The sequence below is a fragment of the Salvelinus namaycush genome, chromosome 7, assembly GCF_016432855.1.
Source record: "Salvelinus namaycush isolate Seneca chromosome 7, SaNama_1.0, whole genome shotgun sequence".
In the NCBI taxonomy this organism is placed as follows: domain Eukaryota; kingdom Metazoa; phylum Chordata; class Actinopteri; order Salmoniformes; family Salmonidae; genus Salvelinus; species Salvelinus namaycush.
In genome coordinates this window covers 18,521,884-18,666,062 of record NC_052313.1, presented here as the reverse complement: position 1 = coordinate 18,666,062, position 144,179 = coordinate 18,521,884, and the positions used below count along the sequence as shown (strand labels likewise).

At 40.1% G+C, this 144,179-nt stretch overlaps 3 protein-coding genes and 1 pseudogene across 5 annotated transcripts; all 4 read right to left on the bottom strand.

Annotated features, from left to right (window-relative positions):
• Positions 1-23,584: 23,584 nt before the first annotated feature.
• On the bottom strand, positions 23,585-38,728 carry LOC120051060 (myosin-7-like). The gene is made up of 37 exons (XM_038997680.1): positions 38,636-38,728; positions 38,388-38,544; positions 38,275-38,302; positions 38,078-38,183; positions 37,425-37,517; positions 36,942-37,005; positions 36,753-36,851; positions 35,656-35,759; positions 35,431-35,569; positions 35,198-35,316; positions 34,852-35,001; positions 34,647-34,766; positions 34,084-34,134; positions 33,600-33,909; positions 33,415-33,488; positions 33,014-33,219; positions 32,791-32,914; positions 31,747-31,883; positions 31,402-31,657; positions 30,900-31,142; positions 30,636-30,812; positions 30,380-30,525; positions 30,212-30,302; positions 29,743-30,132; positions 29,512-29,638; positions 29,301-29,419; positions 29,016-29,212; positions 28,659-28,842; positions 26,207-26,372; positions 25,971-26,095; positions 25,575-25,883; positions 25,242-25,445; positions 24,600-24,896; positions 24,351-24,455; positions 24,143-24,238; positions 23,915-24,049; positions 23,585-23,621 (listed from the first exon to the last, which is right to left on the bottom strand). Exons 1-37 carry the CDS (start codon positions 38,711-38,713, stop codon positions 23,601-23,603), a joined length of 5,547 nt encoding a protein of 1,848 aa, XP_038853608.1. The 5' UTR covers positions 38,714-38,728; the 3' UTR covers positions 23,585-23,600.
• Positions 38,729-54,850: 16,122 nt separating this feature from the next.
• Positions 54,851-73,870, bottom strand: LOC120051059 (myosin-7-like). Of its 3 annotated transcripts, none has more exons than XM_038997676.1 (37): positions 73,670-73,870; positions 73,204-73,347; positions 72,952-73,108; positions 72,841-72,868; positions 72,643-72,748; positions 72,048-72,140; positions 71,564-71,627; positions 71,375-71,473; positions 70,003-70,106; positions 69,778-69,916; positions 69,545-69,663; positions 69,213-69,362; positions 68,940-69,110; positions 68,456-68,765; positions 68,269-68,342; positions 67,888-68,093; positions 67,666-67,789; positions 66,792-66,928; positions 66,447-66,702; positions 65,946-66,188; positions 65,683-65,859; positions 65,427-65,572; positions 65,259-65,349; positions 64,789-65,178; positions 64,555-64,681; positions 64,337-64,455; positions 64,052-64,248; positions 63,699-63,882; positions 59,397-59,562; positions 59,159-59,283; positions 58,763-59,071; positions 58,447-58,650; positions 57,801-58,097; positions 57,553-57,657; positions 57,349-57,444; positions 57,121-57,255; positions 54,851-54,871 (listed from the first exon to the last, which is right to left on the bottom strand). In XM_038997676.1, the coding sequence occupies exons 1-37, from the start codon at positions 73,868-73,870 to the stop codon at positions 54,851-54,853; spliced, it is 5,814 nt and encodes a 1,937-aa protein (XP_038853604.1). The 3 variants fall into 3 exon arrangements, with proteins under 3 accessions (XP_038853604.1, XP_038853605.1, XP_038853606.1); XM_038997677.1 differs by having other exon boundaries at positions 68,269-68,333; XM_038997678.1 differs by having other exon boundaries at positions 68,269-68,333; positions 68,459-68,765.
• Positions 73,871-83,730: 9,860 nt separating this feature from the next.
• Positions 83,731-101,962, bottom strand: LOC120051058 (annotated as a pseudogene).
• Positions 101,963-120,137: 18,175 nt separating this feature from the next.
• LOC120051056 (myosin-7-like) lies at positions 120,138-135,002 on the bottom strand. The gene is made up of 37 exons (XM_038997675.1): positions 134,802-135,002; positions 134,307-134,450; positions 134,063-134,219; positions 133,950-133,977; positions 133,753-133,858; positions 133,533-133,625; positions 132,930-132,993; positions 132,743-132,841; positions 132,225-132,328; positions 131,989-132,127; positions 131,765-131,883; positions 131,433-131,582; positions 131,177-131,347; positions 130,725-131,034; positions 130,538-130,611; positions 130,160-130,365; positions 129,938-130,061; positions 128,210-128,346; positions 127,867-128,122; positions 127,222-127,464; positions 126,887-127,063; positions 126,312-126,457; positions 126,146-126,236; positions 125,664-126,053; positions 125,419-125,545; positions 125,204-125,322; positions 124,918-125,114; positions 124,555-124,738; positions 124,030-124,195; positions 122,753-122,877; positions 122,357-122,665; positions 122,041-122,244; positions 121,645-121,941; positions 121,396-121,500; positions 121,185-121,280; positions 120,957-121,091; positions 120,138-120,158 (listed from the first exon to the last, which is right to left on the bottom strand). The coding sequence occupies exons 1-37, from the start codon at positions 135,000-135,002 to the stop codon at positions 120,138-120,140; spliced, it is 5,814 nt and encodes a 1,937-aa protein (XP_038853603.1).
• Positions 135,003-144,179: the final 9,177 nt, after the last annotated feature.

The following is a 144,179-nucleotide window of genomic DNA, read 5'->3' as shown; positions in this document are numbered from 1 at the left end:
AGGATAGATGTATTATGCAACATAAACAAGTTGACTAGATTGATGAGTATCGTCAAGAACATTTAATTTAAAAAATGAATAACATTATTTTTATCTTTATTTTTGCATTAGTATACACATTTGTCAAGCTGTTATAGTTTTCATGAAACACATTTAAAGACTTCACACAAACCACTAGGAGGCTTATAGAACCTTTATTTTAGAAGATTATGATTCTTACCTGTTGTTGGTTACCCCTTGGATACGTTTGGTGGAAAGGATCTCTACTGAGAATGAAATAGACAAATACAAAGACAAATATCAGTCTACTGACCAGCTATGTGTGGTTATGACCATTGTTAGGTCGTATAATGATTATCTTTGCCCTCCTCAGCAGACTGCCTCTATATGCTCACCTTCAGGTGTCCGGTGCCTTGTGTCTCCCCCTGGTCTGTCTCCCCCTGGTCTCCATCTCTCTTTATAAAGAGTGTTGCTCAGCCCTATATGGAGATGGGCCATCTATTATAATAAATTAGTCTGATTATTTTAGAAGATCTGTATTTGGGGCTAGAGGTGTATACGTCTTTGACCTATCAGGCTCGTTATAACAACAGGCTATTCCAGGGCGGACAGAGGAGGGGAGAAATTGGCTGCATTGAAAGCCCACTTGATCAGGGGGCGGTTTCAGGCTCTGTAGTCATCTAAACATTACAAGCATGTATGTTTGACCAATGGGAATTCATCAAATTATGTATGTGATATGCAATAACAGAAAGTAAGTTAGCTCCAAAAACAGCTTGAAATATTGAAACCATTTGGGGGGTAGAGGTGTGCACCTCAGACCTATCAGGCTTGTTGTAACAGCAGGCTATCAATGAGGAGGGAGAAGGGGAGTAAAAACCCAGGGTGCATGTAGAGCATCACCCTTTGCTATAATTCCTTTTTGGAGTGTCACTTTACCAGATGAGGTGGCTACATGACGACATTATGACATTTCAGAGCCCATTTTAGCACCCTCCTTTATAGGGCAGTTTCAGGCTCCATGGACATCCAACACATATCAATCTTGTATGTTTTAGCATTGGAAATCTCTTGAATGTATTGTTTATGTGCAATATCTGTTATCAATGCCAGTAAGGGGGATTTCTCATAATTTTTATGAAGGTTCATTTTGAGTTTTATGTTCTAGTAAATGTTTGGGAACAAACTTGGGTGTCTTTGTGTTGTGATTGTTTAAAACCTCTACGGGATCGGTGTGCCCCCCGCGGGACGGTTGAGCTAACGTAGGCTAATGTGATGAGCATGAGATTGTAAGTAACCAAAAAAAATCCCAGGACATAGACATATCTGATATGGGCACAAAGCTTACATTCTTGTTAATCTAACTGCACTGTCCAATTTACAGTAGCTATTACAGGGAAAGAATATCATGCTATTGTTTGAGGAGAGTGCACAATTATGAACTTCAAAATGTATTAGTAAACAAATTAGGCACATTTGGGCAGTCTTGATACAAAACTTTGAACAGTTATGCAATGGTTCATTGGATCAGTCTAAAGGTTTGCACATACACTGCTGCCATCTAGTGGCCAAAATCTAAATTGTGCCTGGGCTGGAATAATACATTATAGTCTTTCTCTTGCATATCAAAGATGATGGTACAAAAAAAATACAAAATAATGTTTATTTGTATAATCTTTTACCAGATTTAATGTGCTTTATTCTCCTATTTTAATTGCACATTTCCACAAACTTGTGGAAAACAAACTTCAACAAAGTGTTTCCTTTCAAATTATGAAATGATATCAAGAATATGCATATCCTTGCTACAGGTTCTGAGCTACAGGCAGTTAGATTTGGGTAAATAATTTTAGACGAAAATTTAAAAAAAGGGTCCGATCCTTAATTAAGGTAATTGAGATGACATGAGAAAGTCATCTTACATGGTGTGAAATCATTGCAAGACAACTGCAGCTGTTTTTTGTTCACCAAGGCAAGGTCACTTTTCCTTTCCATTGTCAGCAAGAGTCCCAGCTACTGTAAGCATAACCCTAGGCCCCATCTTGTTGACGTGGCATTGTCTCCTTTTTATCCTTGAGGACAAATATAAACCTGTGAAATTGTTCTTGGATTCCTTCAACTGACCATGAGGCACCTCAATGTGCTTGAATGTCTGGGCCTCACCATCTGACATTGTAATAGCTGCAGCCTTCCCACATAAATAATTCCAGGCCACAAATGGAAGAACAATTTTAACAAAACTTTCACCCAGGTGCGTCATGCCTGAGTTGGAAACAGAAGATATTGCTTATTTTACACATAATTCATTCAAAGATATCCAATTTACTATCAGTGCTCCTAAAAAAAGGGTACATGACGTTTATATGTGTCCAACATGTCAGATACTGGTAACACTTTCAAAGACAATATGCTATTGAAACCTTGATGAATAGCCTTTTGTTTTTCCCCCTGCTATTTAGTAGCGTCCTCTGTGTAAAGTTAGCATCAAAGTTAGCATCAAGTATATTGTATATACAAAAAAACATGCATAACCACTGTGTATTTCTCCATTAGACTGAGTGAATATCTGATAAGGTGCTAAGACAAGGGGCATGAGGTCTTGGATTTGGAAATGTCACACTGTTAAAGATAGCTGTCAGGTCATCATATGTACAGTGTGGGGGGAGTGTGAAGCTGTTAACAAGGTGATGATGTACTGGTGACATAGCTGGAAAGAGTGTTACCTCCTTCAAGACCTGTGCATATTACCCTTCTATAGTATAATGTATATTGGGGCCCTTTTGACTCATACAACTTCACACCTTGCACCTCGCTTCAGCCTTGAGGTTCCACAGCTGAACATACCGTCCCCCTAACCTTCAATGACTCACTAAGGATCCCATTCCCAGCTGTCCTGTGTAGTGCTTGATGTACTTGAACACATGGATTCACCTTAACCTATTCTTCTGTCATCCTTGGTCTCCATAGATTGCCAGACTGCCAGGCAATCTCCACTGCTCCCCCAGGCTAAGACCATCTTTTCCCTCACCAAGGCACGTGGGTTCCCTGACAGGGTGAAAGAAAGATATAGGCTAAATAGGTTAGCGATGCAGGAGTAGCCTCCACAAATCTTCCTCTAGCAACAGAATCAGCACTGACCAAGGTAAGTCATGACATTATCTTTAACTCCTAGCGAACTGTCAGCATGCAGTATTCAATGTACAGGTGCAGGGATATTATCTTTTGAGAAATTAGTGTGGATATTATTTGTGTCATAGTCAGTATACAGTAGACTGAGAAAATAGCCTTGATTTGATAAGACCTCGCTTCAATCTCATTTGTGGTGTAGATCATTTGTTGTGAGTTCCCAGCTGGACTTGGTAGGAAGTACAGTTTGCAGCCCAAGAGATCACATCACAGTCTTCCCTGTAGTTAACACAGATGGAATATTAGCGTGTTGTTTCTTAATGTATCAGTAGTTAAGTATAACACTTAAAACTCTTGCGTATAAAATAAATGTCAAGGTATTTCAGTAATAATATGGTAACACTTCACAATAAGGGTACATTAAATTAAAATCCCAATTGTGCCAGTTTGTCAAAGTTGTGCGCTACTGGTAAGAAGTCAGGTGCAGGAGAGCAGAGTTGTGATCAGGCACACTTTATTTGGCAGAAGCACAAAAGACAGACGCAACTGTGTCAAAAACCTCCAGCCAATGGCAAAAGTGAATAAGCGTGAAAACACATTTGCATGTTTATTGTCATACATGCAAATGTATGACAATAAACATACTACGGGTCAAAACACGATACCCGGGGAAACAACCAGTCTGGCGTGTAACACTAAACACGTAACAAAACAATTACACACAAAGACATGGAGGGGAACAGAGGAATATATATATGCAGTGTAATTAGGGAATGTAAACCAGGTGTGCGGGAAACAAGACAAAACAAATGGAACAATGAAAAATGGAGCGGCGATGGCTAAAAGGCTGGTGAACGCCGCCCGAACAAGCCGACTTCGGCGGAAGTCGTGACAGTTATTGATGTTGAGTGACGCAAAGGTAAGATAGATCAAATGTAAGTAATTAGGAAGACAACACATTGGGCAAAAAAAAAATGTGGCAAATAAAACCTAAATATGTGTAGGAGGTGTGAAAATCATACACATGTAGCCAAGTGAATTTATAATTTAAATCTACATTTTGGAGGTTTAGAACGGAGCAGAAGACATATGTAAATGATTTGCTGTAACAGACAATAAAGTTGTGTTCTATTCTAATAAGTGGGGTGTGGCTGTTGCTGTCTCTCAAGTTGTTGGCTTGTGGGGTATAACTTTAACTCTGTCTTGTTTATGCCACATTGTTTCCCTCCTTTTGTCCTTGAGTACAACTATAACCCAGTGAAATTCCTGCTGAGTGCCTTTCTCTGATTGAGATGGACAGTTTGTGAGGTTCATTGATATCTGAGATTAGCTAGTGGTCTATTAAAATGTCTGTTCATGGAGACAAAGCAATTTAAGATCATTACTATAATAATTAGGATAATGTCCGTCCTTGAACAGAGGCATCACTAAAAGTAAATGGAGGGAATGTAATAATTGTTTTAATCAACGCATGATTGTCAAGGCCATAGAGAGGAAACATTTCCGAGAAGCATTCACTACGAGAACCAGTTGGTGTGTTTGATTGAAACATAGTTGAGGATGGGAATGTGGATTCTAAGCTTGAGGGCAGGAGGCTACAACAGTAAGCAAATAGTTAAGTTTTATGTCAGGGGTTAATTGCTGCAACTCAACCTTCTTCTAACACCATCTCAAGGAGGAACTGCTCCAGAGTACGTTGTGGAAGCCTCTTCACTGAGGATTGTAGTTGTGTTTTATGTTTGTTTTTTTGTATATTTTTTTAGGGGTTTACAGTGAAGCTGTGAAACCTATTGTTATTCTCTGTATTCTCATATGTTTTTCCTTTACGTGGTCAAATAACTCAAACATAGACCATGAGTAACTTGGTCAAAAAGAATGCCACCAATTGGCCTATAGGTGGCATTGTTATAAGCAGTCTCACTTAAATCCTCATATCTGTTGCCACATTTGACCTAGAGACTTGAAAGTTGGATGTAGGTGACTTTCCACATGCGGAGCAAATCTGTCTCAAGGACCCTGTCAGGATAGATTGTCTTCCATCCTGGAAATGTTATTCCATCCAGGAAAACTTATTCTCATGAACTATAAATCCAAATCATTTGTAGGCCCGTGGTTGGGCTCCCAAGTGTCGCAGCGGTCTAAGGCACTGCATCTCAATACAAGAGGCGTCACTACAGTACCTGGTTTGAATTCAGGCTGTATCACATTCGGCCATGATTGGGAATCCCATAGGGTGGCGCACAATTGGCCCAGCGTCGTCCGGGTTTGGCACGGGTAGGCCATCCTTGTAAATAAAAATGTGTTCTTAACTGACATGCCTAGTTAAATAAAGATTAAATAAAAATGATAATAATGGTACATCTCCTGACTTAGTTTGAGATAATCTAAGGGATTGGTTAAGAGATGGCTGAGTTATTGATAAATCAGGAAATCTGATTTTATGTGTCCATTTCAATCCTTTGTAAATCCACTCCACATTGGCCTATGAACTTGAAACATTTTAGGGTCATCAAAGACATGAATTACCATGATGAACCATGTTAAGTTTGGCTTTGATATCTTTAAAAATGAGGAATCTATTAACATGAGGGCTGATGGCTCCAACAGAGGGCTGCCTCAAAGCGGCATCAATTTACCAGCAATACGACTTTCCCGAAGCGGATCCTTTGTCCGCACCACCCAGGGCATTTTAACTGATTCCAGAGGCCGACCCAAAACAATGCCCCCGAAGAAGAGGGAGTTGGTGCGGTCTTCTAGTCAGACTTCGGAGGCGCGCAAACCACCCACCGCTTCCGAGTATATTACTCGCCAATGTCCAGTCCCTAGATAACAAAGTTCATGAAATCAGGGCAAGGGTTGCTTTCCAGAGAGACATCAGGGATTGTAACATACTCTGTTTCACGGAAACATGACTCTCTCCGGATATGTCGGTACAGCCACCTGGATTCTCAGTGCATCGCACTGACAGGAATAAACCTCTCTCTGGGAAGAAGAAGGGTGGGGGTGTATGTTTCATGATTAACCCTAACCCTAACCTAACTGTATTATCTCCCAAGAGAATTCTCTTTGTTTATTGTCACAGCCTTGTATATCCGCCGTCAAGGAACTTCATTGGACTTTATGCAAACTGGAAACCATATATCCTGAGGCTGCTTTTATTGTAGCTGGGGATTTTATCAAAGCAAATTTGAGAAAAAGGCTACCTCAATTCTATCAGCATATCGACTGTAGCACTCAAGCTGGAAAAACACTGGACAATTGTTATTCTAACTTCCGCAATGCATGCAAGGCCCTCCCCCGCCCTCCTTTCGGGAAATCTGACCATGACTCCATTTTGCTCCTCCCTTCCTATAGGCAGAAACTCAAACAGGAAGTACCCATGCTAAGGACTATTCAATGCTGGTCTGACCAATCGGAATCCACACCTTTTGTTTTGATCACGCGGACTGGTATATGTTCCGGCTAGCCTCAGAGAATAATATTGACGTATACACTGATTCGGTGAGTGAGTTTATAAGGATGTTTATAGGAGATGTTGTACCCACTGTGACTATTAAAACCTACCTTAACCAGAAACCGTGGCTAGATGGCAGCATTCGCGCAAAACTGAAAGCTCGTACCACCGCATTTAACCATGGCAAGGCGACTGGGAATATGGCAGAATACAAACAGAGTAGTTATTCCCTCCGCAAGGGATTTAAACTAGCAAAATGTCAGAATAGAGACAAAGTGGAGTCACTATTCAACTGCTCAGACACGAGACGTATGTGGCAGGGTCTACAGACAATCACGAACTACAAAAGGAAAACCAGGCACGTCGCGGACACCGACGTCTTGCTTCCAGACAAACTAAACACCTTCTTTGCCTGCTTTGAGGATAATACAGTGCCACCGACGCAGCCCGCTACCAAGGACTGCTGGCTATCCTTCTCCGTGGCCGATGTGAGTAAGACATTTAAACGTGTTAACCCTCTCAAGGCTGCCGGCCCAGACAGCATTCCTAGCCGTGTCCTCAGTAGCATTACGGACATATTCAATCTCTCCCTATCCCAGTCTGCTGTCCCCACATTCTTCAAGATGGCTACCATTGTTCCTGTACCCAAAGATGCAAAGGTAACTGAACTAAATGACTATAGCCCCATAGCACTCATTTCTGTCATCATGAAGTGCGTTACCTGTCACCCTAGACCCACTTCAATTTGCTTACCGCCCCAATAGGTCCACAGACAATGCAATCGCCATCACACTGCACACTGTCCTATCCCATCTGGACAAGAGGAATACCTATGTAAGAATGTTGTTCATTGACTATAGCTCAGCATTCAACACCATAGTACCTCCAAGCTCATCATTAAGCTTATGGCCCTGGGTCTCAACCCTGCCCTGTGCAATTGGGTCCTGGACTTCCTGACGGGCCGCCCCCAGGTGGTGAAGGTAGGAAACAACATCTCCACTTCGCTGATCCTCAACACTGAGTCCCCAGCCCCCTCCTGTACTCCCTGTTCACTCATGAATGCTTGGCCATGCACGCCTCTAACTCAATCATCAAGTTTGCAGACGACACAACGGTAGTAGATTGATTGATTACCAACAACGACAAGACAGCCTACAGGGAGGAGGTGAGGCCTCTCGGAGTGTGGTGTCAGGAAAATAACCTCTCACTCAACTTATACAAAACAAAGGAGATGATCGTGGACTTCAAGAAAGAGCAGAGGGAGCACCTTCCTATACACATCGACGGGACAACAGTGGAGAAGGTGGAAAGTTTTAAGTACATATCACTGACAAACTACAATGGTCCACCCACACAATCAGTGTGGTAAAGAAGGCGCAACAGCTGCTCTTCAACCTCAGGAGCTTGAAGAAATTTGGCTTGTCACCTAAAACTCTGACAAACTTTTACAGATGCACAATTGAGAGCATCCTGTCGGACTGTATCACCGCCTGGTACAGCAACTGTTAGATATTACTTGTTAGATATTGCTGCACTGTCGGAACTAGAAGCACAAGCATTTCGCTACACTTGCAATAACATCTGCTAACCATGTGTATGTGACCAATAAAATTTTATTTTATTTGAACATTGAACTTTTTTGACTTTTTTGACTTAACACTAATGCTTAAAATAATCATAAAAATCTTCTCATGGACTAAAAGTCAGATTCCCTCAGAATGTGGTCTTTGGTCTCATCACAATAGTTTGATTAAATAACATTGATATATTCAAAGATGGCAACAATATACCAGTAGATGCATATATTTCAAAAATCTTCTTCTCATGAACCATAGGACCAATTGACAACAAATGTGGAATGTAGGTCCATGTCTTAACTTAGTTTGAGTGGATATATACTCACTGGAAACCTTAGATGGCTGCACCAGACCAGTTGGTGGCACTATAGATGTCAATGACACCAGTGGCACCATAGGATACTAGAGCAGTAACTATTGATCAAGTAGACTATGTCACATGTAAATTAATGATAGATTATGCAATGAAAATAATGCTGAACATTTTTCACAAATCTTAACATGAACTATTAGTCAAATTGACCCCATATAAAATCAATACATTAAGTGGTAGCCTAGTGGTTAGAGTGTTGGGCCAGTAACCGGAAGGTTGCTGGATCAAATCCCTGAGCTGACAAGGTAAAAATCTGCTGTTCTGCCCCTGAGCAAGGCAGTTAACCCACTGTTCCCTGAGTGCTGTGGATGTTGATTAAGGCAGCCCCCTGCACCTCTCCGATTTAGAGGGGTGTGGTTAAATGCGGAAGACATATTACAGTTGAACAACTGACTAGGTATCCCCCTTACCTAATGAAGTAAAGAATGGTTACCTGCAGCATTCAAAGATATCCAACTTACTGCAGTAGACTAAACTTCACTTTCGTCATCCTTGTGGGATTGACAGATAAACATGGTAATGCTTTCACTGATTGCACATAAAGAAATCTAGTTCCTACATAATAGAGTGCTTTCTTGTTATCCAACTAATCTTGTGTCCTTTCTGTTATCCTGTGAACCCAATTCATTGCTGCTCAAAGCTATATGTTATTTGTGTGTTTCCTAGGCTCCTGACTTGATTGTGTAATTGCTTGGTCTTGTAATGCAGGGATCCTTTGAAAAAGTGACTGGTCTCAATGGGACCCTCCTGCTTAAGCGGCACTCGTCTACTTTTCACCTCATTTAAAACCTGATTAACTTTTTAAAAAGTATTAACCGAGACTCACATTTTACATATACAGTGGGGAGAACAAGTATTTGATACACTGCTGATTTTGCAGGTTTTCCTACTTACAAAGCATGTAGAGGTCTGTAATTTTATCATAGGTACACTTCAACTGTGAGAGACGGAATCTAAAACAAAAATCCAGAAAATCACATTGTATGATTTAAAAATTACAGACCTCTACATGCTTTGTAAGTAGGAAAACCTGCAAAATCGGCAGTGTATCCAATACTTGTTCTCCCCACTGTACATGGGGCCTGACGACACAACAGTGGTAGGCCTGATCACCGACAACGATGAGACGGCCTATAAGCGAGGAGGTCAGAGAACTGGCAGTGTGGTGCCAGGACAACAACCTCTCCCTCAATGTGAGCAAGACAAAGGAGCTGATTGTGGACTACAGGAAAAGGCAGTCCGAACAGGCCCCTATTAAAATCGACGGGGCTGTAGTGGAGCGGGTCGAGAGTTTCAAGTTCCTTGGTGTCCACGTCACCAACGAACTATCATGGTCCACCAACACTGTCTGAATTCCATTGATTATTTGGCTTCACATCACACAATAGTCCAGGGTAGGTTTGTTAGCAGATAATAGATAAATGCTACAATAGTTTATTTGCTCATATAACATTTTGGATTGAATATTGTCTTTAATGTTGGTTCCCATGCATATATGATTTAATAATAATCAATTTCTAATTAAACCACACAAATCCTTAGTTTTATGCCAACAAAATATGATATTGCTCATTGGTATTGGTAGGTGTTTCACTTTGTCTAATTCATAAAAATATATTTTTTTAACTGTCACGTTCCTGACCTTATTTTCCTTTGTTTAACTTTGTTTAGTTGGTCAGGACGTGAGCTGGGTGGGTAGTCTATGTTATGTGTTTCTATGTTGGGTTAAATGTGTTGCCTGATATTGTTCTCAATTAGGGGCAGGTGTTTGACGTTTCCTCTGATTGAGAACCATATTAAGGTAGGCTGTTCTCACTGTTTGTTTGTGGGTGATTGTCTTCCGTGTTTGTGTTTGTTACCACACGGGACTGTATCGTTTGTGCTAGTCTGTACCTGTTTCGTGCGTTCTTCGTGTTTATGTAAGTTCTTATGTTCAGGTCGGTCTACGTCGTTTGTTATTTTGTAGTTATCCAAGTGTTCATCGTGTTTCGTCTTGCTTTAATAAATCTTCATGTATTCATCAACCGCTGCGTTTTGGTCCGATCCCTAAAGCAACCGTTACAGAATCACCCACCAACCAAGGACCAAGCGGCGGGGGAGAAAGCAGCAGCAGCGATCGCAGGATTCATGGACATGGGAGGAAATATTGGACGGTAAAGGTCCATGGGCACAACCTGGAGAATATCGCCGCCCTCGTGAAGAGCTGGAGGCAGCTAAAGCCGAGAGGCGGCGGTATGAGGAGGCAGCACGGAAGCAGGAGAAGGATCTGGGCTATACAACCTGGGAGGAGATCGACAGGTGGGCGATCGACCCAAGGAGAGTGCCGGAGCCCGCCTGGGATTCTCTGGCGCAGTGTGAGGAGGGATACCGGCGAATGGAGGCAGCACGACGACGCGGTAGGAAGCCTGTTAGTCAAGCCCAAAAATGTATTGGGGGGGGGGGGGGCTAAAGGGTAGTGTGGCGAAGGCAGGTAGGAGACCTGCGCCCACTTCCCGATCTTACCGTGGAGAGCGAGAGTACGGGCAGACGCCGTGTTATGCGGTAAAGCGCACGGTGTCTCCTGTACGTGGGCATAGCCCGGTGCGGGTTATTCCACCTCCCCGCACTGGCAGGGCTAGATTGGGTATTGAGCCAGGTGCCATGAAGCCGGCTCAACGCGTCTGGTCTCCAGTGCGTCTCCTCGGGCCGGCATACATGGCACCAGCTTTACGCATGGTGTCCCCGGTTCGCCTACACAGCCCAGTGCGGGTTATTCCACCTCCCCGCACTGGTCGGGCTACGGGGAGCATACAACCAGGTAAGGTTGGGCAGGCTCAGTGCTCAAGGGAGCCAGTACGCCTGCATGGTCCGGTATATCCGGCGCCACCTCCCCGCCCCAGCCCAGTACCACCAGTGCTTACACCACGCACCAGGCTTCCTGTGCGTCTCCAGAGCCCTGTTCCTCCTCCACGCACTAGCCCTATGGTGCGTGTCTTCAGCCCGGTACCACCAGTTCCGGCACCACGCACCAAGCCTCCTGTGCATCTCCAGAGCCCTGTTCCTCCTCCACGCACTAGCCCTGTGGTGCGTGTCTCCAGCCCAGTACCTCCAGTTCCGGTACCACGCACCAAGCCTCCTGTGCGCCTCCAGAGTCCTGTGCGTCCTGTTGCTGCTCCCCGCACTAGCCCTGTGGTGCGTGTCCTTAGCCCGGTACCTCCAGTTCCGGCACCACGCACCAGGCCTACAGTGCGCCTCAGCCGGCCAGAGTCTGCCGTCTGCCCAGCGGCGCCAAAACTGCCCGTCTGCCAAACGCCGTCTGAGCTGTCCGTCTGCCAAGCGCCGCCTGAACTGCCCATCTGTCCTGAGCCTTCAAAGCCACCCGTCTGTACTGATCCTTCAAAGCCGCCCGTCTGTACTGAGCCTGCAAAGCCGCCCGTCTGTACTGAGCCTTCAAAGCCGCCCGTCTGTCCTGAGCCTTCAGAGCCGTCCGCCAGACAGGAGCCGCTAGAGCCGTCCGCCAGACAGGAGCCGCTAGAGCCTTCCGCCAGACAGGAGCCGCTAGAGCCTTCCGCCAGACAGGAGCCGCTAGAGCCTTCCGCCAGACAGGAGCAGTCAGAGCCTTCCGCCAGACAGGAGCAGCCAGAGCCTTCCGTCAGACAGGAGCCGCCAGCCAGCCATGAGCAGCCAGAGCCGTCAGCCAGCCATGAGCAGCCAGAGCCGCCAGCCAGCCATGAGCAGCCAGAGCCGTCAGCCAGCCATGAGCAGCCAGAGCCGCCAGCCAGCCATGAGCAGCCAGAGCCGTCAGCCAGCCATGAGCAGCCAGAGCCGTCAGCCAGCCATGAGCAGCCAGAGCCGCCAGCCAGCCATGAGCAGCCAGAGCCGCCAGCCAGCCATGAGCAGCCAGAGCCGCCAGCCAGCCATGAGCAGCCAGAGCCGCCAGCCAGCCATGAGCAGCCAGAGCCGCCAGCCAGCCATGAGCAGCCAGAGCCGTCAGCCAGCCATGAGCAGCCCCTCAGTCCGGAGCTGCCCCTCAGTCCGGAGCTGCCCCTCAGTCCGGAGCTGCCCCTCATTCCGGTGTTGCCCCTTAATCCAGTGGGGTTAATTTGGAGGGTGGCCATTTGGAGGAGGCTACGGAAGCGGGGATTGACTATGGTGGGGTGGGGACCACGTCCGGAGCCGGAGCCGCCACCGTGGACAGATGCCCACCCAGACCCTCCCCTTGAGGTTCAGTTTTGCGGCCGGAGTCCGCATCTTGGGGGGGGGGGGTACTGTCACGTTCCTGACCTTATTTTCCTTTGTTTAACTTTGTTTAGTTGGTCAGGACGTGAGCTGGGTGGGTAGTGTAGGAGTAATTGATACATATGTAGGTAGATATCACACTATTAAACAATAGACAGGTGTACACTAGAAAATAGGAGAAGAAGGCAGACGTGAGTGCATTTGCCATTCTGGTAAATACAGGAAACCAAAGATTAGCAGATGGCCAAAGTCATACGTGCTTTAAAGTGCATGTATGGAAAAAGCAGGACACCATTATGAAGATAAAATTGACAGGAACAGCCATAAGTGCTTAGGGTAAAGGCCATAAGTGCTTAGGGCAAGATAGACATATATTAATTTTAGGGGACAAGGGGGTCCTGCCCCCATTATAATCTAATCAAGAGCGGATACAGGCGTTATTGGGCGTAGACAAGCAGGAAGCCTGAAATGAAGGATAATGGTGGCAGATGACCATAGGAGAAGTAATTTAATTAATGTATGTAATGATCTGATGTGTGTGGATGTGTATAAAGAGCGAACCAGTGCTCTGGGAAGGGGTGGGATCCGCGGATCGTTCCGGCTTGTGATACATTGTATTAAAAGTCTATTTGAATTTACAAGTTCTTGTAAGTGTTATGGTTTGAACCGATTTTCCACGACATATTTGGCGAGCTTAGCCAGAAGGGACAGGGACTGAGGAATGGCGTTCAGGGCTGGAGATAGTTTCTTTGGACAATCTGACAAACAAGGGTGGCCGCCCAATTATAAGAAGGTAAGCAAGTTCTTACAATAGTTGAAATGTTTGTGTAGATTGCTTCAGAGATCCTGTCTCAGCGAGAGGGGCGCCATGTAAGTCTCTCTTTCAAATTTCCTAAAAAGAAACCAGTAAATACTAGAGAACTTTTGAATTCAATGAATTTGCATGTATGTGTAATTTGGGGAATTGTATTAAATATAAATGTATGCGCATGTAGTATAGAGACTGAGTGAATAGGCGCTGTGAACTTTGCTTGTGTTAGGTGTTTAGCGGAGTGGGCATGCTATAAGCAAGGATAAAAACACTGATGTGATAAAGTGGTAAGAGACCGGTAAAAATAACAAAAAGGTGTCAAAACAAATAATAAATAAAAATACTTAAAAAGGCGTTAACCGAATAGTATAATACGGATAGGAAGTAGGTAACAAAAGAGAAAACAGAATTGCCAATAAACTGAAATTGTACTATAACGTTAAAACGAATCTAGGTTAGCTAAGATAAAGAGTGATAAATAGTGAAATCCAGGACACATTAAGAATTCACGAACGGTGAAACAAAAAAAAGAGGAAAAAACAGGCCGTCAGTCACTCTGTGTCTACAGAAGCTACGGTCTAAAAATAGCCTGAAGGGCAGTTAGGGGTGCAAAATGGAGTGGCCAGGATAAAACAGGAGAACAGGGGAGGCTTGACTCACTAGTAAATTGACCATAGGATCAAACAATAAGAATATAGAGAAGAGGTAAGAAAGTATAGACAAAATAAATAAATAAAGGTAAAAGTAAGACGTTAGATAGAGATCTTAACGGAGCGGGCAGTGGACCTGTGTGGCTCAGTTGGTAGAGCATGGTGCTTGCAACGCCAGGGTTGAGGGTTCAATTCCCACGGGGGGACCAGGATGAATATGTATGAACTTTCCAATTTGTAAGTCGCTCTGGATAAGAGCGTCTGCTAAATGACTTAAATGTAATGTAAATGTAATCTTAAAAATTGATTAGAACTGTAACAACAAACCAAACGAATAAAATGAATAAATAATTATATCTGTAAAGGGAAAAACATAGTGATATTTGAAGTACTGTACTAGAATAAGACATTAAGTCCTCTGTAGTATTCAGAAATAATGTCTGTACTATATAGAGTAGGCTTCGATAAAAGAAATTAAGTGATGTGACAAATGAATTATTAATTGGAAAGGGGATTAGCTCTACCTCGGAAAAATAGTAAATAAAAGGTGTATAACAGAAGTGGAGTATTTAGGAAAAATAAATAAATAAATAGTGGCATGAAAACAAAAATGATTGTTTCTCTCTAGCATAGAGGGATTAAAAAAGCCATGGAGTCAATGAAAGAAGCGCACATTAGTTCTACCGAATTCGGATTGAATATGAAAAAACTGGATAATGGAGGACGCTATTACCTGATAAACAGAATAAATAGAATAAGGGAGGCACAGTCGCATGGGACCAAAATGTGAAGCTCGATTTGCAGGCGTTCTGATGTCAACATTCTATCATCAGAAAATACATTGCGATGAGGTACAAATGTGGTTCCTCTAGTCCTCGCAGACGTGCGGGTGATTATCAGAACTATTGACAATATCTAAGAACGAATAAGAAAATAGCTCCCTGTTTTGAATATGGGTATAGCGGGTATGGGGAAAGTTAGTGTAATGTGACACTAGAACTTAGTGCGGTAGCAGGAAATGCCGCTATACAAGAGTTTGTATCCTTGTCAAAATAACAAACAACTAATTGGTTTGAGGTTAGTGGGTATGGAATTTTCACATGGCGGTGTATAGTCTCTGATTGATCAATGAGTGGTTCATAGAGATTACAGTTTATATGTGATGGAAAAAGTATTAGATCATGTTTTTACCTAACTTCTAGTAGAGTACCGATGGAATTTTAATTGTTAGACATTCTATACCACAATTCTCTGGAACTGTTAAAGACGCTTTAGAATAAAATCTATGGATAAGTAAAAATTATTGGTTTGCTGACTAAAAGGTAACATTGTGAATATTAACGATATGTATGCTTTCTTTTCCAGGAAAAAAAGGGTTTAATCTTCTCTGGTCAAAATATCATTGGAGACTGCATTACTGTGGAAAGCAGTTAATTAAAGTCAGCCGCTTTAAAAATAAAAATATCTGGATAAGGCTAAAAATGGAGTTCTGGATGAGTGAGTCCAGTCCCTTTGTGTTATTGGCTTATGGTTCACTAGTAAGTACACCATGTACTGGGAATGAATATGCATTAGTAGATTTATTGGAAGGGTTTTTTCCAATTCAGTTTCAAATTGGGTATGCAAAAGGATGGAAATGTTTTTGAAAAATGTATTTAAGTTGTTCCTAAAGAAAGGGGGAGTGGAAACATATTAATGGTGTCAAAATGCCCTGAATCCTAAGAATTTCCTGTGAAAGACTGATCACCTTTTACTAGAAATTGTTGGAACAGGTGGGATTTACTTATAAAATGATTAAAAGACACCAGACTCTATTCAAACTGTATAATTACTTTGAAAATCTATTATGTCCCTGGGAAAATTATGAAGAGTTGTACCCTTAAATTGAATAAGTTATTCAAATAGGTTAATTTTAATTTTTATTTTGATATAACATGGGTTCATAGGTAAAATTATCAGTTCCTTGGGGTTATGGTCTTTGGGTAAATACACAAATGTGCTTTGTTCATTCTGCATATAAAAAGTGATGAAAGTTACTCCAAAGGGTTTATTGGAGTGTGGGTCTCTGTGAGGGTTATGTTGATAAATACATCATCTGTAATTCGTCTGAGAAATCACCGGTAGAATAAGGGAGTTATCATAGAAGGTGACGTCAGAATGCTTTAAGGCATGGGAGAGAATATCACCACAAGTGGGTGTGGAGCTCAAACCCACCCTAACCGACTGAATAGTGAGGGACAACTGTGTCTGATGACCTGTGAACTGTATCTAAAAATTGACATGCTGACATTATATTTGTTGGGAGAATAATGACTTAAAGGAATTGGGGTACTGACCTTTTTATTATCAGGCCACTCATGAGAGAAAAACTGAGACAAAAGGGCTATTGTAAAATAGATAATACTGGTATTTAAAGTGTTTAGTATAAATGTTAATTATTAAAGGGATGTTGTGTATTGAATAGATAAGGTCAAATTTGAGTTAAAGTAAACACTAAGGACTGTTATCCTGAATATTGGATTGGAAAAAGTATTTAAAAAAGAACTGTTTAGTTATTTGGATATAGAACTGTTTAACGTTAATAGGCTTAGGGAAGCTCTGGAAACTAATCCTGAGACAAGGAGGTTGACAAAACTTACAGAATATTAGATTAAAGGTTTTTTGTTTCTTTTGTTTTATAATGTCATTGGAATTGTAATGATAAAATGTAATGTTTAATTGAATAAAAAGGTAGTCTGTTGTGCGATGATACCCAAGAATGAAGAAGAAAGAGACCAATAATAACATGGGCATAGAATGAAACAGATGGACGTTTTCTCCAGGTTTAATTACATTACAAATAGTGGTAATATTGCAAATGTGCAATTATTATAATTTTGTTTATTTTTTTCGTTTGGTCTATTTATTTTTGTTTTGAGGAACATAAGGTTGTGTATATGTTCCTGAGGAGGGACTGATACTGATATAAATGATATATAAATTGACTTAAGGATGTTTTAAGTATGTATCAAACAATGGCTGTTATGGGTTAGGGGACTCATAAATGAAGGTAATGGTAGTGAAGGGGTGTTATTTCTAGAAACTATGTATAAAAATAGAGATAATTCACAGAAAAGGAAAGACAGCTGGCTGTGTAAAATATAGGGACAATTCTAAAGTAAATAGAACAATTCACATATCTAAAGATATGGTAAAAAGAATAAGTGGTGGCATTTTGAACATTAGAGCAAAAGTTTAAGAAACTTATGACTTAGTTTTGTTAGGATTGGATATTAATCCAACTGGAAGACACTTGACTGATTATATGTTATTTTACAGCAGTTGCTGTAGGGACCATCATTTGACTATCATTATGAATATTTCTGTGGCAGGAGGCCAGGTATTTGAGGCAGAATGGTTACATAGGGCTGTTATTAAAAATTAAGATTTAGTGATCTTGCTATAAGAAGAAAGTCTGTTGTCAGGGAATAACCCATGTGTTAGTGTGTATGTCCTCAGGGAAAAAAAACAGCCAGAAATGGAAGGGCTTGGGCTGCATTCTGGAGACTGAGTGTACATCAAGATACACCAGGCTGGTGGTATACTTCTTACAACACTGCAGTGGTAAAGTTCTTCATGTCTCTCTTTGGTGGGTACATAAGTCTCACGAGAAGTGAGGTCCAGCTGAATAAGGGGTGAGCTTGAAAACACCATGACAGAGGACGTGGAATCAGAGAGAGAGAGAGAGAGACTAGATTCCACTTTAGACATACTGGGTTGTGTTTGGGGGCTACTTGTTTCATTTTTTAATGCATCATGTGAAAAAGAATAGATGATATGATATTATACTCTAAAACAAACATGTTAAAGGAATTGATGTGAAAGCATATACAGTGTTGAATTACGTCAAGAAGAGATAATGTTGATTAAGGTTATGCACATGATTATCAGTTGAAATGGAGTAGATGGGAAACTAAGTAAAAAATGACATGATTTGAGAACACCTCTCAGAACCTGGGGCCAAAAGGGGAAGACTGGGTGGAAGCATGAGGAAGCTTTTTAGGGCTTTTATTTTTGTGGAGTCCAGCAGAAAAGTATCCTGGAGGCATAGAGTCAGGTGAAGAGAGAGTGGGAATTGTCATGGTCTCAGATTTCAGTTTTCATGAATATGTTTATGCATAACACATAACATTGTCAATGCTGTTATGTTTTGTCGTTTTCCAAGTCTTATGTTTAGGAAACCAGAAGGAGAGGGGTTCGCCAGCTTCAGCTGGAATGTCTGTTTGTTGTGTGATGAGTGATGGAAGTAAGAGGATGTATGGTGCAATCATAGAACAGAGGCCATAAGTCTCTAAGTATGAATGCCTCACAGAAAGTAGGCAGAAACCTGAACCAGGACGAGAGGTTCTGCGTCTGATGATCCAAGGGGACCAGAAGGACCTCTCCCAGTGATACCAGGAGATCTAGTCCACGTTCGAGGGTTCCGGAGGAAGTGGGATCCACTGAGGAGAGAAGGACCCTATGAGGTGGCCAAAGCAACAAGAACGGCCGTCCAAGTGAAAGGAAGCCAGACGTGGTACCATCTGAACCACTGCACCTGAGGCCCAACAGAGAGAAGGACACAACCATATAGAGATGAAGACACAGAGGATGCTGATTCACCAGGGAGGAGCCAAGAAAACAGCAAATCAAGTGAAGCCAAAATGTGACAGGTGCACCGACTAATGCACCCAGAAGAGGAGGAGAGGCCTCACAAGGAACAGAATGAGAACATCTCTTCCCTAAAAATTGAAACCCTTCCAGATGGAAGCTAAGTCCTGCCTGAGGAGGGAGCCTCAGGTGAAGAAAGAGGAGGAAAAGTCCCGCAAGCTGAAGAAAATGGGGATTTCCCCACAATTGACTTTTCGGCTCTTGAATGGTCTCCTTTACAGACAATTGAAGTTAGAACAACAAAAGAATAATGAACATTGACATAACAGAAGTAACAGTGAATGCTAGTATAGAAACAACAGACTCATGCACAATCAAGATATATGGTGGAAACAGGAAGAGAAGAGAGGAACCAGTTGAACAATCCAAAAAGACTGACAAGGTTAGAATCTCTGTTTCACCTCAACTCATAACAGAAGCAGCAGAACTGAAGTCTACCTCAATCATAAGGATCAAACCTTTACCGGAGATGGCACTCTGTGGATGGACACATCACCAAACAAAGGGAGAAGTCATTTGGGACCCAAAAGGATGTGACCTGACATTAATCAAAGAAAAAGACGAGTGGGTGCTCATCATGAATCAGATTGAACCAGTTGAAGGTGAAGAATTAATAGTTGAAATAACAAAAACAACAGTGACCAAAGGGAGTAGCACCACGGTCATTAAGATTGATCCTACCCCTGCACCTGAACAGGAAGAACCTGTGACAACGACAACAACAATGGTGGCAGCTGCTGTGAAGAATACAGTAGCTACCACTAAGATGACATCGACTGCCCTTACAAGCAGACCACCCTACCCACAAAGCAACCTGAGACATCAGAGTCAGGAGAGTTTTTTACTGACATTTGGAACTTTCTGATAAACTCTAATGATCTACCTCAAGATAAGAACATTGTAAAAGCGACAGAACTAGATGTATCAGAATTAGAACCACTCAAGGACAGCACACGAGAAGAAGTAGTGAAGAACGAGTGGTACGAATGGGCTAAGTATATGGCAAACAAACACAGAATGGACAATTGTATTTTGTGTAGAAAATCACCTTTGTCTGATCTTTTAATAGTCTCTGAACCGGCATCATTTAAAAACTGTGTAAGTTGGAAAAATGACCATTGTACCAATAGAAAGTATTCTATTCCCTTGTGTGACATAAAATGTAGGATTGCTCTGGGTAAGCACTAGGGGTAAAAATATGTTGAATGAGACCATGCTGGGAGACAATGATTGTGCTGCCTATAACATTAGAACTGAATTAAATGGACCTCAATTAGACAGAAGTACCGTGGTTAAAGGAAAATATGAATGTTTTTACAGACACCACACCGAAGGAATTGATGTAGGAAACACCACTGTAGAATGTGATACTATTTGGGTGTTAGAGAATGTGGGAGTTCGTAAAAGTAATGATAAAGGGTTGATTATGAATAGAAAAGGGTTGTGTAGTTACATAACTCAGGTTGCGCCATCTCTTACTATGTTGAAAATTCAAGACAGAGGTATTGCTGATAGTTTCTGGATGTGTGGAAAAAACTAACTGTTGAATGTATTGCCTGATGGATGGATTGGTCTTTGTGCCTTAGTTAGAGCAATTAAATAGGATACTATTATTAAATCACCCCATGATGACTATGTTAAACCTAGAGTTAAAAGGGCTTATAAGAAGGATCCTGAGGTATACCTTGATGCAATTGGACAGCCTAGATGTGTACCTCGGGGATTTCAAGGCCAGAGAGGAGGTTAAATCAGGATTTGAATCTGTATTCTTGTGGATAACACCAAATAAGAACTTAGAGTGGATTAATTATATATGCTATAACCAACAGGGATTCATTAACTATACTTAATTGGCTCTTAGTGGAGAAGGGTGGAGTTTGTGTCATGTTTGGGGATGACTGTTGCACCTTTATTCCCAATATTGCTATGGCCAAACTCAAAGGATTACGAGCAGAAGTAAAGGCTAATTCTGGTTTAGACTCTCATGTTTGGGATTGGTTGGACCTAGCATTAGGAAAGTGGGGAGCCATGTTTGCTAGGATGGCCATCATGTTGGGAGGAGGGTTGTTGGCTTTGGGTATTGTATTTTGTTGTGTTTTACCCCTGGTAAAGTCATTTGTGGTTCAGACAACAGTTAAACAGATGTCTGTAAGGAGAGATGACCCTCCTGTGGTGATTGATCCTGTACCGGGAAGCCCAGGCAATTATACCAATAAGTATGGAAAGCCTTGCAATGCGGTTGGAGGACCTCTTGACTGTCCCTTTGGTAACCCTAACTGTCTCTATGAAGTGATTGGGGGGGGGGGGTGGTCATGCGTGTCACGGTTTCCCTGTATATGTTCAATGAATGTTTACTCATACATGTCCACAAAAAGTGTCATTTGCGTCACAATTGCAAGTGGTGTACAAAAATTCATGAGGATGGTCATTATCATCACCTAGAACCTTTTTTCTGTGCAAAGTGTCAAAGAGGAGATTGTCTTATTTGTAAGGATGAGGACTGTGCTCCTAGATAATGGGGTTTTAGCATATCTATTTTGCCTAATGCTTTGTGTTCTTTGTAACCTCAGGCAAGGCTACATACTACATGCTCATGCTTCATCAAAATATAATGGTCGATTATAAGTGTTTTTGTTTTAACTAGATCTTTCACTCCTATTTTATGTTATTAATTGGAGATGTTTGGTCTAGTTGGGTTTTGTAAGTGTATTATGTTTCAATTGGATCTTTTTATTCCTGTCTGTGTTTATGTATTGGAGATGTTTGGTCCAAGTGATTTGTAAGCTTTATTTTGATAATGTTTTAGTCAATTGTTGGTATTGATATCTACTCTCTATATGTCATTTTAGTATAGTTTTTGAGGCTAATTACCCTCAAGAGGAGGGATTATGTAGGAGTAATTGATACATATGTAGGTAGATATCACACTATTAAACAATAGACAGGTGTACACTAGAAAATAGGAGAAGAAGGCAGACGTGAGTGCATTTGCCATTCTGGTAAATACAGGAAACCAAAGATTAGCAGATGGCCAAAGTCATACGTGCTTTAAAGTGCATGTATGGAAAAAGCAGGACACCATTATGAAGATAAAATTGACAGGAACAGCCATAAGTGCTTAGGGTAAAGGCCATAAGTGCTTAGGGCAAGATAGACATATATTAATTTTAGGGGACAAGGGGGTCCTGCCCCCATTATAATCTAATCAAGAGCGGATACAGGCGTTATTGGGCGTAGACAAGCAGGAAGCCTGAAATGAAGGATAATGGTGGCAGATGACCATAGGAGAAGTAATTTAATTAATGTATGTAATGATCTCATGTGTGTGGATGTGTATAAAGAGCGAACCAGTGCTCTGGGAAGGGCTGGGATCCGCGGATCGTTCCGGCTTGTGATACATAGTATTAAAAGTCTATTTGAATTTACAAGTTCTTGTAAGTGTTATGGTTTGAACCGATTTTCCACGACAGTAGTCTATGTTATGTGTTTCTATGTTAGGTTAAATGTGTTGCCTGATATGGTTCTCAATTAGGGGCAGGCGTTTGACGTTTCCTCTGATTGAGAACCATATTAAGGTAGGCTGTTCTCACTGTTTGTTTGTGGGTGATTGTCTTCCGTGTTTGTGTTTGTTACCACACGGGACTGTATCGTTTGTGCTAGTCTGTACCTGTTTCGTGCGTTCTTCGTGTTTATGTAAGTTCTTATGTTCAGGTCGGTCTACGTCGTTTGTTATTTTGTAGTTATCCAAGTGTTCATCGTGTTTCGTCTTGCTTTAATAAATCTTCATGTATTCATCAACCGCTGCGTTTTGGTCCGATCCCTACTCCTCCTCTTCAGACGAAGAGGAGGAAAGCAACCGTTACATGAACAATATTTCTGTTCATTTAGGGGACCCAATTTGTCTCAGAAGCACCCCCAGATGCAAAAGTGAGAGATATTTGTCTATTGTCATGATTCTCTGTGATTCTCTGTAATATACCAGTATATTATGAAAACCAGTGTTAACTTAATTTTGTTAAATAATAGTGGATTCCATACCTGTTCGTAGTAGAATCAAGCAATACACAGAGGGGCTGTTTAAATTGACTTTATTCTTTATTCTGCTCATGTTCCATGGAGAATAGAGAAAAAACTAAAGCACTACAGTCAGGAGATTTTCAGAAAGGTCCATCCGAGAGCTTCACTCTTCATCATGTCCTTTCTGTGACACAAGATGGATGAAGGTTAAAATGTAATAAACTACTGTAAACACTAAAAACATTCTTACAATATTCTGGGCATTGTCAAATATATATTAAACGATGGGGCTCCTTGTTTGAGTGTATAGAATACACTATAAATATCATGAATTACACCAACTCTGTCTACTAGTATATTAAAGATTCTACAAAAATATTTAAATAAGCAAAGATGTCCGGCATTCATCACAATAAATATAAATGTGTTACTTGCCATCACACAGTAACTCACCACTGAAACTAAAATGTGTCATGCTTTTGAAGATTTTTTTGAACCCATGACAGGGCACAATATTCTAATTTATAGTTATATGAATGATAGTATGTTTATTGGAGATCAAATAGTTAAAAAGCAATTGTGGTTGGGGCTGTCGTCATACATGATTTGAGTTTGCAAATTATAACCAACATAATTATTTTCATTAAAAGAACTGACCTGGGAGCCAGCATCACAACTCTTGGCCTCACTCCTCATCCTTTCCTTTCTGTGACAGAGAAGATAGATAGATTGATTACCAGAACATTTAAATTTGACTGTGTACCGAAAAACATTTTACTACCAAATATTGTGTACTCTGGTTGAAATTTTACCATGTGGAAATTCAACAGGTATGTATAGTTACTTGGTAACAATGTAACAGATAATGCATGTATTACTTATTTTCTTCAGGAATCAATGGGTTAATATCGAGAATCCAAATGACCATTAAACAGAGTCCAAGATCCCACAAAGTTTAGGCTTTTCCATACATTAAATTGAAACAGCAACTTCACGGACCTTGGAACCGGTATCACGACTCTTGGCTCTCAGCTTGTTAACCTGAGACTCAGCAATATCAGCCCTCTCTTCTGCCTCATCCAGTTCATGCTGAATCTTACGGAACTTGCCCAAATTGGAATTGGCTTGTTCCTCCTGTGAAAAATGTTAAATATGATCTAAGTTTATAGCAAACAAAATAATTTTAGAATTACAGATGCATCAGTTGGATGATAGAAGGTTACTTACAGCCTCCTCTGAAGTTCTCTTGTAGGATTTAACCTTCAGCTGCAGTTTGTCCACCAGGTCCTGCAGGCGGCTCAAATTCTTACGGTCTTCCTCAGTCTGCACCCAAAAAGAAGGGACAAAAAAAGAGTCATACTGGATATATATCTTACATTTCATTCGGAGCATGTTAATGTAATTGTGCACTGTCAAATTAAAGTATATAATGTACCTGGTATGTGAGCTCCTTGATGCGTCTCTCATATTTACGGACTCCTTTCACAGAATCACTGCTCCTCCTTTGCTCCAGTTCCACTTCAGTCTCTAGCTCTCTCACCTAGAAAGATATGATCATTGTTAACACACCATTAACAATTAGTTTGTTAATTACCACTACTTTCAATATTGAAGCTAGAAATATGACTAGAAATACGACATGTGACATTGAATTAATAGAAGAGAATGTAGCTTAGACACTTACTCTGGCCTCCAGCTTCTGGATCTGCTTCTTGCCACCCTTCATGGCAATTTGTTCAGCTTCATCCAGGCGGTGCTGCAGGTCCTTGATGGTCTGCTCCATGTTCTTTTTCATGCGCTCCAGGTGAGCACTGGTGTCCTGCTCATTCTTCAGCTCCTCTGCCATCATGGCAGCATCAGTAATGGCCTTCTTGGCCTTTTCCTCAGCATTTCTACACTCCTGCACAGCCTCATCCACTTCATTCTGAAGCTGGGATGTGTCGCCCTCTAGCTTCTTCTTCTGGCTCAGTAGGCTGGTGTTCTACACATATATAAGACAAATTACTTTTATATTACCTCTACGTACCTCAAGTAGCAGACATTTAAAGATGGAATCCATAGTAGGGGAATCGGCAGCACTGTCTGTCCAACCGCCATTGTTATTGTTTTTGTTTTGTTGACAAAGCAGAGGTGAGGAGCGTCACACAACATGGTACAGTACATTTTCTGCTGTTTTATTGTGCTTGCAATGATGTCCAAAGGGAAAAAACGGTGTTTTTCATTTGCAGTAACTTCTTTGTTGTTGTAATATCGCAAACAGACTTGGCAGTTTCCCCATTAAGGATTCCAGCTTTAAGGAGAACACTGTTATATATTACTGACTTACCTGTGAGTGGAGCAGCTGAACTCTCTCACTAACATCCAGCAGTTCCTGCTCAGCCAGTTTGCGGCCTCTCTCAGTCTGCTCCACCAGGGCTCTCAGCTCATCCAGTTCAGCCTGCATCAGGTTGTTGCGTCTCTCCACAATGGCAATGTTCTCCTTCAGGTCATCATTGCTACGAAGAGCATCATCCAGCTGCAGTTGAGAATCCTGTAGAAAGAATTACTGATTTTACTAGATTTACTATTTACTTTATATACATTTACTACACTAAACAGTGTGGTTTTTCTTTTTCTGAATACACAAGCAGTTTTTAATTCAATGGTGTGGAAGTAATACCTTCAGATGGGAATGGAGACCCTTAAGTTGCTTCTGGGCCTCGGATGCCTGCCTGTTGGCCTGGCTGAGCTGGATCTCCATCTCATTGAGATCTCCTTCCATCTTCTTCTTCAGCCTGAGAGCTTCATTCCTGCTGCGAGTCTCTGACTCCAGGGAGCTTTGCAGGGTATCCACAACTCTCTGCTGGTTCCTCTTATTCATCTCCATTTCCTCATCCTTCTCCACCAGCTTCCGTTCAATGTCAGCTTTCACCTGATTGAACTCCAGCTGAGCTCTCAGGATCTTGCCTTCCTCATGCTCTAGGGAGGCCTATGAGAACACAGCCACCAATAGTTTGTAAAATCGTAAAATGAAATGTTGGTACTTTCCCTATCTGTAAATGTTTTCTGTTCTCACCTCAGCTTCCTCTAGAGCAGACTGTATCTCAGCCTTCTCCTGCTCCAGCTGTTTACGGATCTTTTCCAGCTCATGGATGCTCTTTCCCCCTTCACCAAGCTGCTCAGTCAGGTCGGAAATTTCCTCTGTGGAAAACATTGTTGTACATCAGAATCTGTTTGGCATAACTGATCTCTAAGAAATATCATTATTTTATTGACTAAGTTATATAGGTCAATTAATGCTAATGCTCTGACCTTGGAGGTTCTTGTTCTCCCTCTTCATGCTCTCCAGATGATCCAGAGACTCCTCATAAGAGTTCTTGAGTTTGAAGAGCTCAGTGCTGAGAGATCTGGCCTCTTTCTGGGAGCTCTCCAGCTCAGTCTGAGACTCCTCAAACTTCTGCTTCCACTCAGCCAAGACCTGAAAAACATAGTTTTTTTAAGTGGCTTGAATACAGTATACAGTATGGTTCAGATAAGATGGACAATATTGTCCAATAACTTACAGAGAACAGAACTGTGTCTTTATGCTCACAATCCAAACCCCCGAGACAAAGGGGAAGCAATTGGTCAGGGGGTTAAGTGCCTTACTCAAGGCCACAATGGGTGGCAATGGTAGGATGTAGGATAATGCCAGCACAACCTTTTTTGAACCATGACACTTTGCAGGGATAAAAAATTCTGCAGCACAGCCAACATTTCCCTATTAATTTATTTAGGTGTAATGACCTCCATCTCATCGGATCCATATCTAATCATCTATTTTCTGACAAAAAAAATTGAAGATTAAATAGGTTTTATTTTAACTACACTGAACAAAAATATAAATGCATCATGTGAAGTGTTGGTGCCATGTTTCATGAGCAGAAATAAAAGATCCCAGAAATTTTCCATACACAAAAAATGCTAATTTATCTCAAATTTTTGGCACACGTTTTTTGGCATGCTGACCGCCGGAATGTCCACCAGAGCTGTTGTCAGATAATTTTATGTTAATTTCTCTACCGTAAGCCGCCTCTAACGTCCTTTTAGAGTATTTGGCAGTTTGTCCAACCAGCCTCACAACCACAGACCACTTGGACGGAGTCATGTGGGCGAGCGGTTTGCTGATGTCAACGTTGTGAACAGAGTGCCCCATGGTGGCGGTGGCATTATGATATGGGCAGATATAAGCTATGGAAAACAAACACAATTGCATTTTATCGATGGCAATTTAAATGCACAGAGATACCGTGATGAGATCCTGAGGCCCATTGGTCATGCCATTCATCTGCCGCCATCACCTCATGTTTCAGCATGATTATTTTTATTTATTATTTTATTTCACCTTTATTTAACCAGGTAAGCTAGTTGAGAACAACTTCTCATTTACAACTGCGACCTGGCCAAGATAAAGCAAAGCAGTGCGACAAAAACAACAACACAAAGTTACACATGGAATAAACAAGCGTACAGTCAATAACACAATAGAAAAAAAGAAAGTCTATATACAGTGTGTGCAAATGGCATGAGGAGGTAAGGCAATAAATAGGCCATAGTAGCGAAGTAATTACAATTTAGCAAATTATGTGATAGATGTGCAGATGATGTGCAGATGATGATTTGCAAGTAGAAATACTGGTGTGCAAAATAGCAGAAAAGTAAATAATAACAATATGGGGATGAGGTAGGTAGATTGGATGGGCTATTTACAGATGCAGCGATCGGTTAGCTGCTCAGATAGCTGATGTTTAAAGTTAGTGAGGGAAATATAAGTCTCCAGTTTCAGCGATTTTTGCAATTTGTTCCAGTCATTGGCAGCAGAGAACTGGAAGGAAAGGCGGCCAAAGGAGGTGTTGGCTTTGGGGATAACCAGTGAGATATACCAGCTGGAGCGCGTGCTACGGGTGAGTGTTGTTATCGTGACCAGTGAGCTGAGATAAGGCGGAGCTTTACCTAGCAAAGACTTATAGATGACCTAATGCACGGCACCATGTCGCAAGGATCTGTATACAATTCCTGGAAGCTAAAAATGTCCCAGTGGCCAGTAGACTTCCATGGCCTGCATACTCACCAGACATGTCACCCATTGAGCATGTTTGGGATGCTCTGTATTACTTCTCAAAGCAATTAAAGAGGAGTGGGGCAACATTCAACAGGCCACAATCAACAGCCTGATCAAATCTATGCAAAGGAGATGTGTTGTGCTGCATGAAGCAAATGGTGGTCACACCACATACTGACTGGTTTTCTGGTCCACGCCCCTACCTTTTTATTTAAGTATATGTGACCAACAGATGTATATCTCTATTCCGAGTAGTGTGAAATCCATTAGGGCTTAATGAATTAATTTCAATTGACTGATCTCCTTATATGAAGTGTAACTCAGTAAAATCTTAATGAAGTGTAACTCAGTTATAAAATCTTAATAATCTTAATCTTATTGCATGTTGCGTTTATATTTTTGTTCAGTATATTTTCCTAGTTCATGATGATTCATTTGTGTGTACCCCTGTAAGATTAATCAACGCTAGAAATATTTTGCTTTAGCTCTGATAATATAGGTATTTAGTTTAAAATAGTTTTGCGCAAGAGATTACCGGTTTTCTGCATTGTAAAGGTGCCGCAGCACACTAGTTGAAAACCACTGCACTAGGCTACCTGCTGCCCCTAATGTACTATAATGACGGCTAATAGGACTTGTGTATTCCATATGTTTTTTTCTTACCTTATCAAAGTTCCTTTGCTTCTTGTCCAGAGAGGCAGCAGCTGCATTAGATCTCTCCACATCCACCATGAGATCTTCAATCTCATTCTGGAGTCTGTGTTTAGTCTTCTCCAGGGATGAACATTTAGCATTAACAGCTTCCACAGCTTCCTCTGCATCCTGCAGACGCTGAGCCAGCTTCTTCCTAGATTGACATAGATGAGAAACACGTTTCCGAACAGCTGCCTTTTTTGTCTAATATATAATGGTTGTGTCATAGGTAATCCATGTATTATTCATCATGTACATTTGTGTATCGCTCATTCAGCCAAGGTTCAATAGCCTGAAAAGTAAGAGGAAGTAATAAAACATCCTTACTTTGCGTCCTCAAGCTCCTCAGTCTTCTGGATGGCATCAGTTTCATACTTGGTTCTCCACTGAGCCACCTCAGCATTAGCCTTGGACATGCCACGCTGCAGCTCAGACTTGGCCTCCTGCTCCTCCTCATACTGCTCCCTCAACAGATCTGAGTCATGGCGAGCAGATTGCACTGCATGGGCAAGTGCGTTCTTTGCCTGGTAAGGAAATTTAAAAAAGGATCTGTAATTATGCTTGATGATGAATGTAGTTAGATAAGTGCCACTGCAGTCTTTGTATAAATACCTTGACTTCCTCCTCCAATTGTCTCTTGAGGTCTTCAATCTGCTGAACGTTGGACTGCTTACCTCTGGTCAGTTGGGAGACCAGAGAGTCCTTCTCCTCCAACTGTCTGGCAAATTCACCTGTTTTCATGCAATTCAAATTATTTTAAATTATATTACTCAATCAGGAAATTTATTGTGGTTGTTCAATTTATTCTTTTTTGTTAATATACCATTCTCAGTTTGAAGCTTTGCTTTCTGCATGGTGAAATCATTGATGGATCGCTGTCCTTCCTCAGCTTTTGTCCTGTATTCACTCATCTGGTCCTCTAGAGTACGGCACATTTTCTCCAAGTTTGTCTAAAAACAGATTTGTTTTTGAATGACAGAACAGCATCACTAGATTGCATCTTTAAAAAGCATGTATAGATTTTTCTCTTTGATTTACCAATGATACCACATACTTTGGACTTGACAATCTGTTCCATGTTGGAGACCACATCGTCCAGCTCCAGCCTGAGCTCACTCTTCTCTTTCTCCAGCTTCTGCTTCACTCTCTGAAGGTTGTCAATCTGTTCTCCCAGGTCAGCTACACTGTCAGCATTTTTCTTCCTCAGAGTGGCAGCTGTAGCCTCATGCTGCAGGGTAGCCTCTTCAAGGTCTCTGCGCACCTTCTGGAACTCAGCCTCCCTCTTCTTGTTCATCTCAATCTGGGCAGCAGTGGCTCCACCAGCCTCCTCCAGCCTCTCACTGATCTCTTCTAGCTCTCTGGCCAAGTCTGCCCTCTGTTTCTCCACCTTGGCACGGGCAGCTCTTTCAGCCTCCAGCTCTTCCTCTAATTCCTCAATGCGGGCCTGAAATGGTAGAAATTCAATTTATCTCGTTCAAATGTGACTTTAAGAATTAAATGTTTCAACAATTGTCTTGAATTACCTGCAGCTCCTTCAGTTTTTTCTGAAGCTGGGCACCCATGGCCTGCTCATCCTCAATCTTGCTGTTGAGTTGGCTCATCTCAAAGTCCTTCCTGTTGAGATGAATATGCATTTTTAGTGTTTTCTATTGAATAATACTTTGTTAGCATATTTTGATCTCTGATCTTACTTCTTCATTCTCTCTTCCATCTGCTGCTTGTCATTCTCCAGGTCCATTAGGCTCTCCTGGGTCAACTTCAAGTCTCCTTCCAGCTTTCTCTTGGCTCTCTCAAGGTCCATTCTCACCTTTTTCTCTTGCTCCAGAGACCCTTCAAGCTGATAAAACATATATTGAACAATAGTCAGAGTAACCATTTTACTGTAGCCAATTTGTTTGATATAACTTATTTTGCTGTAATTTTCATGAATTCCTATTTGATACTCACATCATCAACTTGCTGTTCCAGTTTGGCTTTGGCCTTGGTCAGCGTGTTGACTTTGTCCTCCTCACTCTGCAGATCATCCAGCGTTTGCTGATGAGCCTCCTGCAGAGCCTTCTTCTCCTTGGTCAGCTTGGCAATGATTTCATCCAGAGCTGCCATCTCCTCAGTCAGGTTTTTAACCTAAGGAAACAGACCAGTGTCATTACACTTTTATCCAAAATATTTAATTGTCGTTTTAACATCACAAGAAAGACCCATTTATTTTACCTTGTTCTCTGTGGCATGCTTTTCCTTCTCCACTTTAGCCAGAGTGAGCTCCAGATCATCAATGTCCTTCTTGAGTTCTGAGCATTCATCCTCCAGCTTCCTCTTCTTAGCAGTTAGCTCTGAATTCATCTCCTCCTCATCCTCCAGTCTTTCTGTCAGCTCTTTGGCTTTGGCCTCAAGCTGGATTTTGCTTTTGATCAGACCTTCACATCTCTCTTCAGCATCAACAATAGTGTCTTCTTGCTGTCAATGTGTCAATATATTGTAAGTATGTCATATTCTCCAATGCTCAGAAGTTTGTTTGGAGGCAAAATATTTGGACGCTACAAATGATTGACAAATGGTGCACTGATTGTACGTATCTATTTAGAAAATCATGTCTCTTTTCTCTCTGTTTTTCCATTTCTCTTGATAGCTTATGGCTAAAAGCGAACTAGAAAGGCCATTTTGACCAAAGATGTGACTGCAGCAAAGTAACTGTAGTGCAGTTAAAGTTACTCACAGTTTGGACAGCGAGCTGCAGGTCATTCTTCTCTTGGAGAAGGGAGACCATCTTCTCTTCCAGCTCCTTTCTACGGGCTTCAGATTTAGCATAAGCCTCTTTAAGCTTCAGGAATTCTTCCTTCATGTTGGCCATCTCCTTCTCAGTCTCTGCTGACTTCAGCAGAGGTTTGATCTTGAAGTACATCTTCATCCAGGGCCAATTCTTGACACCCATGAAGGCACGAATGTTCCATTGGATCACAAGCAAGGCATCCCTGCAAAAGTTTTATAAAATATAGTTCATACAACCTTTCCTCACACCTAACATATTGTCTGAAAAGGTTTAAGCTATTCTCATTCCTACCTGCGGTCAACCATTTTCTGGAACTCAATTCTGGCAAGTAGACCACGTGATCTGGCCTGGAGGCCAATGATGATAAGAGCGAGACGATCGTCTCTCATCTCCTCAAGAGTACCCAGGAGACCAGCCTTGAAGAACACCTAATGATACACAAAGGCCTTCTTGTATTTGGTAGGATTGCATTTTTCTGCCAGATTACCATAAATAACTTGAATGTGGTATCCTACAGTTTTCCAAAACTTTCATGCCTCTCGGAAAATGGCACAAATTGACAACAAGGTGGCCCTATAATGAGCAATTGATTTTACAACATCCAACCCAGCATGTTGACCAAGAGTTACTAAATTTGGCAAGGTCTTTAAAAACATATACAGGAAGTCTATCGCAAGCAATATGGCCACTATGCTTTTAATTGCTCATTGTATATATGGATCTACTACATTATGGCACTATACCAAGTATCTATTTTTATCTCTTGACTTGACCCATTTGCTCTAGAGACAGATAAAATGAGATAAGCATGATCAGTGGTACATCAGCAGTTATTTCAAGAGGCATTGCTCAGGTTGGCCAGATGGTGATGTAGTGTTAATATACTGCTTGGACCCCGTAATTGCTGCTACAATTCCATCCTGGAATTTATGTTGCGTTCATAACCAAGTGGTAGGTCTGCATTTACCATTTGAAAGCATTCACGTGGTTTGAAATCATTAAAAAAACGCTGATTGGCTAATGGCCATCAAGCTACGTGAACCATAAACTAAAAGTACAGCTATCATGCTTGTCAACAAATGATAGTGTTCAAAAACCATATTAATAGATTGCTTTTATAAACAATGTTTTCCCAGATAATGTTGTTATCGGGGTAATTACCTTAGTAACTCACTATCCGATGTCAGTATGTTGAAGAAGTGGGAGCTCAGGATGATAGACGAGTTTCACACTAGTAATTACCAGTTGGAGGGGAGTTCAAGTGGATTATTTTGAGTCGTATGTGGTAAATTCCTACTTCCTACTTGGTTACGAACTCACCATTAGATAATTTACCTTAGTGTGTCCTAATCTGTACTGGGTGTGGTCAATATCCAAAGTGCCCAGCAGTTTTTCTGATGCCTTCATATTGTCCATGAACTGACCCTCAGGGATAGCATTTGGATTGAGGATGCGGTATCTGAATTTGAATCAGAAAGTAATTATCTTCAAAAATGGAACACCGGAATAGGTAAACAGTTGAATTTATTTTGAAAATGAAATTAATAATTATTTTTACCTTTGTTTGAAGTCAGCATACAGGATTCTGTTGGGGAAGCCCTTTCTGCAGATCCTGATGCCTTCTAGCACACCGTTACAGCGCAGCTGGTGCATGACCAGAGGATTCTCCATGGCCCCAGGAGTCTTGGTCTCGTTGGGGATGATGCAACGCACAAAATGGGGGTGAGTAGACCTCAAATTGGTCATGAGTTTACCCAAGTTCTCCTGTGAGTATGACAAATGTAGAATTTTCCATCGGTGAATGAGTCTCCAAGTACCTTACGGGTCACCACAGCATTTAATGCTAACATGCCAATCCACAACATACTGGCATCTCAAATATAGCACAAATGTAATACATCTGTTAATAATCTTCCATGTGAAAACATCAGAAACATATTGATTTAAGCTCAGATTTACCCTGTGCAATGCAGACACAGTCTGGAAGGAAGAGCCTTTCTTCTTTTTTCCTCCAGCCGCTTTTTCTTCAGGTGCTGTATGATAATGAAATAACTATTCATATATATTATTATTACTACGATCATATACTGTGGATTGTTATTTATTTGAGTGTGTTGAAGTCTGCAGATATAAACACATAGTACCTCCTTCTGCACCAGCATAGTTTGCAAAGAGGTTGGCCAGGAACTTAAGACTTGACTTCTGGAACAGTCCGACCACAGTCTCATTCAGCGGGTCCTTGTTCTTCACCAGCCAGTTACCAATGTTGTAGTCAACAATGCCAGCATAGTGAACCATGGAGAAATGGGCCTTTGGTTTACCCTTAACAATCCTAGGCTTCTGGAAGCATGCATTTTTGCCGAGATGCGTATCATACAGCTTAGCTTTGAATGTATTATCACTGGCCTTAGGGAACATGCACTCCTCTTCAAGGATGGACATGATACCCATGGGCTAGTGGAAGGAATGAATGAAAATAAATTAATGTTAAGGGAAAAGCATAGTGAATAAATATCAGAATAATTTGTCATGGAAGCACATTTATGAAGACTGTCCTTGTAATATTTGAAATCTCAAAGATTACTTAGGATACATCATATAAACTACTGCACAACTGAAGACACCAACCCTTTCAATGAGGTCAATGCAGGCAGCCAAGTCCATGCCAAAGTCAATGAACTCCCAGACGATGCCCTCTTTCTTTTTTTTTCTTTTCTTTTTTCTTTTTTTTTAATTTTATCCCCTTTTCTCCCCAATTTTCGTGGTATCCAATCGCTAGTAATTACTATCTTGTCTCATCGCTACAACTCCCGTACGGGCTCGGGAGAGACGAAGGTCGAAAGCCATGCGTCCTCCGAAGCACAACCCAACCAAGCCGCACTGCTTCTTTAACACAGCGCGCCTCCAACCCGGAAGCCAGCCGCACCAATGTGTCGGAGGAAACACCGTGCACCTGGCCCCCTTGGTTAGCACGCACTGCGCCCGGCCCGCCACAGGAGTCGCTGGAGCGCGATGAGACAAGGATATCCCTACCGGCCAAACCCACCCTAACCCGGACGACGCTAGCCCAATTGTGCGTCGCCCCACGGACCTCCCGGTCGCGGCCGGCTGCGACAGAGCCTGGGCGCGAACCCAGAGACTCTGGTGGCGCAGTTAGCACTGCGATGCAGTGCCCTAGACCACTGCGCCACCCGGGAGGCGATGCCCTCTTTCTTATACTCTTCCTGCTCCAGCACAAACATGTGGTGGTTGAAGAACTGCTGCAGCTTCTCATTAGTGAAGTTGATGCACAGCTGCTCAAATGTGTTGAACTGAAATAGAAGTTCACAGTTACTTTATTTTGTCTGCTGTAATGTTCTAGATTCCATTTTTATCAAATTTACATCAAACACTCACATCAAAGATCTCAAAGCCAGCAATGTCCAGCACACCAATGTAGTGCTGGCGAGCATTCTTAGTGTCCAGAGTAAGGTTGATTCTTATCACCATCCAGAGGAACATGTTCTCGTAAATTTTCTTTGCCAGTGCACCAACAGCGTAGTACACCTACAAAATATAGAGAAAATAAATTACCTCAACATAGCTTCAACATAAACACTTAGGGACAGTTTCCTAGACACAGATTAGGCCTAGTCCTGGACTAAAAAGCATGCTCAATAGGTTATTCTAGGTATGAACATCTTAGCAACTTTATAGACAAGTTTTATGCTCAATATTATAAAAAAAGATGTTGGAGACTCACCTGGTTGACATTCTGACCTTTGGTGACCCACTCATTTCCTACTTTGACCCTTGGGTGACACAGCCCCTTGACTAGGTCAGCAGAGTTCAGGCACATCAGATATGCAGCTTTGTCAAGATCTAGAAAGGCAAAGTTTTATGATTGGAAGAGGCAATCTAACTGATTTTAGATTTTCAGATTTTTCAGATACTACTTCATAATGAAGTGAACGGTTTTAAATCCTCAGCACTCACCCTCAGTGCCATCTGCCTCTGCTTGCTCCTCCCGCTGCTTATTCTTGAACTTCATGTTCCCGTAGTGCATGATGGCACCAGTCAGTTTATAAATGCCATTCTTCTCCTCTTGGGAGAAGCCCAGCACATCAAAGGCATCCTAGTCCCAAATTAAAGGTAATTGTTTTGCATTGGAGAAGGGGTTGGACTATTACTGCGTATACAGTATATAGATATATTACTCACATCAGTAGCCATTAGCTCATCTGAATCATTAATGGAGGTTACAGCAATCTCTCCTTGGGAGATGAAGGCATAGTCATAGGGATTGCTGGTGATGAGTAGCATCTCTGAAAAGAATTGAACAGCTCAGTTTATTTGTGTTGATGCTGTGGTAAACTGTAGGTCAGAACATAATATACTCCGTATTAGGGTTGGGGTCAATTAGAAAATTGCCATTGATTTATATTATATAAATTATTATAAATTGACAGGAAGGCAAATTAGTCATTAGAGTTTCGAAAAACCAGAGGTGGAAAAAGGACCCAATTTTCATACTTGAGTAAAAGTAAAGATACCTTAAAAGAAAATGACTCAAGTAAAAGTCACGTAGTAAAATACTACTTTAGTAAAAGTCTTAAAGTATTTGGTTTTAAATGTACTTATGTATCAAAAGTAAAAGTATAAATCATTTAAAATGTCTTATCAAATCAGATGACACAATTTTCTTTTTTTCTTTTTATTTCCGGATTGCCAGGGGCACAGTTCAACACTCAGACATCATTTACAAACGAAGCATTTGTGTTTAGTGAGTCTGCCAGATCAGAGGCAGTAGCAGTAGGGATGACCAGGGATGTTCTCTTGATAAGTGCATGAATTAGACAATTTTCCTGTCCTGCTAAGCGTTCAAAATGTAACAGGTAATTTTGGGTGTCAGGGAAAATGTAAGGAGTAAAAAGTACATTATTTTCTTTACGAATGTAACGGAGTAAAAGTAAAAGTTGTCAAAAATAGAAATAATACATTAAAGTACAGATACCCCCAAAAAACGACTTAAATAGTACTTTAAATTATTTTTACTTAAGTACATTACACCACTCCAAAAAACTGCAGCTGGAGATTGCTTAGTGTGCATTGGATTTTAATGTTGTGTGCTTAAATGTAATTTAAACAATTGTTACTACATAAATCATGCTATATTGTGTTGTGAGTTTTACAGTGGGGGGATAGGAGTAGCACACTGCCTGGGCTGGCTGTGCTGCATCATAAGAATTTAATTGGATTTCATCAGAAAGGTTCAGTTTAATCCAGAATCGACCTCAGTTTAATGATTTAATACTCACCCAGAAGTTCTGGTTTTTGTTGGGACAGGATCTGGTAGAAGATGTGATAGTCTCTCTCAGCCTTGAGCTGGAACGTGACACGTGACTTCTCCAGAAGATCTGATCAGTATGGAAAAGTGCTTTTGGTATTAATGTGTTTCCTGTCAAAGAGATCTGTTCAAGCCTGGGCAAGTTGAGTGTTGTACTCACAAGTCTCAATGTCAGCAGACGAAAGCTTCCCAGTGACTCCAAAATGAATTCGGATGAATTTACCCTGTAAGTTATTGTCAAAGCAGAAATTAATAATCACATTAGATCAGAGTTCAAGTAGTATTTGTTTTCTTTTTGAATAGCTTAGTAGGTGCGCATGATTGAGCTTGCATGGTGTAATGGAACTGATGGAATAGTCCTACAAGTGTAAATTATAACCTATCTGGTTCTCAATCAAACACAGAAAATATTTAAAAGAAAACAAATACTATTGAAACCCAGCTCTGTTGCACACATACATATTTGATATGATCTACAGTCCCAAAAGAGTTGATTAGCTGATGGACCTGAGGAAAATGAGTTGATGTCATGACATCAACTAATTGTATCCAAATAAATATCAACCACAAAATACAACAGATAAGATGAACATGTATGATAAGATTTAACTTATATTTGACTGCGAACAAAGACCGAACGTACAAATCGGGAGGAGTTGTCATTCCTGATGGTCTTGGCATTACCAAAAGCCTCCAGGGCAGGATTGGCCTGGATGATTTGATCCTCCAGGGTCCCCTACAAACCAATAACCACACAGTGTTAAACTGCTGCAAAGATATGTAGTCAACATGTGCTTATCCAGCCATGAGGAATGTTTAATTTAGGATTAATAATGATTCAGTGTTTCATTTAGGTTTTTTTTCTGCAGGGGTTGCAAAGGTGTGTGTGGGGGGGGGGGGGGGGGGGGCAATGCCATGGGGCTAATTGGGTTTATTATTATTCTTTATTTTTTAAAGCTAATTTCCTTCAACAACTATACACATTATGCCATGGCTTATGCCTAGTTCTCATGCTATCTGAGTGACTCAAATATTATAACAAAATCAATGGGGGCCGCATGACAAAACACAGACTGTTTTGTTTTTATTTTGGTGATTGTTCGTTCTGAAAGATGATCTTATTAAGAAATATATTGCTCCATTATATTTTCTACATATTTATATCTGGTTTTAATTTTTCCCAAAATTATTATTATTTAAAAAAAATGAAATTAGTGGCGGCCATGATTTAGTAGCAGCTTTGCACTGCTGCTAAATGCATATTGGGAAATGCTGAATATTTGCCGTCTATTTTACCTTTTTTTCTTCAGATGCACTTTTCTTTCCGCTAACAGCAGCAATGCTGGCGAAATACTGGATGACTCTCTTGGTGTTAACAGTCTTTCCAGCACCGGATTCTCCACTGGGATTTAAAATACAAATGTTGATGTCTCAGAATTTCTCTTAATTTCAAATAGTCTCAAATGGATATAACCTTTGGTTGATGTACTTACGTGATAAGGACAGACTGATTTTCCCTGTCTGTTGAAAGAGAAGTATCAGTAAATGTGACATTATCCAAATATCATTTGATTTATATAGATGAAAAGGAAAAGTTATATTTTACCTGACAACATGTACTGGTAGGCATTGTCAGAGATGGAGAAGATGTGAGGTGGAGCTTCACTCCTCTTCTTGCCTCTGTATGCATTGACAACAGACTGATCGTACACTGGCAGCCACTTGTATGGGTTGACAGTGACACAGAACAGCCCTGAGTAGGTCTGTGGAAGACAAGGGGGATACCGCAGATTTAGCTTCATTCATTTGAATTAATACTTGATTCAATGGAGATATTAGCAGGTCATTACTTACGTAGATCATCCAGGCTGCGTAACGCTCTTTGAGGTTAAACAGCACAGCGGGCTCGTGCAGGAAGGTGAACATCGCCATGTCCTCAATTTTATCAAACTTTGGCGGGTTCTGGGGGTGGACGTCGTCCTCCTTCACAGTAACAGTCTGAAAGAAGAGCAAATTCAATCGGTTTTTTTTACATTTTCAATGTGCAGAAGTATTCAATTTGAAACAAATCTTAACTTGAGATTACATACAGTGTAACATTTTCACAAATCATCCATTTACATGTAATGCAAGATTTGCATGGAAGTTAAAGACTTCAAGTTAAGATTCTGTTCTTTGTTGTCTCTTGTTAGAAAGATTTTAAACATTAAAGAGCATAACTCATTTCAGTTCATAACTCATTTTTCATCAATCATAGAGTTATCCTAGTAGAACAAATTATTATCTTATGATTTTCCAGGTCATATATTTTCAGAAATGTTTTTCACCAAACTATTTACCTTTCCAAACTCCGTATCAGCGGTGACTTTAGCCCCATCTCTGCTGGTGATTGTGGCCTTGACATACATATTTTATACAGTACAAGGTTTGAGTTAATGGAGCCCCAAACTCTACCATCAACGCGGCCCCCATTCTTAAATCTGTGCAGGTATCTATTATTATTAGGTTGAATTTGCTAAACTTCCCAATTTACTTGTGCCAGTTCTCACTGTTGCCATGGTGTCACGTTCCTGACCTGTTTTCTGTTGTTTGGTATGTGTTTATTGGTCAGGGCGTGAGTTTTGGGTGGGCAGTCTATGTTTTCTGTTTCTATGTTGGTTTTGGGTTGCCTGGTATGGCTCTCAATTAGAAGCAGGTGTTTGACGTTTCCTCTGATTGAGAGTCATATTAAGGTAGGTTGTTCTCACTGTTTGTTTGTGGGTGATTGTTCCTGTGTCAGTGTATTCCACATGGGACTGTTTCGTTTGTCCGTTCGTTTAAGGTAGTCTGTTCCTGTTCTTGCGTCCTTCGTCTATATGTAAGTTCGTTTGTTTCAGGTCTGTTGCCTTCGTTTATTGTTTTGTAGTTTGTTCTAGTGTTTTGTCAGTGTTTCGTCTGTTTGTATTAAAGTCAGTATGTATTCATCACCCGCTGCGCCTTGGTCCGTTAATACACCACCAGACGAACGTTACACATGGTTTGTTTTATGCCAGGATTCTCATGATAAACGTTTCTCAAACTTAAGAAAGAACAACCATTTAGATCTTCATACTTTACAGTATTTTTTACAATATCAACCGTATTTTGATAGTTTTACATTTTATTCTGTTCATGACAAAGGGAACCGTGCATATTGTGGTAATAACCTAATATCAGTGTAAAGTACTAATATTAAATAATATTAAATACATCAACAACTTTAGGGCACCAGGGCTGTACTTCACTTCTCTCTGGTACCATTTTTGGAATGCATAATGTAAATAAAACATTTGATCCCAAACATTTTCCACCAAAGACCTAAGTTAATTGGAAAATTGTATACTAGTATCACTACTGTATGTATACAGGTGTACTGTATATGAGTAGTATATTGTATCATAGCATAATGGTCATGGCGGAACAATAGAACTTTAAAATATAAGCCTAAAATAGACACAAGGGTCAAGGCAGAACAGCAGTAGGCTACCAGATTTAGAGTCATAGATTAATAAGAGTTTATCTGAACAATATGAAGGTGAGTAAACCAATAGAACGTTGAATATAAACCAAAACATGTGAGGTTCAGAGTTGACCAAAAGTAACTAGGTCCACTGTAGCTGAAATCTACAGCTTGTGTAGTGATGACACTGACAACATGTAATTACTGTACAGGAAATATGTATTAATTTAATATATACAGATGTAGGATCTTAATTTGACCTATATTGTCACAACAAAATAATCCTACAGCAAAAGGATTTGAACGTCCATAATGTTGCTTGATCGGTGGTTAGGCTATTATTAGCTGGCCAAAAGTAGGCTACATGAAAGTGCAATACAGTTCATTTAACCGTGTGTTAGTATTGGTTTTCAGTGAATTCATGTAACTCACGAAGCTCATCTGCCTTTCCTGCGTTGCAGAAAAATTATCTTCAACAAAAGACTGTGTACATCTGTACAAGTTGACTACGTTGATGTGTAAAGACACTCAAATGTTTTGCATTAATATGCATATTTGGCAAGCTGTTATAGTTTTCATGTTGTTGAACATCTATTTTAGAAGATTGTGATTCTTACCTGTTGGTCACCCCTTGGATACGTTTGGTGGAAAGGATCTCGACTGAAAATGAAGTAGACAACGAAATACCAATATCAGTCAACTGACCAGCTATGTGTGGTTATGACCATTGTTAGGTCGTATAATGATTATCTTTGCCCTCCTCAGCAGACTGCCTCTATATGCTCACCTTCAGGTGTCCGGTGCCTTGTGTCTCCCCCTGGTCTGTCTCCCCCTGGTCTCCATCTCTCTTTATAAAGAGTGTTGCTCAGCCCTATATGGAGATGGGCCATCTATTATAATAAATTAGTCTGATTATTTTAGAAGATCTGTATTTGGGGCTAGAGGTGTATACCTCTTTGACCTATCAGGCTGGTTGTAACAACAGGCTATTCCAGGGTGGACAACGGAAGCATTGAAAGCATTACCCATGTTTTGCTTCTGAGATTCTCATTGTGAGGTAGCATTGGATAGACAATAGCAAGCAGCAGGTCTTTACAGCTCTATTTTTGCCACTTCGATCAAATTGCAGTCTCAGGCAACGTAGTCATCTAAAAACGCCAACATAAAGTTAATGGAAATTCTTCAAATTATGTATTTTTGTGCAATGATAATTGCTAGTTTTAAAGATTGATTTAATTGTTTTTATGCTCATTTGTGAACACTTGGGCTTTTGTATGGGACGGCAGGTAGCCTAGTGGTTAGTGCATTGGGCCAATAACCGAAAGGTTGCTAGATCGAATCTCCGAGCTGACAAGGTAAAATTCTGTCGTTCTGCCCCTGAACAAGGCAGTTATCCCACTGTTCCTAGGCTGTCATTGTAAATAATAATTTGTTCTTAGCTGCCTTGCCTAGTTAAATAAAGGTTAACGGGAAAAAATTGTGCTGGTACTGCTTAACATCATTACGTTGGATTATTAAGGTGACATGAGAAAGTGTTCTTGCCATGTGTAAGCTCATTTCATAATTGAGTTATTATGATGTAGACAACTGCAGCTGTCCTCCTTTGTTCATCAAGGCAAGGTCACTCTCCAATCCGTTGTCACCAAGAGTAATAACCCTCGGCCCTGTTGACCTGGCATTGTTCCCTTTCCTTTATTGTTGATGACAAAAATGATCCTTTGAAATTGTTCTTGGATGTCCTTTCTTGGAGTGTCTAACATTAGTCCCAAAATGATGAAATAAGTTTAAACATCCTAATTTAATTTCCTAAACTATATTCAGCTGGTTATTTAAGTTGTTATGGATTTTAATGGTGTGTAATTGGATGTACAGTATAATGCAGTAAGATTAGCATTGATCTACTTAATCACACATGATGTATTCATCAGAGATGTTTGGAATAAGTTTGACTCCTCTAATGTTCACAAAGTTATAATAACCTCTGTAATGTGATGGGTAATGGATTTAGAGTAACCTGTGTAGAATATTTAAACCTGCAATATTTAACTTTTTGGGCAACCTGGCTAAATTTGTATAGAAATGTGAGTTATAAATATGTTGTTCTCATTGAAAGCAAGTCTAAGAAGCGGTAGATCTGTTCTATGGGCGCTATATCTATGCTTCCCGTTCTTAAGTAAAAATGTTGTGTCTTTTACTTTCAGTTTTGTTCTCCAGCTTCAAACAGCTGAAAAGCAATTTCACTGCGGTTTATATGGTACAATGGTTATCACATTGCTTGTTTTTTCACTAAACTGAAATTAGGCAAACTGTTAGAATTTTTTAAACCAGGAAATGGTTGAGTGATTTCTGTATATTGTACCTTTAATAAGGAGTTGAACCAACGGGCAAAAGGTCTTTGTTTTGTAACAAGGCCGAGATAGCTACACACGAATGCATTAACAGTTATCTACAGGCTATCTAGAAGGTGATAATATAGTGTTTGTCATCGCCAGTAAGTGTTCCCATCCTTAAAGACCTGTGCAGGGGCCATAGAGGTGCCTTACAACTTAACACCTTGGGTCTCCTTTCAGCAGTGATGTTACCTAATTAGCTTCCAGAGCTGAATATATCACATGCTACTCAATGACACTGTTAAGGGTCGAATTCCCAGCTGTCGTGTGTGTGGGTGTGTGTTAATATGTGATTGGAGGGGAAACATTTGTAGATTTTTATTTAAAAAAACATTTGTGTGAACCTACACTCCCCTATGTATTTATTTGGACAGTGAAGCAAAAACGTTTCATTTGGCTCTATACTCCAGCATTTTGGATTTGAGATCAAACCTTTCATTTGAGGTGACAGTACAGCATGTCACCTTTTATTTGACAGTATTTTCATACATATCTGTTTTACCGTTTAGAAATGAAAGCACTTTATATACAAAAGTATGTGGACACCCCTTCAAATTAGTCGATTTGGCTATTTCAGGCACACCCGTTGTTGACCGGTGTATAAAATCGAGCACACAGCCGTTGCAATCTCCAAAGACAAAGATTGGCAGTAGAATGACCTTACTAAAGTGCTCAGTGTCTTTCAACGTGGCAGCGTCATAGGATGCCACCTTTCCAACAAGTCAGTTCTTCAAATCTCTGCCCTGCTAGAGCTGCCCCGGTCAACTGTAAGTGCTGTTATTATGAAGTTGAAACGTCTAGGAGCAACAACGGCTCAGCCTCGAAGTGGTAGGCCACACAAGCTCACAGAATAGGATGGCCGAGTGCTGAAGCTCGCATTACTCACAACCGAGTTCCAAACTGCCTCTGGGAGCAATGTCAGCACAATAACTGTTTGTCGGGAGTTTCATGACATGGGTTTCCATGGCCGAGCAGCTGCACACAAGCCTAACTACCATGCGCAATGCCAAGCGTCGGCTGGAGTGGTGTAAAGCTCGCCGCCATTGGACTCTGGAGCAGTGGAAATGCATTCTCTCGAGTCATGAATCACACTTCAACATCTGGCAATCCGAGAGATGAATCTGGGTTTGGCGGATGCCAGGAGAACGCTACTTGTCTGAATGCATAGTGCCAACTGACAAGTTTGGTGGGAGAGGAATAATGGTCTGGGGCTGTTTTTCATGGTTCGGGCTTGGCCCTTTAGTTCCAGTGAAGGGAAATCTTAATGCTACAGCATACAGTACAATGACATTCTAACTTTGTGGCAACAGTTTGGGGAGGGCCTTTTCCTGTTTCAGCATGACAATGCCTTTGTTCACAAGCGAGGTCCATACAGAAATAGTTGGTCAAGATCAATGTGGAAGAACTTGTCTGGCCTGCACAGAGCCATGAACTCAATCCCATCGAACACCTTTGGGATGAATTGTAACGCCGACTGCGAGCCAGGCCTAATCGCCCAACATCAGTGCCCGACCTCATTAATGTTCTTGTGGCTGAATGGAAGTAAGTCCCCACAGCAGTGTTCCAAAATCTAGTGGAAAGCCTTACCTCAACGAGCAGGTGTCCACATACTTTTGGTTATGTAGTGGATCTTGAAGGTGTCATAAGTATTTGGACAAATTCACTTATGTTTTTATTAAAGCAGTCAAAGCTTAGTATTTGGTCCCATATTCATTCCCATATTCCTAACACACAATGATTACATCAAGTTTGTGACTCTACCAACTTGTTTGATGCATTTGTAGTTTGTTTTGGTTGTGTTCAGATTATGTTGTGCCCAACAGAGATCAATGATTAATAATGTTTTGTGTCATTTTGGAGTCAATTTTAATGTAAATAGGAATAGGATATGTTTCTGAACACTTCTACATTAATGTGGATGCTACCATGATTACAGATAATCAGTAATGAATCGTGAATAATCATAAGTGTAAAAGTTACAGAGGCACAAAGATCATACCCCCAAGACATGCTAACCTCTCACCATTAACAATAACAGGGGAGGTTAGCATATTTGGGCGGGTATGGTATTTATGCCTCTGTAACTTTCCCGCTCTTCATTATTCACAATTCATTAATGATTATCTGAAATCACGGTGGCATCCAAGTGATCAAAAACATAGTATAAAATCTGGTGCTTTCCACTCAGTCTTAAGGCAAGGACAGGCCAGTGCGATGGTCGAGTGTCTGCCGGCCGAGAGAATTTAGCACCTCTGATCAGAGTGCAAGATGTAATTTGCTAAACGATTCTATACTGAACAAAAATATAAACGCAACATCGTTGCTCCCATGTTTCATTAGCTGAAATAAATGATCTCATATATTTTCCTTACGCACAAGCTTATTTGTTTACATCCCTGCATTTCTCCTTTGCCAAGATAATCCATTGACCGGACAGGTGTGGCATATCAAGAAGATGATTAAACCGCATGAGCATTAAACAGGTGTACCTTGTGCCGGGGACGATAAAAGGCCACTCTAAAATGTGCAGTTTTGTCACACAACACAATGCAACAGATGTCTCAAGTTTTGAGTGAGTGTGCAATTGCCATGCTGACTGCAGGAATGTCCACCAGAACTGTTGGCAGAGATTTTTAATTTCTCTACCATAAGCCACCGCGTTTAATAGAATTTGCCAGTACGTCCGACCAGACTAAAATCCGCAGACCACGTGTAACCCCGCCAGCCCAGGACCTCCAAATCCGGGTTCCTCACCTATGGGATCATCTGAGACCAGCCACATAGACAGCTGATGAAAATGAGGACTATTTCTGTCTGTAATAACACCCTTTATTGGGGAAAAACTCATTTTGATTGGCTGGGCCTGGCTCCCCAGTGGCTGGGCCTATGTCCTCCCAGGCAAACACATTGCTGTGCCCATGCCCAGTCATGTAGAATCCATAGATTAGGGCCTAATGAATTTATTTCAATTTACTATTTCCTTATATGAACTGTAACTCAGTAAAATCTTGAAATTGTTGCATTTACATTTTTGTTCAGTATACATGTAGAAACGACCAAAAATTACGTCCGTCAGTTGCCCACTGGGCGGTCCCTATAACACACCGCGCCGACATCAAGCGAATGAACGGTGAACGAACGGACCCCAACTATGCAGTCCTACAATTTGTCTGGTGATTTTTCTCTTTTACAAAGTCACCCTTCAGTATTTCTTCTGAAATCAGTTCAAATTGAAAAAACGTCTGATGTTTACATGTTTATTTGTTTGATTTACAACTGCACAGTGCCATGTAAAAAAAAATGGCCTGCACTAAATTATTTAAAATTCAAATTAATTTGGTTGGAGGCAATGATTCTTGTTTACTGTATAATTTCTCACCTGTGGTAAGTAGCAGGTGCCTACAGGGTAAAAACCATTTAAGCTGTTTTGAAAAAACAACATTTTTCTCCATTGCACTCCTTTGTAAAACGCTAGGGTGCCAATATACTTGACCGCATCCGTAGCTAGTTAGCTGATGTTATACTACATCTAAACAAATGATTACTTCTATTCACTTGAACAGTTTATTCAAGGCTCAACCTTTCTTTATAGGTCCTCATTCTCCACTGTCCTGCTGTTGAAATGTGTAACCTGACCCTCCTATGTGATTTAAAGACTGTACTATACTTAGCACCTGTTCTGACTGGAAGGTCATAGAGAACTCAACTCATGTCAGCTGATGACAATTGCGAAGTCATAAGCATGACGTGATTAAGGACACAGAGAGCAAGTCATAGTGTCCCCTGCTCTACACTGACATTTTTTACAAGGAGTACATGTGGTCCTAAGTTTAAAAATGTAGGAGCACAATGAGAAGTATTCAAGGTATTTTTTCTATGATAAGAGCCTTCAGCAATGACAAAATACAGGGATTGTTGATATTGAGAATATAGCCTACATTATGAATCCTTGCTACTTTTGAAGCATATGTCCTTATGTCTTATTTTTGTTCCACAAAATTGTTGCATACAGTACTACTGGTAAAGTTACCAGGTTATTAACTAGCTAATGCTTTAACATGACTGAACAAGGTTGTTTAAGTTTAGCGACTCGCGAGTAGTTTTAGAATGGCCCATGACATGGTTTATGAATGTAAAATGCGTCCCGCCAATGCATGATAGAAAGAAAGAGACCGTTGTGCCTCATAACTTTTGAACAGTTTTCTCTATAGTCATTTTTCAACCACGACGGTCACAAGCTGCATTTGTTCATTAACAGGCTAATTGTTTACTCTGTCCCACTGATATTTGCAGATATTTAATATTAGACAGTTGTGCACAATTATATCAATCACACTGTATTCGTTTATTAGAGAGGATAACATGCAACCTACACAGAATGTTTTATTTGATATATGTTTGTTTTCCCTTTAGTGTTCCTGACTGTTGGAAAGTGGTTTACTTTCAATTAACAGGATGACATAAGTGTTCTGTTTGGACGCAGGCAGTTACTGTGTAATATTTACCTTATTTGAATGTATCATCAATCTCTCCTCCATGTGACTCACAGATGCAGGATGCCTCTTGCATTGGGTGAATTTCTGTCAGGGACAGCAAGCATGACCACACACAAGAAATGGTAAGAAGTTAATAATCTTTGCTAGCATTACATTGTACACTATTAAATATTTATTTACCACAAATCCAATTTTTTTAGAATGTTCATCTTTACAGTATGGCATGGTGTGCAGTCAGAAAGTCTGTGATGTAATGGAGGATAAACACAGTTTACACAATTATTTTGTGAATAGGGTTTATGCACCTTCATTTTATTATCTAGGTTAGTCTCATTGAGATAACAATCAGGCAATATCTGCAATATTGCAAGATCTGCAATCAGAATCAGGGTGGCTGTGCGAAGTCAAGTGTAGTGCAATAGTTGTTTATTTGCTTTTATACAACGGGTGGGTCTAACCCTGGATGCTCATTGGTTAAAACAACATTCCAGCCGGTGCCTATTCAACAAGTTACCACCAGCTAAAGCTATGATGTTGAAATGCCTATTTACTTTGTTCCATCTCACTGCGCAATCCACTGTCTCATCAGCCCAGCCAGGCAATGTCCATCTCCACTTTAAAAAGCATCTAGACATTATCTGCCATTTATTTTAGACTCGCATTTGGGTTTCAACAGCGGAGATTTGTATAAACCTTGCTGTCTGTCTCCGACATGTTGGGAGTCGGGACGAGAGACAGGCAGGCAGCTTTTCTCAGCCAGTCGAAATCTTGAATCAGGATAATTTTTATGGACATGTACAAAGAAATGTCAATAGAAAACAGGTAAAACCAAACTAAATGCAACTAGTTTGCAGTTTTTCCAACTTCTGTTTTAAGTGATTGTGTTAGTTGTGTTGTTGGCTAGTTCCTCTGAACAACAGTGTCCTGACGAGAGAGCATTTTAATGAATGTATGCGAATAAATGTCACTAGAAAACACAAATGCAAACGCAATTACTTTGCTGTTAATCTGGCTGCACTGTTTGACGTGACTGTAAATTAGCCGTAGTTGGATAGTTAGCAAGCAAAGGATAAGAATGTTTCCAGCCAATATGGCAATAGAATATTTAAAATTAACGACTGGGTCACTTCCATAGATCAGAACAAAAAGACTTAACGACTGGGTGGCGTCACTGGCAACCGAACAGATAGAACGAACGACCAGCCGGCTTGGGTTGCAACTGTAGATTTGCGTCAGGACTATATCTGGTGGAAGGATGAAATAGTATGAATACATTTATCAAAATAAAGATTTTTATGAAAATATGTCAATCATTACTTGAACATGTTGCTAACCCATTGTATAGAAGTATTAATGTACTATGTATTTTTGTAAATAACAGCTGGTGCACAATATCTAGTCTCGAGGTTTTGCTCACCTGAGGTAGAGTATCTCATGATAAGCTGTAGACCACACTATCTACCTAGAGAGTTTTCATCTGTATTTTTTGTAGCTGTCTACATACCACCACAGACCGAGGCTGGCACTAAGACCGCACTCAATGAGCTGTATTCCGCCGTAAGCAAACAGGAAAACGCTCACCCAAGGTGTCGCTCCTAGTGGCCACGGACTTTAATGCAGGGAAACTTAAATCCATTTTACCAAATTTCCATCAGCATATTAAATGTGCAACCAGGGGTGAATAAACTCTGAACCACTTTTACTCCACAAACGGAGCCGCATACAAAGCTCTCCCTCCATTTTTTAAAATCTGACCATAATTCTATCCTCCTGATTCCTGATTACAAGCAAAAATTAAAGCAGTAAGCACAAGTGACGAGATCAATAAAAAAGTGGTCAGATGAAGCAGATGCTAAGATGCTAAGCTACAGGACTGTTTAGCTAGCACAGACTGGAATATGTTCTGGGATTCTTCCAATGGCATTGAGGAGTACACCACATCAGTCATTGGCTTCATCAATAAGTGCATCGATGACGTCGTCCCCACAGTGACTGTACGTACATTCCCCAACCAGAAGCCATGGATTACAGGCAACATCCGCACTGAACTAAAGGCTAGAGCTGCCGCTTTCAAGGAGCAGGATTCTAACCCAGAAGCTTATAAGAAATGCTGCTATGCCCTCCGACGAAACATCAAACAAGCAAAGCATCAATACAGGAATAAGATCAGATCGTACTACACCGGCTCTGATGCTCGTTGGATGTGGCAGGGCTTGCAGACCATTACAGACTACAAAGGGAAGCAGAGCCTAGAGCTGCCCTGTGACACGAGCCTACCAGACGAGCTAAACTACGTCTATGCTCGCTTCGAGGCAAATAACACTGAAACACGCATTAGAGCACCAGCTGTTCCGGAAGACTGTGTGATCATGCTCTCCACAGCCAGATGGATTACAAGGACGTGTACTGCGAGCATGCGCTGACCAACTGGCAATAGTCTTCACTGACATTTTCAATCTCTCCCATTCCGAGTCTGTAATACCAACATGTTTTAAGCAGATCACCATAGTCCCTGTGCCCAAGAACACTAAGGTAAGCTGCCTAAATGACTACCAACCCATAGCACTCACGTCTGTAGCAATGAAGTGCTTGAAAGGCTGGTCATGGCTCACATCAACACCATTATCCCAGAAACCCTAGACCCACTCCAACTTGCATACCGCCCTAACATATCCACAGATGATGCAATCTCTATTGCACTCCACACTACCCTTTCCCACCTGGACAAAAGGAACACCTATGTGAGAATGCTATTCATTGACTACAGCTCAGCGTTCAACACCATAGTGCCCTCAAAGCTCATCAATAAGCTAAGGACCCTTGGACTAAACACCTTCCTCTGCAACTGGATCCTGGACTTCCTGATGGGCCGCCCCCAGGTGTTGAGGGTAGGTAACAACACATCCGCCACACTGATCCTCAACACAGGGGCCCCTCAGGGGTGCGTGCTCAGTCCCCTCCTGTACTCCCTGTTCACTCATGACTGCACAGCCAGGTACGATTCCAACACCATTAAGTTTGCCGATGACACAACAGTGGTAGGCTTGATCACCGACAACAACAAGACAGCCTATAGAGAGGAGGTCAGAGACCTGGCCGTGTGGTGCCAGGACAACAACCTCTCCCTCAACGTGATCAAGACAAAGGAGATGATTGCGGACTACAGGAAATAGAGGACAGAGCACGCCCCCATTCTCATCGACGTGGCTGTAGTAGAGCAGGTTGAGAGCTTCAAGTCCCTTGGTGTCCACATCACCAACAAACTATCATGGTCCAAGCACAACAAGACAGTCGTGAAATGGGCACGACAAAACCTATTCCCCCTCAGTAGACTGAAAAGATTTGGCATGGGTCCTCAGATCCTCAAAAGGTTCTGCTGCACCATCGAGAGCATCCTGACTGGTTGCATCACTGCCTGGTATGGCAACTGCTCGGCCTCCGACCACAAGGCACTACAGAGGGTAGTGCGTATGTCCCAGTACATTACTGGGGCCAAGCTTCCTGCCATCCAGGACCTCTATACCAGGCGGTGTCAGAGTAAGGACCTAAACATTGTCAACAACTCCAGCCACCCTAGTCATAGAATGTTCTCTCTGCTACCGCATGGCAAGCGGTTCCGGAGTGCCATGTCTAGGTCCAAGAGGCTTCTAAACAGCTTATACCCCCAAGCCATTAGGCTCCTGAACATCTAATCAAATGGCTAACCAGACTATTTGCATTGCCCCCCCTGTTTTACACCGCTGTTGCTCTCTGTTGTTATCATCTATGCATAGTCACTTTAATAACATTACCTATGTACATATTACCTCAATTACCTCGACTAACCGGTTCCCCAGCAACATTCACTCTGTACCGGTACCCCCCTGTATATCGTCTCGCTATTGTTATTTTACTGCTGCTCTTTAATTACTTGTTACTTTTATTTCTTATTCTTATTTGTATTTTTTTTAACTGCATTGTTGGTTAGGGGCTCAAGCATTTCACTGTAAGGTCTACACCTGTTGTATTCGGCACATGTGACAAATACATTTTGATTTGATAATGCCCTCGAAGCCGGTGTTTTGAGTATATATTAAGTGTCTAAGAGATAAGAGCTTAGCACACCTGGATAGTACTTTATTTCTTCTGTTTAAAACTCTTCAAGCTCTGTGAAGTTGGTTGTTGATCATTGCTAGACAGCTGTGTCCAAGTCTTGCCATAGATTTTTAATCTGATTTGAGTCAAAACTATAGCTAGGCCACTCAGGAACACTCAATGTCGTCTTGGTAAGCAAATTTTGCCTGTGCTTAGCTCTATTCTGTTTCTTTTATCCTAAAAAAACTCCTTAGTCCTTGCAGGTCACAAGTACACCCATAACAGGATGCAGACCCCCATGCTTGAAATATGAAGAGTGATACTCAGTGATGTGTATTCAGGATTCAGCTTTGCATTCAGGACAAAAAAAGATATATCTTTGCCACGTTTTTTGCAGTATTGCTTTAGTGCTTTTCTTTAGTGCCTGATGTACATTCATCATATCATTGTTATAGTTGTAAATATGTACAGTTGAAGTCGGAAGTTTACATACACTTAGGTTGGAGTCATTAAAACTAGTTTTTCAACCACTACACTAGACACTAGACCACAAGATTATTTCACTTATAATTCACTGTATCCAATTCCAGTGGGTCAGACGTTTACATAAACTAAGTTGACTGTGCCTTTTTAACAGCTTTTAACAGCTAACAGCTCGACATAACCTGAAAGGCCGCTCAGCAAGAAAGAAGCCACTGCTCCAAAACTGCCATAAAAAAGCCAGACTACGGTTTGCAACTGCACATGGGGACAAAGATCGTACTTTTTGGAGAAATGTCCTCTGGTCTGATGAAACAAACAAATAGAACTGTTTGGCCATAATGACCATTGTTATGTTTGGAGGAAAAAGGGGGAGGCTTGCAAGCCGAACAACACCAACCCAACCGTGAAGCGCGGGGGTGCTTTGCTGCAGGAGGGACTGGTGTACTTCACAAAATAGATGGCATCATGAGGGAGGGAAATTATGTGGATATATTGAAGCAACATCTCAAGACATCAGTCAGGAAATTAAAGCGTGGTGGCAAATGGGTCTTCCAAATGGACAATGACCCCAAGCATACTTCCAAAGTTGTGGCAAAATGGCTTAAGGACAACAAAGTCAAGGTATTGGAGTGGCCATCACAAAGCCCCGACCTCAATCCTATAGAAAATTTGTGGGCAGAACTGAAAATGCGTGTGCGAGCAAGGAGGCCTACAAACCTGACTCAAGCATTTCGCTACACTCCCATTAACATCTGCTAACCATGTGTATGTGACAAATCAAATTTGATTTGATTTGAGGAATGGGCCAAAATTCACCCAACTTATTGTGGGAAACTTGTGGAAGGCTACCCGAAACACGTTTGACCCAAGTTAAACAATTTAAATGCTACCAAATACTAACTGGGTGTATGTAAACTAATGACTCACTGGGAATGTGTTGAAAGAAATTAAATCTGAAATTAATCATTCTCTCTCCTATTATTCTGACATTTCACATTCTTAAAATCAAGTGGTGATCCCAACTGACCTAAGACAGGGAATTGTTACTAGGATTAAATGTCAGGAATTGTGAAAACTGAGTTTAAATGTATTTGGCAAAGGTGTATGTAAACTTCCGACTTCAACTGTATATATTATTATTTTAATTGTTTCATTCACTTCTCTTTTTTTGACCTGCGCTGTTGGAGCTCGGAGCTTAAGAATTACACTGCACCCTGCAATTACATTTGCGACTCTGTGCATATGACTAAGAAACTAATCTAAACTATAGAAGTACCTCCCCTACATCAAATACTTGGATGACGCTTTTTTTCTTGACACATCCAATTCTGGAAAGTTTGACCTCTGGTGTAAGAAGAACATCCATGAACATCCAAAGACCTCATCATCAACTTTAGGAAGGTACAATCAGCTCCAGAGACTAGAGCATAGAACAGGTGGAGGAATACAAACAGTACCTCGGCACAATTAAAAACGATGGCGAGTGTAGTAAAAAATGTCAATCCATACTGTATTTGCAAAAGCTAAGAAGGTTGAATGTGAATCAATATGTTTGCAGTCCTTTTTCTAGATGTTTTTTTATTTTTTATTTTTTAGCACTTTTTCTCCCCAATTGGTTGTTACAGTCTTGTCCCATTGCTGCAACTCCCGGATTGACTCGGGAGAGGCGAAGGTCGAGAGCCGTGCGTCCTCCGAAACACAACCCAGCCAAGCCGCACTGCTTCTTGACACAATGCCCACTTAACCCAGAAGCTAGCCGCACCAATGTGTCGGGGAAACACCGTAGACCTGGCGACTGTGTCAGCGTGAATCGCGCCCGGCTCACCACAGGAGTCGCTTGTGCGCGATGGGACAAGAACATCCCTGCTGGCCAAACCCTCCCCTAACATGGATGACGCCGGGCCAATTGTGTGCCGCCCCATGGGTCTCCCGGTCGCGGCCGGCTGTGACAGAGCCTGGACTCGAACCAAGATCTCAGTGCCTTAGACCACTGCGCCACTCGGGAGGCCCCTTTTTATAGATGTTTTATTGAGCTTGTCATCACATTTAGTATAGTTGTCTGGTTTGGCTCGCTCACATGGGCAAATCAGAATAACCTTGAGAGAGTTGTGCTGGTCAGTGAAAAGATTGAAGGGCGTAAAGCTCTCGCAAGAGGGGGAAAGAAATTGCTTTGGATCAAGTACACATCTACTGAATAATCAAATATGTAATAGTACTTCCTTATGGGTGCAGTTTTCAGGTCTTTACCTCTTAAAACCAAGAGAGCCACACTAACAGTTTTTTACCGGCATCAGTATGGCTGTTACTGTACATCTGCTATATGTTTACAATAGTTTTGCAGCAACTGAAGTTCCTTCTGCGAAACATAAAGTGATTCTATTTTATCTGTCTCTTGATTCCTTGTAGGCCTACGTTTTTCCTCAATTTGATGTTACATTTTACTTCTCATCTCTTGCTTATTCCTTTTGCTTTCTTCCCTCTTGCACAGCAGCTAATTTCAAAGTATCTTATCTGATAGTTGTCTCCATGTCTCCTTAACTTTGGATTGAACCTGTATAAGTATTCTTTTAGTAACTGCATACAGTTCAGGTACCCACTTTTATTGTTGTCTGTGTTGTTTTGTCCACTGCTCAGAATCACATAACTGTCATTAAAAATGTCATATTTCTAGTAATGTAAAAATACTAATTATTTTGTATATATCCTGACCATGATGACATTAACTGCCAATTATGCCCTTAGGCCTAGGGCAAGCTAATACTCACAGCACTGAAATTATGAAAGATCCCTTTCAGTATATATGACAACAGATTAACAATTTGATATGATGTGTGTACTAGTGGACAAGTCAATTTCTGTCCAGCATATCACTGGGCCAGGTGATTATTAGTCAATTTGAGATAAATAACCAATTTAGATTATGGAACATTAAATGTCCTTTTCGTTATGGAATTCCTGTTTGTATTGGAATCAACAACAACCCTGATGTCTATACCAGACATGGAAAACCTTTGGCATACAGGTAACATGTTACAAGCAATACACAAAGTGGCAATTTAAATTGACTTTATTCTTATGTTGCATGGAGAATAAAGAAAGACTAAAGCACTACAATCAATAGATTTTCAGAAAGGTCCATCCGAGAGCTTCACTCTTCATCATGTCCTTTCTGTGACAAAGAAGATAAATAAAGGTTGAGAAAATGTGCTTCTGTATTTTCTGAAAAATGTCTTATCAAATACTGTTCTTCATATAAATATTTCCATCAACTGTTCCAATAAATCATTTATTAAAACATTTTTGCTTGCCATAGCACAAAGTGACCACTGAAACCAAGATATGCTTTTGAAATAATGTTTGTAATCCAATTCATATTTGATCCTGTCCTATACAATATAGAAAAACAGTTGTAATGAATAATAGTATGGCTGTTGGATATCAAATACTTACAGAGCTATTGAGGTAGAGGCTGTTGTAATACATGTGGGAATTTACAAATTATAACCAACATAATTATTTTCATTAAAAGAACTGACCTGGGAGCCAGCATCACAACTCTTGGCCTCACTCCTCATCCTTTCCTTTCTGTGACAGAGAAGATGGATGGATTATGAGGACATTTTAATACTACTGTGTAAAGGAAAACATTTTATACTGCCATTTACTGTGTCCTTAAAATATATGATTGGAAACTTAAACAGTATGTGTATGAACATCATGCTGTCCCATACAGATAGTAAACACGTATCTGATTCTCTTTACTGTGTAATAGCCAACACTAAGCTTTTACAAAATGTTTATTGGAGCAATAATGTCCAACTAAAGAATTCAATAAACACTCATATATTTTTCTCTTCAACTACAGTATTACAGAAATGAGTTACAACTGTTAAAGCTGTTTGCCGCACAGATTCAAGGAGTAATCTAAAACAATTCTAGATTTCGCCAAAATTAAAAGGGAACTCCTCTCAAAAATCATTATCAGCTATGTTGGTCCTAGCCTGAGGTATTGAAAAATAAATCCATGACGTCATTCTGACTATTGGCATTCAATCAAAATGTCCCTTGATCTTGTCCTGTATAGTTTTAGAACACAATAGATGGCAGCAAATGAATAAACATACATTGTTATCAATTATGAATAACAATATATATATAATGATATTATGAATAGCACATTTAATGAATATGCCTTAAAGCTTTTCAAATTGGAGGCTTTTTTCATCTACAGTGCCTTGCGAAAGTATTCATACCCCTTGGATTTCTTCATGTTTTATTGTGTTACAAAGTGGAATTCAATTGGATTGAATTGTTTTTAAATTGTCAACAATCTACTCAAAACACTCAGTGATGTCAGTGGAAGATTAAAAAAAAAAAAAAAAAAACTGTTAATACAAATTGGATAACTAAAATATAGTCGTTGCATAAATATCCCGCCCCTTTGTTTAGGCTAGCCTAAATAAATTCAGGAGTAAAATGTGTCTTAACAAATCACATGGACTCACTTTGTGTGAAAAAGGATTGAAATTATGTTATTTATGACTAACCCTTCCTCTATCCCCCATACATACTTCTGTAAGGTCCCTCAGTCAAGTATTACATTTCAAGCACAGATTTAACTACAAAGACCAGGGAGCTTTTAGAAAGCCTCATAAAGAAGGGCAGTGATTGGTAAATGGGTAACAATAACAAATCAGACATTGAATATCTCTTTAACCTTAAGCATGGTCAAGTTAATCCATCTAGACACATCAAAGATGCAGTCGTCCTTCTGAACTGAGCTGCAGGACAGGAATGAAACAGCTCAGTGGTGTCACCATTTGGCCATTGGTGTTTTTTTTAAAGTTAGTGTTCAATGGCTGTGATGGGAAAAAACTGACGATGGATCAACAACATTGTAGTGACTCCACAATAATGACTTAAAAGAAAAATACAAATATACAGAATATAATTAAAACTACAAAACAAAACACAGCAAATGAATATACTTTCTGGCTTAACTTGGCCTAAAATTGCTGCCTAACCATGATCCCCAACATCTTGACAGAACTTGAATAATAAGGAACAGAATAATGGGCTAATATGACACAATCCGGGTGTGTAAAGCTCTTAAAGACTTACCCAAGAAGACTGACAGCTGTAATCGCTGCCAAAGATTTATTGACTTTGGGAGATGAACTCTTCAATTTCTATTAATCTTTGACATTACAGAGTATGTGTAGATTGTATGTGTATTTTGTGCAGATTGTTGACAAAAAATGCAGTTAAATCTATTTTAAATGCACTTGGTAATACAACAAAATGTGAAGAAATCCAAGGGGTATGAATATTTTGCAAGGCACTGTACATTGGGACACTGCAGTATAAGGAAAGTCTGCAAATTATCCTTTAGGATTCTTAAAAAGTAACTTTACTGACCTTGGAGCCGGCATCACGACTCTTGGCTCTCATCTTGTTGACCTGAGACTCAGCAATATCAGCCCTCTCTTCTGCCTCATCCAGTTCATGCTGAATCTTACGGAACTTGCCCAAATTGGAATTGGCTTGTTCTTCCTGTGAACATTTTTAAATATGATTTAAGTTTATAGCAAACAAAACAATTAGAAAATTACAGATATATCAGTTGGATGATAGAAGGTTACTTACAGCCTCCTCTGAAGTTCTCTTGTAGGATTTGACCTTCAGCTGCAGTTTGTCCACCAGGTCCTGCAGGCGGCTCAAATTCTTACGGTCTTCTTCAGTCTGCACCCATAAAAGAAGGGACAAAACAGAGTCATACTGGAGATGTATCTTACATTTCATTCTGAGCATGTTAATGTAATTGTGCATTCTCAAGTTAAAACAATGTACCTGGTAAGTGAGCTCTTTGACGCGTCTCTCATATTTACGGACTCCTTTCACAGAATCACTGCTCCTCCTTTGCTCCAGTTCCACTTCAGTCTCTAGCTCTCTCACCTAGAAAGACATGATCAATGTTAACATACCATTTCCAATTATTTTGTTAGTTACCACTACTTTAATATTGCAGCTAGAAATATGACTAGAAATATGACATGTGACATTGAATTAATAGACGAGATTGTAGCTTAGACACTTACTCTGGCCTCCAGCTTCTGGATCTGCTTCTTGCCACCCTTCATGGCAATTTGTTCAGCTTCATCCAGGCGGTGCTGCAGGTCCTTGATGGTCTGCTCCATGTTCTTTTTCATGCGCTCCAGGTGAGCACTGGTGTCCTGCTCCTTCTTCAGCTCCTCTGCCATCATGGCAGCATCAGTAATGGCCTTCTTGGCCTTTTCCTCAGCATTTCTACACTCCTGCACAGCCTCCTCCACTTCATTCTGAAGCTGGGATGTGTCGCCCTCTAGCTTCTTCTTCTGGCTCAGTAGGCTGGTGTTCTACACATATATAAGACAAATTACTTTTATATTACCTCTACGTACCTCAAGTAGCAGACATTTAAAGATGGAATCCATAGTAGGGGAATCGGCAGCACTGTCCATCCAACCGCCATTGTTATTGTTTTTGTTTTGTTGACAAAGCAGAGGTGAGGAGCGTCACACAACATGGTACAGTACATTTTCTGCTGTTTTATCGTGCTTGCAATGATGTCCAAAGGGAAAAAACGGTGTTTTTCATTTGCAGTAACTTCTTTGTTGTTGTAATATCGCAAACAGACGTGTCAGTTTCACCATTAAGGATTCCAGCTGTAAGGAGAACACAAATTGTAATGTATTACCGACTTACCTGTGAGTGCAGCAGCTGAACTCTCTCACTAACATCCAGCAGTTCCTGCTCAGCCAGTTTGCGGCCTCTCTCAGTCTGCTCCACCAGGGCTCTCAGCTCATCCAGTTCAGCCTGCATCAGGTTGTTGCGTCTCTCCACAATGGCAATGTTCTCCTTCAGGTCGTCATTGCTACGAAGAGCATCATCCAGCTGCAGTTGAGAATCCTGTAGAGAGAATTACTAATTTTACTATATTTATTGTATTGTTTCACAGTGTGGTTTGGCTTTATCTGAAGGCACAAGCAATGCTTTTAATTCAATGGTGTGGAAATAATACCTTCAGATGGGAATGGAGACCTTTAAGTTGCTTCTGGGCCTCGGATGCCTGCCTGTTGGCCTGGCTGAGCTGGATCTCCATCTCATTGAGGTCTCCTTCCATCTTCTTCTTCAGCCTGAGAGCTTCATTCCTGCTGCGAGTCTCTGACTCCAGGGAGCTTTGCAGGGTATCCACAACTCTCTGCTGGTTCCTCTTATTCATCTCCATTTCCTCATCCTTCTCCACCAGCTTCCGTTCAATGTCAGCTTTCACCTGATTGAACTCCAGCTGAGCTCTCAGGATCTTGCCCTCCTCATGCTCTAGGGAGGCCTATGAGAACACAGCCACCAATAGTTTGTAAAATCGTAAAATTAAATGGTGGTACTTTCACTATCTGTAAATGTTTTCTGTTCTCACCTCAGCTTCCTCTAGAGCAGACTGTATCTCTGCCTTCTCCTGCTCCAGCTGTTTACGGATCTTTTCCAGCTCATGGATGCTCTTTCCTCCCTCACCAAGCTGCTCAGTCAGGTCAGAAATTTCCTCTGTGGAAAAATGTAGTTGTACATCAGAATATTTTTGGGATAACTGATCTCTATAACATATGAATATTTTATTTACTAAGTTTTATATAGGCCGTTAGTTATTATGCTCTGACCTTGGAGGTTCTTGTTCTCCCTCTTCATGGTCTCCAGATGATCCAGAGACTCCTCATAAGAGTTCTTGAGTTTGAAGAGCTCAGTGCTGAGAGATCTGGCCTCTTTCTGGGAGCTCTCCAGCTCACTCTGAGACTCCTCAAACTTCTGCTTCCAGTCAGCCAGGACCTGAAAATCATACAGGTATTTTAGGTATTTTGAATGCAGTGTATGATTAAGATGAGATGTACTTTATTGTCCAATAACTTACAGAGAACGAAAATGTGTCTTTATGCTAACAAGCCAACTCCTTGAGACACACAGTGTCTGGAAGCAATGGGTCAGGGGGTTAAGTGCCTTGCTCAAGGCCACGACGGCAGGTGATGGTAGGATGTAGGATGATGCCAGGAATTCTATGGTTTCCAGCTCACTCCGCACCAGGTTTTCTGGTCTGAGGTTGCTAGCTAGATTTTATAACCACTAGACCAGTGGTTCCCAACCTTTTTTGAACCATGTCACACTTTGATGGGATAAAAAATTCTGCAGCCTCCCAAGTGGCGCAGCGGTCTAAGGCACTACATCGCAGTGTTATACGGCATCACTACAGCCTGGGGTTCGATCCCAAGGCTGTAGTGACTGGGAGTCCCATAAGGCGGCACATAATTGGCCCAGCGTCAGGGGAGGGTTTGACCGGGGGGCTTTACTGGGCTCATCCCTATCTAGCGACTCCTTGTGGCGGGCTGAGCGCCTGCAGGCTGACTTCAGTCGTCAGTTGAACGGTGTTTCCTCCGACACATTGCTGCTGCAGGCTTCCGGGTTAAGCGAGCTGGTGTTAAGGAGCGTTGTTTGCGGATCATGTTTCGGAGGACACATAACTCAACCACCGTCTCTCCCGAGCCCGTTGGGGAGTTGCAGCGATGAGACAAGATCGCAATTGGATATCACGAAATTGGGGAGAAAAAGGGGGTAAAAATATATGTATACTGTATATAAAATCTGCAGCACAACAAAAATTGTCCAATTCATTTATTTAGTGGTAATGACCTCCATCTCATCTGATCCATATTGCTAATCATCTATTTTCAATGACAATGTTTTTATTTTTTTTTAAATTGTTTTTTCTTACCCCCTTTTCTCCCCAATTTTCGTGGTATCCAATCGCTAGTAATTACTATCTTGTCTCATCGCTACAACTCCCGTACGGGCTCGGGAGAGACGAAGGTCAAAAGCCATGCGTCCTCCGAAGCACAACCCAACCAAGCCGCACTGCTTCTTAACACAGCGCGCCTCCAACCCGGAAGCCAGCCGCACCAATGTCTCGGAGGAAACACCGTGCACCTGGCCCCCTTGGTTAGCGCGCACTGCGCCCGGCCCGCCACAGGAGTCGCTGGAGCTCGATGAGACAAGGATATCCCTACCGGCCAAACCCTCCCTAACCCGGACGATGCTAGGCCAATTGTGCGTCGCCCCACGGACCTCCCGGTCGCGGCCGGCTGCGACAGACCCTGGGCGCGAACCCAGAGACTCTGGTGGCACAGCTAGCGCTGCGATGCAGTGCTCTAGACCACTGCGCCACCCGGGAGGCCTGACAATGGTTTTTATAGATGAAATTGTGTTTATTTTATCTATTTTCATAGTCCCTTACTCATTATGATTAATTTGCAAGTACCCCTTTAAGAGCTTCCCGCGAATCCATGGTATACATTAATTTTATTTTTTTCCTCTGTACATTAGGTCTTTAGATTAAAATAGGTTTGGGTGAGAGAAGACCGGTTTTTCTGCATTGTAAAGGTGCAACCACGGACACAAAACTATGCTCTGCCTGTTTCTATGGCAGAGGCTATGATACAGAGCTAAGCATAATCAGACTTGCCTTTGCTAATGGTTTCTCACAAGGCGAAGTAAAATGATACAAATGACTTTGTAAATGGATTCAATTGAGATTATTTTTGTAATTGGCCTAAACACAATACCCCGTACTGTCAAAGTGTTATTAGGTTCGTCAAAATCTTTACAATACAAATTCATTAAAAATGAAAAGTTGAAATGTCTTGGGTCAATAAGTATTCAACACGTTGTTATGGCAAGCCAAATAAGTTCAGGAGTAAAAATGTGTATAACAAGTCACATAATAAGTTGCATGGAATCACTCTGTGTGCAATAATAGTGTTTAACAGGATTTTGTTATGACTACCTCATCTCTGTACCCCACACATACAATTATCTGTAAGGTCTCTCAGTCAATTTCAAACATAGATTCAACCACAAAGACCAGGGAGGTTTTCCAATGCCTCGCAAAGAAGTGCACCTATTGGTAGATGGTTAAAAAAAAGTAGACAGAATATCTCTTTGAGCATGGTGAAGTTATTAATTACACTTTGGATTGTGTATCAATACACCCAGTCACTACAAAGATACAGACATCCTTCCTTACACAGTTGCCTGAGAGGAAGGAAACCACTAAGGGATTTCACCATGAGGCCAATGGTGACTTTAAAACAGTCATAGAGTTTAATGGCTGTAATAGGAGAAAACTGACAATGGATCAACAACATTTTAGTTACTCCACAATACTAACCTAATTGGCAGAGTGAAAAGAAGGACGCCTGTACAGAATAAAACACTCCAAAACATGCATGCTGTTTGAAACAAGGTACTAAAGTAATACTGCCAAAAATGTGGCAAAGTAATTACATTTTTGTCCTGAATACAAAGTGTTATGTTTGGGGCAAATCCAATAGAACACAGTACCACTCTCCATATTTCAAGCATAGTGGTGGCTGCATCATGTTATGGATATGCTTATAATCATGAAGGACTGGGGAGTTTTTGGTGGATAAAAATGAAACGGATTGGAACTAAGCACAGGCAAAATCCTAGAGGAAGATGAATTCACCTTTCAGCAGGAAAATAAAACACAAAGCCAAATCTACAAGACATTGAATGTTCCAGAGTGGCCAAGTTACAGTTTTGACTTAAATCTACTTGGAAAATCTATAGCAAGACCTGAAAATGGTTGTCTCACAATGATCAACAACACATTGACAGTGCTTGAAGAATTTTGAAAACAGTAATGGGAAAATGTTGCACATTCCAGGTGTGGAAAGCTCTTAGACTTACCCAGAAAGATTCACAGCTGTAATCCCTGCCAAAGGCGCTTCAACAAAGTATTGACTCAGAGGTCTGAATACTTATTTGAAGGAGATATTTCTGTATTTCATTTTCAATATATTTGCTAACATTTCTAAAATCAAGTTTTCACTTTGTTATTAGACAGTGTGTTGAAGAAGGCGCAACATCGCCTCTTCAACCATGAAATTTGGCTTGGCCTCTAAGACCCTCACAAACTTTTTTAGATGCACAATTGAGAGCATCCTGTCGGACTATATCACTGCCTGGTACGGCAACTACACCACCAACAACCGCAGAAGGTGGTGCGGTCTGCCCAACGCATCACCGGGGGCACACCACCTGCCCTCCAGGACACCTATAGCACCCGGTGTCATAGGAAGGCCAAAAATTTCATCAAGGACGTCAACCACCCGAGCCACGGGCTGTTCCCCCTGCTATCATCCAGAAAGCAAGGTCAGTACAGGTGCATCAAAGCTGGGACCGAGAGACTGAAAAACAGCTTCTATCTCAAGGCCATCAGACTGTTAATTAGCCATCACTAGCCAGCTACCACCCGATTACTCAACCCTGCACCTTAGAGGCTGCTGCCCTATGTACATAGACATGGAATCACTGGTCACTTTAATAATGGAACACTAGTCACTTTAATAATGTTTACATACTGCTTTACTCATTTCATATGTATATACTGTATTATATTCTACTGTATTTGTGTCAATGCCACGCCGACATTGTTCATCCTAATATTTATATATTTCTTAATTCCATTATTTTACTTTTAGATTTGTGTGTATTGTTGTGAATTGTCAGATATTACTGCACTGTTGGAGCTAGCAACATTAGCATTTCGCTACACCCGCAATAACATCTGCTAAATATGTGTATGTGACCAATGAAATTTGATTTAAAGTTTTCACTTTGTTATTATGGGGTATTGTGTGTTGATGGGTGAGAAAAAAAATCTAATTCATCCATTTTGAATTCAGGCTGTAACACAACTAAATGTGGAATAAGTCAAGGGGTACGAATACTTTCTGGAAGCACTGTACTCCCAAGTTTTCCAAAGGACACGTTTATAAGTGAGTGTTCCAAAAACTTACCAGTCGAAAACCACTGCACTAGGCTACCTGCCGCCCCTCATGTACAATAATGAAGGCTAATAGGACTTGTGTATTCCATATGTTTTTTTTTACCTTGTCAAAGTTCCTTTGCTTCTTGTCCAGAGAGGCAGCAGCTGCATTGGATCTCTCCACATCCACCATGAGATCTTCAATCTCATTCTGGAGTCTGTGTTTAGTCTTCTCCAGGGATGAACATTTAGCATTTACAGCTTCCACAGCTTCCTCTGCATCCTGCAGACGCTGAGCCAGCTTCTTCCTAGATTGACATACAGTAGATGAGAAACACATTTCAAAAAAGTTGTTTAATATATAACGGTTGTATAACAGGTAATCCATGTATTATTCATCATGTACATTTGTGTATCGCTCATTCAGCCAAGGTTCAATAGCCTGAAAAGTAAGAGGAAGTAATAAAACATCCTTACTTTGCGTCCTCAAGCTCCTCAGTCTTCTGGATGGCATCAGTTTCATACTTGGTTCTCCACTGAGCCACCTCAGCATTAGCCTTGGACATGCCACGCTGCAGCTCAGACTTGGCCTCCTGCTCCTCCTCATACTGCTCCCTCAACAGATCTGAGTCATGGCGAGCAGACTGCACTGCATGGGCAAGCGCGTTCTTTGCCTGGTAAGGACATTTTAAAAAGGATCTGTAATTATGCCTGATGATAAATGTTGTTGGATAAGGGACTCTGCATTCTTTGTCTAAATACCTTGACTTCCTCCTCCAATTGTCTCTTGAGGTCTTCAATCTGCTGAACGTTGGACTGCTTACCTCTGGTCAGTTGAGAGACCAGAGAGTCTTTCTCCTCCAACTGTCTAGCAAGTTCACCTGTTTTCATGCAATTCAAAATTATTTTCAATGATATTACTTGATCTGGTTATTTTTTGTGGGTGTTCATGTGGATGTCCAGGTTTTTTGTTAATATACCATTCTCAGTTTGAAGCTTTGCTTTCTGCATGGTAAAATCATTGATGGAACGCTGTCCTTCCTCAGCTTTCGTCCTGTATTCACTCATCTGGTCCTCTAGAGTGCGGCACATTTTCTCGAAGTTTGTCTTAAAACAGATTTTTTTAATGACAGAACAGCATCACTAGATTGATTCTTAAAAAGCATGTCAAGAAAAAGCATACATTTTATAGATTGCTCAATGATACCACATACTTTGGACTTGACAATCTGTTCCATGTTGGAGACCACATCGTCCAGCTCCAACCTGAGCTCACTCTTCTCTTTCTCCAGCTTCTGCTTCACTCTCTGAAGGTTGTCAATCTGTTCTCCCAGGTTAGCTACACTGTCAGCATTTTTCTTCCTCAGAGTGGCAGCTGTAGCCTCATGCTGCAGGGTAGCCTCTTCAAGGTCTCTGCGCACCTTCTGGAACTCAGCCTCCCTCTTCTTGTTCATCTCAATCTGGGCAGCAGTGGCTCCACCAGCCTCCTCCAGCCTCTCACTGATCTCTTCTAGCTCTCTGGCCAAGTCTGCCCTCTGTTTCTCCACCTTGGCACGGGCAGCTCTTTCAGCCTCCAGCTCTTCCTCTAATTCTTCAATGCGGGCCTGAAATGGTAGGAATTCAATTTATCTAGTAAAAATGTTACTTTAACAAGTAAAGCATTTCAACAATTTTCTCAAATTACCTGCAGCTCCTTCAGTTTCTTCTGGAGCTGGACACCCAAGGCTTGCTCATCCTCAATCTTGCTGTTCAGTTGGCTCATCTCAAAGTCCTTCCTGTTGAGAAGAATATGATTTTTTTGTGTTTGCTATTGAATAATACTTTGAAAGCACTTTTTGACCTGTGATCCTACTTCTTCATTCTCTCCTCCATCTGCTGCTTGTCATTCTCCAGGTCCATTAGGCTCTCCTGGGTCAACTTCAAGTCTCCCTCCAGCTTTCTCTTGGCTCTCTCAAGGTCCATTCTCACCTTCTTCTCTTGCTCCAGAGACCCTTCAAGCTGATAAAACATATATTGAACAATAGTCAGAGTAACCATTTTACTGTAGCCAATTTGTTTGATATAACTTATTTTGCTGTCATTTTTATGAATTCCTATTTGATACTCACATCATCAACTTGCTGTTCCAGTTTGGCTTTGGCCTTGGTCAGCGTGTTGACTTTGTCCTCCTCACTCTGCAGATCATCCAGCGTTTGCTGATGAGCCTCCTGCAGAGCCTTCTTCTCCTTGGTCAGCTTGGCAATAATTTCATCCAGAGCTGCCATCTCCTCAGTCAGGTTTTTAACCTAAGGAAACAGAACATTGTCATTACACTTCCTCCAAACGTATTAATTTGAGTTTTAACAACACAGTAATAAAGAAAAGTGTTGACCTTGTTCTCTGTGGCATGCTTTTCCTTTTCCACTTTAGCCAGAGTGAGCTCCAGATCATCAATGTCCTTCTTGAGTTCTGAGCACTCATCCTCCAGCTTCCTCTTCTTAGCAGTTAGCTCTGAATTCATCTCCTCCTCATCCTCCAGTCTTTCTGTCAGCTCTTTTGCTTTGGCCTCAAGCTGGATTTTGCTTTTGATCAGACCTTCACATCTCTCTTCAGCATCAACAATAGTGTCTTCTTGCTGTCAATGTGTCAATATATTGTAAGTATGTCATATTCTCCAATGCTCAGAAGTTTGTTTGGAGGCAAAATATTTGGACGCTACAAATGATTGACAAATGCTCCACTGATTGTACGTATCTATTTAGAAAATCATGTCTCTTTTCTCTCTGTTTTTCCATTTCTCTTGTTAGCTCTTAGCTAAAAGCGAACTAGAAAGGCCATTTTGACCAAAGATGTGACTGCAGAAAGTAACTGTAGTGCAGTTAAAGTTACTCACAGTTTGGACAGCGAGCTGCAGGTCATTCTTCTCTTGGAGAAGGGAGACCATCTTCTCTTCCAGCTCCTTTCTACGGGCTTCAGATTTAGCATAAGCCTCTTTAAGCTTCAGGAATTCTTCCTTCATGTTGGCCATCTCCTTCTCAGTCTCTGCTGACTTCAGCAGAGGTTTGATCTTGAAGAACATCTTCATCCAGGGCCAATTCTTGACACCCATGAAGGCACGAATGTTCCATTGGATCACAAGCAAGGCATCCCTGCAACATTTTTATAAAATATGGTTAATACAATCGTTCCTCACCCCTAACATATCCTCTGCAAAATTTTAAGATAATCTAATTTATACCTGCGGTCAACCATTTTCTGGAACTCAATTCTAGCAAGTAGACCACGTGATCGGGCCTGGAAGCCAGTGATGATAAGAGCGAGACGATCGTCTCTCATCTCCTCAAGTAGACCCAGGAGACCAGCCTTGAAGAATACCTGAAGATACACAAAGGTCATAATGTGGTGCTTGGATCGTCTTGTATTTGGTGGGATTGTATTTTTCTGACAGTTGACTATAAATCATTTGATTGTGGTACCCCCCAGATTTACAAAACGTGGCAGTCATGTTTAGATTGCTGATTTCTTGCTTCTGTAATGAGCAATTGATTTTATAACTTCAGACCCAGCATGTTGACCAAGAGTTACTAAATTTGGCAAGGTCTTTAAAAATAGAAAGTCCATCTCAAACGGTTTGGCCATTATGCTTTTAATTGCTTACTGTAGATCTGGATCTACTACATTGTGGCCCTATACCAAGTATAAATGTGTATTTCTTGACTTGACCCATTTGCCCAAGAGACAGATGACATGAGATAAGCATTATCAGTTGTATATTAGCAGTTATTTCAAGAGTGGTTAATGGCCAACAAGCTGCATAATCCATAAACTAAAAGTAAAGCTATCATGCTTGTTAAAAAAATATATAGTTTTCAACAACCATATTAATAGATTGCTTTTTATAAATAAAGTTTTGTCTGAAAATGCTGTTTGAGGTCCTTTCCTTAGTAGGTGACGTCAAGACTTCAGCTTGTGAGAGAAGAGGGACTCAGGATAATTGACGATTTTCACACTAGAATTATCATTTGGATGGGCGTTCAAGTGGATATTTCTGAGTCGTATGTGGTAAATTCCCACTTCCCACTTGATTACGAACGCACAATTAGAGAATTTACCTTAGTGTGTCCTAATCTGTACTGGGTGTGGTCAATATCCAAAGAGCCCAGCAGTTTTTCTGATGCCTTCATGTTGTCCATGAACTGACCCTCAGGGACAGCTTTTGGATTGAGGATGCGGTATCTGAATTTAAATTAGGAAACAATTATCTTCAAAAATGGAACACCTGAATAGGTAAACAGTTGAATTTATTTTGATAAGGAAATTAATCATTATTTTACCTTTGTTTGAAGTCAGCATACAGGATTCTGTTGGGGAAGCCCTTTCTGCAGATCCTGATGCCTTCTAGCACACCGTTACAGCGCAGCTGGTGCATGACCAGAGGATTCTCCATGGCCCCAGGAGTCTTGGTCTCGTTGGGGATGATGCAACGCACAAAATGGGGGTGAGTAGACCTCAAATTGGTCATGAGTTTACCCAAGTTCTCCTGTGAGTATGACAAATGTAGAATTTTCCATCGGTGAATGAGTCTCCAAGTACCTCACGAGTCACCACAGCATTTAATGCTAACATGCCAATCCACAACATACTGGCATCTCAAGTATAGTGCAAATATAATACATTTGTTAATTATACATATGTTGATTTAAGCTCAGATTTACCCTGTGCAATGCAGACACAGTCTGGAAGGAAGAGCCTTTCTTCTTTTTTCCTCCAGCCGCTTTTTCTTCAGGTGCTGTATGATAATGAAATAACTATTCAAATATACTATTTTTACTACTATGATATACTGTGGATTGTTATTTATTTGAATGTGTTGTAGTCTTTGCAGATATAAACACATAGTACCACCTTCTGCACCAGCATAGTTTGCAAACAGGTTTGCCAGGAACTTAAGACTTGACTTCTGGAACAGTCCGACCACAGTCTCATTCAGCGGGTCCTTGTTCTTCACCAGCCAGTTACCAATGTTGTAGTCAACAATGCCAGCATAGTGAACCATGGAGAAATGGGCCTCTGGTTTACCCTTAACAATCCTAGGCTTCTGGAAGCATGCATTTTTGCCAAGATGCGTATCATACAGCTTAGCTTTGAATGTATTATCACTGGCCTTAGGGAACATGCACTCCTCTTCAAGGATGGACATGATACCCATGGGCTAGTGGAAGGAATGAATGAAAATAAATTAATGTTAAGGGAAAAGCATAGTGAATAAATATCAGAATAATTTGTCATGGAAGCACATTTATGAAGACTGTCCTTGTAATGTTTGAAATCTCAAAGATTACTTAGGATACATCATATAAACTACTGCACAACTGAAGACACCAACCCTTTCAATGAGGTCAATGCAGGCAGCCAAGTCCATGCCAAAGTCAATGAACTCCCAGACGATGCCCTCTTTCTTATACTCTTCCTGCTCCAGCACAAACATGTGGTGGTTGAAGAACTGCTGCAGCTTCTCATTAGTGAAGTTGATGCACAGCTGCTCAAATGTGTTGAACTGAAATAGAAGTTCACAGTTACTTTATCTTGTCAGCTGTAATTTTGTAGATGAATCGTTTTATGATGTGTCCTTTTTATCAAATTTACATCAAACACTCACCTCAAAGATCTCAAAGCCAGCAATGTCTAGCACACCAATGTAGTGCTGGCGAGCATTCTTAGTGTCCAGAGTAAGATTGATTCTTATCACCATCCAGAGGAACATGTTCTCGTAAATTTTCTTTGCCAGTGCACCAACAGCGTAGTAGACCTACAAAATATTGAGAGAAGAAAATACCTCAACATAAACACAAAGGATAGTTTCCAAGACACCGATCGACCTAGTCCTGGACCAAAAAAGCATGTTCAATCGGGAATTACAGGTATGAACATCTTAGCAACTTTATAGACAAGTTTCATGCTCAATATTATGAATTTTTTTGGGAGACTCACCTGGTTGACATTCTGACCTTTGGTGACCCACTCATTTCCAACCTTGACCCTTGGGTTACACAAGCCCTTGACCATGTCAGCAGAGTTGAGGCACATCAGATATGCTGCTTTGTCAAGATCTAGAAAGGCAAAGTTTTATGATTGGAAGAGGCAATCTAACTGATTTTAGATTTTCAGATTTTTCAGATACTACTTTATAATGAAGTGAAAGGTTTTAAATCTTCAGCACTCACCCTCAGTGCCATCTGCCTCTGCTTGCTCCTCCCGCTGCTTATTCTTGAACTTCATGTTGCCGTAGTGCATGATGGCACCAACCAGCTTATACATGCCATTCTTCTCCTCTTGGGAGAAGCCCAGCACATCAAAGGCATCCTAGTCCCAAATTAAAGGTAATTGTTTTGCACTGGAGAAGGGATGGGACTATTATATCATATACAGTATATAGATATATTACTCACATCAGTAGCCATTAGCTCATCTGAATCATTAATGGAAGTTACAGCAATCTCTCCTTGGGAGATGAAGGCATAGTCATAGGGATTGCTGGTGATGAGTAGCATCTCTGAAAAGAATTGAACAGCACAGTATAATTTCTGTTGATGCTGTGGTATAGGTCATAACATAATATAATCAGTATGTGGATTGGGGTCAATTAGAAAATTGGCATTGTTTTTAAAACAAGTCATTTTATAAATAGACAGGTCAACAAATTAGCCCTAATCAAGTTTCAAAAACTGCAGCTGGAGATTGTTTTGTGTGTATTGAGTATTAGTGTTGTGTGCTTAAATTTTTTTTTAAATAATTGCACCTTTCTCGTGGACAAAGAAAATGTTAAAAATCACACTATATTGTTTTGTGAGGTTTACAGTGGGGGGATGGGGGTAACGTAAACTCACGTAAACTCGTACATCACCTTGGTCCGTACAATTGCTCTTATTTTAGCGCCCCAAAAACGTAATATTTCCAGATCAACTGTAATGTCAATACCATTGTAAAGCACAATTTCTCCCCTTTCCAACAGAATCAATTATATGACCTAAACGCTGCCCGTTTCTGCATAATTCAAGCAGGCAATGAGCCCCGTCGGGTCTTTTTTTTAATGGCGGGTGGGGAAGCGAAACTAATGCGTGATAGTGAGAAGGAGAGATGTTGTGTGGGAAAATTGCTTTTTTTCACTCGATCTGTCCAACTTATCACCTTATCGCCTCTAAAATGTAAATTAAACACTATAAAGAGTTTATATAATGTGTCATTACATACCTATTTGAAGGTTTGTGTCGAATTCGAATCGGGTTTTTAGGGTGGTGCTAAAGTGATCTTAGAAGTAAACAGCGGCTTTGAGAATGATGATCGCATGCAATGATGACGCAAAAAAATGACTAGGTATCCCCCCCTTACCCCTGTCACTGTCCATTTCTTGTTTTTAAACGATGAGAGAAGTGCTACACCTGGTGGAGAGAGATTGTAAGACAGAAATAGTTGCTTTATGCGTGCTGTACGTTACGACATGACACGTCACAATGTAACGGAGGGTCCGTTTTTTCAACTTTCCTCCAATACTATAGAGCCATTACCATGTCGATCAACGCTTGAATAGAAACCTAGTTCACACCCCCGATTTTGAAGTCAACACAGTCGCTACAATCCCATTAGTTTTCTTTGTAGACTCGTTTGAATGTTGCGGTTGCGCACATTTGTACGGAATGGGGTGAGTTTACGTTAGCACACTGCCTGGGCTGGCTGTGTTGCACCATAAGAATTTAATTGGATTTCATCAGAAAGGTTCAGTTTAATCCAGAATCGACCTCAGTTTGATGACTTAATACTCACCCAGAAGTTCTGGTTTTTGTTGTGACAGGATCTGGTAGAAGATGTGATAGTCTCTCTCAGCCTTGAGCTGGAAAGTGACCCGTGACTTCTCCAGAAGATCTGATCAGTATGGAAAAGTGCTTTTGGTATTAATGTGTTTCCTGTCAAAGAGATCTGTTCAAGCCTGGGCAAATTTAGTATTGTACTCACAAGTCTCAATGTCAGCAGATGAAAGCTTCCCAGTGACTCCAAAATGAATTCGGATGAATTTACCCTGTAAGTTATTGTCAAAGCAGAAATTAATAAGCACATTACATCTGGGTTCAAGTAGTATTTGTTTTCTTTTTGAATAGCTTAGTAGGTGCGCATGATTGAGCTTGCATGGTGTAATGGAACTGATGGAATAGTCCTACAAGTTTAAATTCCCCCTATCGGGTTCTCTAGGCAAGCTCAATCAAACACTCAATTAAACCCAGCTTTGTTGCACACATACATATTTGATATGATCTACAGTCCCAAAAGGGAAGATTAGCTGATGACCTGAGAAAGATTAGCTGACGTCATGACATCAACTAATTATATCCTGATAAAATCCAGATCCTACTAAAATTCAAACACAGAAGATAACAGAAAAGATTAACATGTATGATAAGATTTAAATGATATTTGACAAACAAACAAAGACCAAACTTACAAATCGGGAGGAGTTGTCATTCCTGATGGTCTTGGCATTACCAAAAGCCTCCAGGGCAGGATTGGCCTGGATGATTTGATCCTCCAGGGTCCCCTACAACCCAACAACCACACAGTGTTAAAATTATGCAATAAAGATCTGTATGAAATATTTTGTTAACACATTCAGCCATGAAAAATGTTGGGGGCGTGGCAAATGGTGCGGTTTTAGAGTTTCAAAGCAAATATTCTGCAATTCTGTACATTTTGCCATGGGGCTGAGAATATTATTTTTCATTTTTAAAGTTAATTTCCTTCAATAATTCTACACATTATGACATGGCTTATACCTTGTTCTTATGCAATCTGAGTGACTCAAACATTATAACATTTTGGGAATTTTAAATTCTCCCTGACTATTTAATTTTTAATTGAGTGATTGTTAGTTCTCAAAGATGATCTTATTTAAAATATTTTGATCCATTATCTTTTCTATATACTTATCTGGTTTTAGTCATTTAAGTTTACACTGAAAACGTTTTTACCATCCCCACATTTTTTTCAAAAAAGTATTATTAATATTAAAAAGTATATAAATGTTTTGCATTCTATTTGACCTTTTTTTCATCAGATGCACTTTTCTTTCCGCCAACAGCAGCAATGCTGGCGAAATACTGGATGACTCTCTTGGTGTTCACAGTCTTTCCAGCACCGGATTCTCCACTGGGATTTAAAAATACAAATGTTGACCTATCAGAATTTCTCTTAATTTCAAATAGTCTCAAATGGATATAGCCTTTGGTTGATGTACTTACGTGATAAGGACAGACTGATTTTCCCTGTCTGTTGAAAGAAAACAGACAGTAAATTTGTCATTTTCCAAATGTAATTTTTCATGTCAATGTAAATGAAAAGTTATATTTTACCTGACAACATGTACTGGTAAGCATTGTCAGAAATGGAGAAGATGTGAGGTGGAGCTTCACTCCTCTTCTTGCCTCTGTATGCATTGACAACAGACTGATCGTACACTGGCAGCCACTTGTATGGGTTGACAGTGACACAGAACAGCCCTGAGTAGGTCTGTGGAAGACAAGGGGGATACCGCAGATTTAGTTTCATTCATTTGAATTAATACTTGATTTATTGGAGATATTAGCAGACATGTCATTACTTACATAGATCATCCAGGCTGCGTAACGCTCTTTGAGGTTAAACAGCACAGCGGGCTCGTGCAGGAAGGTGAACATCGCCATGTCCTCAATTTTATCAAACTTTGGCGGGTTCTGGGGGTGGACGTCGTCCTCCTTCACAGTAACAGTCTGAAAGAAGAGCAAATTCAATTGTTTTGTTCAATTTTTAAGGTGTAGAGACAAATCCTAACTTGAGATCGATTACACACAGTGTTGAATTTTCGCAAATTATACATTTACATGTAATGCCTGATTTGCTTGAAAGTTATATGTCATGTTAGGATTCTGCTTTTTTTTATTTTCTCTTGTGAGAATAATTTTAATAGTAAACATTAAAAACACATAACTCAATTCAGTTTATAATTAATAGTTCATCAATCATAGAGTTACCGTAGTAGAAAAATGTATTATCTTATGATTTTCCAGAAATGTTTTTCACCAAACTATTTACCTTTCCAAACTCCGTATCAGCGGTGACTTTAGCCCCATCTCTGCTGGTGATTGTGGCCTTGACGTACTCAACCTCAGGGTCAGGCACATAGCACTCTCTCTTTATGTCAAAGGGTCTAGTCTGGCATTCCATACGCTCCTTGTCTGACTTACGCAGATAGGACGCTGCGGCGCCAAACTCTGCCATCAAACTGTCCCCCATTTTTTATTCTGTAAAGGCAGGAACAGAGCATTGAATGAGTATGTACATATTACGTACAGTACAAGGTGCAGACCCAAACACTGTCATCAATGCGGCCCCCATTCTTAAATCGATGCAGGTATTTGTGTATCTATTATTATTAGGTTCAATTATCAATTACATTTATTTCAATCAAATGTATTTTTAAAGCCCTTTTTACATGAGCCGATGTCACAAAGTGCTATACAGAAACCCAGCCGAAAACCCCAAACAGCAAGCAATGCATATGTAGAAGCAGATGTAGCATAACTTCCCGATTTACATGTGGCTGTCCTCTCACTGTTGCAATGGTTTGTTGTATGCTAGGATTCTCATGACAAACATTTCTCAAACTTAAGAAAGAACAACCATTTCGATCTTCATACTTTACAGTATTTTTTACAATATGAACCACATTTTGATAGTTTTACATTTTATTCTGTTAATGACAAAGGGAACCGTGCATATTGTGGTAATAACCTAATATCAGTGTAAAGCACTAATATTAAATAATATTAAATACATCAACAACTTTAGGGCTCCAGGGCTGTACTTCACTTCTCTCTGGTACCATTTTTGGAATGCATAATGTAAATAAAACATTTGATCCCAAACATTTTCCACCAAAGACCTAAGTTAATTGGAAAATGGTATACTGGTATTACTACTGTATGTATACATGTGTATTGTATATGAGTAGTATATTGTATCATAGCATAATGGTCATGGCGGAACAATAGAACTTTAAAATATAAGCCTAAAATAGACACAAGGGTCAAGGCAGAACAGCAGTAGGCTACCAGATTTAGAGTCATAGATTAATAAGAGTTTATCTGAACAATGTGAAGGTCAGCCAACCAATAGCACATTGTAAATAAACAAAATCATGTGACTTTCACAGCAGGCCAAAAGTAGCTACGTCCACTGTAGCTGATATTTACCGCTTGTGTTAGTGATGATACTGACTATTGTAATTAATTACTTTACAGGAGAGATATGTTATACAATATATACAGATGTAGCATCTTAATTTGACCTATATTGTCACAGCAAAATAATCCTGTAGCAACATGATTTTAATTATTAGTCCATAATGTTGCTTGTTCGGTGGTTAGGCTGTTAGCTGGCCAAAAGTAGGCTACATGAAAAGTGCAATACTGTTTATATAACCGTCTGTTAGTGTGGGTTTTCAGTGAAATTATGTAAATCACGAAGCTCATCTGCATTTCGTGCGTTGCAGGAAAAGTCCTCAACAAAAGTCTGTACATCTGTGAAAGTTGACTAGATTGATGTGTACAAACACCAAAATGTTTGCATTACAAATTTGGCAAGCTGTTATACTTTTCATGAAACACATTTGAAGACTTCACTCAAACCATTAGGAGGCATCTTGTAGAACCTATTTTTTTATGAAGATTATGATTCTTACCAGTTGTTGATTACCCCTTGGATACGTTTTGGTGGAAATAATTTCTACTGAAAAGGAAATAGACATACAAGTACAAATATCAGTCAACTGACCAGCTATGTGTGGTTATGACCATTGTTAGGTCGTATAATGATTATCTTTGCCCTCCTCAGCAGACTGCCTCTATATGCCTACCTTCAGGATGTCCAGTGTCTTGTGTCTCCCCCTGGTCTGTCTCCCCTGGTCTCCATCACTCTTTATAAAGAGTGTTACTCAGCCATATATGGAGATGGGCTATGTCATGACATAAATTAGACTGCTTATTTCAAAAGATCTGTATTTGGGACTAGAGGTGTATACCTCTTTGACCTATCAGGCTCGTTGTAGGCTATTCCAGGGTGGACAGAGGATGCATTGAAAGCATTACCCATGTTGTTTTACTTCTGAATTTGTTATTGTGAGGTAGTTTGGATTAACAATAGCAAGCAGCAGGTCTTTACAGTACCAGTACCATATTCCCAAAATGAGGAAAAATAAGTTAAAACATCCTCATTTCATTTCATAACCTGTATTCAACTGGTCATTTATATTTTTAGGGATTTTAATGGTGTGTAATTGGATGTACAGCATAATGCAGTTAGATGTTCATTGACCTACTTAATCACATATTATTTATTCATCAGAGATGTTTGGAATAAGTTTGACTCCTCTAATGTTCACTGAAGGTGAGCATAGAGAATCTCAAGAACATTCGCACAGTAATAGAGACATGTGATTACATTTCCTGAGCACTTTCCTCTTGAAAAAGTTATAATAACCTGTGTAATGTGATGGCTAATGGGTTAAGAGTAACCTGTGTAGAATACTTAATAAGGAGTTGAGCCAAGGGGCATAAAGGCTTTGATTTGTAGTAACACTCTCTTAAAGGTCGAGATAGCTGTCAATGCATAGTGTAAAGCTGTCTACAAGCCGTCAACAAGGTGATAATAAGTAGTTGTCATCGCCAGAGAGAGTTCCCCTCCTTAAAGACATGTGCAGGGGGCATAGAGGTGCCTTACAACTTAACACCTTGGGTCTCCTTTCAGCAGTGATGTTACCTAATTAGCTTCCAGAGCTGAAAATATCACGTTACTCAATGACACTGTTAAGGGTCGAATTCCCAGCTGTCGTGTGTGTTGTGGGTGTGTGTTAATATGTGATTGGAGGGGAAACATTTGTAGATTTCCATTTTTAACAACACCTGCGTGAACCTCCACTCCCCTATGTATTTATTTGGACAGTAAAGCAAAAAGTTTCATTTTTGGATTTGATATAAAATGTTTCATATGAGGCGACAGTACAGAATGTCACCTTTTATTTAAGGGTATTTTCATACATATCTCTTTTACCGTTTAGAAATGAAATCCTTGTATGTATCTGGTCCCAGCATTTGTCATAAGTTTTTGGACAAATTCACTTATATGTTTATTAAATTAGTTAAAGTTTAATATTTGGTCCCATATTTGTTCCCATATTCCTAGCACGCAATGACTACATCAAGCTTGTGACTACAAACTTGTTGGATGCATTTTCTGTTTGTTTTGGTTGCGTTTCAGATTGCAGTGCATTCGGAAAGTATTCAGACCCCTTGAACTTTTCTACATTTTGGTACGTTACAGCCATATTCTGAAATGCACACAATAACCCATAATGACAAAACAAAAACTGTTTAAAAAAAATAAAAGTATTAAGAGCCTTTACTCAGTACTTTGTTGAAGCACCTTTGGCAGCGATTACAGCCTCGAGTCTTCTTGGGTATGACTCTACAAGCTTGGCACACCTCCCATTTCTCCCATTCTTCTCTGCAGATCCTCTCAAGCTCTGTCAGGTTGGATGGGGAGCGTTGCTGCACAGGTCTCACCAGAGATGTCCGATCGGGTTAAAGTCCGGGCTCTGGCTGGGCCTCTCAAGGACATTCAGAGACTTGTCCTGAAACCACTCCTGTGTTGTCTTGGCTGTGTGCTTAGGATCGTTGTTCCGTTGGAAGGTGAACCTTCACCCCTGTCTGAGGTCCTCTCTCTACTTTGCTACGTTCATCTTTCCCTCGATCCTGACTAGTGTCCCAATTAAGCAATAAGGCCAGAGGGGATGTGGTATATGGCCAATATACCATGGCTAAGGGCTGTTTTTACGCACGACACAACGCGAATTGGCTGGACACAGACCGTAGCCTTGGTATATTTGGCCATACTGTATACCACAAACCCCAGAAGTGCCTTATTGCTATTATAAACTCGTTATCAACGTAATTAGAGTAGTAAAAATAAATGGTTTGTCATACCCGTGGTATACAGTCTAATTTACCACGCCGGTCAGCCAATCAGCATTCAGGGTTCGAGCCACCCAGTTTATAATAACAGTTAGCCAGCATTTAATGTTGAGTATGTGGTAATGAATGTCCCTTCTGTTGACAAGAATCAATGCTTAAATTTACTAACTTAAAACTACTACTACTACTCCATTTTTATGGAACGGTCTGCCTACCCATGTGAGAGACGCAGACTCGGTCTCAACCTTTAAGTCTTTACTGAAGACTTATCTCTTCAGTAGGTCATATGATTGAGTGTAGTCTGGCCCAGGAGTGTGAAGGTGAACGGAAAGGCTCTGGAGCAACGAACCGCCCTTGCTGTCTCTGCCTGGCCGGTTCCCCTCTCTCCACTGGGATTCTCTGCCTCTAACCCTATTACAGGGACTGAGTCACTGGCTTACTGGTGCTCTTTCATGCCGTCCCTAGGAGGGGTGCGTCACTTGAGTGGGTTGAGTTACTGACGTGATCTTCCTGTCTGGGTTGGCACCCCCCCTTGGTTTGTGCTGTGGTGGAGATCTTTGTGGGCTATACTCGGCCTTGTCTCAGGATTGTAAGTTGGTGGTTGAAGATATCCCTCTAGTGGTGCGGGGGCTGTGCTTTGGCAAAGTGGGTGGGGTTATATCCTTCCTGTTTGGCCCTGTCCGGGGGTATCTTCGGATGGGGCCACAGTGTCTCCTGACCGCTCCTGTCTCAGCCTCCAGTATTTATGCTGCAGTAGTTTATGTGTCGGGGGGCTAGGGTCAGTTGGTTATACCTGGAGTACTTCTCCTGTCTTATCCAGTGTCCTGTGTGAATTTAAGTATGCTCTCTCTAATTCTCTCATTCTCTCTTTCTTTCTCTCTCTCTGAGAACCTGAGCCCTAGGACCATACGTCACGGCAAACCGGGCATGATGACTCCTTGCTGTCCCCAGTCCACCTGGCCTTGCTGCTGTTCCAGTTTCAACTGCTCTGCCTGCGGTTATGGAACCCCTACCTGTCCCAGACCTGCTGCTTTCAACTCTTAATGATCGGCTATGAAAAGCCAACTGACTTTTATTCCTGATTATTATTTGACCATGCTTGTCATTTATGAACATTTTGAAAATCTTGGCTCTCTCTAATTCTCTCCTTCTCTCTTTCTTTCTCTCTCTCGGAGGACCTGAGCCCTAGGACCATACGTCAGGACTACCGGGCATGATGACTCCTTGCTGTCCCCAGTCCGCCTGGCCTTGCTGCTATTCCAGTTTCAGCTGTTCTGCCTGCGGTTATGGAACCGCCACCTGTCCCAGACCTGCTGTTTTCAACTCTTAATGATCGGCTATGAAAAGCCAACTGAAAATTATTCATGACCATGCTTGTCACTTATGAACATTTTGAACATCTTGGCATAGTTCTGTTATAATCTCCACCCGGCACAGCCAGAAGAGGACTGGCCACCCCTCATAGCCTGGTTCCTCTCTAGGTTTCTTCCTAGGTTTTGGCCTTTCTAGGGAGTTTTTCCTAGCCACCGTGCTTCTACACCTGCATTGCTTGCTGTTTGGGGTTTTAGGCTGGGTTTCTGTACAGCACTTCGAGATATTAGCTGATGTACGAAGGGCTATATAAAATAAACTTGATTGATTGATTGACTACTGATAGTGTAAAAAAATAGTGTAATCATTACCCTGAAGAAATATCAGTACATGGTTAAAATATTGTCTCTCTTAAAGATGAATTTCAAAAGAAGCAACAACCAAGATGATATTGATTGAATCCTAATTACCAGCATAATACATTTCACAGCATTGTTATGAAGGTTATCTTGAGGACTGAGGACCAACTTAACTTTTCAAGTTTGTCAATTCGTTCTAAATGAGGCTAATGCTGATTTAATCTAAATTACACTATAGTGCCTTGGAAATATGATGGCATTGCTAAAGTAGGCAAAGAAGTAGTAGGAAACCACTTTATCATCATTATGGTTTCAACAGGTTTACTTTAGGCAGATGGCAATGGTACAATTAGTTAGCAGATATTGTCATAAATACCTAGCAAAGCTACCGTTAGCTAGCTAAAATCTGTTGCTTTCCACTCAGTCATTAGGCACGGACTGACCAGTACGATTTTCTAGCGTCTCCTATTGTTTGAGAGTATTTTGCACCTCTTCACAGAGTGACGGCTGTAATTTGGAAACCGACTCTATTTATAGAAACGGGTGAAAATGATGTCTGTCAGTCTCCCATCGGCAGGTGGGTGGTCCCTATAACACACCGCGCCGAGAGCAAACGAATGAAAGGTGAACGAATGGACCCCAATTTTGCAATCTGTTTGGTGATTTTTCTCTTTTACAGATTCGATAAAATATACTTGCACCCTTGTAAGATTATCTATTTCTTCAAAAATAAGTTGACATTTAAAATACTTTTGGTGTTTACACGTTTATTTATTTTATTTATAACTGCACAGGACCAAGTAAAAAATGGCCAGTAATAAATTATTTAAAATTCAAATGAATTTGGTTGTAGGGAATGATTCTCGTTTACTGTGTAATTTCTCACCTGTGGCAAGTAGCAGGCCCCTACAGGGTAAAAATATCTATTCAACCAGTTCTGGAAGAAAGAAAGCATTATTCTCCATTGCACTCCCCACATACAGGTCAATGGTGCCAATATATCTGACCGCATCTGTAGCTAGTTAGCTGATGTTATTCTACATCTAAACATATGACTACTTCTATTCACTTCTAGAACATTCTATTTAGGCTTAACCTTTGTTTATACGTCCTCAGTCTGCTTCTGTTATGAGCACTGTCTGTCAGACTGAAGGAATGGCTGGGCACCTTTCCACTGATCTGCTGTTGAAACGTGTAACCTGACCCTCCTATGTGATTTAAAGACTGTACTAACATTAGAATATCCATGCACCTGTTCTGACTGGAAGGTCATAGAGAACTCAACTCATGTCAGCTGATGGCAATTCCAAATTCATAAGCATGACGTGATTAAGGACACAGAGAGCAAGTCATAGTGTCTCCTGCTCTACACTGACATTTTTTACAAGGAGTACATGTGCTATTAAGTTTTTTTTAAATTAACAGCACACAGACATTTAGGAGCACAATGAAAAGTATTCGAGGTAGTGTTTTAATGATAAGAATTGTCATCAATGACAAAATACAGGGTTAAGGAGCACCAGAAATAAATATGTTTAAGATTGAGAATATAGCCTACATTAGGCCTATATGAATCCTAGCTACTTTTGAAGCAAATGTCCTGATGAAGCGAGTAGTTTTAGAACTGCCCATGACATGGTTTATGAATGTAAAATGCAGCCCGCCAACAGAAAAAACAAACATTTTGCCTCATAACTTTGGAACGGTTTGAGCTAGAAACAAGCCATTTTCTCTGTAGTAATTGTGCAACCACCACTGTCAAGTTTATTCTCTATACTACTCAGAGGCTGAGATACAGCAAAGCCTAATCATTACAACAATTATTATCTGTGTGGTTTTTTTTCTAGGTGCACTGGTGTCCCAAATAAATATGTTTTACTATTTTCTACATTGTAGAATAATAGTGAAGATATCAACACTATGAAATAACACATATGGAATCATGTAGTAAGCAAAAAAGTGTTAAACAAATCTAAATATATTTTATATTTGAGATTCTTCATAGTAGCCACCCTTTGCCTTGACAGCTTTGCACACTTTTGGCATTCTCTCAGCATTCCAGTTTCACCTGGAATGCTTTTCCAATTGTCTTGAAGGAGTTCCCACATATGCTGAGCACTTGTTGGCTGCTTGTCCTTCACTCTGCGTTCCAACTCATCCCAAACCATCTCAATTGGGTTGAGGTGATTGTGGAGGCCAGGTCATCTGATGCAGCACTCCAGCCCTCCAGGAAAGATGTTCTTACACTTAGTGCATTACAATTGTAAATGACCTACATTGTCATTGAGTTTCAACGCTTCACATAGTGCAATTCATTCTCAGAAGGGGGAAAGGAACATATGAATTTAAACATCAGTGCATACTTTATCACCACACATAAGGAAATCACTTCGTTGACAGGGTCACCATGACGGTAGGCCCTTAACTCTACCTTGGGAGCATTATTCACATAACCCCCGCCGTGAGCATGGCCTATGGTCATGCTGTACCATTAACTCAATGTTTTTATCTTGGTGTTATGGATCATCATCGTCGTAATCAGACATGTAATCAGACATAGGAAATAAATCAGGTAGGGAAAGGGAGATACAGTTGAAGTCGCAGTTTGCATACACCTTAGCCAAATACATTTAAACTCCATTTCCATCTCCATTCACAATTTTTCACATTTAATCCTAGTAAAAATTCCCTGTCTTAGGTCAGTTAGGATCACCACTTTATTTTAAGAATGTGAAATGTTAGCATAATAGTAGAGAGAATGATCTATTTCAGCTTTTATTTCCTTCATCACTTTCCCAGTGAGTCAGAAGTTTACATACACTCAATTAGTATTTGTTAGCATTACCTTTAAATTGTTTAACTTGGGTCAAATGTTTCAGGTAGCCTTCCACAATCTTCCCACAATAAGTTGGGTGAATTTTGGCCCATTCCTCCTGACAGAGCTGGTGTAACTGAGTCAGGTTTGTAGGCCTCCTTGCTCGTACACACTTTTTCAGTTCTGCCTACAAACTTTCTATAGGATTGAGGTCAGGGCTTTGTGATGGCCACTCCAATACCTTGACTTTGTTGTCCTTAAGCCATTTTGCCACAACTTTGGAAGTATGCTTGGGGTCATTGTCCATTTGGAAGACCCATTTGCGACCAAGCTTTAACTTCCTGACTGATGTCTTGAGATGTTGCTTCAATATATCCACATAATTTTCCTTCCTCGTGTTGCCATCTATTTTTTGAAGTGCACCAGTGCAGCAAAGCACCCCCACAACATGATGCTTCCACCACCGTGCTTCACGGTTGGGATGGTGTTCTTCGGCTTGCAAGACTGCAGGTTATGTCGATATAGGACTCTTTTTACTGTGGATATAGATACTTTTGTACCTGTTTCCTCCAGCATCTTCAGGTCCTTTGCTGTTGTTCTGGGATTGATTTGCACTTTTCGCACAAAAGTACTTTCATCTCTAGGAGACAGAACGTGTCTCCTTCCTGAGCGATATGACGGCTGCATGGTCCCATGGTGTTTATACTTGCGTACTATTGTTTGTACAGATGAACGTGGTACCTTCAGGCATTTGGAAATTGCTCCCAAGGATGAACCAGACTTGTGAAGTTCTACAATTTTGTTTCTGAAGTCTTGGCTGATTTCTTTTGATTTTCCCATGATGTCAAGGAAAGAGGCACTGAGTTTGAAGGTAGACCTTGAAATACATCCACAGGTACACCTCCAATTGACTCAAATGATGTCAATTAGCCTATCAGAAGCTTCTAAAGCCATGACATCATTTTCTGGAATTTTCCAAGCTGTGTAAAGGCACAGTCAACTTAGTGTATGTAAACTTCTGACCCACTGGAATTGTGATACAGTGAATTATAAGTTAAATAATCTGTCTGTAAACAATTGTTGGAAAAATTACTAACCGACTTACCAAAACTATAGTTTGTTAACAAGACATTTGTGGAGTGTTTGAAAAACTAGTTTTAATGACTCCAACCTAAGTGTATGTAAACTTCCGACTTCAACTGTATGTAAGTAAGCTATTTCTGTTCTTTATTTTTAATAAATTAGCAAAAAAATCTGCAAACTTGTCCTGAACATTTTGCAGAATCAAATAAACCACATATAGGCTATGATTTTTAAAAGTCCAGTATGCCTCTAGGGTCAAAATGACACCCGTCTGTAGTCTGGGGGTTCCATGAAACCACACAAATCCTTAATGTTAGGCCAAAAAAATATAATATTGCTCATGGGTGTGGGTAAGTGTTTCCGTTTCTTTAATAAATAATGGTGAATTCCATTCTTCCAAAATCTAGTCTAGAATTCCTGTCTGAATAGAATCAAGCAATACACAGAGGGGATGTTTAAATTGACTTTATTCTTTATTCTGCTCATGTTCCATGGAGAATAGAGAAAAAACTAAAGCACTACAGTCAGGAGATTTTCAGAAAGGTCCATCCGAGAGCTTCACTCTTCATCATGTCCTTTCTGTGACACAAGATCGATGAAGGTTAAAATGTAATAAACTACTGTAAACACTAAAAAAACATTCTTACAATATTCTGTGCATTGTCAAATATATATTAAACTATGGGGCTCCTTGTTTGAGTGTATAGAATACACTATAAACATCATGAATAACACTAACTGTGTCTACTAGTAAATTAAAGATTTCACCAAATATTTAAAAAAGCAACAATGTCCTGTATTTATTGCAATAAATCTATCACATTGTAAGTGACCACTGAAACATATATATCATGCTTTTGCATATAAAAAAAAAACATGACAGGGCACAATATTTCAATTTATAGTTATATGAATGATAGTAAGGTTATTGCAACGAGCATTGGCAGGCGTACAGAAGTTAATCTATCGTTAAACCATCAATACACAATCAAATCATCCTCACAACTGATATCAATTGCAACCATCATTGGCCACCGAATTTTCGCTCCCTACAGCGGATGTCAGTGTTACACGGAACCCAAACCGACTGTGCGCGTGCTCCATCGTGCGCCATCTTGCATAAATTTGTTTTGTCCTCCCACACCAAACGCGATCACGACACGCAGGTTAAAATATCAAAACAAACTCTGAACCAATTACATTAATTTGGGGACAGGTCGAAAAGCATTAAACATGTATGGCAATTTAGCTAGCTAGCTTACACTTGCTAGCTAATTTGTCCTATTTGGCTAGCTTGCTGTTGCTAGCTAATTTGTCTTGGGATATAAACATTGAGGTCTTATTTTACCTGAAATGTAAAAGGTCCTCTAGTCCGACAATTAATTCACACATAAAACGGTCAACCGAATCATTTCTAGTCATCTCTCCTCCTTCTTGACTTTATATTGCGATTGGCAACTTTCATAAATTAGGTGCATTACCTCCACTGACCTCGTTCGTCTTTCAGTCCCCCACGAACCAATGAGGAGATGGCACGTGGGTACCTGCTTCTATAAACCAATGAGGAGATGGGATATGCAGGACTTGCAGCGCGATCTGCGTCACAATTAGAACTGACTTCTATTTTAGCCCTTGGCAAAGCAGACGCTCGTTGGCTCGTGCGAGCAGTGTGGGTGCAATAATTGAATAATATAGATTTCTAAATTTATTTTGCAACGCTCGTGCATGCGATGCGAGCGGTGTAGTCAGCCTGTTAGCTTGTAGCCCTGATTGCTGCCAAAGTATTTTCATGATATGGTGGGTATTATCATCGGAACAAATTAACTCTGCTTTTTAACAACCATTCCGTACAACCGAAACCAAGTATTTCATTGTTTACCACGGCAATCTACTATGGCAATGTAGCATATTCATATTGTATGAATGGAAAAGTCATGTTGGTGTACTCCTTTTAATTTTTAGTTTCCAATTTCTGTAATCCATTAATGACTTTACTCTTCTAAATAAAATACGGGAACGTTTTCGTGGTTAGGTTGGCAGTGAATAGTAACATTTCGAATTTTGTGTGTATATACGTGATTATTTATTTATTTGCAGATCGTGATAACACTGAATAGTAAACGTTTATCTTTTCTTACAGGGATACATTAATTAGGCCAGTTGGCCGGCCTACTGTGGCATATTGTGCTATATTAAAGAAACAATCTCTGAATTGGAAAGAAAGGTGGTAGAGAAAGTAATGTGTTATTAATTTCACCATGAGAGATCATGGTATAATGTTACTTGGCTAGTTAGCTACTAGCTAGCAACACTTGGGCTAGCTATTGTTTGCTTGCTTGCTAGCTAACCTTGTGTTCACAGTATATTTGGCAGAACGAGTCCAGCTATATTGTAACATTTCACCAGAAATATCCTAATTTTATTATTTTCATGTGGTCGCAAGCTAGTTAGCCACGTTTTGGCTAGTTAGCTGTCTGCAGCATCAATGGATGTCTAGCTAGCTAACTTTCTAGCTAACTAGCTAGTTTACTTCATGGGAAACGATAATTCTGCTAAGTGTATTAGCTAGCCAACATTCATTATACATTTACATTTACATTTACATTTAAGTCATTTAGCAGACGCTCTTATCCAGAGCGACTTACAAGTACATACATTCATACTTTTTTGTACTGGCCCCCCGTGACTTGTGTCATCCAACAATTTCTTATTAACTCAAAAATGTAGCTAGCTAGTTAGCTAACTAGTATAAGCTGTTTGAATGACAGCCTCATCACATTTATTGGGAATTTACTGACTGGCTATAGCTAGCTAACTAGTCACATATCTCATTATTTGCATATGAGTGTTCATTGTTGACATAAATGTTTAATCCCCATATATATGAGTGTCGTCTCACATCATGTCAGTATAATTTGTTTAATTTCTGATCCAGAAAAGCGCTCACAAAGCCACATTTGTAGCATGTGTTGCTTGCAGTAAATCATTGTTGTTTTCTTTAAGCTTTGAAATTATGTCCTCCTTGCATTCTATGGCCAGAAAATGACATCTTCAACAAAAAGTAGAAATGACAGCCAAAATGTAATGATAGACAAAAATGCTGTTGTGGATTATTTAATGAACCCTACATGAGCATTATTATTAAGTGTTATGGTTTTTATGGAGACCTTTACCTTTAATCAATTAAATATTGAATTAAAGTGCTTCATTTTATATTGATATGTAGATTGTCTGTCACAGATGTTGCTGCAATCCATTTAACTTTCGTTTACAATGTATTAATTAATTAAAAGTTGTTCTTCAATAACTTTATTTTCGCAGAAGAGTAGCCTCGATGTAGGCATAATTTGGCATAATAAGTAATTGTCTGCAATTAAATATGATAACAAAATCCTTGTAATACCAGGATATTCTAGTCTAATCATATTTGTTTAGTTGTTATATGACATTACTCAGTTGAACTTTTTACTATATAGATTTAGTTGTTCTTGATGTTACTTCTTTCGGCGGGAGTAGTGAACACAGACAATGACCATTTCCGATGTCTAGTATCAAGCCGGCTTGGTGCCGTAACGTCATAATATCAGCTAGTCTGCTAGTTTATTCCGGTGTTCCTTTCATTGCAGCCACGGTTAGCACAGAGCTCTGTGTAATCTCCCGGAAGTATCGTTTTAAGGAAACCATTGCTAACACAGTGGTACCTGAGAAGATCAGCTTGTTAGTTGCAATCAACCCTTTATACTTACAAAACAATTGAGGTTGGGTCTGTCATCATACATGGCATAAGGGAGTTTGCAAATTATAACCAATGTAATTATGTTGATTGAAAGAACTGACCTGGGAGCCAGCATCACAACTCTTGGCCTCACTCCTCATCCTTTCCTTTCTGTGACAGAGAGGATAGATAAATAATGAGAACCCTGTTTTCTGGTTGAAATTTTACAATGGGGAACATCAACATGTATGTATAGTTACTTAGTAACAATTTATGCATTTATTACTTATTTTCTTCAGGAATAAATGAGTGAATATCGAGAATTGAAATTACCATTAAATAGAGTCCAGATACCAGACGTTAAAACTATTTAAGGTTGAGGCTTTTGTCATAGGAAACTGCAAAATGATAACCTATAAAACATTGTACATTGACAGCAAATTCACTGACCTTGGATCCGGCATCACGACTCTTGGCTCTCATCTTGTTGACCTGAGACTCAGCAATATCAGCCCTCTCTTCTGCCTCATCCAGTTCATGCTGAATCTTACGGAACTTGCCCAAATTGGCATTGGCTTGTTCCTCCTGTGAATGTTTTTAAATATGATTTAAGTTTCCAGCAAACACAACAATTTAAAAATTACAGACGCATCAGTTGGATGATGGAAGGTTTTCTACTTACAGCCTCCTCGGAAGTTCTCTTGTAGGATTTGACCTTAAGCTGCAGTTTGTCCACCAGGTCCTGCAGACGGCTCAAATTCTTACGGTCTTCTTCAGTCTGCACCCAAAAATAATGGACAAACGTTATTCGTACTGAATACAGTATACATTTTACATTTGATTCTGAACATGTTAATAGTGCACTTTCAACTTAAACTTTATGATGTACCTGGTAGGTGAGTTCTTTAATGCTCTCTCATATTTACGGACTCCTTTTACAGAATCACTGCTCCTCCTTTGCTCCAGTTCCACTTCAGTCTCTAGCTCTCTCACCTAGAAATATATTAACGCACCATTTCTAATTACTTTCAATATTGAAGCTAGAAATATGACTAGAAATACGACATGTGACATTGAATTAATAGAAGAGAATGTAGCTTAGACACTTACTCTGGCCTCCAGCTTCTGGATCTGCTTCTTGCCACCCTTCATGGCAATTTGTTCAGCTTCATCCAGGCGGTGCTGCAGGTCCTTGATGGTCTGCTCCATGTTCTTTTTCATGCGCTCTAGGTGAGCACTGGTGTCCTGCTCCTTCTTCAGCTCCTCTGCCATCATGGCAGCATCAGTAATGGCCTTCTTGGCCTTTTCCTCAGCATTTCTACACTCCTGCACAGCCTCCTCCACTTCATTCTGAAGCTGGGATGTGTCGCCCTCTAGCTTCTTCTTCTGGCTCAGTAGGCTGGTGTTCTACACATATATAAGACAAATTACTTTTATATTACCTCTACGTACCTCAAGTAGCAGACATTTAAAGATGGAATCCATAGTAGGGGAATCGGCAGCACTGTCTGTCCAACCGCCATTGTTATTGTTTTTGTTTTGTTGACAAAGCAGAGGTGAGGAGCGTCACACAACATGGTACAGTACATTTTCTGCTGTTTTATCGTGCTTGCAATGATGTCCAAAGGGAAAAAACGGTGTTTTTCATTTGCAGTAACTTCTTTGTTGTTGTAATATCGCAAACAGACTTGGCAGTTTCCCCATTAAGGATTCCAGCTTTAAGGAGAACACTGTTATATATTACTGACTTACCTGTGAGTGGAGCAGCTGAACTCTCTCACTAACATCCAGCAGTTCCTGCTCAGCCAGTTTGCGGCCTCTCTCAGTCTGCTCCACCAGGGCTCTCAGCTCATCCAGTTCAGCCTGCATCAGGTTGTTGCGTCTCTCCACAATGGCAATGTTCTCCTTCAGGTCATCATTGCTACGAAGAGCATCATCCAGCTGCAGTTGAGAATCCTGTAGAAAGAATTACTGATTTTACTAGATTTACTATTTACTTTATATACATTTACTACACTAAACAGTGTGGTTTTTCTTTTTCTGAATACACAAGCAGTTTTTAATTCAATGGTGTGGAAGTAATACCTTCAGATGGGAATGGAGACCCTTAAGTTGCTTCTGGGCCTCGGATGCCTGCCTGTTGGCCTGGCTGAGCTGGATCTCCATCTCATTGAGATCTCCTTCCATCTTCTTCTTCAGCCTGAGAGCTTCATTCCTGCTGCGAGTCTCTGACTCCAGGGAGCTTTGCAGGGTATCCACAACTCTCTGCTGGTTCCTCTTATTCATCTCCATTTCCTCATCCTTCTCCACCAGCTTCCGTTCAATGTCAGCTTTCACCTGATTGAACTCCAGCTGAGCTCTCAGGATCTTGCCTTCCTCATGCTCTAGGGAGGCCTATGAGAACACAGCCACCAATAGTTTGTAAAATCGTAAAATGAAATGTTGGTACTTTCCCTATCTGTAAATGTTTTCTGTTCTCACCTCAGCTTCCTCTAGAGCAGACTGTATCTCAGCCTTCTCCTGCTCCAGCTGTTTACGGATCTTTTCCAGCTCATGGATGCTCTTTCCCCCTTCACCAAGCTGCTCAGTCAGGTCGGAAATTTCCTCTGTGGAAAACATTGTTGTACATCAGAATCTGTTTGGCATAACTGATCTCTAAGAAATATCATTATTTTATTGACTAAGTTATATAGGTCAATTAATGCTAATGCTCTGACCTTGGAGGTTCTTGTTCTCCCTCTTCATGCTCTCCAGATGATCCAGAGACTCCTCATAAGAGTTCTTGAGTTTGAAGAGCTCAGTGCTGAGAGATCTGGCCTCTTTCTGGGAGCTCTCCAGCTCAGTCTGAGACTCCTCAAACTTCTGCTTCCACTCAGCCAAGACCTGAAAAACATAGTTTTTTTAAGTGGCTTGAATACAGTATACAGTATGGTTCAGATAAGATGGACAATATTGTCCAATAACTTACAGAGAACAGAACTGTGTCTTTATGCTCACAATCCAAACCCCTGAGACAAAGGGGAAGCAATTGGTCAGGGGGTTAAGTGCCTTACTCAAGGCCACAATGGGTGGCAATGGTAGGATGTAGGATAATGCCAGCACAACCTTTTTTGAACCATGACACTTTGCAGGGATAAAAAATTCTGCAGCACAGCCAACATTTCCCTATTAATTTATTTAGGTGTAATGACCTCCATCTCATCGGATCCATATCTAATCATCTATTTTCTGACAAAAAAAATTGAAGATTAAATAGGTTTTATTTTAACTACACTGAACAAAAATATAAATGCATCATGTGAAGTGTTGGTGCCATGTTTCATGAGCAGAAATAAAAGATCCCAGAAATTTTCCATACACAAAAAATGCTAATTTATCTCAAATTTTTGGCACACGTTTTTTGGCATGCTGACCGCCGGAATGTCCACCAGAGCTGTTGTCAGAGAATTTTATGTTAATTTCTCTACCGTAAGCCGCCTCTAACGTCCTTTTAGAGTATTTGGCAGTTTGTCCAACCAGCCTCACAACCACAGACCACTTGGACGGAGTCATGTGGGCGAGCGGTTTGCTGATGTCAACGTTGTGAACAGAGTGCCCCATGGTGGCGGTGGCATTATGATATGGGCAGATATAAGCTATGGAAAACAAACACAATTGCATTTTATCGATGGCAATTTAAATGCACAGAGATACCGTGATGAGATCCTGAGGCCCATTGGTCATGCCATTCATCTGCCGCCATCACCTCATGTTTCAGCATGATTATTTTTATTTATTATTTTATTTCACCTTTATTTAACCAGGTAAGCTAGTTGAGAACAACTTCTCATTTACAACTGCGACCTGGCCAAGATAAAGCAAAGCAGTGCGACAAAAACAACAACACAAAGTTACACATGGAATAAACAAGCGTACAGTCAATAACACAATAGAAAAAAAGAAAGTCTATATACAGTGTGTGCAAATGGCATGAGGAGGTAAGGCAATAAATAGGCCATAGTAGCGAAGTAATTACAATTTAGCAAATTATGTGATAGATGTGCAGATGATGTGCAGATGATGATTTGCAAGTAGAAATACTGGTGTGCAAAATAGCAGAAAAGTAAATAATAACAATATGGGGATGAGGTAGGTAGATTGGATGGGCTATTTACAGATGCAGCGATCGGTTAGCTGCTCAGATAGCTGATGTTTAAAGTTAGTGAGGGAAATATAAGTCTCCAGTTTCAGCGATTTTTGCAATTTGTTCCAGTCATTGGCAGCAGAGAACTGGAAGGAAAGGCGGCCAAAGGAGGTGTTGGCTTTGGGGATAACCAGTGAGATATACCAGCTGGAGCGCGTGCTACGGGTGAGTGTTGTTATCGTGACCAGTGAGCTGAGATAAGGCGGAGCTTTACCTAGCAAAGACTTATAGATGACCTAATGCACGGCACCATGTCGCAAGGATCTGTATACAATTCCTGGAAGCTAAAAATGTCCCAGTGGCCAGTAGACTTCCATGGCCTGCATACTCACCAGACATGTCACCCATTGAGCATGTTTGGGATGCTCTGTATTACTTCTCAAAGCAATTAAAGAGGAGTGGGACAACATTCAACAGGCCACAATCAACAGCCTGATCAAATCTATGCAAAGGAGATGTGTTGTGCTGCATGAAGCAAATGGTGGTCACACCACATACTGACTGGTTTTCTGGTCCACGCCCCTACCTTTTTATTTAAGTATATGTGACCAACAGATGTATATCTCTATTCCGAGTAGTGTGAAATCCATTAGGGCTTAATGAATTAATTTCAATTGACTGATCTCCTTATATGAAGTGTAACTCAGTAAAATCTTAATGAAGTGTAACTCAGTTATAAAATCTTAATAATCTTAATCTTATTGCATGTTGCGTTTATATTTTTGTTCAGTATATTTTCCTAGTTCATGATGATTCATTTGTGTGTACCCCTGTAAGATTAATCAACGCTAGAAATATTTTGCTTTAGCTCTGATAATATAGGTATTTAGTTTAAAATAGTTTTGCGCAAGAGATTACCGGTTTTCTGCATTGTAAAGGTGCCGCAGCACACTAGTTGAAAACCACTGCACTAGGCTACCTGCTGCCCCTAATGTACTATAATGACGGCTAATAGGACTTGTGTATTCCATATGTTTTTTTCTTACCTTATCAAAGTTCCTTTGCTTCTTGTCCAGAGAGGCAGCAGCTGCATTAGATCTCTCCACATCCACCATGAGATCTTCAATCTCATTCTGGAGTCTGTGTTTAGTCTTCTCCAGGGATGAACATTTAGCATTAACAGCTTCCACAGCTTCCTCTGCATCCTGCAGACGCTGAGCCAGCTTCTTCCTAGATTGACATAGATGAGAAACACGTTTCCGAACAGCTGCCTTTTTTGTCTAATATATAATGGTTGTGTCATAGGTAATCCATGTATTATTCATCATGTACATTTGTGTATCGCTCATTCAGCCAAGGTTCAATAGCCTGAAAAGTAAGAGGAAGTAATAAAACATCCTTACTTTGCGTCCTCAAGCTCCTCAGTCTTCTGGATGGCATCAGTTTCATACTTGGTTCTCCACTGAGCCACCTCAGCATTAGCCTTGGACATGCCACGCTGCAGCTCAGACTTGGCCTCCTGCTCCTCCTCATACTGCTCCCTCAACAGATCTGAGTCATGGCGAGCAGACTGCACTGCATGGGCAAGCGCGTTCTTTGCCTGGTAAGGAAATTTAAAAAAGGATCTGTAATTATGCCTGATGATGAATGTAGTTAGATAAGTGCCACTGCATTCTTTGTATAAATACCTTGACTTCCTCCTCCAATTGTCTCTTGAGGTCTTCAATCTGCTGAACGTTGGACTGCTTACCTCTAGTCAGTTGGGAGACCAAAGAGTCTTTCTCCTCCAACTGTCTAGCAAGTTCACCTGTTTTCATGCAATTCAAATAATTTTAAATTATATTACTAATTGTGGTTATTCATTTTGTCTGTTCATATGCATGTCCAGTTTTTTAGTTAATATACCATTCTCAGTTTGAAGCTTTGCTTTCTGCATGGTAAAATCATTGATGGAACGCTGTCCTTCCTCAGCTTTCGTCCTGTATTCACTCATCTGGTCCTCTAGAGTGCGGCACATTTTCTCCAAGTTTATCTGAAAACATTCGTTTTTTTAGATAACACAGCACAACCTTCATAGATTGTATCTACTAACCTAGTGGCATGTGCAGTTCCATTTGCTATATCTATCTGATCTCAGAAAGGTATTGTATATTGTCATTATGAATCCACTGACCTTAGCCTTGACAATCTGCTCCATGTTGGAGACCACATCGTCCAGCTCCAGTCTGAGCTCACTCTTTTCTTTCTCCAGCTTCTGCTTCACTCTCTGAAGGTTGTCAATCTGTTCTCCCAAGTCAGCTACACTGTCAGCATTTTTCTTCCTCAGAGTGGCAGCTGTAGCCTCATGCTGCAGGGTAGCCTCTTCAAGGTCTCTGCGCACCTTCTGGAACTCAGCCTCCCTCTTCTTGTTCATCTCAATCTGGGCAGCAGTGGCTCCACCAGCCTCCTCCAGCCTCTCACTGATCTCTTCTAGCTCTCTGGCCAAGTCTGCCCTCTGTTTCTCCACCTTGGCACGGGCAGCTCTTTCAGCCTCCAGCTCTTCCTCTAATTCCTCAATGCGGCCCTGAAATGGTAGGAATTAAATTTATCTCGTTCAAATGTGACTTTAAGAATGAAATGTTTCAACAATTGTCTTGAATTACCTGCAGCTCCTTCAGTTTTTTCTGAAGCTGGGCACCCATGGCCTGCTCATCCTCAATCTTGCTGTTGAGTTGGCTCATCTCAAAGTCCTTCCTGATAAGTAAATAACACATTTGAGCACTTTCTGTAAAATAACTATTCATGAGATTTTGTGGGTTGTGATCTTACTTCTTCATTCTCTCCTCCAGCTGCTGCTTGTCATTCTCCAGGTCCATTAGGCTCTCCTGGGTCAACTTCAAGTCTCCCTCCAGCTTTCTCTTGGCTCTCTCAAGGTCCATTCTCACCTTCTTCTCTTGCTCCAGAGACCCTTCAAGCTGATAAAGGATATATTAAACAACATTCGGAGTCAGCAATTTACTGTAGCGTATTTTTAGGATATTACTAATTGTGTTGTACTTTTTGTGAATTTACTATTTGATACTCACATCATCAACTTGCTGTTCCAGTTTGGCTTTGGCCTTGGTCAGCGTGTTGACTTTGTCCTCCTCACTCTGCAGATCATCCAGCGTTTGTTGATGAGCCTCTTGCAGAGCCTTCTTCTCCTTGGTCAGCTTGGCAATGATTTCATCCAGAGCTGCCATCTCCTCAGTCAGGTTTTTAACCTAAGGAAACAGAACATTGTCATTACACTTTTATCCAAAATATTTAATTGGAATTTTAACATCACAAGAATAAAGATAAACTATTACCTTGTTCTCTGTGGCATGCTTTTCCTTCTCCACTTTAGCCAGAGTGAGCTCCAGATCATCAATGTCCTTCTTGAGTTCTGAGCACTCATCCTCCAGCTTCCTCTTCTTAGCAGTTAGCTCTGAATTCATCTCCTCCTCATCCTCCAGTCTTTCTGTCAGCTCTTTTGCTTTGGCCTCAAGCTGGATTTTGCTTTTGATCAGACCTTCACATCTCTCTTCAGCATCACCAATAGTGTCTTCTTGCTGTCAATGTGTCAATATATTGTATATATAAGTATTATAAGTATTTTAAGTTTGTTTGGTGGCAAAGTGTTTGGACAGTACAAATAATCGACAAATGCACCACTGATTGTATGTATTTAGCAAATCATGTTGCTCCTCTCTCTGTTTTTCTATTTTTCTAGTTAGCTAAAAGCTCATTTTGACAAAGAATGAGAATGCAACAACTGTAGTGCAGTTAAAGTTACTCACAGTTTGGACAGCGAGCTGCAGGTCATTCTTCTCTTGGATAAGGGACACCATCTTCTCTTCCAGCTCTTTTTTACGGGCTTCAGATTTAGCATAAGCCTCTTTAAGCTTCAGGAATTCTTCCTTCATGTTGGCCATCTCCTTCTCAGTCTCTGCTGACTTCAGCAGAGGTTTGATCTTGAAGTACATCTTCATCCAGGGCCAATTCTTGACACCCATGAAGGCACGAATGTTCCATTGGATCACAAGCAAGGCATCCCTGTGAAATTGAATAGAATTATACAGCGTTTTCTTCCTCCACCATATTGTCTGCAGAAGTTGTATCTATTCTTATTCCAACCTGCGGTCAACCATTTTCTGGAACTCAATTCTGGCAAGTAGACCACGTGATCGGGCCTGGAGGCCAGTGATAATAAGAGCGAGACGATCGTCTCTCATCTCCTCAAGGGTACCCAGGAGACCAGCCTTGAAGAACACCTAAAGATACACAAGTTCATAATGTAGTGCTTGTATTGTCTTGTATTTGGCAGGATTGTATTTTTATGCCAGTTGACCATAAATAACTTGAATGTGTTCTCCCCAGATTTACAAAATGTGGTAGTTCTATTTAGATTGATGATTTCATGCCAATTTCTACAAAAATGACACAAATTGACCTCAAGTTGGCCCTGTAATGAGCTAATTATATTTGGCCAAGGCTTTGGATCCGTAGGTAACCGCACCTTTCTGCCCGCATCCTGCCTCCCTGGATCCCGCTGGAAAGACCAGTATCATGTTCTGTTTTTTTACCTTCAGGGCTGCATTTGTGTTGTCCCTCTCCCTTCACATTTCTCACTGTCAATTGTGAATGATAATTCTTCAAGTTTTACCGGTGAAATGTCTTTGCAAAAACTGCATGCCTTTCATTTGATCTCAATCAGTTTCATGGGAATATGCATTTAGATCTTCTAGTCGTGTAGATTGAGCGACTTTTATAGCAGATGGTGTTAACAACCTGTAGCATACCTTTTTTTTCAACTAAAGTACATATTTTGCTTAGTAGCACGCATTGTTGAATTCTGGCCACATGAGACAAAAATGCAACCATTCGCACAATCCTCCTAAAATCTCATAAGAAATTAGGTGCTGTTTTTTTCTTACAGTAACGTTATACTATGCTATTATAGTCAGTTCTGTTATGTACAATACTGTCATTGGGATCTTGCAGACATTGATTCAGCTTTGATCTAACTTTATTAAATAAGAACAATTCGCCAGAGTAGCCTGTTCTCTACGAGTAGAGCAGAGACTGTGCGTGAGTAGAGAATCCCACACATGCGCAGAAGCTTTGGGACCTTTAACCTGGGAAGAGGGGTCCAGAAAAGTCACATCCACAGCCACTCTGTTGATTTTAGAACTTCAATCCCAGCATGTTGACCAAGAGTTACACAATTTGGCAAGGTCTTTAAAAACATATACAAAAACAGTATGGCCACAATGCTTTTAATTGCTTATAAGTAGCTAATTTAGATCTGGATCTACCACATGGTGGCACTATAACAAAGAGTATAACAAACATAAGGAACACCTTCATAATATTGACTTGCCCCCCCCCGACTTTGCCCTCAGAATAGCCTCAATTCGTCAGGGCTTGGACTCTACAAGGTGCCGAAAGCATTCCACAGGGATGCTGGACCAAGTTGACTCCAACGAGATGGCTGGATGTCTTTGGGTGGTGGAACATTCTTAATACACACGGGAAACTGTTAACAGTGAAAAACCCAGCAGTGTTGTAGTTATTGAAACAAACTGGTGCGCCAAGCACCTACTATCATACCCCGTTCAAAGGCACTTCCATTTTTGTTTTTCCCATTCACCCTCTGAATGGCACACGTACACAATTCATGTCTCAATTCTCTTAAAGCTTAAAAATCATCCTTTAACCTGTCTCCTCCCCTTCATCTGCACTGATCAAAGTGGATTTAACAAGTGACATCAATATGGGATCAAAGCTTTCACCGGGATTCACCTGGTCAGTCTGTCATGGAAAGAGCAGGTCCTCGACTTGACCCATTGGTTCTTAATGTTTTGTATACTCAGTTTTTATCTCGACTAGACACAGATGACATGAGGTAAGCATGATCCGTGGTATATCAGCACTTATTTCAAAAGGCATTGTTCAGGTTACCATGATAGCGATGTATTGGTAATATTGCTGCTATTTTTCCATCCTGGTCCAACAGGTTGCTTTTTTATTGCTTTTCATCTATTTAGAGAACTTACATTAGTGTGTCCTAATCTGTACTGGGTATGGTCAATGTCCAGAGAGCCCAACAGTTTTTCAGCTGCCTTCATGTTGTCCATGAACTGACCCTCAGGGATAGCATTTGGATTGAGGATGCGGTATCTGAATTTAAATCAGAAAGCAAATATCTTAAAAAAGAGAACATTTGAATAGTTAAACAGTTGAATTTATTTTAGAAAGGAAATTGATGATTATTTTTACCTTTGTTTGAAGTCAGCATACAGGATTCTGTTGGGGAAGCCCTTTCTGCAGATCCTGATGCCTTCTAGCACACCGTTACAGCGCAGCTGGTGCATGACCAGAGGATTCTCCATGGCCCCAGGAGTCTTGGTCTCGTTGGGGATGATGCAACGCACAAAGTGGGGGTGAGTAGACCTCAAATTGGTCATGAGTTTACCCAAGTTCTCCTGTGAGTATGACAAATGTAGAATTTTCCATCGGTGAATGAGTCTCCAAGTACCTTACGGGTCACCACAGCATTTAATGCTAACATGCCAATCCACAACATACTGGCATCTCATATAGCACAAATATAATACATCTGTTAATATTCTTCCATGTGAAAACATCAGAAACATATTGATTTAAGCTCAGATTTACCCTGTGCAATGCAGACACAGTCTGGAAGGAAGAGCCTTTCTTCTTTTTTCCTCCAGCCGCTTTTTCTTCAGGTGCTGTATGATAATGAAATAACTATTCAAATATACTATTATGACCACAATTTTGTCTATTTGTATTGATGTTAGTGGTTTGTAGTCTTTGCATATATAAACACATAGTACCTCCTTCTGCACCAGCATAGTTCACAAAGAGGTTGGACAGGAACTTAAGACTTGACTTCTGGAACAGTCCGACCACAGTCTCATTCAGCGGGTCCTTGTTCTTCACCAGCCAGTTGCCAATGTTGTAGTCAACAATGCCAGCATAGTGAACCAGGGAGAAATGGGCCTCTGGTCTACCCTTAACAATCCTAGGCTTCTGGAAGCATGCATTTTTGCCCAGATGGGTGTCATACAGCTTAGCTTTGAATGTAGAATCACTGGCCTTAGGGAACATGCACTCCTCTTCAAGGATGGACATGATACCCATGGGCTAGTGGAAGGAATGAATGAAAATAAATTAATGTTAAGGGAAAAGCATAGTGAATAAATATCAGAATAATTTGTAATGGAAGCACATTTATGAAGACTGTCCTTGTAATGTTTGAAATCTCAAAGATTACTTAGGATACATCATATAAACTACTGCACAACTGAAGACACCAACCCTTTCAATGAGGTCAATGCAGGCAGCCAAGTCCATGCCAAAGTCAATGAACTCCCAGACGATGCCCTCTTTCTTATACTCTTCCTGCTCCAGCACAAACATGTGGTGGTTGAAGAACTGCTGCAGCTTCTCATTAGTGAAGTTGATGCACAGCTGCTCAAAGGTGTTGAACTGAAATAGAAGTTCACAGTTACTTTATTTTGTCTGCTGTAATGTTCTAGATTCCATTTTTATCAAATTTACATCAAACACTCACATCAAAGATCTCAAAGCCAGCAATGTCCAGCACACCAATGTAGTGCTGGCGAGCATTCTTAGTGTCCAGAGTAAGGTTGATTCTTATCACCATCCAGAGGAACATGTTCTCGTAAATTTTCTTTGACAGTGCAACAATGGAGTAGTACACCTACAAAATATAGAGAAAATAAATTACTGAAACATAGCCTCAACATAAACGTGGGAATTACAGGTATGAAAATATTAGCAACCCTATACAGAAGTGTTAGGCTCAGAATTATTAGCTCCTTGAAATGTAAAACTATTTTGAGACTCACCTGGTCAACATTCTGACCTTTGGTGACCCACTCATTTCCTACTTTGACCCTTGGATGACACAGCCCCTTGACTAGGTCAGCAGAGTTCAGGCCCATCAGATATGCAGCTTTGTCAATATCTGGAAAGGCAAAGTTGTATGATTGGAAGAGGCACACTAACTGCTTTTTGATGTTCAGATTTTTCAGATACTACTTCATAATGAAGTGAAAGGTTTTAAATCTTCAGCACTCAACCTCCGTGCCATCTGCTTCTGCTTGCTCCTCCCGCTGCTTATTCTTGAACTTCATGTTCCCGTAGTGCATGATGGCACCAGTCAGCTTATAAATGCCATTCTTCTCCTCTTGGGAGAAGCCCAGTAAATCAAAGGCATCCTAGTTCCAAAAATGCCATTGTTTTGTATTGGAGAAAGAGTTGGATACAAGTGGGAAATGATCGTATGTACATGTTGTACTCACATCAGTAGCCATTAGCTCATCTGCATCATTAATGGAAGTTACAGCAATCTCTCCTTGGGAGATGAAGGCATAGTCATAGGGATTGCTGGTGATGAGTAGCATCTCTGAAAAGAATTGAACAGCACAGTTTAATTTGTGTTTGGGCTGTGGTATAGGTCAAAACAAGATACACTCAGTATTAGGATTGGGGTCAATTCTAAAATTGGCATTGTGTTATATTATAAATAGACAGGATGGCAAATTAGTCCTAATCAAGTTTTGAAAAACTGCAGCTGGAGATTGATTTGTGTTAATCCAATTTCAGTGTTGCATACTTGCATGGAATTTAAATAATTTCAACTTTCTTATGAAAAAAGGAAACGTTACAACATAAATCACGCTACATTGTGCTGAGGGTTTTACGCTGGGGGATGGGGTAGCACACTCTCTGGGCTCGCTGCACCATACGAATTTAATTGGATTTCATCAGAAATGTTCAGTTTAATCCTGAATTACCTCAACCCTACTCAGTTTGATGATTCAATACTCACCCAGCAGTTCTGGTTTCTTTTGTGACAGGATCTGGTAGAAGATGTGATAGTCTCTCTCAGCCTTGAGCTGGAAAGTTACACGTGACTTCTCCAAAAGATCTGATCAGTATGGGAAAGTGATTTTGGTATTAATGTGTTTCCTGTCAAAGAGATCTGTTCAAGCCTGGGCAAATTGAGTATTGTACTCACAAGTCTCAATGTCAGCAGACGAAAGCTTCCCACTGACTCCAAAATGAATGCGGATGAATTTACCCTGCAAATTATAGTAATAGCGTAAATTAATGAGAGCTGGATTCAAGTAGTATTTGTTTTCTTTTTGAATACCTTAGGTGCGCTTGATTGAGCTTGCATGGTGTAATGGAACTGATGGAATACTCCTAAAAGTTTAAATCACACATTTCTGGTAGGCTCAATCAAACACTGAAAGTATGTGAAACAGAACAAATACTTTTTAACCCAGGTCTGGTGCACAGACAGTCCCAAAAGGGAAGATTAGCTGATGGACCTGAGGAAGATTGGCTAACGTCATGACATCAGCTAATGGTTATACAATTCAAATCCAGAAGATAAGATTTGAATGATATTTGACAAACAAACAAAGACCAAACTTACGAATCGGGAGGAGTTGTCATTCCTGATGGTCTTGGCATTACCAAAAGCCTCCAGGGCAGGATTGGCCTGGATGATTTGATCCTCCAGGGTCCCCTACAACCCAACAACCACACAGTGTTTAAATGCTGCATTAAAATAAATACTGTAATGAACATATATTGGATTTTGTCAACATACTGTATGTCCATCCAGCCATGAAGAATGTTTAATTTTGGATCGATAATAATTAATATTTGCATTCTTTTTTACCTTTTTTTCTTCTGCTGCACTTTTCTTTCCGCTAACAGCAGCAATGCTGGCGGAATACTGGATGACTCTCTTGGTGTTAACAGTCTTTCCAGCACCGGATTCTCCACTGGGATTTAAAATACAAATGTTGATGTCTCAGAATTTCTCTTAATTTCAAATAGTCTCAAATGGATATAGCCTTTGGTTGATGTACTTACGTGATAAGGACAGACTGATTTTCCCTGTCTGTTGAAAGAGAAGTATCAGTAAATGTGACATTATCCAAATATCATTTGATTTATATAAATGAAAAGGAAAAGTTATATTTTACCTGACAACATGTACTGGTAGGCATTGTCAGAGATGGAGAAGATGTGAGGAGGAGCTTCTGTCCTCTTCTTGCCTCTGTATGCATTGACAACAGACTGATCGTACACTGGCAGCCACTTGTATGGGTTGACAGTAACACAGAACAGCCCTGAGTAGGTCTGTCAAAGACAAGGGGATGCATATTTAGTTTAATTCATTTGAATGAATGATTGATTCAATGGAGATATTAGCAGACAGGTCTTTACTTACGTAGATCATCCAGGCTGCGTAACGCTCTTTGAGGTTAAACAGCACAGCGGGCTCGTGCAAGAAGGTGAACATCGCCATGTCCTCAATTTTATCAAACTTTGGCGGGTTCTGGGGGTGAACGTCGTCCTCCTTCACAGTAACAGTCTGAAAGAAGAGCAAATTCAATTGTTTTGTTTCATTTTTAAGGTGCAGAGATGTTCTCATCCTAATTTGAGATTACACACAACATTGAATTGTCACAAATCATCCATTTACATGTAATGCCTGATTTACATAAAGCATGTTCGAGATCTCAAGTTAGGATTCTTCTTTTTGTTGTCTCTTGTGAGAATCATACTTATAGTAATCTATAAAGCGCATAGAGTTATCCTAATAGGAAAATTAATTATCTTATGATTTTCCATGTGTCCATTTTCCAGGTCATATTCTTCAACAAAATATTTACCTTTCCAAACTCCGTATCAGCGGTGACTTTAGCACCATCTCTGCTGGTGATTGTGGCCTTGACGTACTCAACCTCAGGGTCAGGCACATAGCACTCTCTCTTTATGTCAAAGGGTCTAGTCTGGCATTCCATACGCTCCTTGTCTGACTTACGCAGAAAGGAAGCTGCGGCGCCAAACTCTGCCATCAAACTGTCCCCCATTCTTAAATCTGTGCAGGCAGGAACAGAGCATTGAATACATACATTGCCTTCAGAAAGCATTCATATCCCTTGACTTATTCCACATATAGTTTTTTTCATCCGGAATTCAAAATGGATTAAATCGATTTAGTGAGTCCATGCAATTTATTATGTAACTTGTTAAGCAACTTTTTATTCCTGAACTCGTTTAGGCTTGCAATAACAAGTGGTTGAATTCTTATTCACTCAAGACATCTTAGCTTTTTGTTTTTTATTAATTGTAAAAATGTCTAAAAACATAATTCCATTTTGACATTATGGGGTATTGTTTGTAGGCCAATGACACAAAATCTCAATTTAAATAATTTTAAATTCAGGCTGTAACACAACAACATTACGAAAAAGTTAAGGAGTGTGAATGCTTTCTGAAGGTACATAATTTACACAAAGTACCAGGTTTGAGTTGGAATAATACCATGTATGCGTTGTTTTGTGTGTATGTAAATGCCCTCTGCCCACTTGGCACACACTGGTTGAATCAACGTTGTTTCCACGTCATTTCAGTGAAATTACGTTGAACCAATGTGGAATAGACATTGAATTGACATCTGTGCCCATGTATGTATGTATGTACAGTATGTCACTCCCCTCTGTATTTATTTGGACAGTTAAGATAAAATGTGTAAAAAATAATCATCATCTGTGAAAAATCATCCACATGTAAATCTGAAGTTCAGCGCATTTTATATAGATACATACACTCGTATTTATTTTGACAGTGAAGCTAATACTTTTAGCTTTACTCCAGCATTTTGGAAAGTACAGAATGTCACCTTTTTATTTGAGGGTATATTCATACACATCTGTTTTACCATTTAGAAATGAAAGCACTTTATGTATCTAGTCACCCCATTTGAATGCTTTCTTTTCATAAGTAACGTTATTTGGACAAATTCAATTATACTGTAGTGTCTTAAAAATAAAGTAGTCAAAAGTTGAGTATTTGGTCTCATATTCTTAGCACGCAATGACTACAAGAAGCTTGTGACTCTACAAACTTGTTGGAATATTTGCAGGTTGTTTTGCCCAATAGGAACTGAATGGTGAATAATATATTTTGGAGTCACTTTTATTGTAAATAAGAATAGAATATGTTTTCGGAACACTTGGATGGATAATAAATAATCATGAATGAATAGTGAATAATGATGAGTCAGAAAGTTATAGAGGCACAAAGATCATACACCATATTTTTACGTTACAACCTTATTCTAAAATTTATGAAATAGTTGTTTTTCTTCATCAGTCTACACACAATACCCCATATTTACAAAGCAAAAACAGGTTTTTAGACATTTTTGCAAATGTATAAAATAAAATAAACTGAAATATCACATTTACATCAGTATTCAGACACTTTGCTCAGTTGAAGCACTGTTGGCAGCGATTACAGCATCAAGTCTTCTTGGGTATGACGCTACAAGCTTGGCACAACTGTATTTGGGGAGTTTATCCCCTGTAGTTCCTCTCAAGCTCTGTCAGGTTTGATGGGGAGCGTCGCTGCACAGCTATTTTCAGGTCTCTCCAGAGATGTTAAATCGGGTTCAAGTCCGGCTGTGGCTTGGCCACTCAAGGACATTCAGAGACTTGTCCCGAAGCCACTCCTGTGTTGTCTTTGCTGCGTGCTTAGGGTCGTTGTTCTTTTGGAAGGTGAACCTTCACCCCAGTCTGAGGTCCTGAGTGTTCTGGAGTAGGTTTTCATCAAGGATCTCTTTGCTCTTTGCTCTGTTCATCTTTTCCTTGATCCTGACTAGTCTCCCAGTCCCTGCCGCATGATGCTGCCACGTCCATGCTTCACCGTAGGGATGGTGACAGGTTTCCTCCAGACATGATGCTTGGCATTCAGGCCCGAGTTCAATCTTGGTTTCATCAGACCAGAGAATCTTGTTTCTCATAGTCTGAGAGTCTAGGTGCCTTTTGGAAAACTCCAAGCGGGCTGTCATGTGCCTTTTACTGAGGAGTGGCTTCCGTCTGGCCATTCTACCATAAAGGCCTGATTGGTGGAGTGCTGCAGAGATGGTTGTCCTTCTGGAAGGTTCTCTCCACAGAGGAACTCTAGAGCTCTGTCAGAGTGACCATCGGGCCCTTCTCCCCCGATTGCTCAGTTTGGCCGGGTGGCCAGCTCTAGGAAGAGTCTTGGTGGTTCCAAACTTCTTCCATTTAAGAATGATGGTGGCCACTGTGTTCTTAGGGACCTTTAATGCCGAATGCATTTTTTGGCACCCTTCCCCAGGTCTTTGCCTTGACACAATCCTGTCTCGGAGCTCTACGGACAGTTCCTTCGAGCTCATGGCTTGGTTTTTATTCTTTCATAGACTGTCAACTGTGGGACCTTGTATAGACAGGTGTGTGACTTTCCAAATCATGTCCAATCAATTGAATTTACCACAGGTGGACTCCAATCAAGTTGAAGAGACATCTCAAGGATGATCAATGGAAACCGGATGCACCTGAGCTCAATTTCGAGTCTCATATCAAAGGGTCTGAATACTTGTGTAAATAAGGTATTTCTAAAAACTTTGCTTTGTCATTATGGGGTATTGTGTGTAGATGGCTGAGGATTTTAATTTATTTAACCCATTTTAGAATAAGGCTGTAACGTAACAAAATGTGGTAAAAGTCAAGGGGTCTGAATACTTTCCGAAGGCACTGTACATGTGGTTGGTTTCTCACTGTTGACATGGTTTGTTGAATGCCAGGATTCTCATAACAAACATTTCTCAAACTTAAGAAAGCATTTAGATCTTCATACTTTACCGTTTTCTTTTTACAATATCAACCATATTATGATAGTTTTACATTTTATTCTGTTCATGACAAAGGCAACCATGCATTATTGTTTTAATAATCACCTTTTTTATCCCAGCCCTAAAAACCGACTGTTTTTCGGCAAACTCCCAGGTCCTCTGATACTTATCCCGTGTGACTCATCATCTCTCTGTTTTGAGTGACATTACAGAGTTGAACAGGTGCTGCACCCAGTTTGGGTAAGAACATGGGAAAACATTGATGCTTAAAACAAAGTGCTATGCACTCAGCCTACAGATGAATGATCTGTTTAGTCACATATCAACTTTCCTAGAGCCATACTTCTCTTTTAAAAGATGAAGTGGACGATACTGTGCCAATGAATTTATGAATTGTCAAATATGTCATGTAATTATAAGTCTGCATAAGTTACAGCTCATGGCTCTTATTGATATGCATTATTATTGTAACTTTCTCAGAACGGAAGGCCTTTAGGCCAATATTAAGCTATCCCTAGACATTTTAAATATCTTCATGCCTGGAAGAGACTCCAGGCTTACGTCATAATGGTCCATTTTGAATGAGGAAAAAAAGGAATTACTGGGGCAGTTTGGTAAAAATGAATCCCTTCCGACTCGTCCACTGGAAAAACGGAAATGCTGGGGTAATAATTACATAACCGAAGTTCTATAGTAATACTAGTCCTGTGCGATTAGGGCTTAAGAAGCGGTAGATCTGTTCTATTTGCGCTATTTCTATGCTTCCCATTCTTCAATATTGTTTTTGCGCCTTTTACTTTTGGTTTTGTACACCAGCTTCAAACAGTTGAAAATACAATATTTTTGGTTTAGATGGTACAATGATTCTCTACACTGTACTTGCCTGTTTTTTCACATAAACTGAAAGTAGGCTAACTATTAGAATTTTATCAACTAGGAAATGGTGATGCGATTTCTGCATATTCCACCTTTTAGTACTTAAAAAATATATATTATTAAAACAGTGGTCCCAAAACTGTTACCCCAAAGACCTAAATAAATTGTATAATGTGAAATTAGTATTACTGTGGTGTCCGAAATTATTGACACCTTTGATAAAGATGAGCAAAAATAACTGTATAAAATAAAAGATTCAGATACTGAGCTATATTGTATGCTCAAAAACATTTGGAAATTATATTATTTTATAGTAATATAATTGTTCAGAGAGAGATTTTATTAAGTAATACTTTTTTCACTAATAGGTACAGGGTAAAAATTATTGACACCCCTGTTTTCAATACCTTTCAATACCTCACCTTGTGAGGATAATGGCACTGTGGCCCTTGTTAAGGTCAATGGCATCATGACCTTTACCCAGTACAAGGACATTTTAGGCAAAGACCTGGTTGCCTCTGGGAGGAGGCTGAAACTTGATCGCAAGTGGATCTTCCAACAAGACAATAACCCCAAGCACACATCAAAATCCACAAACAAATGGTTAATTGGACACAAAATCAACATTTTGCAATAGCCATCTCAGTCTTCAGACTTGAAACCTATTGAAAACCTGTGGTTTGAATTGAAGAGGGCAGTCCATAAGCACAGACGATGGATATCAAGGCTCTGGATGGATTCTGTATGGAGGAATGGTGGAAGATCCTCCCCAATGTGTCCCAACTCGTGATATATTTTACAAAAAGGCTCAGATACATTATTCTCACAAGGTGGGGTATTGAAAACAGGGAAGTCAATAATTTCGACGCCTTCTTTCTCTGAACAATTATATTAGTATAAAATATGATAATTTCCCGAATTTATTTAGGATACTAAATAGCTCAGTATTTAAATTATTTATTTTATACAGTAATTTTTGCTCATCTTTATCGAGTGTCAATAATTTTGGACCCCACTGTATATACTGTATATGAGTAGTATACTGTACCATCCATGGCATAATGGTCATGGCAGACCAATAGAACTTTAAAATATAAGCCTAAAAAAAACAACGGTTGAGGCAGGACAGCAGTAAGATACCAGATTTAGAGTCCTAGATTAATAAGTGTTTATCTGAACAATACAAAGGTCAGTAAACCAACAGCACATTGGAAATAAACCAAAACATGTGAGGTTCAGAGCAGACCAAAAGTAACTAGGTCCACTGTAGCTGAAATCTACAGCTTGTGTAGTGATGACACTGACAACATGTAATTACTGTACAGGATAGATGTATTATGCAACATAAACAAGTTGACTAGATTGATGAGTACAGACAAGAAAATTGAATAAATCAAATAAATAACGGTATTTTTATCTTTATTTTTGCATTAGTATACACATTTGTCAAGCTGTTATAGTTTTCATGAAACACATTTAAAGACTTCACACAAACCACTAGGAGGCTTATAGAACCTTTATTTTAGAAGATTATGATTCTTACCTGTTGTTGGTTACCCCTTGGATACGTTTGGTGGAAAGGATCTCTACTGAGAATGAAATAGACAAATACAAAGACAAATATCAGTCTACTGACCAGCTATGTGTGGTTATGAGTATTGTTAGGTCGTATAATGATTATCTTTGCCCTCCTCAGCAGACTGCCTCTATATGCCTACCTTCAGGTGTCCGGTGCCTTGTGTCTCCCCCTGGTCTCCATCTCTCTTTATAAAGAGTGTTGCTCAGCCCTATATGGAGATGGGCCATGTCGTGACATAAATTAGCCTGCTTATTTCAAAAGATCTGTATTTGGGGCTAGAGGTGTATACGTCTTTGACCTATCAGGCTCGTTATAACAACAGGCTATTCCAGGGCGGACAGAGGAGGGGAGAAATTGGCTGCATTGAAAGCCCACTTGATCAGGGGGCGGTTTCAGGCTCTGTAGTCATCTAAACATTACAAGCATGTATGTTTGACCAATGAAAATTAATCAAATGATGTATGTGACATGAAATGACAGAAAGTAAGTTAGCTCCAAAAATTTGGGAAGTAGAGGTGTGCACCTCAGACCTATCAGGCTTGTTGTAACAACAGGCTATCAATAAGGAGGGAGAAGGGGAGCAAAAACCCAGGGTGCATGTAGAGCATCACCCTTTGCTATAATTCCTTTTTTGGAGTGTCACTTTAACAGATGAGGTGGCTACATGACGACATTATGACATTTCAGAGCCCATTTTAGCACCCTCCTTTATAGGGCAGTTTCAGGCTCCATGGACATCCAACACATATCAATATTGTATGTTTGAGCATTGGAAATCTCTTGAATTTAGTAAGGGGGAGTTCTCATGATTTTTATGGAGGTTCGTTTTGAGTTTTATGTTCTAGTACATGTTTGGGAACAAACTAGAACGTCTTTGTGTTGTGATTGCTTAAGGTAATTGGATGACATGAGAAAGTCATCATACATGGTGTGAAATCATTGCAAGACAACTGCAACTGTCAGTTGTTCACCAAGGCAAGGTCACTTTCCTTTCCATTGTCACCAAGAGTCCCAGCTACTGTAAGCATAACCCTAGGCCCCATCTTGTTGACGTGGCATTGTCTCCTTTTTATCCTTCAGGACAAATATAAACCTGTGAAATTGTTCTTGGATTCCTTCAACTGACCATGAGGCACTTCAATGTGCTTGAATGTGTGGGCCTCACCATCTGACATTGTAATAGCTGCAGCCTTCTCACATAAATAATTCCAGGCCACAAATGGAAGGGGGGACTCCATTTACCTCATGAGTTGTTAACAAAACTTTCAACCAGGCGCGTCATACGAGTTGGAAACAGAAGATATTGTTTATTTTACACATAATTAATTCAAAGATATCCAATTTACTATCAGTGCTCCTAAAAAAAGGGTACATGACGTTTATATGTGTCCAACATGTCAGATACTGGTAGCGCTTTCAAAAACAATATGCTATTGAAACCTTGGTGAATAGCTTTTTGTTTTTTCCCCTGCTATTTATTAGCGTCCTCTGTGTAAAGTTTGCATCAACTCAGTCTTAGTACATTACAATCACAAAAACATGCGTAGCCCCTGTGTTTTTCTCAATTAGACTGAGTGAATATCTGATAAGGTGCTGAGACAAGGGGCATGAGGTCTTGGATTTGTAAGTGTCACATTGTTAAAGATAGCTGTCAGGTCATCGTTTGTACAGTGTGGAGGAAGTGTGAAGCTGTTAACAAGGTGATGATGTACTGGTGACATAGCTAGAAAATGTGTTACCTCCTTCAAGACCTGTGCATATGACCCCTGTATAGTATAATGTATGTTGGAGCCCTTTTGACTCTTACAACTTCACACCTTGGCCCTCGCTTCAGCCTTGAGGTTCTGCAATTAGCTTCCACAGCTGAACATACCATCCCCTGCCCTTCAATGACTCGCTAAGGATCCCATTCCCAGCTGCCGTGTGTTGTGCTTGATGTACTTGAACACATGGATTCACCTTAACCTATTCTTCTGTCATCCTTGGTCTCCATAGATTGCCAGACTGCCAGGCAATCTCCACTGCTCCCCTAGGCTAAGACCATCTCTTCCCTCACCAAGGCACGTGGGTTCCCTGACAGGGTGAAAGAAAGATATAGGCTAAATAGGTTAGTGATGCAGGAGTAGCCTCCACAAATCTTCCTCTAGCAACAGAATCAGCACTGACCAAGGTAAGTCATAATGACATTATCTGTAAGTCCTACCGGACTGTCAGCAAGCAGTACTCAATGTGCAGGTGCAGGGATATTATCTTTTAAGAAATTTGTGTGGAAATTATTATCATATAGGAAATTCGTGTCATAGTCAGAATACGAAAGACTGAGAAAATAGCCTTGATTTTATAGGACCTAGCTTTAATCTCATTTTTGGTGTAGATCATTTGTTGTGAGTTCCCAGCTGGACTTGGTAGGAAGTACAGTTTGCAGCCCAAGAGATCACATCACAGTCTTCCCTGTAGTTAACACAGATGGAATATTAGCGTGTTGTTTCTTAATGTATCAGTAGTTAAGTATAACACTTAAAACTCTTGCATATAAAATACATGTTAAGGTATTTCAGTAATAATGTGGTAACACTTCACAATAAGGGTACATTCAATTAAAATCCCAATTGTGTCAGTTATTGATGTTGAGTGATTCAAAGGTAAGGTGCACAAAATGTAAGCAATTGGGAAGACAACAGATAAGGCTAAATGTTTTTTATGCAAATAAAATAGAACATAATAGTTTTTGTTCCTTTTTCAGCTAGAAAGCATTGTCTAACCACCAGCCTAAATACCCCAAAATATGCAACAATTATATTACTCATAGTTACATTTTAAATGTTGTCTTTCCAAAGCCCAATGAAGAATATTAAAGAGAAGCACCAACAGTAGCTTATACAATAAGCTTATATCATACAAAACAAGACACAGTTGTGATATTATAACCTAAATATGTGTAGGAGGTGTGAAAATCATACACATGTAGCCTAGTGAATTTTGAATTTAAATCTACATTTTGGAGGTTTAGAACTGAGCAGAAGACATATGTAAATTATTCACTGTAACGGACAATAAAGTTGTTTTCTATTCTAATAAGTGGGGTGTGGCTGTTGCTGTCTCTCAAGTTGTTGGCTTGTGGGGTGTAACTTTAACTCTGTCTTGTTTATGCCACATTGTTTCCCTCCCTTTGTCCTTGAGTACAACTATAACCCAGTGAAATTCCTGCTGAGTGCCTTTCTCTGATTGAGATGGACAGTTTGTGAGGTTCATTGATATCTGAGATTAGCTAGTGGTCTATTAAAATGTCTGTTTACTGAAATTTGGTCACACCAAATTTAAGATCATTACTATAATAATTAGGACAATGTTCGTCCTTGAACAGAGGCATCACTAAAAGTAAATGGAGGGAATGTAATAATTGTTTTAATCAACGCATGATTGTCAAGGCCATAGAGAGGAAACATTTCCGAGAAGCATTCACTACGAGAACCAGTTGGTGTGTTTGATTGAAACATAGTTGAGGATGGGAATGTGGATTCTAAGCTTGAGGGCAGGAGGCTACAACAGTAAGCAAATGGTTAAGTTTTATGTCAGGGGTTAATTGCTGCAACGCAACCTTCTTCTAACACCATCTCAAGGAGGAACTGCTCCAGAGTACGTTGTGGAAGCCTCTTCACTGAGGATTGTAGTTGTGTTTTATATTTCTGTTGTTATGTATATTCTTTAGGGGCTTACAGCGAAGCTGTGAAACCTGTTGGTATTCTTATATATTTTTGCCTTGACATGGTATAATAACTCAAACATAGACCATGTGTGACTTGGTCTAAAAGAATGGCACCAATTGGCCTATGGGTGGCGCTGTTACAAGCAGTCTAACTTAAACCTGCATATTTGTCACCCGTTTGACCTATAGACTTGAAACTTTGTATGTAGGTGACTTTCCTCGCGCTGAACAAATCTGTCTTAAGGACCCCGTCAGGATAAATTGTCCTCCAATGTTTGAAAACCTTTGAAAAAGTTATTCTCATGAACCGTAAATCCAAATATCACCAATTTGGTAGGTAGGCCCATGGTACATCTCTTAACTTAGTTTGAGAAAATCAAAGGGATTGGTTAAGAGATGGCTGATTAATTGATAAATCAGTAAATCAGATTTTATGTGTCCATTTAAATCCTTTGTAAATCAACTCCACAATGGCCTATCAACTTGAAACATTTTAGGGTCATCAAAGACATTAATTACCATGATGAACCATGTTACGTTTGGCATTGATAGCTTAAAAAAAGAGGAAACTATTAACATTTCACTGTTTTGACTGTAACACTAATGCATAAAATAATAATGAATCTTCTCATTGACTAAAAGTCAGATTCACTCCAAATGTGTTCTTTGGACTCATCACAATAGTCCCTAAAGACTTTGAGTAAAGAACATTGAGGCATTCAAGATGTCCACACTATACCAGTAGATGCATATTAGCACTTACGCTAATATGATCAAATATGCCAATAATTCTTCAAAAATCTTCTTCTCATGAACCATAGGACCAATTGACAGCAAATGTGGAATGTAGGTCCATGGTACTTGTCTTAACTTAGTTTGAGTGGATATATACTCACTGGAAACCTTAGATGGCTGCACCATCCCAGTTGGTGGCACTATAGATGTCAATGACACCAGTGGCACCATAGGATACTAGAGCAATAACTATTGATCAAATGGACTTCGTCTCATGTAAGTTAATGATACATTTAAATTATGCAGACAAACTATGTGAAATATCATGAAAATAAAGCTGACAATTTTTCACAAATCTTAACATTAACTATTAGTTAAATTGACCCCAGAATTGGTATAAAATCAATATATTAAGTAATGAAGTTAAGAATTATTACCTGCAGCATTCAAAATCAAATCAAATTTTATTGGTCGCATACACATATTTAGCAGATGTCACTGCGGTTGTAGCGAAACGCTTGTGTTCCTAGCTTCAACAGTGCAGTAGTATCTAACAATTCACAACATTACACACAATCTGAAAGTAAAAGGATGGAATTAAGATATATATAAATATTAGGACGAGCAATGTCGGAGTGGCATTGACTAGAATACAATAGAATACAGTATATACATATGAAATGAGTCAAACAGTATGTAAACATTATTAAAGTGACCAGTGTTCCATATTAAAGTGAACAGTGATTCCATGTCTATGTACATAGGGCAGCAGCCTCTAAGGTGCAGGGTTGAGTAACCGGGTGGTAGCCAGCTAGTGACAGTGACAAAGTTCAGGGTATTGGGTGGAGGCCGGCTAGTGATGGCTATGTAACAGTCTGATGTCCTAGAGATGAAAGCTGTTTTTCAGTCTGTCTCGGTCCCAGTTTTGATGCACCTCTACTAACCTCGCCTTCTGGATGATAGCGGGGTGAACAGGCCGTGGCTTGGGTGGTTGATGTCCTTGATGATCTTTTTGGCATTCCTGTGACTTTGGGTGCTGTACAGTAGATGTCCTGGAGGGAATGCAGTGTACCTTCGGTGATGCATTGGGCCAACCGCACCACCCTCTGGAGAGCCCTGCGGTTGCAGGCGGTGCAATTGCCGTAACAGGAGGTGATACAGCCCGACACGATGCTCTCAATGGTGCGTCTGTAAAAGTTTGTGAGGGTCTTAGGGGTCAAGCCGAATTGGATGATAGCCGGGTGAACAGGCCGTGGCTTGGGTAGTTGATGTCCTTGATGATCTTTTTGGCCTTCCTGTGACATTGGGTGCTGTAGATGTCCTGGAGAGCAAAGCTGTCATCAAGGCAAAGGGTGGCTACTATGAAGAATCTCAAAAATAAAATGTATTTTGATTTGTTTAACAATTTTTTGGTTACTACATGATTCCATATGTGTTATTTCATAGTTTTGATGTCTTCACTATTATTCTACAATGTAGAAAATAGTAAAAATAAAGAAAAATCCTTGAATGAGTGGGTGTGTCCAAACTTTTGACTGGTACTGTATATGTTAATGTTATTCAAAACATTCTTGAAGCATGGATTCCGATTTGTCAAACCAGCGTTGACTAGACCTTAGCTAGGGCTGGACAGTATACCGTATTTTATTATATACCTGTATTGATGAAGGGACCGGTTTGGGTGTTTACTTTACCTTCTATACCAGTATTTGAATGTTTGTTTTGTTAAATGTGATACGCCAAGTGTAACGTCATCTCTGCTCTTCCTCTCCGTGCCACTTTCGACACAGACCTAGCCACGCCCCTTGTCACTCAAGGAGTGCATTTGATGTTCCTCAACCACGCAGTGTTGCCAACTTAGCGATCTTGTCGCTATATTTAGCGAGTATTTAGACCCCTCTAGCGACAAATCTAGCGACTTTTTCTGGTGTTATTGGAGACTTTTGGAGACTCTGATGTGAAAGCACGTATCGTTCTTACTCTTCTCAACGAGCAGCGGGTGCTGCTGTGGGCCCCACCCCTGTTCCAAAGCACTCTCAGGCGTCCCAGTCCTCGCGCAGCAGTCCCTCCCAGCTGCAGTCAGAGCAGGAGATGTTCACCCCTCCACGTCCAGACTGCAAATTACATTTACGCGCATGCGGGAAGCCACCGCTGGCTGATCCCGCCCTGGCTTACATTAAAAAACTTTTTTTACCTGAATTAGGGCCAGACTAGTTACCATAATTTTCTCACATTGCCATTGATAGTTTTTTCTATTGTCTCTTTTTGGTCCATTTAGATTGTTCTTATAACTTCTCATAACTTCTTATGGCTGGGGGCAGTATTGAGTAGCTTGGATGAATAAGGTGCCCAGAGTAAACTGCCTGCTACTCAGTCCCAGAAGCTAAGATATGCATATTATTAGTAGATTTGGATAGAAAACACTGAAGTTTCTAAAACTGTTTGAATGATGTCTGTGAGTATAACAGAACTCATATGGCAGGCAAAAACCTGAGAAAAAATCCAACCAGGAAGTGGGGAATCTGAGGTTTGTAGGTTTGCCTATCCAATATACAGTGTCTATGGGGTCATATTGCACTTTCTAAGGCTTCCACTAGATGTCAACAGTCTTTAGAACCTTGTTTGATGCTTTTACTGTGAAGGATGAGGGAATGAAAGCTGATTGAGTCAGGGGTCTGGCAGAGTGCCACGAGCTCACTCAGGCGCGCCCCATGAGGTAGCTGCGTTCCTTCTCCTTTCTAAAGACAAAGAAAGGAATTCTCCGGTTGAAACATTATTGAAGATTTATGTTAAAAACATCCTTTGACTTTTCGTCTGGACTAAGTGTGCCTGCGCGTCGTGAATTTGGATTTTTGAACTAAACGCGCGAACAAAAAGGAGGTATTTGGACATTACATTTACATTTAAGTCATTTAGCAGACGCTCTTATCCAGAGCGACTTACAAATTGGTGCATTCACCTTATGATATCCACACATGGTATCGCCTTTTTTTATTTTTTTATTTAACTAGGCAAGTCAGTTTTAAGAACAAATTCTTATTTTCAATGACAGCCTAGGAACAGTGGGTTAACTGCCTGTTCAGGGGCAGAAGGACAGATTTGTACCTTGTCAGCTCAGGGATTTGAACTTGCAACCTTTTGGTTACTAGTCCAACACTCTAACCACTAGGCTACCCTGCCGCCCCACTATGCTACACTGCCGCCGCCCCATTATGGACTTTATCGAACAAGACATACAGTTATTGTGGAACTGGGATTCCTGGGAGTGCATTCTGATGAAAATCTTCAAAGGTAAGTGAATATTTATAATGCTATTTCTGACTTCTGTTGACTCCACAACATGGCGGGTACCTGTATGGCTTGTTTTTGTGTTTGAGCGCCGTACTCAGATTATTGCATGGTGTGCTTTTTCCGTAAAGTTCTTTTGAAATCGGACACAGCGGTTGCATTAAGGAGAAGTTTATCTAAAGTTCCATGTATAATACTTGTATCTTTTATCAATGTTTATTTTGAATATTTCTGTAAATTGATGTGGCTCTCTGCAAAATCACCGGATGTTTGGGAGGCAAAACATTACTGAACATAACGCGCCAATGTAAACTAAGATTTTTGGATATAAATATGAACTTTATTGAACAAAACATACATGTATTGTGTAACATGAAGTCCTATGAGTGTCATCTGATGAAGATCATCAAAGGTTAGTGATTAATTTTATCTCTATTTCTGCTTTTTGTGACTCCTCTCTTTGGCTGGAAAAATGGCTGTGTTTTTCTGTGACTAGGTACTGACCTAACATAATCAGATGGTGTGCTTTCGTCGTAAAGCCTTTTTGAAATCGGACACTGTGGTGGGATTAACAACTAGTTTATCTTTAAAATGGTGTAAAATACTTGTATGTTTGAGGAATTTTAATTATGAGATTTCTGTTGTTTGAATTTGGCGCCCTGCACTTTCACTGGCTGTTGTCAAGTCGATCCCGTTAACGGGATCTCAGCCGTAAGAAGTTTAATGTAGATTGTATACAAAAATCTTTTTTAAATGTTATGGTTAAAAATGTTCATGTTTTCCTGTGACTTGTTGTAGGCTCCTAAGTGGACCATAAGGTTAAAAAACAAACCAAATTAAGAAAACTAAACTAAAAAAAATAAAAATAAAAGATCAAATAAAAAACGAAGTAACTCCACCAGAGTGTCTCTTTTGGGTCACTTTTGCCGGTCCCAAGCCCGGATAAAGGAGGAAGGTTGGAATTGTGACATTAAAAAAACAAGAATCGACAGAAGAAAGTTCATTTGTAGTTCTAAATATATTTAGGGTGTTTTTTACTCACTTTGTCTCTCCCACGATGTTATTCCTCTCTCCTACAGCGTCCATCACAATTACATTCACTTGGCCAATTATGCAAATTAGGTGTTGACTTCTAGCGACTTTTAGGACAGCCAATAGCTACTTTCCTTACTGAGGAGTTGTCAACACTGCAACCATGAGACACTTGTGTTCAGTCTGCATGGTCAATGAAGCACTTGCACCAATGTTGATGACAACAATGCTGTTTTCACTTTGCTTCTTAATATAAATCCACGAGCGTTCTATAATGACACTATTAGTTTGTGTTTCTTACATCAGCAAACAGCTAGTTTGTCTTTTCTTAGCAAGTTGCCCTAAATCTTGTTAGCCGCTAATAGCTAGCTAGCTAGCTTATAAATGTAATGAGTAAGTGCAAACGTAGCTAGCTATTACAGCCTGATAATACCAGTGATGGTGTAGACCTAAATCAGCATGTTGTTTGTGCAACAGTATCTTCTAAATCAAAGAGGAATATGCAAAGCAAGAATATGTTAGCTACATGAAGTAGCTAAGAGAAAACATGCAATGTCGCCAAAGCGTATAGGGTCCCCTAGGAAACACTAATCAACACTTTAGTTCTTACCCTGTCACAATAACTCCTCCCTGACATTTTAATTTGTTGTCATCTCAAACAACACTGTATTCAAAGTGCCCACCATTATATTCTAACCATAGAATTAGAATAGTCATTCTATTTCCAAAGTTTTGCTCTAATTCGCAAGTCAAATTCGCAATTGCAACATTTGGTTAATAAGTTGTAGATGATTTGCCCATATCGTGCAGCCCTACGTGGCAGTGTGGAAATGATCTCGATTGAGCAGTGGTGTAAAGTACTTGAGTAAAAATACTTTCAAGTACTACTTAAGTAAAAATGCTTTCAAGTACTACTTAAGTCGGTTTTTTTGTTATCTGTACTTTACTATTTTTATTTTTGACAATTTTTACTTTTACTTCACTACATTCCTAAGGAAAATACTGTACTTATTACTCCATACATTTTCCCTGACACCTAAAAGTACTTGTTACATTTTGAATGCTTAGCAGGACAGGAAAATGGTCCAATTCATGCACTTGTCAAGAGAACATCCCTGGTCATCTACTGACTCTGATCAGGAGGACTCCCGAAACACAAATGCTTTGTTTGTAAATTATATCTGAGTGTTGGAGTGTGCCCCTGGCTATCCGTAAATAAAAAAAACAATAATGTGGTTTGCTTATTATAAGGGATTTTAAATTATTTATACTTTTACTTTTGATACTTAAGTACATTTTATCAATTACATTTACTTTTGATACTTAAGTATATTTAAAACCAGACTTTTAATATACTTTTAGACTTTTACTCAAGTAGTATTTTACTGGGTGACTTTCACTTTTACTTGAGTAATTTTCTATTAACGTATCTTTACTTTTACTCAAGCATGACAATTGGGTACTTTTTCCACCACTGCAATTGAGTGCAGGAGATGCAGAAATTATAAAAGTGCTGAAATTTGTTTTGGTTGAAGTTGAATTGAACAGTATAGAACAATCAGAATGGAGAAAGACTCATTGAAATCACTTAGAATGTATGTGTTGCCACCCTAGGATCACTCACCACTCATAAAGCAAATGTAGAACTTTTATTATTCAAAAACTAAAAATACCGCCATACCGCCCAATTTTTTAAAAATACCGGGATATAATATTTTGGCCATTTCGCCCTACTTAGCACAGGTACTTCCTGTTTGAGTTTCTGCCTATAGTAAGGGAGGAGCAGAATGGACTTCTGATTTGATCTGATTTGCAGAAGGGCAGGTGGGGGAGGGCCTTGTAGCAATCCCGGAAGGGAGAGTTACAATGGTCGAGAGTTTTTGAAGCAAGAGTACTACAGGCAATGTATTGATACAACTTCGGTAAGATAACCAACTTACAGCTCTTGACTAAACTTCACTTTCGTAATCCTTGTGGTATTGAGAGATAAAAATGGTAATGCTTTCACTGATTACACATAAAGGAAGCTAATTCATACATAATAGAGTGATTGCTTGTTATCCTGTGAACCCCATTTATTGCTGCTAACAGATATATGTTATTTTTGTGTTAAAATCAAGTTTTATTAGTCACATACACGTGTTTAACAGATGTTATTGTTGGTGTAGCGAAATGCTTGTGTTTCTAGCTCCAACAGTGCAGTAATATCTAACAAATAATATCTAACAATTTCACAACAATACACACCAATCTAAATAAAGGAATGGAATTAAGAATATATAAATATATGGACGAGCAATGTCAGAGCGGCATAAACTAAGATACAGTAGAATAGAATACAGTATATACATATGAGATGAGTAATGCAAAATACAGTTGAAGTCTGAAGTTTACATACACCTTAGCCAAATACATTTAAACTCCATTTTTCACAATTCCCAACATTTAATCCTAGTAAAAATGCCCTGTCTTAGGTCAGTTAGGATCACCACTTTATTTTAAGAATGTGAAATGTCAGAATAATAGTAGAGAAAATGATTTATTTCAGCTTTTATTTCGATCATCACATTCCCAGTGGGTCAGAAGTTTACATACACTCATACACTCAATTAGTATTTGGTAGCATTGGCTTTAAATTGTTTCACTTGGGTCAAACTTTTCGGGTAGCCTTCCACAAGCTTCCCACAAGAAGTGGGAAGCTTTTTGGAGAAATGTCCTCTGGTCTAATGAAACAAAAATAGAACTGTTTGGCCATAATGACCATCGTTATTTTTGGAGGAAAAAGGGGGGGCTTGCAAGCCGAAGAACACCATCCCAACCGTGAAGCACAGGGATGGCAGCCTCATGTTGTGGGGGTGCTTTGCTGCAGGAGAAACTGGTGCACTTCACAAAATAGATGGCATCATGAGGGAGGAAAATTATGTGGATATAGTGAAGCAACATCTCAAGACATCAGTCAGGAAGTTAAAGCTTGGTCGCAAATGGGTCTCCCAAATGGACAATGACCCCAAGCATACTTCCAAATTTGTGGAAAAAATTGCTTAAGGACAACAAAGTCAAGGTATTGGAATGGCCATCACTAAGTGCTGACCTCAATCCTATAGAAAATGTGTGGCAGAACTGAAAAAGTGGGTGCGAGCAAGGAGGCCTACAAAACTGACTCAGTTACACCAGCTCTGTCAGGAGGAATGGGCCAAAATTCACCCAATTTATTGTGGGAAGCTTGTGGAAGGCTACCCGAAATGTTTGACCCAAGTTAAACAATTTAAAGGCAATGGTACCAAATACTAATTGAGTGTATGTAAACTTCTGACCCATTGGGAATGTGATGAAAGAAATAAAAGCTGAAATAAATCCTTCTCTCTCTTCTTAAAATAAAGTGGTGATCCTAACTGACCTAGACAGGGAATTTGTACTAGGATTAAATGTCAGGAATTGTGAAAAACTGAGTTTAAATGTATTTGGCTAAGGTGTATGTATACTTCCGACTTGAACTGTAAATCACCCAGAAAATATACCTCTCTGTTGATATCACATACATTATCAAGCATTTCACACGTTATCCAGATACTGACTGTTAGCACTTGGTGGTCTATAGCCGCTTCCCACAAGAATGGGCTTTAGGTGAGGCAGATGAACCTGTAGCCATATTACTTCAACAGTATTTGAAGACAAGAGATCCTCTCTTGTCTTTACAGGAATGTGGTTCTGAACATAAACAGCAACACCTCCACCATTATATGATCTAATAATAATCAATTTCTAATTAAACCACACAAATCCTTACTTTTATGCCAACAAAATATGATATTGCTCATGGTTGTTGGTAGGTGTTTTACTCTCTGTCTATATAGGTATTTTCTGAACAATATATCTGTTCATTTAGGGGACCCAATTTGGCTCAGAAGCACCCCCAGATGCAAAAGTGAGAGATATTTGTCTATTGTCATGATTCTTTGTGAGGTAAGTTACCAGTATATTATGAAAACCAGTGTTAACTTAATTTTGTTAAATAATAGTGGATTCCAAACCTATTCGTAATAGAATCAAGCAATACACAGAGGGGCTGTTTAAATTGACTTTATTCTTTATTCTGCTCATGTTACATGGAGAATAGAGAAAAAACTAAAGCACTACAGTCAGGAGATTTTCAGAAAGGTCCATCCGAGAGCTTCACTCTTCATCATGTCCTTTCTGTGACACAAGATGGATGAAGGTTAAAATGTAATAAACTACTGTAAACACTAAAAACATTCTTACAATATTCTGTGCATTGTCAAATATATATTAAACGATGGGGCTCCTTATTTGAGTGTATAGAATACACAATAAACATCATGAATAACACTAACTGTGTCGACTAGTAAATTAAAGATTTTACCCAAAAAAATTCAAGAAGCAACGATGTCCAGCATTTATCACAATTCTTCAAAATGTGTTGCTTGCCATCACACAGTAAGTAGTAACTCACCACTGAAACCAAAATATATCGTGCTTTTGAATATATATTTTTTTACCCATGACAGGGAACAATATTCCAATTTATAGTTATATGAATGATAGTATGGTTATTGGACATCAAATGCTTGGGACTGTCATCTTACTTGAGATGAGTATGCAAATTTTAACCAATATTATTATTTTCATTAAAAGAACTGACCTGGGAGCCAGCATCACAACTCTTGGATTCACTCCTCATCCTTTCCTTTCTGTGACAGAGAAAATAGATAGATAGATTGATTGATTATTAGAACATTTTACTGTGTACTGAAAAACATTTTATATTGCCATATACCGTGTCCTCCTTTTGAAATTTTACAATGGGGAACTTCAACAGGTATGTATAGTTACTTGGTAACAATGTAATATATTATGCATTTATTACTTAATTTCTTCAGGAATCAATGGGTTAATATCGAGAATTGAAATGACCATTAAACAGAATCCCAGTTCCCAGAAAGTTGAGGCTTTTGAAACAGCAACTTCACTGACCTTGGAACCGGCATCACGACTCTTGGCTCTCATCTTGTTGACCTGAGACTCAGCAATATCAGCCCTCTCTTCTGCCTCATCCAGTTCATGCTGAATCTTGCGGAACTTGCCCAAATTGGAATTGGCTTGTTCCTCCTGTGAATTAAAAAAAATATGATTTAAGTTTCTAGCAAACACAGCAATTTGAGAATTAAATATGCAACATATGGATGATAGAAGGTTACTTACAGCCTCCTCTGAAGTTCTCTTGTAGGATTTGACCTTCAGCTGCAGTTTGTCCACCAGGTCCTGCAGGCGGCTCAAATTCTTACGGTCTTCCTCAGTCTGCACACAAAAAGCAGGGAAGAAATAGAGTCATATACTGTATGTATCTTACATTTGATTCTGAGCATGTTAATGTGAATTGTTAACTCTGCACTGTCAAATTAAAACAATGTACCTGGTATGTGAGCTCCTTGATGCGTCTCTCATATTTACGGACTCCTTTCACAGAATCACTGCTCCTCCTTTGCTCCAGTTCCACTTCAGTCTCTAGCTCTCTCACCTAGAAAGACATGATCAATGTTAACACAACATTTCCAATTACTTTGTTAGTTACCATTACTTTCAATATTGAAGCTACAAATATGACTAGAAATATGAAATGTGACATTGAATTAATAGAAGAGAATGTAGTTTAGACACTTACTCTGGCCTCCAGCTTCTGGATCTGCTTCTTACCACCCTTCATGGCAATTTGTTCAGCTTCATCCAGGCGGTGCTGCAGGTCCTTGATGGTCTGCTCCATGTTCTTTTTCATGCGCTCCAGGTGAGCACTGGTGTCCTGCTCCTTCTTCAGCTCCTCTGCCATCATGGCAGCATCAGTAATGGCCTTCTTGGCCTTTTCCTCAGCATTTCTACACTCCTGCACAGCCTCCTCCACTTCATTCTGAAGCTGGGATGTGTCGCCCTCTAGCTTTTTCTTCTGGCTCAGTAGGCTGGTGTTCTACACATATATATGACAAATTATGTTTATATTACCTCTACGTACCTCAAGTAGCAGATATTTAAGGAGAACCCTAATTGTTCTATATCACTGTCTTACCTGTGAGTGTAGAAGTTGAACTCTCTCACTAACATCCAGCAGTTCCTGCTCAGCCAGTTTGCGGCCTCTCTCAGTCTGCTCCACCAGGGCTCTCAACTCATCCAGTTCAGCCTGCATCAGGTTGTTACGTCTCTCCACAATGGCAATGTTCTCCTTCAGGTCATCATTGCTACGAAGAGCATCATCCAGCTGCATTTGAGAATCCTGTAGAGAGAATTACTGATTTTACTATATTTATTTTCTTGTTTCACAGTGTGGTTTGGCTTTATCTGAAGGCACAAGCAATGCTTTTAATTCAATGGTGTGGAAATAATACCTTCAGATGGGAATGGAGACCCTTAAGTTGCTTCTGGGCCTCGGATGCCTGCCTGTTGGCCTGGCTGAGCTGGATCTCCATCTCATTGAGATCTCCTTCCATCTTCTTCTTCAGCCTGAGAGCTTCATTCCTGCTGCGAGTCTCTGACTCCAGGGAGCTTTGCAGGGTATCCACAACTCTCTGCTGGTTCCTCTTATTCATCTCCATTTCCTCATCCTTCTCCACCAGCTTGCGCTCAATGTCAGATTTCACCTGATTGAACTCCAGCTGAGCTCTCATGATCTTGCCTTCCTCATGCTCTAGGGAGGCCTATGACAACACAGCCACCCATAGTTTGTAAGATCTTCAAATAAAATTTGGGTACTTTCACTATCTGTAAATGTTTTCTGTTCTCACCTCAGCTTCCTCTAGAGCAGACTGTATCTCTGCCTTCTCCTGCTCCAGCTGTTTACGGATCTTTTCCAGCTCATGGATGCTCTTTCCTCCCTCACCAAGCTGCTCAGTCAGGTCAGAAATTTCCTCTGTGGAAAAATATTATTGTACATCGGAATCATTTTGTGATAACTATTGTTGATTAGGGATGAGGCAAATGGGGAAAAATCCCAACGTTTAATCAGAGATGTTGTATCGCTTTTCCGTTAAACCGATTTTAAAAATGCATAAAATTCCACGTGAATTCACACTGCAGCTGCGCTGCTGCCAGCAACGGTTTGGGTTTCACGGTGCGTCCCTTTCAGATGGTGAAGCACTGCACCTGTACTACCATTACTGTACCTCAATTCTACCTCGCAAAGTTTGCATTTCACCACCTTCTCATTTAATTTTCTCAAAGTATTGCCATATAGGACTCCACTGCTGTCTCTTGCCTTTGCCATTTTTCCAACTGTTAATGACGATGATTTAGTGGTGGAGTGTCTACTCCAAAATAATTGATTCCTCGACTCCTTGTCATCTCCATGTGTCGACTCCCATTTGTGAGTGTCAAGATTAGATTCCGCGACTCCTCAACTCCTAAAATTCAGTAATTTTAGAAAGGAGGAGACTGATTAGTTGCCGTACTAACGAGAACACTCACATTTTCTATAGCGAGCTAGAGAGGGACGGAGAGAGAGGGGAGGGGCACAGTATAGGCAGGTCGGCCACTATACAGACAGAGTCAGCACCGTGCACTTGGCCTATCTATTGGGTAATCAAAAGCTGTATCTCCAAATGGAAGCTGTATCTCGCAATTTCTTGGCTTGCAACAGACCGGAAGACTGAACACATATTTGCATCATTAGCAAAGAGCAACAGCATGCGAGCCAGCGCGAGTGAGAGAGAGGACGGGGCCATTCTCATATGTCTTGGTAATCTGTAAATTTACCAAAGTAGCCTAAAATTAGCCTCTTTCCCCTCTGGTTTTATTTAAATTACACAACAAACCCCAGGCCTTTATAGCCTATCGTCTAGTTTGGCTATAACATGGCAAAGAATATGTTTTGTGATAACTGCACTGTGATTTTAATTTTGTGGGGGAAAACACACAAAGAAAATGTTTTTTGTTAGTGGATTTTTTCTTAACTTCAACGATCCCAATTCCATTTTAACGTTTAAACATTCACACTCATAATCTCTATTATATATCGATCTTTCATTGACTAAATTATATAGGCTAATAATGCTCATGGTCTGACCTTGGAGGTTCTTGTTCTCCCTCTTCATGGTCTCCAGATGATCCAGAGACTCCTCATAAGAGTTCTTGAGTTTGAAGAGCTCAGTGCTGAGAGATCTGGCCTCTTTCTGGGAGCTCTCCAGCTCAGTCTGAGACTCCTCAAACTTCTGCTTCCAGTCAGCCAGGATCTGGAAATCATACAGGTATTTTAGGTAGTTGGAATACAGTATATCATTAAGATAAGATGTATTTTATTGTCCATTAACTTACAGAGAACTCACAACCCAATTCTTCGAGACACACACGGGCTGGAAGCAATGTTTCATCCACAGTGCAGCTGGAGCAATTATAGGGGGTTAAGTGCCTTGCTCAATTGCACAACGACAGGCGATGGTAGTGTGTAAGATGATGCCAGAAACATTCTGGTTTCTAGCTCACTCAACATCAACCTTCTTGCTGGCCCACTTCTCGAACCACCAGGCTACCTGCCGCCCCTCATGTACAATATTGAAGCCTCCTACGACTTGCGTATCCCCCCTAAATTTACCTTGTCAAAGTTCCTTTGCTTCTTGTCCAGAGAGGCAGCAGCTGCATTGGATCTCTCCACATCCACCATGAGATCTTCAATCTCATTCTGGAGTCTGTGTTTAGTCTTCTCCAGGGATGAACATTTAGCATTTACAGCTTCCACAGCTTCCTCTGCATCCTGCAGACGCTGAGCCAGCTTCTTCCTAGATTGACACAGATAAGAACCACATTTCTGAACATCTGACTTTTTTCTTTCTGATATACAGTGATTGTTTAACAGGTATTCAACTTATTATTTATTCGTCATGTACTTTTGTGTATCGCTCATTCAGCCAAGGTTCAATAGCCTGAAAAGTAAGAGGAAGTAATAAAACATCCTTACTTTGCGTCCTCAAGCTCCTCAGTCTTCTGGATGGCATCAGTTTCATACTTGGTTCTCCACTGAGCCACCTCAGCATTAGCCTTGGACATGCCACGCTGCAGCTCAGACTTGGCCTCCTGCTCCTCCTCATACTGCTCCCTCAACAGATCTGAGTCATGGCGAGCAGACTGCACTGCATGGGCAAGCGCGTTCTTTGCCTGGTAAGGAAATTTTTAAAAAGATCTGTAATTATGCCAGAGGATAGATAGTAGTTGGATAAAGGGCACTGCAATTGTTGTATCAATACCTTGACTTCCTCCTCCAGTTGTCTCTTGAGGTCTTCAATCTGCTGAACGTTGGACTGCTTACCTCTGGTCAGTTGAGAGACCAGAGAGTCCTTCTCCTCCAACTGTCTGGCAAATTCACCTGTTTTCATTCAATTCAAAATTATTTTCAATGATATTACATACTGTGGTTATTCATTTTGGCTGTTCAGGTTTTTTGTTAATATACTGTATGTACCATTCTCAGTTTGAAGCTTTGCTTTCTGCATGGTGAAATCATTGATGGAACGCTGTCCTTCCTCAGCTTTTGTCCTGTATTCACTCATCTGGTCCTCTAGAGTGCGGCACATTTTCTCCAAGTTTGTCTAAAAACAAATGTAAAAAATAAAAATAAAATACAGAACAGCATCACTAAATTTCTTCTTTAAAAAGCATGTCGAGAAAAAACATACATTTTATAGATTGCTCAATGATACCACATACTTTGGACTTGACAATCTGTTCCATGTTGGAGACCACATCATCCAGCTCCAACCTGAGCTCACTCTTCTCTTTCTCCAGCTTCTGCTTCACTCTCTGAAGGTTGTCAATCTGTTCTCCCAGGTCAGCTACACTGTCAGCATTTTTCTTCCTCAGAGTGGCAGCTGTAGCCTCATGCTGCAGGGTAGCCTCTTCAAGGTCTCTGCGCACCTTCTGGAACTCAGCCTCCCTCTTCTTGTTCATCTCAATCTGGGCAGCAGTGGCTCCACCAGCCTCCTCCAGCCTCTCACTGATCTCTTCTAGCTCTCTGGACAAGTCTGCCCTCTGTTTCTCCACCTTGGCACGGGCAGCTCTTTCAGCCTCCAGCTCTTCCTCCAGCTCCTCAATGCGGGCCTGAAATGGTAGGAATTCAAATTTTCTGGTATGATCAGAACATAAGCATATGTAACAGAAAGATTCCCTTTTCAACGATGCTATTGAAATACCTGCAGCTCCTTCAGTTTCTTCTGAAGCTGGGCACTCATCGCTTGCTCATCCTCAATCTTGCTGTTGAGTTGGCTCATCTCAAAGTCCTTCCTGATAAGTAAATAACTCATTTGAGCACTTTCTGTAAAATAACTATTCATGCGGTGTTATGGGTTGTGATCTTACTTCTTCATTCTCTCCTCCAGCTGCTGCTTGTCATTCTCCAGGTCCATTAGGCTCTCCTGGGTCAACTTCAAGTCTCCCTCCAGCTTTCTCTTGGCTCTCTCAAGGTCCATTCTCACCTTCTTCTCTTGCTCCAGAGACCCTTCAAGCTGATAAAGGATATATTAAACAATATTCAGAGTAAGCAATTTACTCTAGCGTGTTTTTGGGATATTACTAATTGTGTTGTACTTTTTATGAATTACATTTTTACATTTTACATTTTAGTCATTTAGCAGACACTCTTATCCAGAGCGACTTACAGTAGAGTGCATACATTTTATTACATTTTTTTTTTACATTTCATTACATTTTTTTTTTTTACATACTGAGACAAGGATATCCCTACCGGCCAAACCCTCCCTAACCCGGACGACGCTATGCCAATTGTGCGTCGCCCCACGGACCTCCCGGTTGCGGCCGGCTGCGACAGAGCCTGGGCGCGAACCCAGAGACTCTGGTGGCACAGCTAGCACTGCGATGCAGTGCCCTAGACCACTGCGCCACCCAGGAGGCGCAAATTACTATTTGATACTCACATCATCAACTTGCTGTTCCAGTTTGGCTTTGGCCTTGGTCAGCGTGTTGACTTTGTCCTCCTCACTCTGCAGATCATCCAGCGTTTGTTGATGAGCCTCTTGCAGAGCCTTCTTCTCCTTGGTCAGCTTGGCAATAATTTCATCCAGAGCTGCCATCTCCTCAGTCAGGTTTTTAACCTAAGGAAACAGAACATTGTCATTACACTTTTATCCAAACCAATTAATTTGGCTCGAACCAAGGATGCATGTGTGGTCCGGAGTCGGGAGCTGAAACCGCTACGCCAGACTCCGGCACATTACGTTTTAACAACACAAGAATAAAGAAAAGCGTTTACCTTGTTCTCTGTGGCATGCTTTTCCTTCTCCACTTTAGCCAGAGTGAGCTCCAGATCATCAATGTCCTTTTTGAGTTCTGAGCACTCATCCTCCAGCTTCCTCTTCTTAGCAGTTAGCTCTGAATTCATCTCCTCCTCATCCTCCAGTCTTTCTGTCAGCTCTTTGGCTTTGGCCTCAAGCTGGATTTTGCTCTTGATCAGACCCTCACATCTCTCTTCAGCATCACCAATAGTGTCTTCTGACTGTCAATGTGTCAATATGTTGTAAGTATATCAAATTCTCCAAAGCTCAAAAGTTTGGTAGCAAAATATTTGGACACTACAAATGATAGACAAATGCTGATTGTACGTATCTATTTAGCAAATCATGTCTCTTCTCTCTCTCTTTTTCAATTTCTCTAGTGCTAATAGCTAACTAGGAAATACCATTTTGACAAAGGATGTGATTGCAGCAACTGCAATGCAGTTAATATTACATTTACATTTAAGTCATTTAGCAGACGCTCTTATCCAGAGCGACTTACAAGTACATACATTCATACTTTTTTGTACTGGCCCCCCGTGGGAATCGAACCCACAACCCTGGCGTTGCAAGCGCCATGCTCTACCAACTGAGCCACACGGGACCACATATATGTTACTCACAGTTTGGACTGCAAGCTGCAGGTCGTTCTTCTCTTGGAGAAGGGAGATCATTTTCTCTTCCAGCTCCTTTCTACGGGCTTCACTTTTAGCATAAGCCTCTTTAAGCTTCAGGAATTCTTCCTTCATGTTGGCCATCTCCTTCTCAGTCTCTGCTGACTTCAGCAGAGGTTTGATCTTGAAGAACATCTTCATCCAGGGCCAATTCTTGACACCCATGAAGGCACGAATGTTCCATTGGATCACAAGCAAGGCATCCCTGTGAAATTGAATAAAATTGGCTTGTTATAAAAACCTTTTCCACCTTCACCATATTGTCTGCAGAAGTTTTGTTTATTATTCCAACCTGCGGTCAACCATTTTCTGGAACTCAATTCTAGCAAGTAGACCACGTGATCGGGCCTGGAAGCCAGTGATGATAAGAGCGAGACGATCGTCTCTCATCTCCTCAAGTAGACCCAGGAGACCAGCCTTGAAGAACACCTGAAGATACACAAAGGCCATAATGTGGTGCTTAGATCTTCTTGTATTTGGAAGGATTGTATTTTTCTGCCAGTTGACCAATAATAACTTGAATGTGGTACCCCCCAGATTTACAAGACTTGGTAGTCATGTTTAGATTGCTGATTTCTTGTCTCTGTACAAAAATGTCACAAATTGAACACAAGTTGGCCCTCTTATGTGCAATTGATTTTACAACTTCAGTCCCAGCATGTTGACCGAGAGTTACACATATTGGCAAGGTCTTTAAAAATAAGTACATAAAGTCTAACTGTGTTCATTTCTGTTAACAATAACTATGTCAAAGAATATTTGTCAATGACCTATTTTCCCTGAAGAAAACTAACGACGAGATGAGGAGATGCCATGAAATAAATTATCAAACTCTAACAAATTAGTATTCATTTTAGTTGCTAAAAATGTGATGAGACTTGAATTTCATGTGAGACTAATGGACATTCAATTTGACATGAAGCTCCTTTCCATCTGTATTGTCCAATCATAAACATTCATGCCTTTGCAGAAGATTTAAAGCTGCAATATGTAACTTTTTGGGCAACCTGACCAAATTCACATAGAAATGTTAGTTATAGATCTGTCATTCTCATTGAAAGCAAGTCTAAGAAGCAGTAGATCTGTTCTATGTGACCTATTCATATGCTTCCCATTCATAAGTTTTGTTTTTTACTTTCGGTTTTGTACACCAGCTTCAAACAGCTGAAAATACAATATTTTTGGTTATGGAAAATACATTTCACAGTGTTTTAGATGGTACAATGATTCTCTACACTATACGTGCTTGTATTGTAACATAAATTGGAATTAGGCGAACTATTCGAATTTTAGCAACCAAGAAATGGCAGAGCAATTTCTGCATAGTGCAATCCTCTCATTGGCAGAATTAACGTCTTTCAGTAGCCTTGACTTTGTAGCCTTGGCTATATGGTAAATCATGGCTGGCATTGGTTACAATCTGCCACAATATCAATGTGCCGGCTATATGAGGGGATAGTAGGCCTAGTGGGACAAGGTTATCTTAAAATCCACATGATGGAAGTTAAATATTCATTATTTAATGGAAAAATAATGCACTGAATAATATGTGATTAAATGACTGGGACTAAGACTAAAATTGTCCAGAATTTTAGTTGACTGATAACTAAAACCGAGAAGGGGGAAATTACTAAAATGGGACTAAGACTAAAAGGTATTTTAGTCACAAAATCTAAGACTAAAACTAAATCCAAAATAGCTGACAAAATTAACACTGAAGTCTATTTCAAACATCATGGCCACTATGCTTTCAATTGCTTACTGTAGATCTGGATCTACTAGCTTGTGGCACTATACCAAGTATACATGTGTATTTCTTGACATGACCCATTTGCACTAGAGACAGATAACATGATATAAGCATGATCAATGGTATATCAGCAGTTATTTCAATAATTATTCCTCAGGTTGGCCAAATGGTGGTGTATTGTTAATATACTACTCGGGCCTGATAATTGCTGCTATTTTTCCATCCTGTTTCAACAGGTCTTATTGCTTTTCATCTATTTAGAGAACTTACCTTAGTGTGTCCTAATCTGTACTGGGTGTGGTCAATGTCCAGAGAGCCCAACAGTTTTTCTGCTGCCTTCATATTGTCAATGAACTGACCCTCAGGGATAGCATTTGGATTGAGGATGCGGTATCTGAATTTAAATCAGAAAGAAATTATCTTATTTCAGGAAGACCTGAAGAGGTAAACAGTTTAATTTATTTTGGAAAGGAAACGCATAATTATTTTTACCTTTGTTTGAAGTCAGCATACAGGATCCTGTTGGGGAAGCCCTTTCTGCAGATCCTGATGCCTTCCAGCACACCGTTACAGCGCAGCTGGTGCATGACCAGAGGATTCTCCATGGCCCCAGGAGTCTTGGTCTCATTGGGGATGATGCAACGTACAAAATGGGGGTGAGTAGACCTCAAGTTGGTCATGAGTTTACCCAAGTTCTCCTGTCAGTATGACAAATGTAAAATTGTCCATCATTGAATGAGTTTCCAAGTACCTTACGAGTCACAGTGGCATTTAATACTGTTATCTCAAATGTTGTGCAAATGTAATACATCTGTTAATATTCTTCCATGTGAAAACATCAGAAACATATTGATTTAAGCTCAGATTTACCCTGTGCAATGCAGACACAGTCTGGAAGGAAGAGCCTTTCTTCTTTTTTCCTCCAGCCGCTTTTTCTTCAGGTGCTGTATGATAATGAAATAACTATTCAAATATACTATTTTTACTACTATGATATACTGTGGATTGTTATTTATTTGAATGTGTTGTAGTCTTTGCAGATATGAACACATAGTACCACCTTCTGCACCAGCATAGTTTGCGAACAGGTTTGCCAGGAACTTAAGACTTGACTTCTGGAACAGTCCGATCACAGTCTCATTCAGCGGGTCCTTGTTCTTCACCAGCCAGTTGCCAATGTTGTAGTCAACAATGCCAGCATAGTGAACGAGGGAGAAATGGGCCTCTGGTCTACCCTTAATAATTCTAGGCTTCTGGAAGCATGCATTTTTGCCCAGATGGTTTTCATACAGCTTAGCTTTGAATGTAGAATCACTGGCCTTGGGGAACATGCACTCCTCTTCAAGGATGGACATGATACCCATGGGCTAGTGGAAGGAATGAATGAAAATAAATTAATGCTAACGGAAAAGCATAGTGAATAAATATCAGCACATTTATAAAGATTGCCTTTAAAATATCAAATATTACTAAGGTCACATCAACTACTACAAAACTGAAGACACCAACCCTTTCAATGAGGTCAATGCAGGCAGCCAAGTCCATGCCAAAGTCAATGAACTCCCAGACGATGCCCTCTTTCTTATACTCTTCCTGCTCCAGCACAAACATGTGGTGGTTGAAGAACTGCTGCAGCTTCTCATTAGTGAAGTTGATGCACAGCTGCTCAAAGGTGTTGAACTGAAATAGAAGTTCACAGTTACTTTATTTTGTCTGCTGTAATGTTCTAGATTCCATTTTTATCAAATTTACATCAAACACTCACATCAAAGATCTCAAAGCCAGCAATGTCCAGCACACCAATGTAGTGCTGGCGAGCATTCTTAGTGTCCAGAGTAAGGTTTATTCTTATCACCATCCAGAGGAACATGTTCTCGTAAATTTTCTTTGCCAGTGCACCAACAGAGTAGTACACCTACAAAATATAGAGAAAATAAATTACTGAAACATAGCCTCAACATAAACACATAGTTACAGTTTCCTAGACACAGATTAGGCCTAGTTCTAGACAAAAAAATCATGCTCAATTGGGAATTACAGGTATGAACATAGACAAGTTTTATACTGAATATTATTTTTTAAATGTTGAAGACTCACTTGGTTGACATTCTGACCTTTGGTGACCCACTCATTTCCTACTTTGACCCTTGGGTTACACAGCCCCTTGACCACGTCAGCAGAGTTCAGACACATCAGATATGCAGCTTTGTCAATATCTGGAAAGGCAAAGTTTTATGATTGGAAGAGGCAATCTAACTGATTTTAGATTTTAAGATACTACTGCATATTGAAGTGAGAGGTTTTAAATCTTCAGCACTCACCCTCCGTGCCATCTGCCTCTGCTTGCTCCTCCCGCTGCTTATTCTTGAACTTCATGTTGCCGTAGTGCATGATTGCACCAGTCAGCTTATAAATGCCATTAATCTCTTCTTGGGCAAATCCAAGCACATTAAAGGCATCCTACTTCCGAAATAAAAGGCCATTGTTTTGTATTGGAGAAGGGGTTGGATACAAGTGAAATGTTATTGCATATACACTATATAGATATATTACTCACATCAGTAGCCATTAGCTCATCTGCATCGTTAATGGAAGTTACAGCAATCTCTCCTTGGGAGATGAAGGCATAGTCATAGGGATTGCTGGTGATGAGTAGCATCTCTGAAAATAATTGAACAGCTCAGTTTAATTTGTGTTCATGCTGTGGTATAGGTCATAACATAATATACTCAGTATTAGGGTTGGGGTCAATTAGAAAAATTGCTTTGTGCAAAAAGAAAACTGTAATATTATAAATAGACAGGATAGTTTAAAATAAATTGCTGGAGATTGTTATGTGTGCATAACATTTTTATGTTGTGTGCTTAAATTACATTTTAATAATTGCAACTTTTTTATATACAAAGAAAATGTTACCGCATAAATCATTTAACATTGTGTTTTACAGTAGGGAATGGGGGTAGCACAAGGCCTGGGCTGGCTGCATCATAATAATTTAATTTGATTTCATCAGAAATGTTCAGTTGAATCCAGAATTGACCTCAACCCTACTCAGTTTAATGATTTAATACTCACCCAGCAGTTCTGGTTTCTTTTGTGACAGGATCTGGTAGAAGATGTGGTAGTCTCTCTCAGCCTTGAGCTGGAAAGTTACACGTGACTTTTCTAGAAGATCTGATCAGTATGGAAAGGTTATTTTGGTATTAATGTTTCCTGTCAAAGAGATCTGTTCAAGCCTGGGCAAGTTGAGTATTGTACTTACAAGTCTCAATGTCAGCAGACGAAAGCTTCCCAGTGACTCCAAAATGAATTCGGATGAATTTACCCTGTAAATTATTGTCAAAGCAGAAATTACAGAGCACACCAGATCTGGCTTCAAGTAGTATTTGTTTTCTTTTTGAATACCTTAGGTGCACTTGAGATTGCATGGTGTAATGCAGGAATGGGCAACTTTGATAGGGATGGAGACCAGTCACTCTCAGTCTCACTCAAATATCATATTAAAAACATTTCTCTCCACTCTAACACAACATGCCATTGGAACACAGGAGTGATGGTTGCTGAAAATGGGCCTCTGTATGCCTATGTAGATATTCCATAAAATAAAACATCTGGCCTTTCCAGCTACAATAGTCATTTACAACATTAACAATGTCTACACTGTATTTCTGATTTATTTTATTTTAATGGACAAAGAATTTGCTTTTCTTTCAAAAACAAGGACATTTCTAAGTGACCCCAAACTTTTGAACGGTAGTGTATGTATTAAATTACATATTTTTTGCAGCGGTGGTCCATATAGGGGAAACACTGAACATGTATAATAAGGTTTGAATAATATTTGACAAACAAAGACCAAACTTACAAATCGGGAGGAGTTGTCATTCCTGATGGTCTTGGCATTACCAAAAGCCTCCAGGGCAGGATTGGCCTGGATGATTTGATCCTCCAGGGTCCCCTACAACCCAACAACCACACAGTGTTAAAATGCTGCGATAAAAAACAATACTCTATGAATAAAATTGGGTTTTGTCAACATCTACCCATCCAGCCATGAAGAATATTTCATTTGCATTAAATGTTACCTTTTTTTCTTCTGCTGCACTTTTCTTTCCGCCAACAGCAGCAATGCTGGCGAAATACTGGATGACTCTCTTGGTGTTAACAGTCTTTCCAGCACCGGATTCTCCACTGGGATTTAAAATACAAATGTTGATGTCTCAGAATTTCTCTTAACTTTAAATAGTCTCAAATGGATATAGCCTTTGGTTGATGTACTTACGTGATAAGGACAGACTGATTTTCCCTGTCTGTTGAAAGAGAAGTATCAGTAAATGTGACATTATCCAAATATCATTTGATTTATATAGATGAAAAGGAAAAGTTATATTTTACCTGACAACATGTACTGGTAGGCATTGTCAGAGATGGAGAAGATGTGAGGAGGAGCTTCTGTCCTCTTCTTGCCTCTATATGCATTGACAACAGACTGATCGTACACTGGCAGCCACTTGTATGGGTTGACAGTGACACAGAACAGCCCTGAGTAGGTCTGTCAAAGACAAGGGGATGCATATTTAGTTTAATTCATTTGAATGAATGATTGATTCAATGGAGATATTAGCAGGTCATTACTTACGTAGATCATCCAGGCTGCGTAACGCTCTTTGAGGTTAAACAGCACAGCGGGCTCGTGCAGGAAGGTTAACATCGCCATGTCCTCAATTTTATCAAACTTTGGCGGGTTCTGGGGGTGGACGTCGTCCTCCTTCACAGTAACAGTCTGAAAGAAGTGCAAATTAAATAGTTTTGTGTCATTTTCAAGGTGCAGAGCTATTCACTTTGAGACAAACCCTAACTTGATATTACACACAACATAGAATTTACAGAAATCATCCATTTACATGTAATGCCTGATTTACATGAAAGTCAAAGATTTAAAGGATTCTGCTTTAGTATCTCATGTAAGATTTTTTAAATACTAAACAGTAAAGTGCATAACTCAATTCAGTTTATAAATAATTGTTCATAAATCATAGAGTTCTTAGTAGAAAAATGTATTATCTTATGATTTTCCAGGTATCCATTTTCCAGGTCATATTTTTTCAGAAATGTTTTTCAACAAAATATTTACCTTTCCAAACTCCGTATCAGCGGTGACTTTAGCACCATCTCTGCTGGTGATTGTGGCCTTGACGTACTCAACCTCAGGGTCAGGCACATAGCACTCTCTCTTTATGTCAAAGGGTCTAGTCTGGCATTCCATACGCTCCTTGTCTGATTTACGCAGAAAGGAAGCTGCGACGCCAAACTCTGCCATCAATGTGTCCCCCATTCTTAAACCTGTGAAGGCAGGAACAGAGCATTGAATGCATATGTATATATTACATACAGTACCAGGTTTGAGTTGGAATAATACCATGTATTTGTTGTTGTGGATAGTGTGTATGTACTGTATATTCTATTTATTATTATTATTATTATTATTAGGTTCAATTTGCTAAACTTCAGATTTACATGTGGCTGTCTTCTCACTGTTGCCATGGTGTGTTGTATGCCAGGATTATCATGACAAACATTTCTCAAACTTAAGAAACAACAACCATTTAGATCTTCATACTTTACAGTATTTTTTACAATATCAACCATATTTTGATAGTTTTACATTTTATTCTGTTAATGACAAAGGGAACCGTGCATATTGTGGTAATAACCTAATATCAGTGTAAAGTACTAATATTAAATCATATTAAATACATCAACAAATTTAGGGCTCCAGGGCTGTATTTCGCTGTTCTCTGGAACCAGTTTTGAAATTCAGTGTAAATTAGACCTTTGTCCTGATTTTCCCTTCATAGAACAACAACAAAACAATTTCATAAATGTTACCCCAAAGACCTAAATGAATTGGAACATTAGATATTAGTATGACTGTATGTACAGGTAACTGCCAACATAAAGGAAACACCAACATTTAGTGTCTTTGCTCCCGAGGGGCGCAGCGGTCTAAGGCACTGCATCTCACTGCAGTCCCTGGTTCTAATCCAGGCTGCATCACATCTGGCTGTGATTGGGTGTCCCATAGGGCGGCGCACAATTGGCCCAGCGTCGTCCGGGTTTGGCCGGGGTAGGCCGTCATTGTAAATAAGAATTTGTTCTTAACTGGCTTGCCTGGTTAAATAAAGGTTAAATTAAAATAAATAAAAAATAGAGCGTTGGGCCACCACAAGCCAGAAAAACTTCAATGAACCTTGGGATAGGTTCTACAACTGTCTGGAACTCTGTTGGAGGGATATGACAACATTCTTCTATGAGAAATTCAATAATTTGGTGTTTTGTTGATGGTGGTGGAAAACGCTGTCTCAGGCGCCGCTCCAAACTCTCCCATAAGTGTTCAATTGAGTTGAGATCTGGTGACTGAGACGGCCATGGCATATGGTTTACATCGTTTTCATGCTCATCAAAGCATTCAGTGACCACTCGTGCTCTGTGGATGGGGGCATTGTCATCCTATGGGGGCTTAGCCATGGTAGCCAAAATAATGGCCTGCTATTATCATTATACATGACCCTAAGCATGATAGGATGTTAATTACTTAATTAATTCAGGATCCATACCTGTGTGGAAGCACCTGCTTTCAATACACTTTCTATCCCTAATTTACTCAAGTGTTTCCATTATTTTTGGCAGTTACATGTATATACCGTATATGAGTAGTATAATTGGAATAATGGTCATGGCAGACCAATAAAATGTAAATATAAGCCTAAAGAAACACGAGGGTTGATGCAGAACACCAGTAGGCTACCAGATTTAGAGTCATAGATTAGTAAGAGTTTATCTGAACAATATGAAGGTCAGTAAACCAATAGAACGTTGAATATAAACCAAAACTTGTGAGGTTCAGAGCAGACCAAAAGTAGCTAGGTCCACTGTAGCTGAAATCTACAGCTTGTGTAGTGATGACACTGACAACATCTATTTACTGTACAGGATAGATGTATTATGCCACATAAACAAGTTGACTAGATTAATGAGTACAGACAACAAAATTATTATTTTTTGCATTAATATCCACATTTTATGAAACACAGTTAAAGACCACTAGGAGGCTTATAGAACCTTTATTTTAGAAGATTGTGAATCTTACCTGTTGTGATCACCCCTTGGATACGTTTGGTGGAAAGGATCTCTACTGAGAATGAAATAGACAAATACAAAGACAAATATCAATGGAGTTGCCAGTTTTATGCGGTAAGACAGTTATTAGGTTGTATAATGATTATCTTTGCACTCCTCAGCAGACTGCCTCTATATGCCTACCTTCAGGATGTCCAGTGTCTTGTGTCTCCCCTGGTCTGTCTCCTCTGGTCTCCATCTCTCTTTATAGAGAGAGTTGCTCAGCCCTATATGGAGATAGTTCATGTCATTACATAAATTAGACTGCTTATTTCAAAAGAGCTGTATTTGGGGCTAGAGGTGTATACGTCTTTGACCTATCAGGCTCGTTATAACAACAGGCTATTCCAGGGCGGACAGAGGAGGGGAGAAATTGGCTGCATTGAAAGCCCACTTGATCAAAGGGCAGTCTCAGGCACTGTAGTCATCTAAAAATGACAAGCATGTATTTTTGACCAATGGGAATTCATCAAATTATGTATTTATGTGCAATGACACGAAGTAAGTTAGCTCCAAAAACAGTTTGTAGTAATATATGTCAAAAAAAAGAAAAAGATTTACACTCCCCCTGTCCCCCCATTCGTTGCTCTTTGTGATGACTTGGGGATTTTAGTCTTGCTCATCCTACAACATTGCGTTGGGTAAATGAGATGAAATGAGAAAGTGTTGTTGCAGTGTGTGAATGAATTGCATGATAGAGTTCTTATGATGAAGACAAGGGCAGCTGTCCTTTGTTCACCAAGACAAGGTCACTCTCACATCTATTGTCACCAAGAGTAACAGCTATTGTAAGTATAACACTAGACCTCGACTTGTTGACGTGGCATTGTTTCCTTCCCTTTGTCATTGAGGACAAAAATAACCCTGTGAAATTGTTCTTTGGGTGTTCAGTATATGAAGTGCACATAAGTAAATTAATTAAAGCCATACATTGAGTAATACATGTCACATTCTTCAAGAAACTCATGCTAGAGGGACTCAATGTATGTTAAGAATATTCATGTTTTAAAATTAAATGTTAAGAAAAAACACTTACGTTATAAGTGTTAGGATGTCACTTCTACCTTTTTTTGTTATAATAACCTGTGTAAGGTGCTGGCTAATCAGGTCAGAAAAGCCTGGGTAGAATACTATATACGGTGCTGACTCAAGGGGCATCAGGTCTTTGATTTGTAGTTACACACCGTAAAAGGTCAAGATAGCTGTCAATGTGTGAGTGTGAAGCTGTCTACAAGCCGTCTACAAGGTGACAATATAGTGGTTGTCATCGCCAGAGAGAGTTCCCCTCCTTAGACAGAGAAGAGCACCTTTGACTCCTACAGCTTTCACACCTTGAGCATTCAGCCTCAATGTTTCCTAATTAGCTTCCACATGCTACTCCTCAATGATACTGTTAGGTGTCCAATTCCCAGTTGTCGAGAAATGAATTCCTGTCACTACAGGAGGAGATGCATACTGATCATGAAAAAACAGTGTGACCTTTTACCCTAAAACAATATCAGTAGATGGCTAAAAACAAATAGTGCTCTCTCTCGAAGATGGATTTTAAAAGAAGCAACGTTTTGTAAGCCAATACTTTCACTGGCACGTTATTCTTTCCCTTGAGGATAATGTACAGTGGGGGGGCGCTATTATTGACACCCCAAAATATTCTTATGAATAAAGTAGTCAAAGGTTTTGTATTTGGTCCCATATTCCTAGCATGCAATGACTACATCAAGCTTGTGACTCTACAAACTTGTTGAAAGCATTCGCAGTTCGTTTTGGTTGTGTTTCAGATTATTATGTGCCCAATAGAAATTAATGGTTAATAATGTATTGTGTCATTTTGGAGTCACTTTTATTAGAAATAAGAATAAAATGTGTTTCTAAATACTTGTGTATTAATGTGGAAGCTACCATGATTACCGATAATCCTGAATGAATCGGGAATAATGATGAGTGAGAAAGTTACAGAGGGTCAAAGATCATACCCCCAAGACATGCTAACCTCTCACCACTACCAATAACAGGGGAGGTTAGCATGTTTTGGGGGTATGATCTTTGACCTTCTGTAACTTTATCACGATTCATTTAGGATTATTGGTAATCATGGTAGCTTCCACATTAAAATAAAAGTGGTTAGAAACATATTTTATTCTTATTTATAATAAAAGTGACTCCAAAATGGATTATCCGTAATCATGGTATAAATGATCCGTAATCATGGTAGAATCATTTTAGTATAAAATAATATAATTTCCACATTTTTTTGAACATACAATACAGCTCAGTATTTGAATTAGACATTTTATACAGTCATTAACGCTCATCTTTTGTCAAGGGTGTCAATCATTTTGGATCCCGCTGTACATCCACCCCACCCATCAGCCAATATATTTCAAGCCTCTAAAATCTACCATGATCCACAACATATTGACATAGTATTTGTATTCACTTGTATTTTGCATTAGTGCCTCTTACATACTATTGCCCAATGCTCTAGTATTTAACTTTTTAAAAACCTGTTTTACATTGCACAGTTTGATTTGACCCTCAAATGTTCTACTCCCCTCATTAAGCTCCGTACTTAGTCTCAATACTTGAACAGTCTATTCTAGGCTCAACCTCTCTTTTTATGCCTCATACTCAGCTGTCCAGTCTGCTTGTGTTATAAGAACTGCCTGTCAGACAGAAGGAATGATGGCTGGACACCTTACCACTGCTCTGCTGTTGAAACATGTAATCTGACCCTCCTTTGTATTTCAAAGACTGCCCTATAATTAGGATGCCCATGCGTCTGTTGTGACTCAAAGGTCATGGAGAACGCACCTCACTTCTCAGTGTTGTCTTTGCCCTTGCTTTGCCTTTCACACTCTGACGCTATTAGGCTTGTGTTATTCACACACTGTAGATACGTTAACATAAAACTGTCATTGAAATGTGTTGGGACTCAATGTAACTAACTGATTGCTGGTTTTATCATTATTTAGAAAGTTGAGCTTAAAGGGGCAGTCTGCAGTTGCTACATCATTTTTGGAGTTATACATTCATTATATGTACCCATTGATTCTTGAAGATTATAACTTTGAAATGCCTCATAAGCTTAGCTCAACTGTCGTACCCCATCAGAACCCAAAATATATGCTTGTTTTACTCCAATGTTTGTAAACAAAATAAATTTAAACAACACTGTATAGCCTCAAAACATGGTTAGAGCCATCATTTTGATATCATGGATGGTCAGTCCTGGCATCCATAGCTCTATCTATGAATTTGGGAGTAGTTACATTTCTCCAGCTCCATCCCTTTAGATTTTTACTGAAACAGGGGCGGGGACAAGCTTTGCTATTGTTTCAACTGCTGATTGCTGCTTTAAAGTGAAGGTTGCAAGAAAGGTTGTTTTTTTCCACCTGAATTGATGTTTTATCCCAATACAAAGGTGCACATCTCTGTACAGCAAAGTAGCTAGCTACGTTTGTTCATTGATGGGCACATTTTTTACTCTGTCATGCTGATATCCGCAGATGCTGGCCATTAGACAGTTAGGCAGAATTTTGTCACACTGTGTTAGTTTCGTGGGCAAACAAACATGCAATCTACTTTAAGAATCTTTTTATTTGTGGGGTAACGGAAAAATATTTTTGATCTCCCTATGGAGTTATTGGCTGTTGGAAAGTGCTGCACTATGGCTTATTAACAATTAACAGGATGACATAAGTGTTTTGTTTGGACGCAGGCAGTTACTGTGTGATATTTACCTTATTTGTATGTATCATCAATCTCTCCTCCATGTGACTCACTGATGCAGGTCCAGCCTCTTGCATTGGGAGACCTTCTGTCAAGGACAGCAAGCATGACCACACACAAGAGCGATGGTACGAAGTGAACTGTCTTTGGTAGCATTAGATTATACACTATTATAGTGTCTATTGTTTTATTTACTTCTAATTCGATTTGTTATGTCTTTAATTTCAGTCTTTTGATACAGATGTGTTGGTTAACAAGTTACCTTTTTTGCTTGTGTCACGCTTCAGCAGCAAGCACAATTGCCAGTTTTATTTTCATATAACGTTGCAAGCTAGTTTCAACGCCAGATATTTATTGAATTAGCATCAGGACAAAGGGTGACTTTTAAACCAGTAGATCTGTATGATTCCCTTTGCTTTTTCCTCCATTTGATCTTACATTTCACCTTTCTTCTCTTTCAGCTGATTCCTTTTGCTTTTAAGTTCCTTCTTCCCTCAACATCTGCACATCAGCCCCAACCAGGAGGCTCCAACCAAAAAATTATAAAAAATGTAGATCACCTTCAATGTAGTCTCAGGATAGTGTTTTCTTTCCACAGGGACCACAGAAGCATCTGAGCAGAATAATATAACAGGTGATGTATCGTTATTCTGAAAGGTATATTTTACCTCACTTGAAAAATATTAAGAAGGAATACAATCTGATACTTTTAATATAACACTACTACTCACAACACTTTTATGGCCAATTCACTATTCTAATTCATTCTTGGAGTTGCCCCAACCTCCAGTCAATAACAGATTCTGCACGCAGCTCTTTACTGTGTAGAACTTTTGCATTGTGTAGAATTTTGCATTGTATGGACTTCTTGTTACATGCTTTATTTGATATAGAAAAACATTTAGTCTCTAGTGTAGCATTGCTAAGCAAGCGCACCTCTTGTTCTGAATGTACACTGCCTTCACTATATTATCATTATTATTGAGTTCTCTAACTGGTTAACATTACTCAAATTGATTTCAACAGAATATTGTCATAGAATAATGTTGTCATATGTATTCAAGGCTGTTAACAAGACACTGTTTGAATACAGTGGTCTACAATGTAAGTACACTTCGGATGATGCAGATATGGAGGCTAAATTGTAATGACACGAAAAGAGTTACTGTTCAAGACAATGTATAGATACGGTCACACCTTTACCATTGTTGATGGCAAGAATACACATTTTCCCTCCCTCATATTCATAGTGTCATCTTTGTTTTGTATATAAAGCTGGTATTTAAGGTGGCCAATTGCAAGTTGTTGTTCTCTTTGACTCTCCTCTGAAGAGTGGCAACATGGGGGCCTCAAAACAACTCTCAAATGACCTGAAAACAAAGATTGTTCAACATTATGGTTTAGAGGAAGGCTACAAAAAGCTATCGCTGAGATTTAAGCTGTCAGTGTCCACTGTGAGGAACATAGTGAGGAAATAGAAGACCACAGACACAGTTCTTGTTAAGGCCAGAAGTGGCAGGCCAAGTAAAATATCGGAGAGGCAAAGGCGAAGTATGGTGAGAACGGTCAAAATCAGCCCACAGACCACCTCCAAAGACCTACTACATCATCTTGCTGCAGATGTTGTCACTGTGCATCGTTCAACAATTCAGCGCACTTTGCACAAGGAGAAGCTGTATGGGAGAGTGATGCGGAAGAAGCCTTTTCTGCAAACACGCCACAAACAGAGTCGCTTGATGTATGCAAACGCACATTTGGACAAGCCAGCTTCATTTTGGAATAAGGTGCTGTGGACTGATGAAACAAAGATTGAGTTATTTGGTCATAACAAGGGACGTTATGCATGGCGGCAAAAGAACACAGCGTTCCAAGAAAAACACTTGCTACCCACAGTAAAATTTGGTGGGGGTTCCATCATGCTGTGGGGCTGTGTGGCCAGTGCCGGTACTGGGAATCTTGTTAAAGTTGAGGGTCGCATGGATTCCACTCAATATCAGCAGATTCTTGGGAATAATGTTGAAGAATCAGTCACAAAGTTGAAGTTATGCCGGGGCTGGATATTTCAACAAGACAACGGCCTAAAACACTGCTCAAAATCTACCTGGGCATTTATGCAGAGGAACAAGTACAATGTTCTGGAATGGCCATCCCAGTCCCCAGACCTGAATATCATTGAGAATCTGTGGGATGATTTGAAGCGGGCTGTCCATGCTCGGCCACCATCAAACCTAACTGAACTGGAGATGTTTTGTAAGGAGGAATGGTCCAAAATACCTTCATCCAGAATCCAGACACTCATTAGAGGCTATGGGAAGCGTCTAGAGGCTGTTATTTTAGCAAAAGGAGGCTCTACTAAATATTGATGTGATTTTTCTATTGGGGTGCCCAAATTTATGCACCTGTCTAATTTTGTTTTGATGCATATTGCACATTTTCTGTTAATCGAATAAACCTCATTTCACGACTGAAATATTACTGTGTCCATCAGTTATTTGATAGATCAAAATGAAATTGCTGATCCAAACACCCAATAATTTATAAATGGAAATGGAAATCATGGAAATTGTCAGGGGTGCCCAAACTTTTTCACACATTTTAATGGGGCAACTCCATTAAGTGTTTATTCCAAATTATACAACGGGTGGGTCTAATCCTGAATGCTGATTGGTAAAAAACGCATTCCAACCAGTGTCTATTCCACAAGTTACCACTGGCTAAATCTATGATGTTAAAATGCCTATTTACTCTGTTCCATCTGACTGCGCAATTTACTGTCTCATCAGACCAGCCAGGCAATTTATAAACTTAATCTCCACTAAATGCATCTAGACATTATCTCATTTCTTTTAGACTAACATTTAGTTTACAACAGCGGAGATTTGTATAAACCTTCCTGTCTGTCTCTCCGACATTTGCAACATTGTTTCAATATTCAAATTCGATCTCCAGCTGTCCCAAAGTAAAGAACGTATCTGGATGAGACAGACAGGCAGGCAGCTTTTCTCAAGCCAGTCGAAATCATGAATCAGCATAATTTTAATGGATATACAGTTGAAGTCGGAAGTTCAAATCAAATCAAATCAAATTGTATTTGTCACATACACATGGTTAGCAGATGTTAATGCGAGTGTAACGAAATGCTTGTGCTTCTAGTTCTGACAATGCAGTAATAACCAACAAGTAATCTAACCTAACAATTCCACAACTACTACCTTATACACACAAGTGTAAAGGGATAAAGAATATGTACATAAAGATATATGAATGAGTGATGGTACAGAACGACATAGGCAAGATGCAGTAGATGGTATAGTGTACAGTCTATACATATGAGATGAGTAATGTAGGGTATGTAAACATAAAGTGGCATAGTTTAAAGTGGCTAGTGATACATGTATTACATAAAGATGGCAAGATGCAGTGGATGATATACAGTACAGTATATACATATGAGATGAGTAATGTAGGGTATGTAAACATTATATTAAGTGGCATTGTTTAAAGTGGCTAGTGATACATTTTTGCATAATTTCCATCAATTCCCATTATTAAAGTGGCTTGAGTTGAGTCAGTATGTTGGCAGCGGCCACTAAATGTTAGTGGT

Bases quoted from the DNA above. Each gene is read 5' to 3' on its own strand.
- LOC120051056 (XM_038997675.1), bottom strand. From the start codon at position 135,002: ATGGGGGACACATTGATGGCAGAGTTTGGCGTCGCAGCTTCCTTTCTG. The intron at 132,994-133,532 runs GTAAGTTTGGTC...AATAATTTACAG, and splicing joins ATGACAACTCCTCCCGATTT to GGTAAATTCATCCGAATTCA. The intron at 132,842-132,929 runs GTAAGTACAATA...CATACTGATCAG, and splicing joins GTCTGCTGACATTGAGACTT to ATCTTCTAGAAAAGTCACGT.
- LOC120051060 (XM_038997680.1), bottom strand. From the start codon at position 38,713: ATGGCGATGTTCACCTTCCTGCACGAGCCCGCTGTGCTGTTTAACCTC. The intron at 38,545-38,635 runs GTAAGTAATGAC...TGTCTTCCACAG, and splicing joins ACGCAGCCTGGATGATCTAC to ACCTACTCAGGGCTGTTCTG. The intron at 32,915-33,013 runs GTAAAAATAATT...ATTCAAATTCAG, and splicing joins TATGCTGACTTCAAACAAAG to ATACCGCATCCTCAATCCAA.
- LOC120051059 (XM_038997676.1), bottom strand. From the start codon at position 73,870: ATGGGGGACAGTTTGATGGCAGAGTTTGGCGCCGCAGCGTCCTATCTG. The intron at 65,573-65,682 runs GTGAGTATCAAA...ATGTTTTATCAG, and splicing joins TGGAACAGCAAGTTGATGAT to CTTGAAGGGTCTCTGGAGCA. The intron at 57,658-57,800 runs GTAAGTGTCTAA...ATGTCTTTCTAG, and splicing joins TCCAGAAGCTGGAGGCCAGA to GTGAGAGAGCTAGAGACTGA.